The following is a 144,179-nucleotide window of genomic DNA, read 5'->3' as shown; positions in this document are numbered from 1 at the left end:
ATTTCTTTCACAGTGCAGGACCTTTTAAGGTTGATGTAGTCCCATTTGTTTATAGCCTGTTATCTCTCTTGCTACTGGAAATGAAATCTACAAAGATATCATTAAGGCTAGTAACAAAGAGCTTATTACTTATGTTTTCTTTTATGTATCTTAATCCATCTTGAATTAATTTTAGTACATGGTGTAAAATAATGGTCTACAAAAGTTTCATTCTTTTGCATGTGGATGTTCAGTTTTCCTGTATCACTTATTGAAGAAACTTTCCTTTTCCCATCATATGCTTTTGATTCCTTCATTATGTTAGTTGTCCATATATCTATACGTCTGTTATTATTCCAGTACTGTAGCTTTATATTATAGGCATTGGGATCTCAACAGGGATTGCACCAAATCTGTATATTGCTTTAGGTATGGCTATTTTGACAATATTGATTTTTCCAATTCATGAGTATAAAATATCTTTTCATTTCTTCTTCAATTTCTTTCAACATTGTGTTACATTTTTTAGTGTACAGATCATTTATTCTTCAAATTTATTCCTGAGTATTTTATTCTTATTCATGTAATCATAAATGGCACTGTATTCTTCATTTCTCCTCCTGCTAGTTCATTGTTTGTATATATAGAGTCACACTGGATTTTTTTTTATATTGATTGTATAGCCTCCAATTTTACTGTTTATTTGTTTATTTTTTTTCTAACAGTTTTTGGTGGAGTCTTTAGGAATATATATAATGTATAGATATACATACATGTATGAAATGCATATAAGGGTACATACAAAGAATATATTCTTTGCATATCAAATATATACATATATATTCTTTGCAAAATCATCACAATAGTAGTAACAATGATGTAATTTTCCAGGATAAATAAACCTAAATATGGTATATGTCCTTCTCTTATATACTCATATACCTTAAAATAACTTCTCTTAAGGTTATTATTAGACAACATCTTCACCATGCATTAATTCTGATCATTTTCATAGATGTCTAAAATTCACTTATAATTTCACAAGCTAATGTTTCTTTTTCTGCTTGTATATATAGTGATGCTTTCTACTTCATATCTCCTCAAAATGTCTAATATTCAAGTATTTTGATACTTTAAGATCATTACAGTTAAGAGTATAGTTCCCCTCAGACATAGAAGATGTACAGAGACACACACACACACAGAGTCACACTGTTTTAGCAAGTCTCTAAGTACAGAATATTAAATTTAAAAGCATATTAAAAACCTGCAAAACATATTCTGAACCCTCTCAAAGTAAAAAGCAAACAACAATTTAAAATTGTAGCCACTCTACTCCCAAAATCCTGCCCTAAATCCCTACACTATCCTGCAGTAGTTCACTAATAAACTATTAATCAATGACTCATAAGATTTCATCCACAGTTGGCTTATATAACACCATGTAATTACCATAAAAGCTCTAACACTAAAAAAGTATAAAATAAAATGATCAGATTTTATCTAAGACAGAAATGTACATTTTTTAAATCAATCAAATTAGTTTGATGTTGGGACAATATAATAGGGACATTTATAAAGACCCACCTCAGTGGTTATACATAAATTTGTGCAGAAAATCAGGACTTGTTTTCACAGGCAAGATGTTAACCACACATCATGACTTCTATCCTGAGAGAGTGCCTCATTAGTAAGAACAGCCTGCAATATTTAAATGTCCACTGAGTATCCAGAAAGCTGTGTGACCCCAGAACTGATTTAATTTGTGAAGGTTTAAGTGTGAACAGCAAGACAGTTGAAAGCTAAGGCTCCAATTCAGGTAGCATGGTTGGTCTGTGGGAGGCAGGAATATGAGGCAGAGCATAAGCAGATCTTGAGTTGTAGTCCCTGACTTCCAAACCAGAAATATCATCAGAATCACTCAAAGAAGGTTTTTGAGAAAGTTCTTTAATATACAGTGGTTCAGCACTAATGCGTATTTCAACATAGAGGTTACAAGAATCTATATTTTTAAAGCAAGTCATTGTGAAGATCAACCTAGCTCCAAAATTCTGGGCTGGACTTACTTGGAGAATAATGACAATGTGTGATTTTCCAAAGCAAGTTCCTAGAATATTTGATTTTCTAATGCAAGTTTCCAGAATGACCAATCAAAAGCAATGACAGAACACTTTTAATAGGAAACAGAGTATTTAAAAATATCTGTCTAAATTTATATTTATAGAGAAGGAGACATAGCCACAGAATCTGAAGTCAGCTCTCTGCAGGGCTGAATACTTAGGGACTCTGACTAGACACTGCCCTTACTCTCCGAATTCACCTCCAGACTCAGCCTCATCCTACTACACCAAATACTACCAGTGAGGGATTTTCACTTCTGCTTTGAAACCAAAATAGCTACAGGTGGGAGCGGCCTTGAAAAAGAGCTTTATCAACTCCAAACCTGACTTTACACAGTATAGAAGTTGACTAACGAGGGACATACAGTTAATCCTTACAAGACAATCCTTTTTCCCTACTGAGATACTGGTAGGTGCTGTGCCACCACATAGAGGGACCCTCTCCTGAAACTATCAATTTACTTCTATCCCTGACACTCCACATAAGAAGAGGAAAGGTAGTAATCCTTAAAAAGCTCTTGAGTTAGTGATACTGGGTTTCCTAAACATCCTGGTCAATAGTTGGTCACTGTCCAATCCATTAAGTATGCTTACTTAATGTTTCTTTCTCAAAAGAAGGGGTAGGAGGAGAAGAAATAGAAAAAAATAACACTATAACTGCAAGTTTGTCATGAGTAAAGAATGATAGCAACAAACTTCTAGAGCAAACACAGGATATCATTTTCCAAAAAGAGGTCAATTCAGAGTAAACAGAAGAACTCCAAGAATATAGCGCCCAAATAGGAAAAAGTACAGTAATCAAGGCATATCTTTAGAGGGTCTAGGAATTTCATGTCCACTTTAGTCCAGGGATAAAATATGTTCCCATTTTCAAAGGTGACAGAGTTGATGTAACTATGTAGTTAAATCATGTAACTGTCCCAATTCTATGCTCACTAAATCCTTGGCTGTAAGGAGAGAATGTATTGGTCAAAGAATTCTACCTACATCTGCAAACCAACTGGCAGTTAGATAAATTGAATATATTAATATTCCATTTCAAAGCAATGTAATAATAATAATAAATCAACGGCAGGCTTCTAGTGAGCAAGAATGACAGAACATGAAAAATAGAAATAAAACATTTACAATTTGTGAAAGACTGCAAGATCAAAGGAAATTTTATGCTAAAAACCTTACAGATAACACTAAGATTCACAAATTAGGATTTCAGTAGAAAGCCAAGTTAAATTCTGTGTAAATTCTGAGCAGAAAGTCCTAACTAAGGGCTGTAAATTAGTTTCTCAAATGACATTTAATCTACTAGGAAGTCTAATCTGTAGGTGATATTAAATACCTTCAAAAAATGATAAGCAGATTTGACCCCATGATAAAGAAGATAAGCTGTTCCCAAATTAAGTCAGATTGTAGATAATTAATGTTTCTAAAGAAGAAAAAACAAAATCTTCACTTCATAATTCTTTAGGCTTTGGATTCTCTAAAACCCAATCAGCATGTGGCTCAAGGATATCAGTGTGGGAAAGACTAGTGAATCTTAATAGCTGAAGGGCTATTGAATTATATCTGCACCACTGCTTATCACAAAACAAGCATTTTTTTTTTTTAAGTTTTCTTTCAGGCAATGTCAGAGTAGATGAAGAAGCAAGTCAAAGAGAGACTATCAAAATAAATATCTCCCTCCATTCAGATATCTATCTTGATTATTATAAACCTAAATTTCCAAAATAATAATACCATAGCCATCACTTGGAAAGTGGTTGTGAATATTTTCATAATTAAAATAGGCATTTTCCCTCTTAGTAATATGATTTTGTGACTTTGCAGGTCTGTGAATTCAACACAAACACAAGATCTGATACTGATGTCATCTTTGACAACCATATTTTTCATCCTACTATATCTACTAAATACAGATTTTTTTTAATTTTATAACTTCTCTTCTAGATTCATAGAATAAAGAAAAGGATAAAGGATATTCTGCCTTTGACAAACAATGACAAATTTAGCATTTTAGAAAGTGCCTTCCCTAAGAAAGTCTTATTTTAGCTATCTAAATTAACTCACCAATTACTAAAAATACAACTGAATTATTAAATTGCAACACATTTAAAGAAAAACTGAAATACATACATACATAAATAATACATCCCAGAGCACATAAGCCTAAGAGATAGACTTTTCTATAACGATGTACTTTGTAATATACTGTATAAGGATGTGCTTTGTAATATATTGTATGATAAAAACAGACTTAGTTTGGGATGTGAGTTACTAAGCTGTACATATTTTTTTTTTTTACTTTGCATAGTTTATTTTCTTTATCTTGTGGGTTGCTTTTATTTTTTTTAAGATTTATTTATTTTTTTATATTCCCCATACAATTGTACCCCCCCTTATTTAAACCCCAATCTCTCCTCTCCCCGCCCCCCATCGTGTGTCTCTGGTTTATAGTTGCTTGTTGATTTTGATTTTTTCATTATTATAGTTATTCTTTTTCCTGGTCCCTTATTTAGGTTTTCTAGATTCCTGCTATGAGTGAGATCATCTGGTATTTTTCTTTTTCTTTCTGGCTTATTTCACTGAGCATGATCTCTTCCAGCTCCATCCATGTTGCTGCAAATTGCATGATTTTATCTTTTTTGATTGCTGAGTAATATTCCAATGTGTATATATATATCACATCTTCTTGATCCAGTCATCTCTTTTTGGGCATTTGGGTTGTTTCCATAGCTTAACTGTTGTAAATAGTGCTGCTATAAACATAGGGGTGCAGGTGCCCTTTTGAATTAATGTTTCTGTGTCATTTGGGTAAATACCTAGGAGTGGAATTGCTGGATCATATGGAAGCTCTATCTTTAGTAGGTTGAGGAATCTCCATACAGCTTTCCATAGTGGTTGGACCAGTTTGCACTCCCACCAGCTAAACTGCACATTTCTATAAATGTTCTTCATCATCACTGTTACAAAAATTACCCCTATAGTGGCATATTAGCAGCTCCCACTGTCATCTGTATTACCCACATCCATGAACTGGCAGGGTGTCCCTGACAAACATTAGGGCACACTAACCATATCTGTACTTGTAGGATGTCAGAAAACCAAATGATATCCAATAAGCAGAGGAATTACTCTGCCACCCGTGAGGGTAAGGAGCTGCTTGACAAGGGAGCAGGCAGAAAGTGATGCAGGAAAAAAAAAAAAGGAAAAAATAGATTTAACTAGAAAGTAATGTCTTTGGGAAGGCTTTAATCTTAACTTGAAAGTGAACTTGAGTTGTTGTTGTTTTTTTTTTTTTTTTCTTTTAGCCTGGTGAGTTCTTGACCTTTTCATAAAATTTTCTTGGGCCTCCCCTGGTGGCGCAGCAGTTGAGCGCTGGGCTGCGAAGCTGCCCGCAGCCTCTGCAGCGCCGGTTCAATCCCTGGCCGCCGGAGAGAGTCCCACACGGTGCGCAGACCTCTCCTGCTGCCCACTGCTCCCCTCAGCAGTGTATTTCAGTCAATCTGCCTGTTCTGCTCCCTGCTCTGGCTCTGGTGAATCCTCTCACCGTCCCGTGCTTCTGACTGTACCCAGTGCTTATATAAATGAATAAATAAATCTTTAAAAAAAATAAAGTAAAATAAAATAAATTTTCATAATGCAGCATGAAGGGAAACGCCCAGTTATCTATAAAGATGTAAGCTAGAACCTGACCTCAGAGATACGTTAGGAGGTCTGTACCCACCAGCACTTGGTGCTGCTATTTGCAATTCTACAGGGGACACAACGGACGGCTCTATACTGTTTAGAAATGAAGACCCTTATTTACAATAGGTAGGACCTGGAAACAACCCAAATGCCCAAAAAATAGATGACTGGATCAAGAAGATGTGGTATATATACACAAAGAATATTACTCAGCAATCAAAAAAGATAAACTCATGCCATTCACAGCAATGTGGATGGAGCTAGAAGGAATTATGCTCAGTGAAATAAGTCTGAAGGAAAAAGAAAAATATCGGATGGTTTCACTTATAGCAGGAATATAGAGGAACCAAATGGACATCAGTATAAAAAAATTACAACAACACAAAACACAACAAAGCAAAAACAGACAATTATAAATCAGAGACATCCTGCAGGGGAGGAGGTAGAAGCGAGATCAGAGGGAGGGAGGGAGGAGCACAGGGGCCTGAGGTGATGGTGCACAGGGGCATTGGTGAAGGAAACTCTGTGGGGACTACACCTGAGGGGTGGGGGAAGCAAATATTGTTTAAAAATGAATAATGTCGTAAAATAAATAAATAAAATCCTATAACAGAACTCCAGAGAACTATCCAAGTAGCAGGAAACTGACCTGACGCTCCATTCTTTTCCCTGTGGCCATGTTGGGGCTCCAGGAGCTGTAGAAAAGAGGCTTGCCAGAGAGGAAAGACATCATTAACCTTAAATATGTGTCCCTATCTTTAGGAAAGCCCACCCAAGCAGTCCACTTCTTACTCAAATTTCTATTATACCAAGAGGCTAGTTCCTCTATATGGTGCATGGAATGTAAGGGGATTATGCTGTCATTTTTAAAGAAGGAGAAGGTGAGACAGGGGAGGAGAAGCAAATTTTTAATTGAAAAAATTTTAAAATGGGCCTCCCCAGTGGTGCAGCGGATTGAGCACAGTGCTGTGTAGCTGTCTGCAGCCTCTGTGGCGAGTACAATTCCTGGCTGGCCAGGGAGATACCCACATGGTGCGGCAGACCTCTCCTGCCTTGCCCGCTGCTCCCCTCAGCAGTGTATTCGGTCCATCTGCCTGTTCTGCTCCCCACCCTGTCTTTGGTGAAATCCTCTCACCCTCCCACGCCTCTGGCCTGTACCCCAGTTCTTGTATAAATAAAAATAAATCTTTTAAAAAATTTTAAAATGCTGAGATTTTATTATGCATCGGATATGTGCTGGATGTTTTCTATGCATATTTTACTTAATCTCAGAATAATCCTATAATATAGATAATAGAATTCCCACTTTATAGATGAGAAAAATGAGACTGAGAGGGGTCCCCAACTATAAAAAGCATAGAGCTGACCCTCATATCCCTTGTGGAATTAGTAATAATGGCAGCATCAGGCACTGGGAGGGTATGTATTCACTGTTACATGTGACTGGACTGTGGATAACAGAGCTAAGAAGTGTCAGATTTAGTATTCAAATCCAGGTTCTGATGCTCATGTTCACGCTTTGTTCTATTACCCTGTAAATACAACTGAAGAATTAAAATTTATAAATAATAAAGTATCTAGGTAATGATTTAAAATGAGGAATCAGAACTTGAGTCATAAAAAATTACAAAATGCCTCCTCCCCTGCTTTTGGTGTTTGCCCCATTAGCATTGTTTGTGTTCCCACTGAAGCAATCAGTCAAGATGGGATTACTTATTTAATCAACATCCTATATGGCAAACTGTTGTATTGTGTGTGTGTATGTGTGTGTCTGGGGTCAGGAAAGAGTCTGCCACTAAGGGACTGGAACTGGCTCATCTGGCATATAAAGTAGAATATATTATGCCTCAAATAAACATGTAGAGAAAGTCAAGAGTCTATGAAAACTGCCAAAGATTTTCCTTCTTCAAGTAAAAATCATATTATCAGGTTGGTAATTTCAACCTTACAAAACTATTTTAGACAAATTTGCAGCTTTCAGTGCTTTTCACATATGCAGAACTAATCTGACTCCAAGTCAAGTTTGCAAAACTATTTTTTATACATAGCTCTTTTAAAAATCTCACCAAAATTTATAGTGCCATATGTCTAAATCAAATTAAATTAAATGTATTCTACATTGCAATGTGCATATGAAACAAGGCAAGAACAAAAGAAATATGAAGAAAGTTGCTGAGTGCATTCTGCACCTCTTAGTAAAGATCTTCACAAGAATGACATAAAGGGCCCTCTTAGAAACAACAGAACCAGGGGAAAGAACAGTGAAAGGAATTCCATCTAATCAGTCCCAATAATAGGGAAAGTAAAATATCCTAGGATAAATTCTCAAGTTCTACTCTCCCAACTGGAAGAAATTCCAAAATGAGAACCAGTTACATAAGGAAGGAAGGGACACTAAACTACCGCCTAACACAGAGACATAACCAAGTCAGTCTCCACTGTCACCAAAAGCTACATATAATAACAAAGATGAGCTCCTTACATCATTTGCTCATATTTTCCATTATTTGCCAAATATGTCTGTGAAGGGTAAATCATAATATTAGTTTCTATTGTACTTGATGGGAAGTAGTATCCCTCTAAGTTGAAAATGATCTCCTGTCATGTCAGATGGCTTCAGTGCTAGACTCTAGCAAGCTATGACATGTGTTCTAATTTATTTCATCCTGTTACCTTGTGCCCATCAATCTAACAAAAAGTTCTCACCTAGTTAATGCACATATAGTACTTGAATATAACTCTAACTTCTACTTGCTTGTCATCTTTTTAAATATCTCCATTCAGAAAGCAAATAAAAATGTTGACCCAATCAGCATCAAGATAAGAGTACATTTATCAGTCACTAAAGGCATCCCTCTGGGTTTGAGTATAGTTTTTTAAATAGCTAACACTGCCGGAGGCCAGCTCCAGCTAGTGAAATGTCAGGAGTTCCTGAAAGGATGAGACGGTCCTCTCTTTGGGTCAGCGACTTGAGGGAAAAGAGAAGGGGAAGGGGAATGAGGGGACACAGACACTTGATCAGGGTGCAAGTATCTCCTGCTGAGACCCTCAGCAGGTCTTTATTTATACAGCAAAGCAGGCAGTGAGATTACATCAACATAAGCAATGAAGAGAAACAAAGACAATCATTACATATTTTCTCATGGGCATATGGAGACCCTCTTGGTCTCATACCAAAAAAGGCACTTCTTTGATCACCTTAAGAAAAACATCAGGGACAATTAGTTTTCTTGGTGCAACTCATTTTCCCAGCATGATCAATCACCTAAGACAGCACAATATATGGTAACAATCATTCTTTCAAGCTCCCTTATACCGGAATGGGTGTGAATGTCTTATTCTATACTTTGTTGCTTAAATTAACCCATTTCCCTAGCATAGAAATAATCTAGTTAATCTATTATCTACTTCAAAACGGCCTAAAGTAGCTCATCAAATCTATCTTATTTCTACAGAAGCCTAACTCTTAGCTAGAAATACCTAACCTCCATACAATCTGCGAACTATTGCCCTTTTGTATACACCAGGAAATGTACTGCTGCCGCAAATACGTACCCCCAGGTAAGGCCATGGCTTCCAAGCACAGCTGGTTCAGGGCAGCCTGTTCTCCATAGTTCTCAGGGCCAAAACATATCTTTCCTAACTATACCTTTAGCAATTTTACTTTCTTTTGTAATAGTTCATGCGTAAGAACAATGGCCAATTAACGCCTTAATCCGAATTAGGTTTTCACAAGCCAATTTATAACTAACTTATTTTTGCATTAACCAAGAACAAACAGAAGCGTATTAGTAGGTGTTGCTGTGAAAACACCCATGTTCACATCTTCTGGGAAGTGTAGAAACTCCCCTCTTTTTGGGAGTCTCCCCCAATGCCCGGACCTTGTCAAGAGACAGCATGGGTAGCGCTGCCTACAGCATAACACATAGCTTACAGTTTCTCACTTGTCCCACATATACGATAAGCTTTTATCAAAAGTGTCTAACATTAAAATCTCGAACTGCAAGAGCTACCTAACTTCCAAGTCTATGACCACAGTAAAAAAAAAAAAAATGTTTACATTGATATGTCCTTATTTTTTCATCTAATTTGCAGAATCTCTTTCCCTATTTTTGAAAATCCAAGTATTTGTCCATCCCAATTGGTTCATATAAAATATATATGTACATTTTGTTTTCACAGAAAAGTGATACCACAAGGGTAAAGTATGTGCCAGTCAATGCATACGCCATAATCATTAGTAGCAAATAGTTATTTGCTATGTACCAGACTCTCTAGAGAACAGAATATTTCGTTCATTCCTTGCCCTTATGTTCAGTCCTCTAGAAGAATCAATACTATGCTCTCTGATTCTCTTCTATGTCTATGTCTTCCCTTAGCCTCCTTTACCAAACTGACTTCTTCTACACCCTCCTACATATCCCCAGTTCCATATTCTTGCTGCACTCCATCTTGGAGACCATATTTCTTCCCACAGCTTCTGCCATCCCCTGAGCTACAATGATGAGCTAGCTCATCAATAACAGGTATCACAAGCATTATCCTCTCAACTCCTATTTCCAACAACTTTCTGGCAGTCTCCCATCTTTTGTTAGCCAAACTGGTTGTCATTTAATAAAATCAGACCCAGTCATCGAGGTGCAGCACTAATCCTCCTCGTGCACAGGACTTACCTGAGTCCCACAATCACAATGACTTTTTAGTGTTTCCTTTATCTGTGCATCTATGAAATCTTGTACCTCTATTATAGCATTTAACACACAACTGCCTCAAAAATCACAATTGTGTACATGTCTGTAGCCTCCATTAGAATAACCAGCAAAGGATGGGTATAAAGTAAAAATAGCTGCTGAAATTTACAGTTTTCTTTCATTTGGGCAGCTTAACTTCACATAGTCTTGTATTCTTCATCTGTAAAATGGAATCAAGATGCCCATTTTATGGAGCCACTGTGAAGCCAATGTATTGATAAAAGTAGCTTACATAAAGAAGTCATTGAAAAAGCGGAAGCTGCCTGGAGCTGTATACTAGTTTGCCCCGAATCCCTGAGGGCAGGGATATTATCTCCTCAGCACCCAGTAAGTATCAAGTAATATCTGCATAGCTCTTTACTAGCAGTACAACACAGTTCGATGAGTTGAAAACTGAAATGCGCTCATTTATTATTAAAGCTTCCTTTTAGCTGATCATGTTAGAAGAGACCTAATAGAAACCACTATCCAAATTTTGACTTTTTTTTTTAAATGACAACTTTTTGGATCCATAAAAGAAAACAACACTCTTTTCTGACCACAACTTCAGTGGACTTCAACTTCAGTGAAGTCCATTGACATCTCTGTAGTTTTTGTAGAAATATGATAAAGTGGCCCTTTCTCAAAAGGCTTAAGTTTCATTAAAAGATTTAAGAGAGAAGCAGCATTGTCTACGCCAGCATGCTAGAAGTGAACGTCACTTTGAGTTCCCACTTACGTTTTTGTTCCTTTGGAATCCTGCAATATTCTGTGATGGGTTTTAACTAATTAGCTAGAGCCTAAACAGGAAGTTTTCATTGAAACACTCAGGAAACTCTTTTTTCTGGCCAAGTCTTTATTCTTCCTCTTCCTGCAATGACAACTGACATTTCTATACTTCTTAATCTTATGCCCAGGAATAAAATAAATAAGTCAGGAACGTATAAAGTTTTAATCTATAAATGCTTTTGTTTCATCAGATTCAAAACTTCCTCCCTTAGAGCACTTCACGCTCTTCGATTTTCTGAGGTATGGAAGGTATAGAAAGCTTTAAAAACAAACCTGAAACTGTTTACTGAAGAAAGAATATGGGACATTTTTTAGAGATTTTAATAGCAAAATCAGAATCACTCATAGTAATGGTTGTATGTGTTCACATTCATATTCTATTAGAGAAAAATAGAATTGACTGAAACCCCAGTATTCATGGATGGTAAACAGACAGACCACAGGCCTCATGTGGCCCAAATAAATTTTTACAGTTTTTTAGAATTAAGAATTTAAGAATTAGAATTTAGAATACTTCACACTAAAAATCTGGAAGTTTCTATCGTTTTCCTTGAAAAACTAAATGTTTTGTAGCTGGGGTGTGGGGGGCAGGCAACAACAAGCTACAGTGCAGTAAGCCCATCTTCACAGTAGTTTACAGAATGCAGACCCTCCTCTCCCCCACATGTCTCCTGCAAGGTCTGCTCCACTCCTTTATCTTGCTTCTCACATTGGGAATGCCCTTTTATTTTTAAAGCAAAAGACCTGAGCCCAAAAAGGTTACCCCATTTACTAGCTTTGTGACCTTCCGCAAGTTCTGAATCTCTGTCCCTCGGCTTTAAAATGGAGAGAATTCCTTGACCTCACAAGGTTGTTATGGGGATTTAAAAAGAAATGTATGAAAAGTACGTTATAAACTGTAATGTAATATGTTGTCCTTATTATTCATCTCCCAGCATCCCATCACTCACAAAAATCTCCTTTAGTAACCTCAGTTATTACTGGCTTCCATGTTCCTCACATTAGTACACTCTATGACAATTTAAAACCTATATAATCAATATAAAAAAATGAACAAATTTCAAAGGAAAACAAACTACTGAATGATGTAAAGTGGATCTTTACTAAGTCATTCTGCTGGGATAAAGGTATGAATTTAGTGAGAAGTGTAATTACTGGTTTGCTAGTCCTGGATTCAAGGGCTGCGCTATAAGTTCATCCACTAGGCACCTGAGGTCTCAAAGTAAAATTGACAGCCCACTCATGAGGCATTCCTATTAGATGTGGGCACTGACCTACCTCCACCTGGGGCCTAACTAATGCCCCAGTAAAGGAGCCAATCCATTAGAAAAAAACAATAGGATTGATAAATCTTTCTCTGTCCCTTCTTTTCTCTACATTTTAATATATGTTCCAAAAGCTTAGAAGTAGTAAGTCATGGCACACATCTTATATCTATATCTATCTACAAATCTGTAGATAGATGTAGTATGTAGTATACATACTTACATGTCTACATATCTACATATCATACTGCAGATGTAGTATGTAGTATACATACCTATGTCTACATATATACATATATCTATGAATCTACATATATCTATTGATACATAGCTATATGTAGACAGATATAAATGTCTCAAAATCAGTAAGAAACTTGAAAGAAAACAATCTTCTCAAAAATGGGCAGAGGTATAGAAAACCTCTGATGTTTTGGATATAGATGTGATGTATACAGATATGATGAATGTGATGGATACAGAAATGTTAGCAAATATGTATATCATGAATGCTAACTCCTTATGTTAGGAATCTGCACATATTGACTATATTCCTGTTCTGTTCAATTTATAACAGAAGGACATCCTAGTGTGTGGAACCAGAACCAACTCATCTTCTGCTTTTAATGTAAAAATAATCATGCCCAAGTGGACTGCCAAATACAATGTTTAGTAATAGAGAAGGAGGAAATTTTAATAGGACACAGTTTTCCTTATAAGATCGTTAAAATGGCAGTAATTTAGGATTCAAGACACAACCGTTGAAAAATGTATCTGACGAATCCTTTTTTCAAAGCCTACCATCCAGTGCAATTGCAATTACCGCTTTTCTGCAAGTTGAATGAAACTGTCACCTGAATACAGATTAACGAATGCCAAATTATCACGTGGTTCGCCTCAGTGTATATTTTATGTTTAAGAACAAAAATAAATAAAAGCAGCACTTAAGAAACCAGTGCTCTCAATACATGTCCCAAAGCTGATGTTTAAGCAAGTCTCCTTGGCAACCAAGAAGCACAGCACCTTTCGGGCTGGGGGAAGGAGCAAGAGGGGGAGCAACTCCAGGGTTGGTAGAATAAGTAACTGGAGTAGTAATTGCTCCCGCTAGACGACGCTGAAAGAGGCTGCTTGGGCTCCAAGCCCCAGAAATCTGCACTCCGGTCTCGGCCCCGCTGGCGCCCCAGCAGCCTCCCACCCTCTCCCGCCGGCACCAACCCCGAGCAGCCCGCGAGCAGAGACTGGCTTACCCGAAGGGGTGAGCGGTCTGCAGGGTTTTGCACCCGAGGCGGCAGCGCAGGCACCGGGCTCTCCCCGCTGCACAATGGCTCTGCTTCACCCCACGATGAGGGTGAAGAGAAACCGCAGTAGCTTCGCTCTGTGGGTTTGGGGATGCAGTTGTGAAGAACCAGCGCGCTAACGTGTGTGAATGTGTGTGTGAGCGTGCGCGCGCGTGTGTATGTGTGTGTGTGTGTGTGTGTGTGTGTGCGCGCGCGCGCGCGCGCGATCCCAGACTCTCCCGCGGGGAAACCGTGTTTCCTAGTAAATAAGAAGCAGCCGCCAGCACTGCAGGTGGCGCGTCCAGATCGCAGTGCCCCAGGCGGCCGCGTCAGCCCGGAGACGCACCTTGGCGGACCCCCGGGCTGGATCAGACCGCGAAGCGGCTCCGCCCCCCTCCCGCCTCCGGCGACCAGCGCGCACGCCCGTCCCCTCCCCCACCGCCGGCGAGCCCGCGCGCACGCGCCCCTGCCCCCACCCCGGCGCCGGGAGGCGCGCACGCCGCGCCCCCGCCCTGCTCCGGACCGCGGCTCGGGCGCGCGCCCGCGCTCCCCGGAAGTCCCGCGCCTCCTCGCCGCACCGGGTCGCGCTCCCGCACCTCAGCAGCCGGCGGGAGGTCGCCTGGCAGCCCGCGGCCAGAGCGCCCGCCCCTCCTGAGACGAGCGGCGCCCGGGAGCCCAGCCGCCTTCTCCCAGACTCCCGGCCCCGGGCTGGGCAAGAAGCCTTCTGGCACGGAAGCGGTGACCCCAACTTGGGCTCCCTGCGAGCACTCGCCCCTACTTCGCTATGCGTGACCCAACTGACGTGTGAAGTTGAAGTTGCCCCATATTTTTAGTGGCCGGTTGGCAAAACCTTTGGAGTAGCCCCCCACCCCTTAGGATAATACCCTTTGTGGTGTTACAGGGCAGGGAGAGGGGCACCCCAGACCCCGCAAATCTGCCTGCATCCGCCGCATCAACACAAAACATATGAGGCTTTAATGAAAAGGAACTTTAAAATAGTTAGTAAACAACACAGGAAAGGCAAAGAATATAGTTTCTACATCAAGCACCCAAAGTTACCCGTCCCTCGTGGGTAAAACTCCATCTAAATGGGATTGGCCCAGAGCAAGGCCCCCAAAGCCTGCCACAAGTCTAAAGCATCTTCCAGTGGGGACCCACAGAAAAGGGTCAGAAACAACCAGGCAAGTCTGGAAGGAAAAGAGCAAAATCACAAGACAAAAACCGCTATTGTCACAGCCCCATGGGTCTCTCACCCACATCTGTGTCAACAAGTCCATGACCAAAAGGCAAGTATAGTTTCTTCACGTGTCTGTAGGCTCCATGTGCCTCCTTCAGGTCTCCTTCTGTATCTCCATCCACCGTCCTTCCTTCTTTAGTCTCCTCTGTAGCTTTTTTTTTCCCCTGCTCAGATCCACCCTCTTTTTGGATGGGGCAGGAAACCTGGAACCTCCCCCTTTCCTAGGGACCACCCTGTTACAGCGGTACTGTCGATAAAGGCTTCAGTGCAATGTTAAGAAATGACAAAGGATGGGTCCCCCTGGCATGACTGGAAGGAAGCCCTGAACCTGAGGAATGAGGAAAGGTATTTATTTGGTAACGGCCAATTCAGCATTAAAAGTGCACACAGACAACAGCCTCAGAACACTACTGAAATTCCAGACCATGACCCATTTTTACATCGTTTGCAGATCATTCATGTCATTCCTGTGTAAAGCATGCTCACAGATGCTCACTAAGCAAAGTGGCTGATTTTAATAGATAAGAAGTATTCCATATGCCTCTTTTGAATTGAAAACTTGGTCCAATGTGAAGTTAAGCCAACAGGCACAATGAAACTGTAAATTGGAGTAAAAATATATTGTGTAGAAATTTGGAGTTTAAACTGGGAAAGATGAGATTTCACAGAATGTTAAGTCCCATCTCCTGCAGTTGGTATACCTCCATACCTGGCCTAGAAACAGTGCACTGGTCTGTTTTAAGTTATCTTTAACGTTTTCATTAGTCTCAAATCAATGGTTCAGCAGTTTCCATGTTCAGCCCTACAGGTGTTCGGGGCCTGTTGGTCCCCTCCTCCCCACCTCACTTTGTGTCTGGCTTGCTGGCTTCCAACAGCTTCATTTTCGTGGTCTTGACAGTGCTTTAGGAGAGGCTGTTTTTTCAGCATTCCTGAACACCATGAAAAGGAAGAATGACAATCGACTGCAAAGATTAGACACAGTGTCATTCTCTAGAATTTTTCATAAGCAATTTGATATTTTTCATTGGATGCTATTTTATACCAGAAAATCAAATGTCAAAGCATGTTTGAACCCAAAATATTGACAATGACTGGTGTCAAATAGTACACTCCTTTAGAATTCACAAAGTATTTGTCACTAAAATGACTATGATTTTTAAACCCATCTATATGGGTTTAGATGATCTATTTAAAATAAATAGAAACTATTTGTTAAAGACAAACAGTGCAAAGAATAAAACTACACAGAATAAAATATGTCACAAACTCATCATGTATGTAACTATGGAAATATCTCATACTTATCAGACTCGATCTGTCCATCACTGTATTTTTATTTGTTAACACAATGCCTGTCGCATACTTGAGGCTCAAGAAATATTGCTGACTGTCAGATAGATGTTGAGGATTAAACTTTTAAGTGTCTGTTAAATGTCTAGAAAAATATTTAGTTCAGAGAAGATAATCTTTTCTTACAAGGCTTCTCAAGATTGATTTAAAGTATAGATTTTTTTAATCAAAAAACTTTATTTCTCTAAAATGAGAGGCTGTAGTCTGTTAAATAACTATCAAAATTCATCACAAGTGCATATTCCAGTACTAGAAGAGCAAATAGATCGTAGATCCTTTTTCTTTCTTGAGTGCCAATATATATGGCTTTTCTCCTTATTAAAAAAATAGCTCATAACAGCACTCCTCAAAAGCTGTGCTTTGGAATACTAGTCATTTGTTCAATAAATATATTTAAAATACTTTTTGAGCTCTTAAAATATATTAGGTTGCTGTAGGACTCTCTACCCATGCTGTCTCTTGACAAAGTCCGGGCATTGGGGGAGACTCCCAAGAAGAGGGGAGTTTCTACACTTCCCAGAAGATGTGAACACGGGAGTTTCCACAGCCATGCCTACTAATGCTCTACTGTTTGTTCTTGGTTAATGCAAAAATAAGTTAGTTGTAAATTGGCTTGTGAAAATCTAATTTGGATTAAGGCATTAATTGGCCTTTGTTCTTACACATGAACTATTAAAAAAGAAAGTAAAATTGCTAAAGGTATAGTTAGGAAAGAAATATTTTGGCCCTGAGAACTATGGAGAATAAGCTGCCCTGAACCAGCTGTGCTTGGAAGCCATGGCCTAACCCAGGAGGTGGGTGGGAGGTACGTATTTGCGGCAGCAGTACATTTCCTGCTGTATGCAAAAGGTCAATATTTCACAGGTTGAATGGAGGTTAGGTATTTCTAGTTAAGAGTTAGACTTCTGTAGAAATAAAATAGATTTGACTTTAGGCCACTTTGAAGTAATTGATAAATTAGCTAGATTATTTGTGTGCTAGGGAGATGGGTTGATTTAAGTAACAGAATATAGAATAAGACATTCATGCCCACTCCGCTGTAAGGAAGCTTGAAAGAATGATTAATTGTTACCGAATATTGTGCTGTCTTAGGTGATTGATCATGCTGGGAAAATGAGTTGCACCAAGAAAACTAATTGTCCCTGATGTTTTTCTTAAGGTGATCAATGAAGTGCCCTTTTTGGTATGAGACCAAGAGGGTCTCCATATGCCCATGAGAAAATATGTAATGATTGTCTTTGTTTCTCTTCATTGCTTATGTTGATGTAATCTCACTGCCTGCTTTGCTGTATAAATAAAGACCTGCTGAGACCCTCAGCAGGAGATACTTGCACCCTGATCAAGTGTCAGTGTCTCCTCACTACCTCATCTATCTCATCTCCCAGGTCCCCTCATCCCCTCAAGTCGCCCCTGACAGGACATTTTGCCGGAGCTGGCTTCTGGCATTAGGTAGTGTAACCCAGTATAGGAATTTCAATTGTTTTAAACTAGTGCTATTATGTGAAATAAACTAAGGAAGGAAAAATAGTTGTGGTTCCTTTGATTGCAAAACAACAGAAAACCAATCCACCCTATATAAGCAAAGGAGAATTTGATGTAATGTTTTATAAGGAGATCTGAGAATTGACGGGAGCCTACCAAGTAACTACACTAGGAAGCTGGCAGGAGTTACAGCAGCTACGAGGGCACAGCAGTAATGACAACAGGACACAGTCACAGCAAGAATGTCATGATCAGGTGAGCCCCCATCTATTGTTCTTTTAATTCCCAATTCATATTCTAGCTTTCAGTTGTCCTGATTTGGAGCATTGACCTGTCCTTTAGGTGGGTTAGGGAGGGGCAGACCACTGATTAAGAAAATAAAGCAGACCCTAGATAATAGCAAAATAACATATATTCCACATAGGAAATAGGGTGCCAGGGTCAAATGAATTGGGGAAGCACTGAAAACAGATAATTACATTGTTATATTAAAGATTTAGAGCTCTACCAGTAAAGAAACCTCTTTTGCTTTCTTAAATAACTGTCCTACAGATGATTGAATGTGGAACATACTCCAGCATATTTCATATAACACACTGTGAGAAGCATTTTGAAATATGGTAAGTTTTTTATAGCCTTTTTTCTCCCATCTGTTATTAGTATAAATCTAATCAAAACTTATATAAAATCTGTGTTTTAACATCTCTGTGACAATGAAGAGAATTAGTTTGTCTCCAGATATATCAGATCTCAACCTAAAACTAAATCACACAAAAAAACTGTGCTCTAGAACAAACACTTATTGTAGCTGCTTGTCCCATAGTAAATGAGGAGGTGTCATTCTTAATGTTAGTGTGATGGTTTTCTCTTGCAAGCCCAGTGAGGGACATTAAGAAGTCACTCAGCCAGCTTTCTAATTTTGGCATTACTGATTGTGTGCCAAACCAAAATTAATTTTTGCCTGGTATTCCCCAGTTTTCAAGTAAAAATTACAAAGTAAGCAGGTAATGTTTCAACTTATGCAATAACCTGTGGGTCCATTTTGTAGCTAATTCATCCATCCCATTTATCAGGAACTAGTGTCACTCCAAAATAAATAAATTCCTAGATGTAGAACTTCTGTACAAAAAGGTAGGTGCATTTAAAAAAGTAAATATTGGTAAATTGTCATCCAAAATGTTTGTATCCATTTGCATTCTCATTTGCCCATATTCTAACACTAGGTACAGATTTCCCCTATCTGAAAGTAGTGTTTGTATCTGCTATCATTTGGTAGGTTTTACTTTGGGTCTGGAATGCTATTATCATTAATTTATATGGCAAAATTCTGAGTGTTTTCATTCCCCCCAAAATAACCCACCAAATCATACCAAGTAGGAATTCCTCCTTTGGGGAGGAACCTGTACTATAATCTTTGTACAACTTTGCCAATCTGATACGAGAAAACAATATAATTTATTTTAAAATTTGCTTTGCCCTCATGATGATGATTAAGACTCCTTTTGGTATTTAGTTTGTTCCTATATCTTAGTGCAATTACGTCTTCTGTCTTTTGACTAGGGTCATTCAGTAGTGACTAGGGACATTACTAAATATCCACGATGTGTTTAGTATAATAAACTGAGTTCAACTGAAAACAACAACAGTAGTTGGTGCAGGAGAATGTGACCCTCTCCCTTTCTATTTCGCCACAAACCAGCCATAATATTTTGATAATTTTCCTGTACCAGTTACCATTGTCTGGCTTTTGTTTGAAGCAGTAGAAGCTGATTCTGGACCAATGAAGCAGAAGGTACATTGTTGGAAGGATACTGATGGCTCAGAGAATTAAAGGACTTGGGGGAAAAATATCCAAGTTTTGAGGACCAGGAACCCAAATAATGTCAGTCTCTCCAAGATTCAAATTCTGGGGAAAGTAAATGACTCAGTGCAGATCCTGAACTCTGCACTATGCTGAGATGGGAGAGAGAAATGGAGGACAGGACTGTATGCAATGGAATGGGAAGGGGTAGTTCCCAAAAGAAAGAAAAGTTCTCCTTCCTCATTAACAGGAAAGGGATGCTGTGTAGGAAAGAAAAAAAAGCAAAAACCCACAGTAGCTGTTGATTTCCTCTCATCTTTTAAATGAAGACTTATCTGAAGAGTTTTATTATTTCCTTTTGTATTCTCTACTGCCCCATTACTGCTTCCTAACACACTTCTGGTAGAACCAGAATTTTTTTTTATTAATTAATGAAAGTTCTTCAATGACATGATTCTCTTAAAAAGTGATGAGTCACCCCCTTGAATGTAAAGATAGGAGCCCTGTTCAGAAAATCCCCCCCTTCAAGTTTAGGCCACCCATCAGGGAAATTAAATTGAACACTTGACGATACATCAAATTTTTAGTTTCTAATCTTAGAACTAGCTGTGTGGGATCCATTTTCACAGAAAGTTCGTCACTATTCTACAGTAGTATAATGTAGATTAATGTACCTGTTACTCCTAAAATTCAAATTCCATGGCAGTAATGTATGAATGTAAGCATGCCATTAAGAAAAAAATTGACTTCATTCATTAAAATTGTCCTTTTTATTCAAACTTGAATAATGTTTCTCAAGTTACATCAGACCAAAGTAGGTCATCACATCTGTCAAAAATAACATAAATATCTCTCCAACTTCAGCCTGTCTGCTAAAACCAACAACCCCACTTCAAGTTGTCTCAGAGGTATTTTACCAAGGAGCTCCATGCCTCATCCTATACACCCTTGGTAGCAAGAGCTGGCCCTTTTACTACAAATACAGTAAATGCTGTCTCCAGTGGGACTTGGGCATCGGCTCTTTTCATTATTATTTCCTTACTTGTTTTTTTAATAGCTCTTTCTTCCAAACCATAGTTCTTAGCCAATGGCAATCTCGTCCCCCATGGGACTTAGATTTGGAGACTTTATCATTTTTTTTCTTGAGTAGAGGGGTTGGGATGCTATTGGCATTTAGAAGGTATATCCAGGGATGCTGCTAAACAATCTGCAATGCACAGTCCCCAGCCCCCACCATTAGGAATATCTGACTCCAGATGTCTGTTGTGACAAGGCAGAGATCCTGCTCCATACTCAGGCTTGAGTCTCATAGAACTGCTCTATAGGCTAATGTAAGTAAGAAAAGCTTTTGCATCTTCACAAACCACCAGATCCCTGGTGCTTTTAAACTAAACATGCTCTTGTCTCTTCCTTCTCTTGGGATGATGGGACCACTGAAATACTAAAGACAAGATTTCCTCCTCTATAGATATTGTAATAATCACTTGGGGTATTGAAAAAGACATCCCTGTCTAATTTTCTATTGTTTTCCAATTCCATTACCAGCACTTCTTTCTGTCCCCATCCTCTGGTAATAGACCTTACTAGTGTGGGCATGGAACTCAGGTCGTCAGGCAACAGCTCATTCCCAGGATGCTGTATTTATTTTTTTTGTGGTACCTCCCCTGCAGCTGGGGAACAAACCGGTGCTGCAAAGGCTGCGGGCAGCCTCGCAGCCCAGCGCTCAACTGCTGCACCACCAGGGGAGGCCCAGGATGTGGTATTTTTAACTCAAAGAAAGAGAACCTCTTTTCTTGTCTCATGGTTATAAAGGAAGAGTTCTAAAGGGAATCATCTTGAGACAACAAGATTGTCATACAGAGAAGCAGAGAGGGAGGAAAGTAAAGAAGGATGGGGAAGTGAGAGAGGGAATATGGTGGTGCTTTTGTTCTAGGTCTCCCAAGTCCAGCTGCATTCCCATACTTCCTTCCCACCATTGGGTTTGGTGTGCAATTTGTTATCTGTGTTAAATAGATTTATTGGTTCTATATCATGTTCAACATAAAAATCTTGGCTAATCTACCTGTCTTCAAAAGATTAACAAGAGAAAAGGCATAAACATTTTATTTGTTGTTAATATTTTATTTTTATGAAATAATCACAGAAAGGCAGTGAAGACCCAAAGACTTAGTTATACATGGGAGCTTATATACCATTTTAACATAGGGTGATAAATTGTGAAGTAACAAGACAAAGGATAAAAGGTTTGGGCTTTTAGGGGTAGTAAATTGTGGGAAGACACATATTGGAATGTTTAACTAGTGGAAGATAAGCTTTACTTTAATGGGTTTTTAGTGCAGAACCATGTCAGTGGTGATTTCCTGTCTCCAGTGATAAATGTTGTTCTCCTGGTACAGAGATGAGAGAAGAAAAACTTTCACAAAGGGAAATTTAAGTCCTAAATTTAGCAGATGGAGGGAGAAGAACTTCCTTTGTTTGCTGCTTCTTACTTGCCTTGAGCAAAAAATAATCCTTATGCCAAAATGCATTACAGGGTGACTTCTCATTTCTTTTAAAAGAAAACTTGGAATAATATACATACACATAGTACTTTTAAGATTACAGAGCAGAATTAAATTGTACTCTTATTATTCACAATTTCATAGTTATTATGCATCTCATTTTTTTCATGAACAAATAGAAATTCACCCAGAAATTAATTGCTGAATTGGTATGAAAATCCAGGTTTCTATAGTACCCTTTCCTCAGTACCCTTTCCTCTATGATGCAGCTGCTTCTAAATGGGAGAAAGAATCACAAACACAACAGACTAGGTCACTCCTTCCATGAGTTCCCAGAGTACCTGACTTGTATTCCTATCATCTATTGTCAAATGTTACTGAACTTTTGTGCATATTCAGGGTCTTCAAGTAGGTTGTGAGTTCTTTAATGGCTTAGTCATTATTTTATCCATTTATTTGTGTGTCTTTTTTTATTCCTCTAGCCATGCCCAGCATAGGTATAAGAAAAGCACTTCATATGTATTTGTTGGATGATGAATGTATGAATAAGAGTTAAGAAGCACTGAAATGCAAATAAGTTTTGGGCACTACTGTGGTGAAACATAAACATCAATAGAGTATTAAGAAATAATTTCAGCAAAGTTGATTGGGGCAAAATTGTGGGAAGCTGTGATGCCAACCTCAGGCATTTGTACTTTAATAAGGTGGCATAGGTGTCATTAGTTTTTCCCATTCAAAAGGGTAAATCTTCCAAATAGGTTGCAGGGAGGATTCTTGTAAATGGCTAGCTTTTATGTGCAAGGAATATAATATACATTGGGGGCTGAGGAAATAAGAAGAACCATGTTGGAATTATGACTAGTTAAATCCTCCTCTCTCTCATGAGGCTGTTTTGCAGGGTGACTGGTCTGGGTACCTGCTAAATGGGAAGTAGTTCAAGGAATTTGACAAATCAATCTATGGGAAAGCCAGCTTGCAAATACCAGCAAGACCAAATGCAACTGCAACCAAAGGGTCAAAGTCAGGATCACAGTTAAGGCTGAAAAGCTGAAGTTTTAGAACACACTGGATAAAGAGTCAAAGGCAATCAGATCCTTAGCAAGTACAGAGGGTCCTGTTAGTGCTTCATAGTGATCCTTTGCATAGTTTCCTATTGCTACCATAGCAGATTGCCACAAATGTAGAGGTTTGAAGCAACACAAACTGATTTTATTACAATTCTGTAGGTTGGAAATTCAACCTGGGTTTCACTGGGGTGATACTAAGATGTCAACAGGGCTGAATTCTCTCCTGGAGACACTAGCAGAGAATCTTTTTCCTTGCCTCTCTGCAAGTTTCTAGAGGCTGTTCACATTTCTTTACTTATGTGTCATCCTCTGTCCTTAAAGCTACAAACAGTAGGCCAAATCTTTTCCATGCTTCCACCTCTCTAGTTCTCTCTTTTGCCTCTCGTTCATTTTAAGGACCTTTGTGATTGCATTGTGTTCCCTAGATAATTGAGGACCTTCTTCCTATTTTAAAATCAACTGATTAGCAAACTAGCACCTGCAAACTTTTTTCCCCCAGCTATTTTTTAATTATTTTTTATTTTTTACATCATTGTTCATTTTTAAACAATATTTGCTTTCCCTCACCCCCTCAGGTGTAATCCCCATAGAGTTTCCATGCCTGCGAATTTAATCTCCTTTTGCCCTGTAAGGTAGCATTTTCACAGATTGTAGGAATTAGGATATAATATATTTGAGAGTCATTGTTCTGACTGTCACACCCTTACTCCTGAGAGGGTGAGAGAAGGGGCACACCCTTAGCCCTGAGGGGGTGAGAGGAGGGGCAGAGTTGGGCCTGACCAGGACTGGCTACATAGAGAGAACCCCAGATGCTAGATGCAAATCAATCAAGAGAAATCCTGAGATAATTTGAACCAGGCCACTCTCAAAATCACTACTTTCAGATTTTTTCCCACCCAGGCATAATTAACTCTAATATTCTTTTTTTTTTTAAAGATTTATTTATTTATTTATACAAGCACTGGATACAGTCAGAAGCACGGGAGGGTGAGAGAATTCACCAGAGCCAGAGCGGGGAACAGAACAGGCAAACCGACGAAGTACACCGCTGAGAGGAACAGGGGCACGGCAGGAGATGTCTGTGCACCATGTGGGACCCTTGCCTACCGCCGGGGATCTGACCGGATGGAACTGGCGCTGCAGAGGCTGCCAGCAGCTTAGCAGCCCAACGCTCAACCACTGTGCCACCAGGGGAGGCCCAACTCTAATATTCTTAAAATGAATTCTCATGACAACAATGTTCGCATAGTCACCTACCTACCCATTTAGGCTGTAAGGTACTGAGATGGTACAACTTGCAATAGTTGTTACATTTTCAGTAATTTTGAAACACTGTTTGACATTGGCCAAGACAGGACTATTTATACCATAGAAATGAGTTAATACTACAAGTTAGAGCCTTTCCTTCAGGATATTCAGGTATTATGCATTTGGAATAGCAGTGGGTCTGTATGAATTTTAAAGTGAGTGCTGCCAGTAGTCAGGCTGGGATCCACATTACACTTTAAAGATAGTGGCTGGTTATTGCAATTAGTCTGTGTCTCCCAAAGAAATGTAAATACCAAGTAGATCACAATATTGTCTAATTAGCCTCTGCTTTCCAGTAGGATGTGCAGAATTCAGTTTATTAGTTGCTGAGGTATTGCCAAGGCGAATGGAAGTTATGATCTACTTAAACTGGCAGGCATATCAGGAAGACCATACCCCATTAATAATACTTAATAATGTTAGCAAGATTTATAAAAAGCCACAAATCCCTGCTTGATGAGTGCTCAAGGATTGCAGAGATGGCCTAGGAAGTACAGATTTTACAGAAGCAAATTGCAGTAACACATTGGAATCTTGTTGCATTCATATTCTCTCACCCCAAAATTCACATGTTGAAGTTCTAACTCACAATACTTCAGAATGTGATCTTATTTGGAAATGGCCTTAGTAGATATAATTAGATTAAGATGAGGTCATGCTGGAGTGGGGTAGGTCCCTTATGAAATATATCTGGTTGTTCTTATTAAAAGTAGTAATTTGGGCCTCCTTGGTGGCATGAGTTTGATCCCTGTCCAGGGAGCTACCCACATGGCACAGCAGACCTCTTCTGACTTGCCCACTGCTCCCCTCAGCAGTGAATTTCAGTCAGTCTGCCTGTTCTGTTCCCCACTCTGTCTCTGGTGAATCATCTCACCCCCCCACACACCTCTGGCCTGTACCCCAGTTCTTGTATGCATAAATAAATAAATCTTTTTTTTTTAAAAAAGTAGAAAATTGAACATAGATATGCACACGGGGAGAAAGCTATGTGAGGTGCAGGCAGAAATTGGGCATTTCTCCCCCCAAGAAACACCAAACTAGCTAGAGGCATGGAACAGATTCTCTCTTCAAGCCCTCAGAAGGGACAGCCCTGCCAAAACCTTGACCTCCGATTTCTAGCTTCCAGACTGTGAGGCAATAGGTTTCTGTTAAAGTCTGTCAATGTGTGCTACTTTGTTAAGGCAGCCTTAGCAAACCAATACAGAATGTCAGAACACTATCTGCATTTTTTCAAAAGGTATTTAAAATATATTGTATCCTGTTACTCAGAAAATTAACTTTAGTATTTTATAATATACTTTCATAGAGAATTAACCACATATAATGTATAAACAACTGTAATTTTTGGTAAATAGTAGTATTTTAAATAAAATAAGCAATTATTTATCTTGGTTAGCACCTGCTTGAAAGTCAAAGCTTGAGTCTTTTCTAGTTTTATGTCTTTCTAATTTTATCAGCACACTGTACCAAATCTAATTGGCCCATGCTAATCCAGATTAAAATCATATTTCTATTAATACTGAGGATTTACCTAAAAGGCTTAAAGGATTATATGTAGAAATGCATCAAAGACTAAAGAACAAGTCAGTGACTTCCATTAAGATACAAATGATTGTTTAAATTAGCAAAAACTGTAAACTTGCATTTTATTATCAGCAACATTTATTGAGTATATGTTTGCAAATCACCATATAAAGTGCTGTAGATATTTGGAAGCAAATGATAATGATATTGCCCCACTTAAAATACATTTGGAAAACCAGTGTAAAAGTAAAAAATATATAAGACAAGTTAGATTGTACATACAAAATGTTGTAGATATTGTTATTTATCAAAGAACTGTTCACATTCTCTCTCATGAACAAGGGAGCCAGTCTTTAGTATATCATAAAAATGCACCCTTGGCCATTCCCTTTTAAGTAAACTCTCTGGGGCAGTTTCATAGCTAGAACCCAGGTAGTGTTCTTTCTCATTTCATGGAATTATTCACAGTTCAGTATTTGAGAGCTAACCAGAAAAGGAAAGCAGATTTCCTCAGAACTCTGGAGAGAGGAAATTTTTGTCTATTTTTTACTTTGTTGTCTATTGGAATGTTTTTCTTTCTCTTCCCCTAAGGACCAAGGTTATTAAAAAATAGGGACAGGACCTCCCCTGGTGGCGCAGTGGTTGAGCGCTGGGCTGCGAAACTGCCTGCAGCCTCTGCAGCGCCAGTTCGATCGCCAGTTCGATCCCCGGCCGCCGGCCGCTGGCAAGGTTCCCACATGGCATGACAGACTTCTCCTGCCACACCCGCTGCTCCCCTCAGCAGTGTATTTCTTCATCAGTCTGCCTGTTCTGTTCCCTGCTCTGGCTCTGGTGAATTCTCTCACCCTCCTGCGCTTCTGACTGTAACCAGTGCTTGTATAAATAAATAAATAAATCTAAAAAAAATAAAAATAAAAAATAGGGACATCCTCGGTGTCAGACTTCTCAGATGCCACTCCCTGGTTCTAAATGGAGGAGACTATGGTTGGGCTTGTTGTGGTTGGTGGAGAACCTGATAGAACTCTTCACTCTTAAAGGGAGAGGCTGTTGTCATTGGGTCTAGGGAGAGTGCTCTCATAAGAAAGCTGTAGTAAACCACCCCTGGCTCATCTCCCAAGCTGGCTGCGTGTGTCTTCCTCTGAACTTCTGCCACATTCTTCTAGCCCTCCTCCTGCCATTATTCCTTTCCCAACTGACAAGTATGGAATAGTGCAAAGTCCTTTAAATGTTTCCTTTCAAAGCTACCATCAAACTTCTATTCACCTTCTCGACACTTACAAAATTTCAATAGGACACAACTGTTGATGTTCTTTTTTCTACCTTTTAATGTATCCAAATCATAATCCCAGTCTTGTGTAAAAAGACACAGCATTTTCAATCTCTCCTGAATGGGCTGATTTCTTGGCATTAACTCTGCTTTCCTTTTCTGGTTAGCTCTCAAATACTGAACTGTGAATAATTCCATGAAATGAGAAAGAACACTACCTGGGTTCTAGCTATGAAACTGCCCCTGACCATCTACAGGATCTCAGGTAAGTTTCCCCAAGTCTTCTGAGTTTGTTTCTTCTACTTGTTCATTATGAATCTAAGAGATTGGGTGTCATAGCTAAGGAGTACCCCAGAACATGATGAGCAGGGTAGCATTAGATTTGCTTTTTATAAAACTGCAGGATAATCTGGGTTGCAAACCATAATCCAGAACTAAAACCAAGACCAATCACATAAGGCATGAGTGTAAAAATCAGGCTATCAAAGACCGAAATATGTCCAAAACTAAGCTTGCCTGACAAGTGTGAAGTTCTGGAAGAGAACAGTTAATTTTAGTTAACAACAGGAGGTTTTTTTTTTTTTTTTCCCTGTAGCATCTCTAGCTTTACCCTTCTCAACTCCATGTGGTTTGTAGGGCATGTATAACAAAGGTGAGTACATGGCTCGAGCAGGTCAATTCATTTCCCTCTTGCTGGAATTTTAAATCTGGGGCAGAAAAAAATTCCAGCGGCAGAAGGCAGCTAGACTTGAATAACCAGATGGTGGCATCTTAGCCCTCCTGCTACTGAAGCCCCTGGAGCTGCCCTTGTATAGCATTTCCTTTACCATGTCTTAGAGGCTTCATATAAACCATTTTTCTCCCCTAAAGTGATCATTCAGTTTCTTTAGTTTGCAACAAAAGAACAAAGTATATCCAGAATAATTGGAATTCATGTAGATACAAATGAAAAACTTTGGTCTTCATGGGCTGCAGAGCTCATCTAGAGAGAGCTGGAAGCTGGAGCAGCACCAGAAAGTGGTGAATGAGGGGGTCAACAGTGGTGAAAAGTAGGATAGTTAAAGGGGAGATGTGGCCAGTGCTTACTTTCTCATTGACAAATGAGCAGATTATGCCAAAGGATGGCAAAGCTGTCACATCCTATGATTCAAAGCAATCAAGTTCATGGCTAAAGGATTGTGTCACGTCTAAGTGAAATGGAGAAAGAAAAGGCCTTGGTCGTTCTCTCTTTTTAGTCTTACTTGCTTTGGTAAGGGCTGAGCGGAGGGGAGTATTCAGAACTTTCAAGTGATGCATGACTCCAATTCACATTGTAAATACAGAGAGGCATGGGTCACCAAACATGTCTCACAGATCAACCCTACCACATCATTTGAGGAGTCCAGTGTTATTAAATATAAACATTTATCCTTAGATACCCCTGTGTGTGGCAAAATTTTGGAGTTTTCTTTCTCCAGGAATATTCCTTGACATTAAATCAGTATGTACATTTGTACCCTGAGCCACTATGACACAAGAAACCCTCTGTTCATCTTGAAATTTGCTCCAATTTCCCTTGCATATCACCAAGGAGTATATTTTCTAGATCTCAGAGTCACAGTCACACCATTGGTAGCTATACAGGCCACTGTTTCTTTTCTGGGGTTTCATGGGTTAACAGCAGTGTACATGAATACCTTGTCAAGCTTCTGCCTCAGAACCTATGTACTTTCTGTTCCCTTCATCTCAAAAACACTTTTTCCCCAGATATCCATTCTTTCCTTACTTTAGTCACTTTGCAAAGTAAATTATACTTAATTAATAGGGTCTTCCTTGAATGTTATATGAAATAGTAACAGCCTTCACTTTCTATCTCCCTTGATATTCTACAAGGCACTTATTACCATCTATCAATCTTTACACACACTTTTGTATATTTCATTATCTTCACTTACCAGAATGCAAACTTCCTTCTCAGAGAAGGGATGTTTATAGCAAGAATCATGCCTGGCACATTGTACTTGTTTGTTGAATAAATTGACGAGGTCAAATACATAAATCAGGGTACCCTTTCCCTCTTTGAAGCTGTGAATTCTAAAGTCATCATGTGCCAAGTCTCAATCTCAAAATGGCAGAACACATTCCAGAGATTTTTGAAAAAGTGCAGTAAGACCTACTCCCAGGACACAGCCCCAGTAGCCTGAACTCCATTGTTAGTATTTTTTATAATCAAGTTATTTTTTAAAGGGTCATCACTAGGTTTCTAACAAATATACACTGCTAAACAAGATTCTTTCTTACTTGCGTCAACATTTACAATTTCTTAAACATATTCAAATTTCTTTTCATAATGTAGCTAACTATGTACATAAATTAATATTCTGACAGAAATAGAAATCTCATATACTAGCTTACAAGCTCACACTGCTGAGGTCTGTAGACAGAACTGATATTTTTAGTCTTCTCTGGAATTATAAACGCTACTGTGCCTGTGGCCGTGGATTAGGAACCGGCAAGTCAACAGAATCATACCAGTACATTCTGAGCTTCTATTCAATCAGAAGCTCTAAAAAAGATTAACCATAGCAAGAGTGGCATGAGAATATTAAAATAGGTAACTACATTTCATACTAGAGTCTCTGAACCCACTGTCTGGGTTGCTGTCTGTTCATCCAGCTTAAGTTGAAGATATATCTAAACCATGTCCTTCCAAAGATCTCTTATTAAAGATAAGCGATCCCTAAGAAAATTGGACAAAAGAGCTTATCTTTCACATGGACAGTAACAGCATCTCACCTGGTCTTTTGCTTTCAAATCATTCTTTATGTGGATGTCAGACCTGTGACTCTCTAACTTCCATCCAAGTGAACTTCAGGCATAGAGAGAAAGACCAGACTGATTTCCATCATTTAAACCTCTACCAGCTGCCATAAGGTGACAGCAACAGTAACTTCATCCCATGGCCACTATCCCTTTCTTTCTAACCACCCTGCTTCTGGTTTTTTTTTTTTTTCTTTTATATCCTGATGGTATGTATTTTGAATCTTTGAACTGGCTGTAAATCTTACTGGTTCCCTCATTTATGAGTTAAACAAAATCATTGACATGTGTTTTTATAGTTGCAGGAATTTTAATTTACCCCTTTTACTGGCAAAATATTTGTGTCAGTTCAGGTATGCTTACCCCATCCTCTTACTTTTTGTTCCTAGCACATTCTTTTTGTTAAATAGATCCGTGTGATGACACTGTACTGTCAGGATCACAAGGATTTGACCTTGTCTTTATCCCCAGTCCTTCATGCAGCATTGTGGAGTGTTGTCAAGCACTTGATATGTTGACCGAGATGTGAGGGGAGGATGCTATCCTTGAGCTCTCCTGAGTCTGAGAGTTCAAGTGTATAGAGTATGTCTTCCTTGGGCTTTATTTTGCCTGGATCCCTTGTCAACCACTTCATCCCCAGCCTTACTCTCAGATTACCTGCAATCTTCGTTTTCTATTATTACATAACTAGTCACCACAAATTGACAGGTTTAAAACAATATCCCTTTATCTTATCTCATAGTTCTATAGGTCAGAAATTTAGGTGGCTTCTCTGGGTCCTCTGCACAGGGTCACAGAGTTCTCCTTCATCCCTGCCTCCCCACCTACGCTAGCAGTGCCCTATGCCACAGAAATGAAACTCAGCAGGGGATTGTCTGTACTGAAGTTTGATGCTTGGGTATAATTCCAAGAGCTAAAAGGAGGCAGAAGCTAGATATATGGCAGAGGCATTATCAAGATAAAAAGGCAGAGTTATACCTACCAAGGCATGGGCTGACAATAAGAAACCACCCCAAAAAGCTCACAGACAAAGCTACTTCCTGTATATCCCAGGGTATCCAGTATTTCAAAAACAACATCAGGAAGCTAAATGTACCTTCTGAAATATTACATCATGGATAGAATCCTAGAGATTATTGTTTATTTTTAAAATATATTTATTTTCTAATATCATGGGTCATCTTTCTATAGTTATTGTTCCCCTTAGGTGCGGCCCTCCCACCAATAATCCACCACAAACCACCACTAAGCTCCCCCGTGTCTCTCTTCCCTGTTCTGATCACCCCCACTTCTCCTTTACTGCAAGACGTGGATCGATGATGATTAACCCACGGGCCTTGTCTTTTTCCTGGAATCTTTTTCTTTTCCTAGCAAGGACCTGTGCTCCTGGACTGCAGCAGACCACACTGCTCTAATCCCCAGATGCAACTGTGAGGCAGGTAGCAAGGCAGAGTCATTCAGGAACCTCTTGTAGGGCAGGTGTGTGGAGTAGTTCTCTGGACCTTTTGATTCTGGAGCTTCCTGTGGTATAGGAGACTGCTCTGTTTTGTCCAGGCCAGTGTGATCTCTGGATTCTGTGCCTCCTCATCCACACTGTCATACCATCCATTCCAGTGACTGCCATGTAATGCTGCTTCTGAGTCTCTGGCATTGAGAACCCAGCTCCCTGCCAGTGTCAGTGGAGAAGTTCCCCCGTGGGGACAGACTCCAGTAGTTGGTTGGTCCAGCTCCTCTTATCTCCTTTCATGCTTTTCAGTCCTGCCCTGGGTCCCCAGTCACATCTCACATTTCATTAGTATTTAAGATATTCAGTGGTACATACCTATCATAACATTCCACTCAGAGAAATGCTGAATTCTGAGCACCAGCCTAGTTATACCTTCCTTGGGAAACTGACTTCAAACCTCAGCATAAGCTCAAAGGGAGTTCTCAGTTCAGACTTCATGTTAATTTACATGTCTTGACAAAAAGAATGGAATTACGGAATTATGCATTTGTGTTTTGAAGTTTTTTTCCATGATGATTCTGAAGGAGCAATAACCATTGCGCCTTTCTGGTATAGTTCACACCTTCTATTCCCTTTTTGAGGGCAGCATCAGGCCAGGAACTGTCCTCGCAGCTGGAACAGTTTGGCTGCTCCTTAAATGCTAAAGCCAAACTCTTACCTAAACTCTTTCCTCAAAGCCCTCTCCATTTCCTCTAATGTCTGGCTAGCATTTCTTTTTCAGTCTGTCAGCAATACAGTGGGATTTCCATGAAAATATTTTTTTTTTATTTTAAAAGAAAGTGAGTGGAAATGCTACCATAATTTTTGAAGATCGTAATGAGGCAGATGAAAATTTCTTGGAATCCATAGACATTTGAATACCTTGGCTAAAAACCACTGAATTATGAGCATGCAGGTCTCAAAGATGGAAATCTTGGAGCAGCCTGCCACCTTCAGGATAACTTCCTAACTAACTCCACCAGAGAAAATAGGATTTAGCCTCTATAAATTCCAAGGACCAACCCTAGCAGAAGTGTTTCATAATACTCAATGGTCAAAGCGATGTTCCTTGTAGTACTTTTGCTATGATAGGTATTATATTTAATAATTACATTAGTTTTCTTTAAATAAACTTGCTCTTTGCTTTGATTTTTAAAAATTATTACTTTCACTTGATTATCTTACAGTTTCTTTCCTTTTCAACTGGAAACAACCAACTTCATTGCCCTAAGCAGTGCTGAGAACACTAAATACACATCCTGCAGTCACAGTTTGAAAATATTTTAACTTTGGAAACCCTGCTGTTTCCTTATGGGTTCTTTTATTACAGGTTGCAATATTTCTAAGTAATCTTAAATAAAAACAGAAGCACAGGAGGGGGAAAGGAAAGCACACCTGAAATTGATATGTTAGGTCCAATGAGTTCTGAGAGCTGGGTGTAAAGAATCATGGAAAGAATAGACGGTGGCTCAGAAATGCATTATGGAAAGGAACAGGAAAATAAGAGGCATTTAAATTGCAGCGTGAGAACAAATATCCATCAAGAATTAATACATTTTCATTCTTTTCCTTTAATAAAAGCAGGAAAGGGAAAATTTGGAAACTTCCTCGATCCTCGTGCAATCAGATCCATTTTTACTGTCTTCCTCTTTGGCTACACTGACCTGTGAAAACACTTCAAGGTCAATTTCAAAAAGACTTTCTCTATTCACCAAGCAACTCTGGAATCACGTGGGAAGATTGAACCAACGCCACGCCTCACTCTGAACGAATTAAATCAGCCAGTCTGGGCTGGGCGAGGCAAGAAACTTTTAAAGTTCCCGCGTGACTCCAGGAATCTGCAGGGGTGAGAACCACCAGCGATCTGAGCTCTCGCCCGGTCGGGTTGAAAGCTCCGCAAACTACAAATTGCAGGCGGGGGAGCGAGGCTCCAATCTTTGACACACTCTGGGCGGAGACGCGGCGTGTGCCCTCCCGACCGCCAGGGGGCGAACTTGGCGCACTTAACGACCTTTTTCCCGGCGCGCGGCAGGGGTGACCCCGGACGTGCGCATGCTCCGTGCGTCCCGGAGGTCGTCCGTGCCGGTGCTTCCCCACGTGTGGCGTGAACCTGAGGGCATCATGTTGTGAGGAGATGGGAGCCTCGGTGACTCGTGCGATTCGGAATTTCAACCTGGAGAACCGGACGGAGCGGGAAATCAGCAAGATGAAGCCCTCTTCCGCCCCCAGGCACCCCTCAACCAAGAAGCTCCTCCAAGAGCAGATAAGCCGTGAGTGGGGCGAACTCGGGGTGCAGGCGACACCTCGCGCGGGGAGACCCCCTTTCAGTGGCCGGGGTGATCGCGGGCAGGTGGCGCCTCCGGGCCGCTGACATTGAGACTGTCCCCTCGCGCCCGAGGTGCCGCCGGCGGCTCCGCCTACTGAGTAGTCCCCGGGGGCGACCTGTGCCCGCCACCGACCCCGGGCTCGCCAGCTTTTGTCATTAAAGCCTAGAAATTTAATGTAAAGCCTAAATTAGGCTTTAATGTCATTAAAGCCCAGAAATTTAATGTGAGGAATCCAAATCCAAAGGGATAATGTGCAGCGGAGGTTTTCTCTAGTTGTCTTCATAGAACTGTAGACTCCCAGCCTGACCTCGTAGTTTGAATTATATTTAAAATTATTTCCGTACATTCCGAGTGATTGTTTATTAAGCAAAAAATTGTATCGTGTGTTAAGTGTTTCGGATCTGAGAGGAAATGACCGTTTTCTTTAACACTGTGACTTTTTTTTTTTTCTCTAGACAATCCAGGAATTAAGGGAGAAATTGCTAGAAAAGATGACAGACTGCTGTCATTGCTAAAAGATGTGTATGTTGATTCCAAAGATCCTGTGGCTTCTATGCAGGTAATGTGTGTTTTAATTCAGTGAATAACTAATTTCATTCTTTGGGGCCCAAGAAAAACGGTCAAGACAAGTGTGCATAATTGCTGATATGTTTATAAAGGAGAAATATAGACACTGAGTATATGGAAGGGACCTATTTGAAGTAGGAAGATTAAGAATGAGTAAGGAATTGGCGTTTAAACCCATCTAAATAATGAATTGAAGTTAAACCACGTGCGTTTTGGGCAGCAAGAAGATTCTGAGTAGGAATAACTTGATTATAGGAGGAGAAAGTGCCAGTGACCACTCCAAAGTTTTTTCTTTCTAAAATACTCTGGTTCTCTCTCCCTATATAAGCAATAGACTGCACAGATATAGTAATTCTTAATTTGCACTGGATAAGAGAAATAAAGGTGATATGTAAAATGAGGTTTGCATGTAATAGTAATTAACACCACATGCTCACAGAAAAAAGATAGTGGGATTAATGTTGGTATCCTTTTTTTTTTAATGTTGATGTTCTTGATGTTCTTGATGTTATTTATAGATAGGTATTGAATAGTATTATTTCTCTCCTGTTATATTAAAGCATGCATTTGAAAAATTGGCTCTTGGAGAGTGGGGAAAAAACCAAACAACTCATTGCTTTTTTAAGTATAAAATTCATATATATAGGTACAATACCTTAAGAGGTACACAGTGGCATTAACAATTTGGGGAGTTATTAGGCAAAGATGCATGGGAGAGTGAAAATGAAAAAAAGTTGAAGAAGGGCCTCCCCGGTGGCACAGCGGTTGAGCGCTGGGTTGCGAGGCTGCCCGCAGCCTCTGCAGCGCCGGTTTGATCCCCGGCTGCTCCCTGGCCACTGGAGGAGGGTCCCACATGGCGCACAGAATTCTCCTGCCACCCGCTGCTCCCCTCAGCAGTGTACTTCGGTCCTACTGCCTGTTCTGCTCCCCGCTCCGGCTCTGGTGAATTCTCTCACCCTCCTGCACTTCTGACTGTACCCCAGTGCTTGTATTAAATAAATAAATAAATAAATAAATAAATAAATAAATAAATAAAAATTTAAAAAAATCAAATATTTAAAAAAAAAAGAAAAAAGAAAAAAAGTTGAAGTAGCTGTTTTTTTTTTTTCCCCTTTTGGGCAGGTCTTAATTTCCTTAATGTCTCCAAAACATCAGTAATCCTATACCTGTAATGACTAGTAGTTTCTCTATTTTTTGTCTGACTTTGTAACTTTTTATTGCTGTTCAAAATTCTGTCAGATTTTTTTTTTGTCTATAGGAAGTCTGGACTCTTAACATAAAAAATAGTCTTCTGTATTTTCTTTTAGTATTTTTATGACTGTATATTTTGTCTTAAAATCTTTATTTGACCTTTAAGTATTTGGAGATCTTTGCAAATGGATGAACAATGTCTAAAATAATTAGTTGAATAACCCAATTCGTTTTCTACTGAGTTAATGCTAATACACACACATACAGGCCTGTATTTTTCTATTTTAATTAGTAGGGCTCTTAATGTGTCTTGATACTTGCTATGATCTTCTCTCTTTTGAAAAGCTTCTTGACTTTTCTCACACATTTTTCCCTAGCTGAAGTTGAGAATCAAATTGTTAGGTTCTTTTAGTAAGCCCTGTTTGAATTTTGAGTATAATTGATGTAGAATTTATGGGTTAGTTTAAGGACAGTTAACATCTATGTATTGTTGAGTCTTTGGGAGATGGAAATAAATACTGAGTCTTTGTTACTATGGGGTCTTTTCTTAGCCTAAATTTTTTGATTTATTGCAAATATATCAGAAAATGAGTGATTTTTATATGGCAGCTGTCCACATTACTAGATTATTTCTATTCATTTCTTAGCTGATTCTCATTTTTCAAAGATATTCTTATATCTGTATAAAATTGTAAATTTCTTCCTGGTGTTTACATTCTTTACAGGCATTGTTTATAGCAATATAAACATGTATAGTGAAAATTGGTATTCTATCCTTTTTTATCTATTCTGTTATTTCCTTACATAAGATGCCTCAGATGATTCAGCAATAGTGATAACAAAATGATACTGGTTTCTGATAAAATCCTTTTTTTACATTTGGAACATTTTCTTATGTTTTTATCAAGAGAGGATGTTGAATTTTGTCAGATACTATTTCAGTGTCTTAATATCTTTTAAAAGATTTATTTTATTTATGCATGCATGTAAGAACTGGGGTGTAGGCCAGAGGTGCAGGGGGTGAGAGGATTCACCAAAGGATTCATTCAGACAGAGTGGGGAGCAGAACAGGCAGATCTACTGAAATACACTGCTGAGGGTAACAGCGGGAGAGATAGGAGAGGTCTGCTGAGCCATGTGGGATAGCTCCCTGGCTGGGCATGGAACTCATGCTGTAGTGGCTGCTGATAGCTTGATAGTGCTGAAACTTTGTGACACCTGGGAGACCCTTCAATGTCTTAATATTAATTACAATATTTAATATTAATCAGAAGAGAAATATGAATAAAAGTGTGTATCAGATGGAAAGAAGGTTTTCATGGGAATAGAAAGATAAGGAAAGCTTTGAGTTTGGGGAGGTGAAGAAATTGGGAAAAGTGTTTCAGGTCAAAATTATGAAGATGGGAGATTATATGATGCCTTTGTAGATGGTTAGAGTTCGTATAGTTAGGGGAAAGTGCAAGGGACGACTTTGGAAGGAATAAGGTGAAATAGGGGACATTAGGGGCAAGATCATATAGGGGTGAGAGGATTCACCAGAGATAGAGTGGAGAGCAGAATAGGTGGATTTACTGAAATATACTGCTGAGGGGAGCAGTGGGTGAGACTGAAGAGGTCCACTGTACCAAATGTGGGTTAGCAGGGATCAAACTCAGGCCACATCAGAGATAGCTTGATAGTGCTGAGACTTAACCCCTATGGCACCAGGGAGGCGCAAAAGAGACCGATTCAATAGTTACTGTAAGAAATATTGACTTAGACTATGCTGATATAGTGACTAATAGAGAAGTAAATGTGGTTGAAAGGGACTTAGGAAGTTTCAACAGGATGTTGGCCTCAATTAGATGTAATGAGTGAGAGAAAGGGAAATATCAGGGATAATCTATAGTTTCTGGTAGATGGGAGTTGGGAAGTGTTGGTCATTAGGATCAAGAATATGCAGGTAGAAGTGGATTTTGAAGGGAAAAGGATGGGCTCAGTTTTAGACATAGTGATTATTATAAGTATTTGTAGGTTGTCCAAGTAGAAATGCCCAACAGTCATTTGGGAAGTTAGGTCTGGAAGTCAAGAGAAAAGTCCAGGTTTGTGGTCAAATTTGAAAATCATTAACATGTAGGTAGTAATGGAAGTTCAGGGAGTGTTTGGGATTACTAAGGAGGCATGAATAGAGTGAGAAGATCTAGACCAAAACTTGGGGCATACTAACACTTAAATAACAGCTGAGGGAAATATTTCACAAAGAAAAGTGAAGAAGGAACCACTGGAGAGACAGGTGAAAAATAGTAGTAAGCTGGCATGAAAACCAAGGGGAGGGCCTCCCCGGTGGCACGGTGTGTTGAGCACAGCGCTGTGAAGCTGTCTGCAGCCTCTGCGGTGCCAGTTCAATTCCCAGGGAGATTCCCACATGGCGCAGCAGATCTCTCCTATCTTTCAGTCTGTCTGCCTGTTCTGCTCCCCACTCTGTCTGTGGTGACTCCTCTTACCCTCCCACACCTCTGGCCTGTACCCCAGCTATTGTATAAATGAAAATAAATAAATAAATCTTTAAAAAAAAGAAAAAGAATACCAAGGCGAGGTAGTGTTCGGTTTATTAGAGGTGTCTACACAATTTGATGCTGTAATGAGTTCAGATAAAGCCTACAAAGGATCCTCTGGATCAAGCAATTTAGATGTCTTTAGAGATTGCAAATATTATCTTTTAAAACTTTACTTAAGGCCTCCCCTGGTAGCACAGGCGGTTGAGCACAGCATTGTGAAGCTGCCAGCAGCCTCTGCAGCTTGGGTTTGATTTCCAGCCGGCCAGCAAGACTCCCACATGGTGCGGCAGAAGTCTCCTGTCACACCCACTGCTCCCCTCAGCAGTGTATTTCAGTCAGTCTGCCTATTCTGTTCCCCGTTCTGTCTCTGGTGAATCCTCTCACCCTCCCCATGCATCTGGCCTGTACTCCGGTTCTTGAATGCATGGATAAATAAATCTTTAAAAAAAAACAAAAACTTTGCTTTAAAGCTTAAAAAGAAGGAAACTGCTTATAAGGAAAGTGTTGGTTTTGAGTTTGGTGCATGTTTTCAAAAAGTTAGAAATGACGTTTTTATATTTTGACCAAAATTTAACATTGGTTAGGGTATACATTTGAAAGGAAAAGAATAATTGACACAGCTTGGTAAAGGAATAAAATACAGAGCACAAATGCAAAGAATAATCTTGGATGGGAAAGACAGATGAAAGAATGGGTGTGTATAAGTTATCATTTATATTTGGGGGGATAGCAGGCATTAATTTATTTTTATTGAAGAGACAAGCTCATTAGCAATATTTTAATTCCTTCGAGGGTTTGGGGACCTGGAATATGAAATACAAAACTAGGAAACAGAATGTAGGTTATCCAGTAAACTTTTAGGGTAGCAGTAGAATTCCACTGTTCTAAAGCAGTATTTAATCAATTAGTTATTTTTCTTTTAATGTGCTTGAAATAATGTGAGTGAGTGGTGTGTATTTCATTACTTTTTAGAACTATCTTTAGAACTATCTTTTTAGAACTATCTAAATTTCTTAATGATTGAATTTATATATGAAATGGTGAATTGGCAAAAGTGTCATGAAGCTGACTTATTACAATGAGAAAATGTAGTTTGAAGAAGCTGTTTTGGAATTATTTGAAGAACAATAGTGCAAGAAGTATGAAAATACATGTCAAATATTTTCTCTCTCATTTTGAAACCCTTTTTTCTTTTGGTACTAGGTAAAAGATGCTGTAACACCTCAACAACCGAAAGAGTTCAGATTGCCAAAAGGCCATCACTTCGAAATGATGAATATTAAGAACATTCCTAAAGGCAAAATTTCCATTGTGGAAGCATTGACGCTTCTTAATAATCATAAACTTCATCCAGAAACTTGGACTGCTGAGAAAATAGCAGAAGAATACCATCTAGAACAAAAAGATGTAAATTCTCTTCTCAAATACTTTGTTACTTTTGAAGTCAAGATTTTCCCTCCTAAAGACAAAAAAGCAATACAATCAAAGTGAAGAAAATAATGAAATTATTTTCCTGTGTGTAGTCCTCATCCCTGCCCTGTTTTATGTTCTCATTTTTAGCATATTAAATTATAAAAATTACTAGCTGTTCAAATCTTCCGCCTTGTGGGAGCATGCTGTTTATTGGGCTCTGCTGATTTCTTAGGGTTGCTGATAGAATTTATTTTATTTTATTTTATTTTATACTTTAATTTGGTTTAGGTACATATTTATAGGTGGTATCAGCATAACTAAATATATGTACCTATTATAAATAGAGACATTAATGTATTATTTCAGGCACATCTTATCATCAGCTTTTAAATTGGTCATATGAATCCCTCATTTAACCTTCAGAGTTTTACCTTCCATTTCAGGTCATTGGTTCATGCTCCCTATAGAATGGTAAAAGTGACATTTCTTGACTCTTGACTGACATTTTGACAGTGAGGTTAAATAACAGTATTTTCAAATAAAGACATAGGAAACAATATAAAATTAATAAAAAATATGTTTTTATTCTCCAAGGAGTGCTTCTTTTGAATATGGTTTTATGTATGAGATGACTGTCTTTAAAAATATATAAAAATAATTCGTGGCATTTATAAAAGTAGCTTTGCTCAGAACTGAATGTAGAAATGAAAGAAATATTTAAAGACTGGTTAAAGTACTAAATGCTGTAACATTGGTACTGAAATGAAGTCTGGTGGTAAATGAAATCTGGTGATGATATGTATATTTTATAATTGAAGTGGTTGATCGAAGAGAGAAAAAATTGCAATAGAAGCAACAGTGTGAGCATGGGGGATGAACCTGAGAAATTGCTACTTTGTCCATTTACCAAACATACTGAGCACATGCGCCACTACTAGTTTCTTGAATGTGATTGTATTAGTTTAGTTCTGTCATATTACTGCCTGTAAGATCTTGGATATTATAACCTCTCTGAGATTGAATTTTCTCTATACAATGAATATAATGCTACCTACTTTTAAGAGTTACTGTGAAATTACAGTACTGCAAAAGACTGAACTAATAGGAATTATCTTTTGCAGTTGAGAACAGAGGCCTGCACAGGATTCATGAACTATTTATTTAAGATTATTTTGTAGTTTATGACAGCCAAGCCCAGAATTTAGGTTTTCAAAATACTGCTTGTGTGTGTGTGTTTTTTTTTGTCTGTGCTAGAAAGAAGCATGTCTCAAAAGAGCAGGAAGTACAGATTGTAGGAATATTAGGGAATGTGGCGTAAAGATTCCAGGTTATTGACTGTCTATGAGGAAAGCTAGGCTAGGCATTACTACTTTCCAGGGGTTCCCTTTGAAATGATGTGATAATGGAAAGAGGCATTTGAAATGTTGAGGATAATCAAGATGGGAAATAGTGAAGCTTGTTTTAAATGCAGTTTCATTATGTGAATTAACTATAATTTATATTGGGTTTAAAAGCAGTTTAAAAATAGTTAAATTTGAAAACAATTGGTCTTTGAGAGTATTGGTCAATACTTTGAAACTATTCACTTTTATCTTATAAATGTTATGGTTTCTGAGCCATTTTCTCTAGTCATAACTATACCATGGTTAGGCGGCTGTCATTTCATGATGTTACATGATCAGATAAAGTGCTTCCCATAGCATTCATTGGCCTCTTACTGCTTTTTATCATACGTAGGAGAGCTCTTGGGCAGTGGTGGTATGGCGTTTAGATTCAGAAAACCTGGGTTGATATCAGCATCACCAGCCATGTGACCTTGGAAGTGTTTTCAACTGTGAAGCAGGTAATTACTAGCATCTTAAAAGCAATTATTGTACTAGGCATTGATTAAGTGCTTTATGTGTTTGATTGTTTAATATTTCTGCAGGTGTGGGAATAAGTACTGTTAACCATATTCTAAAGGGAAAATTAAAGCACAGGACTCTTGAGTAATTTTTCAAAGATTACTCAGCAAGTAAACCTTAGTAGGTTATTTTCAGAATCTTGGGCTCCTCACTGCTGCACTGTGTTGCCTCCGTGAGATTATGTGAATTAAGGGAAGTGGCATTCATGGAGTCTGGGACAGACGAGGCCAGGACCGCTCATTGTACACCATCAATGAGAATCAGCTGTATTGCTCTGGAAAAGTTTGCATGGGCCCTCTCTGCTGAGAGACCAGTTTAATAAGTCTGGGAGATTTCTTTGGTGTTGGCCTCGGAATCCAGATTGTTTTCAAAATATTTAATGACCAAGTATGGCACCAAACTATTCAAACTGCTAGCCATATGTGCAAGTTGAATATCGGCATTGTTGGGGTTTTTCTAAAGTTTATTTTGACAGACGAAAGGGAGCAAGAGATGGAAAAGTGACTGAAGGAGAGATTTCTGGGGAATGAAGGAAAGAAACAATGAATTTTTGGAGGTGAAAAGATTTGGGGTGGCAAGATCAGGACATGAGGAGGGAGGTTAATAATAGGAGGGCATTAGAACTAGGATAAAGGGAATTGATGTAGGAAAAAAACTGCTCAATTGGGTGGATTTGTTTGGGAGACCCAACTTGATAAGTAGGTTTCTACTTATTTGATAAATAGGGTTACCATATAATTTGCTGCCCAAATTGGGACATTTTAGAAAGAGAAATGGGTACCAATTAAGTTAGGACAATAGAGACAATGGGCATCAACTGAAATATCCTGGACAAGGTAGGAGGTATAGGCACTATACAAAAGGCACTAGTCCAGGTTTCATAAGTCTAATGGGATATAACTGTCTTAGCTCCACCATGTCAGCATTTAGCATCTCACCAATAACCACAAAAGAATGACTCCTGTCTGTGCAAGAACTTTGACTAGTGCTTAGTATGGACATCCCTTAGTTCTGTGTCTTCAAACAACAAAATCCCAAGAAAAAGGAGGATGGAGTCCTGAACATTTAGTGCTGTTGTGATGAAGTTTCTCTATCTTTTTTGGAGGTATTAAACTGAAATGGCTCACAGCACCTGAATTGAGGCCATTCTTTAAAGACAGCTTGCTTGGTACAAGTCAAAAATATGTAAGAAATGAGCAAATTTGAAAGATTAGAGGGTTTGTGCCCCCCAAGCAACCATTCATTCATTGACAGCTGCCTTGCTTTCTTGTCTTGGCAAACACCAATCCATAAACTAGTTAGAGAGAAGGAATGTCTGTCCATGTATTTATCTGGATATACCTTTTCTTCTGGTTTAGGAATAATAGGAAATTACTTGCTTGGCAAAGTGAGATACCAGAAGCATTTAGATCTAAATAAATACCTATAAAAAACAAAACTTCACATTCAGAGAATTTGAGTCACTGATTCCAGAACCTTCCTTTGCCATTGTTAGTACTCCAACAATAGAATTATATCTTGGGGGTATGTGTGAATAGAAGTCTAGAAAAGAAGAACTCACACAGGTGATAAGAACAGAATCCTGAACAGAGATCAAATTCTGTAGTTTTTAAATGTACTTATATTATGAAGTTTATAGTAGGTAACACCAGATTGTTTCCTCTGCTTCCTGTGAGGAGAAAGGCAACAGGGAAGTCAAAGATGAATCATTTGGGTTTAAGAATTTAGTCAGAATTGGGGCCCCCTGGTGGTGCAAGGGTTAAGACGCAACCTATGAAGCTGTCCACAGCCACTGCAGCAGAAGTTCCTTCCCCAGCCAGGGAGCTACCCATATGGCATGGCAGACCTCTCCTGTCTCGCCTGCTGCTCCCCTCAGCAGTGTATTTCACTCATTCTGCCTGTTCTGCTCCCCACTTTCTCTGGTGAATCCTCTCACCCTCCACACCCCTGGCCTGTACCCCAGTTCTTGTATGAATAAAAGAATTTAGTCAGGATGACATAAACCAGTATCTGTGCACTGAGAAGTAATCTCTGAGATACAACAGTGCCACCTGACGATGGACTCTTGCTAATGGCTCTAAAGCAAGTAAACTAAGAAAAGGTTTGTGTGTCGGACTGGTTACAGATAACCATATCTGGAAATAGAGGGGATTTTTTGGGATGAAACATTATGTATTTCTAAAATAAGCCTCAGGTTGTCTTACTCCAAAAAGATAAGTATTGATTAAATTCAAGACATACATGTTTGGTACTGAAAATTCCATTTAGAGAAATGATATTTGAGCAATTTTGGCATTTTAGTATGCTGTGTAACACTTACGTATAAGAAATGTCATAGTTAAGAGTTTAAGTGTCTTCCTGAAGCTTATGGTAAACATAATATAAATCATGCAATAATTTAATTGAACTATATAAGAAAGATTATCACTTTTACTGTAGTATTATCTGTAATTTCCCATGATGCTTGTTAAGGAACAGTATGCTTTTGTGAAATGTTTTAATTTTTTTGTCAATATTTTTTAATAAATATGACATTATTATTTGACATATCTCTCTTTTTTCAGATTATTTATTGAGGTGAAGTTGTTTTACATTGTTGTATCTGTTTTGGGAGTTATTGGTTTAAATGTATGTTTTCATGTCATGCCCACTACCAGTGTCCCAGTAATCCACCATGTTCCATTGCACCCCCTCTTTCCCCTATGTCCGCTCAACACCCTCCCCTTTTGTTGCCTCACTTTTGCAGGATTTGACATATCTTTATATGGGTGAACAACAAACAGATGCTGCTTTATAATTACCAAAATAAGAAACAGTGCAAATAGGTACCTATTTGTTATTTAGATGATTATTAGTGTCCTGTACTTGGAGTATTCAACTCTTCCTAACATAGAGTATTCAAATAATTGAATCACTATTCAATTATTGCTGTATCAGCCTTTCTGCTTCTAGTTATTGGTTGAGACAGGGAGCTTAGAAAAGGGAAACCATTCAAAATGTGTCTTGTGAAAGAAAAGGAGAGAGTAAAATCATTTTTTGTCTTATAAAACATCCCAGAAATAAAACATCACGAAAAAAATGAGTACCTTTCACCTCTTAGGATATTCTTTCCTTACACCTTTTTTTTTTTTTTTTTTTTTTAAAGATTTATTTATTTATTTATTTATGCAAGCACTGGGTACAGTCAGATGCGTGGGAGGGTGAGAGAATTCACCAGAGCCAGAGTGGGGAACAGAACAGGCAGACTGGCAGGAGAGGTCTGTTGCGCCATGTGGGACCCTCGCTGGCGGCTGGGGATCACACCAGCACTGCAGAGGCTGCAGGCAGCTTTGCAACCCAGCATTCAACCGCTGCACCACCAGGGGATGCCCCCTTACACCTTTTTTCTTTTTGTTGCTGGCCTTGATACTCAGGAGAAACAGTGAAAGATGAGATAAAAGATTTTAAAAGGACCAAATTTTAGAGATTCTAAAATCTCAAAAACAACATCCTTAATGAGGTCTTTAAATATGTAGGTTGTCATATTCTATTTTTCAAGAGACCCACTTTTAGGTAGGTCATATATGTGACCCACTTCTGAGGGCAGATATAAAATTAATAACATTATTTTCTAAAACTTTCTGTTCTTGCTCAAGTAATTTATTAAGCAGAAGGAAGATAGCATTTAAACTTGGCTTAATAGTTTTTTAATAGAGAAGTGGATTTCAAATCATTTCCTCAAATCAGTGATACTGCTAATTACTCATTTACTTTTTCATTCACAACAAATATATTTATCCTATTGTGTACACTTTTAGAAGGCAGGGATACTGCTAGAAGACAACAAAGTCCCAAGTCTTATGGAATTTACAGTTTTGCAGAGTTTGCTAGATCAGTTACCTCTTGCTACATAACAAACCATCTCAAAACATAGTGATTTAAAACAATTAGTTATTATCTTTCATGGTTTTATTTTTTGTTCAGCGGGGTGGAGTCTCTCATGCAGTTGTGGCTGGTACTGGTATCACTGAAGGCCCAATGGGGCTGGGCATCCAGGGTGACTCCTGACAGGCACTTGATGCTGGTTGTTGACTGAGAGCTCTGCTAATACTGGATCTGAGCATCTATCACAGGCTCTCCATGTGGCCCCGGTTTCTCTTAGCATGGCCCAGTCAGCATGCTTTTCTTAGCATAGCTGGATTCCAAAAGTAAATGCTGCTGCCAAAGAAATTGGTAGACCTCACTCTATTCTGTCTGTTAGAGCAGTCATAAAGCCTGCCTTAACTCATGGTAGAGGATATAGGTAGCACCTTCCTATGGGAAAAACGTCAAAGAATGTGAATATCTTAGCCCTTTGCAGTGTATCATATCATGGAATGCATGATGTCAGTTTGTCTCATTTTGATGATGTTAACTTTGATAGTTTGGTTAAGGTGGCATCTGCAATGTTGTCCCTATAAAATTACTATTTTTCCCTTAGAATTAATTATTAGGAATGGCATGAGAGTTACGAGAAGTGTTCTCTCCCTTGATCTGGGTGGACGTTGTCTTAGTATACACATTCGTACTGGTTTATCAAGCTGTTCTAAAATAAAGCATTTTACATACTTAAGTATGTTACCATCAATAATTAAAAAGAAAATTTTAAAAATCAAAGTTGCCCAGCTTCATCTTCATTCCTTGCCTGGTTGTACTTTGATTGTTTGGCTTGACAGTGATTCCACTAGTCTCCCAATTCCAAACCCACACACTCAACAGCTCTAACTAACTCACCCTCAGCTTTCTGCCTCTGTCATGATTCTCTATAACTCCGTTCTCACCTGTCACCTAGACTGATTTTTTTCCAAACATATGCAAATGTAAAAATGTTGCTTTTCTGGTTTAAATTCACACCATCACCTCTAGGAAAATTCAAAGTTCCATAAGTTTTAAGCAGCTATATGCCTGCTTAATCTCTCCAAACTCATCTTTCATGACTTTCTCATGGTGAACTCCAGCCTTCCTAAGTCTCCTATTGAGATATGTATTTACCTATGGTCTAACATGCAAAATAATACTTTCGTGGTTTATTGAATAGCAATTGAATTCAATTCAGTTTAACGGATATTACTGAGTATTTAATGCAAGTCTCTGAGCTAGGTAGAGAGGTAAGTGTTATGATAAAGAATAAACAGTGCTTGCATCCTGTTGGAATATTGGAACTGTACAAATTAGCCTATACTAACAAGGCAGAACTTAATAATTGCCATAAGAAGTATAAACAGAATGCGACGGAAATCCAAAGGAGGGATTGAAGAGGCCCTACCTAAGCACAGCTAATTTTGCTGTAATTAATGCTATTGTTCTAAGGAGAATGAAGCTTACATATAAGGAGCTTCATTATAAAAATAATTAGTACATTGATGAATTCAGGTTCCTGAGCCCAGTCCCTTTTGTAGGTGGTATATTTGGTGACTATGTAGAGAGATCTTCGATTCTCTGTGAATATTCTTTTATCTTTCTTGAGAGGCTATTTGAGGTATTTACCTTTTGTGTGGCTTTGACTTTCTTATGCTTGTAGATACTGCTTCCATTTTCATTTTCTTCTTGCAAAGCACTGCAGTGGCTGCTGCAGTGTAAACTGAGACTTGCTGGTATACTCACTGTGGGCCTTTGTGCAATGTGTGCTGTCTTGAGACAGCACTTTTTAATGTTTATGGAGAAGGGGTGACCTCTGGTGAGGTCTCAGATCTTTATATTTTATTAGACATCTAATGTTCCTTTTATACCTCCTATCCACATTTATATGCATAGAATCCTTTGATTATATAACTGTTATAGAAGTGCCAACTGTATAAGATTGCTAAGGTTGCCATAACAAAGTACCACTGGCTAGGTGACCTAAACCACAGACATTAATTTTCTCATGATTTTGAAATCTAGAATTCTGAGATTAAGGAATCAGAGGGGTTCCTTCTGAGCCCTCTCTTGTTGGCTTAAACATGACTGTCTTCTTGTGTGTTCACTTTGTGTGTAAGTACTAATCACCTTTTCTTATGAAGACATCGTTAGTGTTGGATTCATTCATAGGGTAGTCATTAGCCTACCCTAATGACCCCACTTAACCTTAATTAGCTCCTTAAAGGCCCTGTCTCTAGTTACTTTCACATTCTAATTCAGTATTGGACTTAAAACATGAATTTGGGGGAACACAGTTCAATCCATAACACCAACCTATGTCAGCGTTTAGCTGCATAAAATTATTTTTTAAGGACATGATTTGATCTTGATGCATTTCTCATTGCTGCAAATTCAGGCTGGTTTATGCTGCAGTTTACGCCAAAAATTTCTATTAATGATAATTGGGACTTCTACACATTGATGATCCTATAGCATTGGGTGGTATCTTAAGATAAGGTTCAACTCCTTTCATTTACAGGTTCCAGTATGGTGTCTAAACTCAAACAGTTGGTAGAGTCTAGAACCCCTGGTCCTGATTTCCTGGATTCACCATACAATGTTACATTTCCCTTGTAATAACAATCAAAGCATGGCATGGAAATTCAAGATTTCACAGTCTCTCTTTTGCAATCAGAAATGAGATTAGGAATAAGTATACCTGGAGATTTAAGGGTTCTACTTATATGCTAGTTCTTTGAAAATATCTGCAATGCATAATTAAAACTTATAATTTTTCATAAGTGAATTAAAAGTCATAGGATATATTAGCAAGGCATACCTGAGCTTAAATAGCTTCCCCCAACTATTGGACAATTATTTAACATTCTTGACTTCATTCCTGCCCCAGTCACATTCCTATACTATTTAGCGGCGAGAATATATCAAAAAAACAAATGTATGTCTGACCTTTCTGATCTTCAGAATAAAGCAAAAACCACATCATTATAACAATTTACCATTTTTATATATCTCCCTGCCATCACTGTGAAAATAATGAATATTGATTCCTGGATCTATGGAAATAACTTTTTTTCTGCCATTATTATTTTTATGGGATTATAAACTTAAATCTCTACCTTAGATATCTCCACAGATTTATAAACTTTGTGGCAAGTTGAATTTTTCAGAATTTAAAATATAATTGTTTAAGTATTAAACATGGTTTCATTGAGAATTTAATCAGTTGAAAGAGAATTCTGTGAAAGAATGCACTAATATTTAAGAATGTCAAACTTGACATATCATCACATCATGACATTGTGTGTGTAAATATTTGATCTTTGCCATTATTGAAGGCTTGACTATTGACTTGTTTGAAGCAAAATAAATCAATCCTGTTGATTAGGTCTCAGACCTAAGATTCCAGCAAATGTGTGCCCTTGTTCCCCATATCTAGCAGTTTTGATGGACAGAATTTTGAGTGGCCAGACATCAAATGTCCCAGGGGCCTTCCTTGGGCCTCTCTTCTTCCCAGCTGATTGTGAGAGAATGTCTTTTAAAACTGACATCCTATCAGTCAGGCCTTGGAGGCAGCACTGTGCCCTCAAAACAATTATGGGTATGAAAGATAAGAATAGCCTCCCTCCACACTGTCTGCTCTATTAACTTAGGATTTGGGAGGCAGTGGGCTGCCCTAGATTCCATTCTGGCCTATTTGAAACATCAAAGAAAGAGACAAAGCAATTGGATACCACAGTATTAGAAAACTCTTTTCAAAAGATGAAGGAGGAGCAGCAAGCTAATTTTTCATTTATCTCTTGAAAAAGTTCTTTCCCATTGTCAATTAGGAAAGAAGCAGACAGGACTTTTCTTGAAAAGGAGAATAGGAAAATTTGGCCAGAATTTAGAGAAGGTGTTTTGAATTTTGTTTTTCTCTGGATTGTCAAAGATGATATTTGCATATGTAAATATTTTTATTCTGAAAGGAAAAAGATAACTTTTAGGTGGGGCAAGCTAGAAATGAAAATACAGCTATCAAATAATGCAAATGCCTGCAGTTGTTCTGATTTATTTTCATTATTATGACAGAGGAGATAGAAAAAAGAGATTTAAGCTATTTTCTTCCTGTAGGACTCAACATCCTTTCTTTCCCAGAAGTCTATTTTTTTTTTTTTGTGAAATCCCAAATCCGTGTTTATTTTTCCAACTTGGTGTACAATTTAAGAAGTCATTTATCTTCATCATTTTGTATATCTGGGACTTTATAAACATCTTGTTCTCAGAAGGATTCCAAAAGAAACCAAAGTCACAATGGCTTATTTCCCTGCTTTTCCTCAGAACAACACAACAATATTATCTAGGTGTTTCTATTTTTACCCTATAATGAGGACAGTCAATCTAAAATTGCACATAGCCCTGAGCTGTTACATTTCTGGTTCACTTTAACCTGAATAAGAGCTTCAGATTTTCCTGAAATCAGATGTTTTTTTCAAGGCAGTGCATGGCTTGTTACCATCAGAATTCAGTGTTTATTTCTCATTGTAATGAAAAAAGGCCCTCTGGCTGTCCAACCAGCTGTAATTTTTTACCAGTTTTGAATAAACATTTCAGCCCATAATGAGTCATTGTTGGATTTGATGAACAAAATGGAATTAGAGGCAGAGTAATTTACATCTGTGCTAGCCACACATTAAAGTTTTTTTTTAACAAATGTGGGTGAAGCAGAAGGATGGCTGTGGTTTTCAAAATGTGGAGAATAGTTGGAAAAGAGTGAGTTTGCCCTTGTGTGCTGTTCCATGAAGAATCAGGCCAAGCTGCTGTCCTTGCTGCTGTGATTGATGAGTGTGCAGAGCTCGTGCTCTGTGCAAGGAAACCTTCCATGGAGATGAAGTTGGATCCCCACGAGCTGGGCTTACATTTCCATCCTGGGAGATGACCCAACTGATGCAGCCCTACCCAAAACTCCAGCATCCTCCCGTCTTCTGAATGGGAGTTTTGGCCTGGAAAGAGGGCAACGTGAGGAAGATGTTTCTTATGTCAAAAAACCTGTAGTAGTCTCCTTGAAGGCTCTCCCTGAGGCCTAGAATTGGTACTCTCCTTTCAAGTCTAACCAACTAGGACCAAAATGCCTTCACAGACTACCAGTAAATTCGGAACTCTCCTGGATATTTTAAGAAATACTTCTCTGTCTCCAACCTCTACTGCCTGGAAACTTACATAATTATAACCTGCCTGAGTCTCCAGCAGTTCCCTTCTATCCCATAGGAAAATGGGATTTTTTTCTCAATCAAGTGAACATTCAACATCTTAGCCGAAAGGAATCAAGTGGTACCACTTCAGTTTTTTGCTTTCTGCACTTTCAAGCTCTGGCCTTGATGCCAGAAAATGTCCTAGGATACAAAGTGTAAATCATTTGTAGTAACTCTTTGGAGCAAGACACCACCCACACAACTTCCGAATCACCAGTTTTCTTGCAGCTTAACATCAGTGCCCTTCTGAAGAAGACACAACACTTGTGCTTAATTTTATATTCACTGATTGAAATTTTTTAAGTCACTTTATATAATAGCATAACATCCTTGCCATAAGTATAAATGTTGTTAGGAATGGATTAAATGAGTTTGTCACTGTCATAGACTGAAAATCTTCTAGAGAGATTTTGTTTCCAAAGGAACTTTAGAAAATACTAGCCTCAATCTTTTATTAAAGTGACATAAGTGATGAGGAACTGAATCTTTCTAAAATTATAGATTGTGAATCACCAGAAGAAGTGATGGCGTGTGCATATCAAGTCCGCTTGAAAACATCTACGTAGTGTCAAAAGGCTGTGACTGGAGTGTAGAGTAGGAAAAAAGATGCAAAATGTCAATGGAGAATGTGTAAAAATGATCAGCCAGGTTGTTTTTCACAGAAAAGCACACCTGGTAACTGTATTTCTGCTTCTCTAGTAGACAAAATTACCCACGATATAAACTGAAAGGAAACATTTCTGTGATGATTCCTGGTGAAAGGAAAATCAGATTATTTTAAAAGAAGCTGATATTAATGTAAGAAGCTATTGTTTCTTACAGTGACAATGCCTTTTAAATAATGATGTTGGCCTCTTGAAAATGATTTGATTCTTGTATTTGAGGGCATGATGATTATATAACCTGAGATAGTGAGAAAAGGAAAGTCTATCCTTAAAGGCCATCTGGACCCCTTTCAATTTTTTGTGCCTTTTTTTTTTTTAAATACTTTCTAAAACAAGGGTTTTCTTTCAGGAAACTCTTCCAACATCCACTTAATGCATCCTCTTAGGGAAATTATGGTCACACCAGGGATTTCTATTGGGGGTGTTAGTTGTGCTTTCCCCCATTGGAGAGAAGGAGTTTATGAAATGGCAGAAAAAAAAAAATACTATGTATATGAGTTTTAGATGTTGATCTTTCCCTTTTTAAAAATAGAGAGGTCTTTCATATTTCTGTATTTCCTCCAATAAGGGGCAGAGAATGATCAGTAAATGATTTTTTGACTGACTGACTGACTGAATGAATAATTCAGACTAAAACAGATTTCCATATAGACAGAATCCAGCATGTATTATATATAGAATTTAAATACCATATATTTTTTAAATCAACTCAAAGTGTTCCATTAAAAAGAAAGTTTTGAAGGAAATGTTAGCTAAGAATTTTTCTTCTCTTGTATCTTCACAGTATCACTGCCACTTAGTAGATGTTCCCTTTTAGAATAATATTGGGAGAACCAGATTGTGGAACACTTTTTAGGCAGTGTTAAAGAGTTTACACTTGGTATATTAGCCACCAAAGGATTCAGAACATCAAAAACACTTGATAAGAATGATTGCATACATGACATGGGGATGGGGAGGTGCTAGGAAGCAGGGCCACTAGCTAGGATTCTATTGTGACTTGTCCAGGTGTTGCAAGAAACATGTTTTTAGATAATGTTAATAGAAATGGAAAGGATGAATATGAGAGCTATGTTGAAGATTTATAAACTCCTTAAAGGCCAGAATTTTGTTTTCCTTATTTCTGTGCATGCTCTATCACCCCAATATAAGGGACACCAAGGATTCAATAGACTTAGAGTAAATTGAACTGCATGACAGGCTACAGGGAATGAAGATCTACACAAACCAAGCCTGGTGTGCTGATGCTGGGTTGTTTGGGAGTGACTATTCAGTTATGTTTTTAAAAATACCCCTAATATACCAGCAAATGGGAAAATGGTGACAACTTTGAGAGGGATATCCCTGGGGTTAAGAGCATAATCACCCACCAGTTCACACTTGCATTCATGAACACTGTTTACTAAGTACATTGTTGCTCTTATCACTTAGTATTACACATCAATTAACTATTATAACTTTTTGAAAGTAGGGACCTATCATGTTAATTTTTTAGAAATGAGATATAATTGTCATGCTGTAAAATGTCCACACCATAAGTTACTTAAAACAATTACTTTCTACTTATTTTATAAACACTACATCGATGAAGATGTGGCACATTTCCATCATTTCAGAAAGTCCTTTGCTTCTCCTTCTCAGTCGTTACCCATGAACTTTTCTGCTCCTTTCCAAGGAAACCACTATTTTGACTTTTGTGTATAGATTAATGTTACCTGTTCTTGAACTTCATGGAGTCAATTTAGAGTATACTCCTCCCCTCATCAACATAGTATTTTTGAGGTTCATTTGCGTCACTGTCTACCTGCTGCTTTTTAAATTGTTACTTCATATTCCATTATATAATAATATTTTCCTATTGGCAAATATTTGGGTTGTTTGCAGTTTTAATCTCTATGAATAAAGCTGATGTTATCATTCTTGTGCTATTACCATTGTACATGTCTTTTTGAGAACAGACACAGTCATTTCTCAGAGTACGTACCTAGGGTTGGAACTGCTGGGTCATAGGGTAGGCATATATTTGTCTTTATTAGAAATGTTCTAACAGTTTACAAAAGTATTTGTAGCATCTCACTCTCACCATTAAAGAGCCATGCAATTGTTCCACCAAAGCTTCGTATGGCCAGCCACCTAATTCTAGTCATTTAAGTGGACAGTTTTAATTTGTGTTTCTCTGATGAGTAATAATGTTGAATACGTATTCAATTGCTTATTAACTGGATATCTTTTGTGAAGTGTCTCTTCAAGTATTGTATGCATTGTAAAAATTGGATTGTCCATCTTATTAATTAATCATGTTACTTTTTGAATTCCTGTTCAGCATAATGACTGATAATTAAATGTTTTCAAAGGTTTGTTGAATAAAACAATGAGAGTAAATAAAACTGACTTTATTTGCAAATTTTTCTCTGTCACTGGCCACAGGAAATGGGTTGTGGAAGTAATTAGCGTCTATGGTTCATTTAAATTTGTTGGTTTTAAAAAATATCAAGACATAAATTCTAAACACAGCTGGTTGTATTTGTAAGAGAAGCACTTGTGATTTTACATTAAAATTTGCCTCATTCATGCTTTGAAATAAAGTATCCATTATCATTGTGTCTGGAAGCCTGGAAGGATTTTAAGCAAGAATGCTAATTATAATTTTACTTTATGTTCTTTCATCGGTTTATTTGCTTTTTGCTTTTTTTTTTTTTGTCCTGTTAGTAAGATAGATTAGATATGATGTCCAAAATGCAGGACTTATTCTACTGGATATATTTTTAATTTAATTTCTAGATTAGAAATATGCTGTCAAATTCCTTAACGATAAATGCGTTTTAAAACACGAAAAAAATTTAAAGTTCAAGTTTATATTTTAATATCTATTCTTTTAGCAAAAGAACTAAATTTTGAACATTTAGAAAATACAGCACTGAAAAGAAAAAAAAAACCTTAATTTGTCTAACTCTAGACCCCACTTTATTTTTTTCTAGCATCTATTGTTTTCTTTAATCTTTTTTATTTTAACATTTATCATTTTTAAAATTTTTTTAGACAATATTTGCTTCCCGCCATCTCCTCAGATTGAGTCTCCATAGAATTTCCTTCCCCAAGGCACCCGTGCACCATCACCACACTCCCCTGTACTCCTCCCTCCCTCCCTCTGATCCCTCTCCCACCGTCTCCCCTGCAGTTTGTCTCTGATTTATAATTGTCTGTTTTTGCTTTGTTGTGTTTTGTATCATTATTATTATTTTTTTGCATTGATGTCTTTTGCACTGATGGTTCCTCTATATTCCTGTTATAAGTGAAACCATCTGATATTTTTCTTTTCCTTCTGGCTTATTTCACTGAGCATAATTCCTTCTAGTTCCATCCATGTTGCTGCAAATGGCATGAGTTTATCTTTTTTGATTGCTGAATAATATTCCATTGTGTGTATACACCACATCTTCTTGATCCAGTCATCTGTTTTTGGGCATTTGGGTTGTTTCCAGGTTTTACCTATGTAAATAGTGCTGCAATAAACATAGGTGTACAGGTGCTCTTTTGAATCACTTTTTTGTGTCCTTTGGGTAGATCCCTAGTAGTGGAATTGCCAGATCGTATGGCATAATGACTGTCATACAAAATTGCCACTCCATTTTTAGTAGACTGAGGAACCTCCAGACAGCTTTCCACAGTTAGACCCCACTTTAAACATCTGGTCTTTCTGTCTTTGATACATATGTATGTGCATGCATACATACACATACATAATTAGACATATATGTTGAATATGATTTGTGTAGAAGAAATTGAGGAAGCAGAGGAAATTGATAGGGTGGTCATAGACATGGAAAAGCGAATTGAAAAGGAGACAAATATAGCTAGAAATGTCCTTATAAATATCAACCACTACTTTAATGAAAAAGTGCTAAATTTAACAAGGTAGAACGATTGTATGGAAAATATGTAGCTGAAATGAAATAAAACTTGGAAAGAAGAACAGCTGTTTAATCTCCTTCAGGAACTATTTTGATTACCCAAATTGTACCAGTAAATCAGGACTGTGTCTCGCCTATCATAATTTGTAAACAAGTGTTCTATAAATGTTTATGTATTTTCATGCAAATATTTATTCACTTATTTTAGAAAAATATGCCTTGTATTTCTGTGTTTCAAGTTTGAACCCTGCTGGATTTAAAATTATTATCTTCAAGTGTGAAAAATAATTTGCAGTTGTACTCAACTTTCTCCTACAGTGGATTGGAGGATTGTTTGTATGTATTTGTATAAAGAAGAAAGTTGGTTGTTTTATGTCTCAGCCATCTTTTATATAGATTTTTCTTTTTATAGCAAGTCTAGAAATAGGCATTTTTTTTCATCCTTCCCCTCTATCTGTGCTGCTTAGGATGGGAATTCTGCCCATCTTTCCTCTAACACCTAATATGTCTTTTATATGTAACAGACACTCATCACATCAAATGTGAATTTACTAACAGATCTTTAGACAGGTGTTGACTCTGTTTGAGGCATCCCTAATGTGAACAGGAGGCCAGCTTTGCTATACTAAGTAAGAAGATATAGTCTAGCTCCATCCATGTTGCTATAAATGGCATGAAGTTTATCTTTTTTTGATCACTGAGTAGTTTTCCATTGTGTATATATGCCATATCTTCTTGATCCATTCATCTGTTGTGGGGTATTTGGGTTGTTTCCATGTCTTGGCTATTGTGAATAGTGCTGCAATAAACATAGGAGTACCAGTTTCCTTTTGAATTAGTGTTTTTTGTGTCCTTTAGGTAGATTCCTAGGAGTGGAATGGCTGGATCATGCTAAGTAAAGTAAGTCAGAAGGAAAAAAGATAAATGTCAGATGGTTTCACTTATATGTGGAATATAGAAAATCAGAATAAAGGGTCAGGAAAAAAGACAAACCTTGCAAGCTGACAATACATCTGAGGCATACAGCAGGGGAGGAGGAGGTGGGAGAGAGGTCAAAACAGGTGAGGGAAGAACATGAGGGACGATGTTGATGGATCATGGATGCAATGGTGGTGGGCGAACTACAGGGACTACACCAAATGCTGTTCATGGGACAAATCAAATCACATATTGTACAAAAATGAACAATGATGTAAGAAAATTTTTTTAAAAGTGAACTTTATTAAAGCCAAATAAGATAAAATGTTATATTCCAAAAAAAAGATAATTCTGTATGATCCCACTTAGATGTGAGAAATTCATGGTTTGCTTTTATTCCTTTTATAGACTTGGACACTAAAAATGAGCTTCTCATCCCAGTGGATCCTGCTAAGCAGATGAATTGCTGAACTTAGGACAGCCATGAATTCTCTTAAAGCTTTTAAAAATGGAGATTATTGAAATAGCTTATCAACTGCAACCTCCTCCAAATATTATTTCATGGGTAGATTTAATCAGCTGTTTAGTTATGTTTGAAATAGCGCAATTTCAGCTTTAACTTTTCTAATTTTGAAACATAATTATGTCCCATATTTAAGTAGTAAGAAGGAAATGATAGCAGAAAGCAGTTTGAATTTTCAAAATAAAGAGTTTTCTTTCCCAAATCATGAATATACGGAGTTGTAGCCTGCAAACTAATGTGACATGTAGTTAAAAAAATTAAATGTGATTTTATAAAATTTCTCTTATAGAGAAATAAATCCAACCAAAATCAATAAGCATAACATAAACAGTAATCTCTGGTTAGGAAATCATTTCCCTTAGACATTTTAGTATTTACAAATGCTTTATGTACAAAATACTTTCAAAAAATAATTTTTTACAATAAACTGAAATTTATGTGGGTGACACATGGAAACTTTACATGAATTACAATGCATGTTTTTTGCTTTTTTTTTAAAGATTTATTTATTCATGCATACAAGAACCCGGGTACAGGCCAGGTACAGGCCAGATGCGCGGGAGGGTGAGAGGATTCACCAGAGACAGAGCAGGGAACAGAACAGGCAGACTGACTGAAATACACTGCTGAGGGGAGCAGTGGGCAAGACAGGAGAGATCTGCTGCGCCATGTGGGATTCTCGCCCGGCTGGCCGGGATCGAACCCGCGCTGCAGAGGCTGTGGACAGCTCCACAGTGCTGCGCTCAACTGCCTGCACCACCAGGGGAGGCCCCAATGCATGTTTTTTTTTTAAACTTGAAAAGATTTAATAAATGTAGATAAAAATGTACCCTAGCTTCAAATTTTCCCTTTCAGGTAAAGGATGTTATCTCCTCTTACACGATTGTCTCCCCGGACTTTTCTGTTAACAGAGGACCTACTCAAATCCTTTGATAAGCCAAGATGATCTGGAAGATGTGTGAATAACTCTTCATATTCTGAAAATATTCTAGGTGTTATGATAGTCAGACTACAGCATATTTCTAGCAGCAGTCAAATAAACAGCCAACCCAGACACATGTGCTATAAAGAATGGAAAGGCTTATGCATTGCTCCTGACCCCTTACAGAGTAAAGAGATTCTGCTTTCTCTTCTCCTGCCGGCTCCCTTCCATAGGATTTCACTGCATAATAGGAAGAATTAACCTTCCAAGTATGATCAGAGTGTATCAATTGTCTTTCCTTACAATTGATTATGGGTTAGTTAGTAGGCAGATACTTAGTACCAAGTGTGACACGGAAACCCTGCTACAAAAGAAGCTGCCGATAAATTTAGTTCTTTATACATCTGAAATATCAATTTAACTGAATCCAAGAAAAGCTGAAAATACGGTAGGCCTAATTTGAAGTTCCTTGAGTAACTTGGTATTAAAGCACTTAGTGGGGTTAAAATAATTTCATGCAATATGTATTGCAACTTTTTATACCAAGTATAGGGCATGAAAATATAGTTTGTGCTTTTGTAAGGGGATAGAATCCTTTTGTGGTTTTCTCTTTTTTAAAGCATCCCTTTAAAAATATGATAAAATAGACACATTCTGCTATTTATCCCCAAGTTCCTTTTCCCATTAGACATCAAGTCTGTTGATCACTGCTCATGAGACCTTGTCGGCCCCACGTGTCTTTAAAATTGCCAATTAACGGTCCTGCCCCAATGCGGCTGCTTACTTCCACAAAGGAAGGACATTATTTAAAAACAGACAACTCTTTCTTTCCTGACTGTACTAAAAACTTCTGGTGGGTGTATGTGAAACAAATGGTGGATTTGAGGTTGTTTAAATCACTCTAAGCTGAGGACCATCATTGCAGCTTTTACCGTGTGGTTCAGTGCTTCTCCTCTGAGTATAAGCACCCTGGAGACGGGAGGCCTTGTTTTGCTTCACTCAGTGCAAACTGCTTTGAGACTTGCTGACATCATTAAGTCAAATTTTAGCCCAGGCATTTTGTTCAGACCTAAACTCTGAATGACACTTGCCTGGTTGATTAAGAGGGAAGAATAGTATCTAGAAACTGCTCTTAATGTGATACAAATACCAATGAGTTCAATCTGGGCAGATTATTAATTTCAGCTCTCAGTGTATTATATTCTGCAATGAAGATTTTAAATCTGACACACTTTGACCTAATTAATGATGTCTCCAGTCTGGGGCATGTTTTTTTTTTTTGAGAAGTATGTGTATTCTTTTCTTTTACATGTTCTTCTTTCCCTACTTCAGCCTTCCACATCCTATCTCCAAAGAAGTATTTGCCTTTCCATTTGTAATCTTCCCTTGTTTTATTATTTTGAGACTGTGAATTTGAGTATCAACCTATGCAAAAAAGTTGTTGTCTGAAGAAAATACTCGGCCAAATTTATGAACAATGGACAACATGTGAAGACAAATCTAGATAAATTCATTTTGAACATGTATACTTAATCTTGTTGGGGACCTAGCCATGGCCTTAATATAATAATAGATAATAATAAGGTCAGTAATACCAATATTAACATCATTGCATCTTATTTTGTGACAGAAACTGTAAAAGGTAATTTACATTTATAATTCATGTAATTTTAAACCTAATATAAATTCAGTTGTTTTTATATCTCAAATAAAGAAATCAAGGTCCAGACATTGCCTTTGATGTTGGCCAGATGAGACTCAGGTAGGACTGAGTTGTGACCTAAACCTGTCACATATATGCACAAAACATTAAAATAACTGTGCAAGGCATTGGGAGATTGAGTGCTCAGCTATTTGGAAGAATGTAAGAAAAGAGAAAATTATTTAAGACTGGGGTAGTCAGGAAAAATTCTATGGAAAATGTGAGCAGAGCACTCCTGGTTCAACATGTGAAAGCCAGGAGCCTGGAGAGGACTCACGCCCGTGCAGATCTGTGCAGGCTGTTCCACACAGAATCTGTAAGTCCTTGGGTTCCCATGTTTGACAATATTGTCTGGCAGCCTATGAACACAGCAAAAACTGTCCCATTAAGAGTTTATTGACTTTCCATGTTCCAAGCAGTGGCTTTAGTCTGCATTATGCCATTAACAAAGTTTTTGGGAAAATGTCAGCATTTGTTTCAACTAGAGATCTTATAATTTGTCAGAAATTCATGTCGTAGTTATTTTTGTCCTATCAAAGTGGATGGGCATTTTTTTCATTTTATTAGTGAAAAAACTAAAGCTCAGAAAGGCTTTAAAAATTAGTGTCAAATTTGATGTTATTTTTTACATCTTTTTTCCTTAATAATATATTATCAGCATATTCTTGTATATTTAAATATTCTCCCCTCCAGTTTTAAATAGTTAGTTGTATATATTTCTTCCTGTATAAGATGTGACATAGTTGCCTTAAACAATAATCTGCTGTTATGTTGATGAATTTAGATCCTGTATTTCCAAAGATGTGGGGAAACCTCTCTCCGACCCATTTACTATTATGGGTGGGAGTATGAATTTGATAATATGTATACTCTTTGAGCAAATGACTTTATTTTAAGGAATTTATCCATTAGTAATAATAGCACACATACTATAGCAACATCATTTATGTTTGTAGAAACACTGGAAACAACATATATATTCATAATTATAAATTAGTTAGATCACTGTACATTGATATAATGGACTACTGTACAGCTATGAAAAAGATTCAGATATGCTCTCATGGAAGATTTTACAAAATAAGTTTTGAGTAAAAAACATCAGATTTCAGAATAGTATTAACTCATTTATTAAATCAGTGAGTATAGATTTATACATGCATAAAATATGACTGGAGTAACATAAACCATAAAAAGTCATCTTTGGAAAGTTTATTGAGTGGATATTTTTATATATTGTATAAAGAATTGGAGGGGACATTGTATTTTATACATTACTGGCCTGTCTTCATTAAGTTACATTTAAATATATTAATAAATTAATATAAATCATATATAAATTATATCAAGCCTATAAATTAATATAATTAAATATATTAAACATTAACATTATATTTCTTTAAATTTTTTTATTACAATATTTTTCAAAGTCTCCTGTGGGAAAAAGTAAGTAGCATCACAGTTTAATGTGAGCCCACCCTCTTTGAGTCATGAATTGTCCACAGAGCTTGGGCCAGATGTTATATGCTTTGTGCACTCCCATTCCACTGCTGGCACTTTGCTGAGTGGAGTGGCCTTTATTCAAGGGTCTTCCCTACTTCTCTCAAGTATCCTTTCTCCCAACACTGTGAGGAAGCCAAAATGAGTTCCTCCCAACCCTTCCCATCTATCGCTGTCTGTTCTGCTTTTCTGAATACGTGACTATTTATATGATTTTTTTTTCCATCAAATTTTCTGACAGACCAGACTGCTCCCTTAGTGTAACGATTGCATGACATGACTGTACCCTGTTCTTTCAGGCGTCAGTCTGGACCTGCCTGCACTGTGTATCCAAAGATGTCTGTTGAAATTGCTGGTATTTCAGTGCTTCATTTCCAGTGCTGATTTGTGCTTTATCCCTTTTTTACATTTCCTTAATTGGTCAGGAAGGGAGTATTGTCTGTCTCTATTCACATCTCTACCTTTACTTAGCATTCCCAGAGCCACATAGTGGTGAAATCAGAGCCAGGGGGATGTAGCAGGCAGGGCAGCAGCACAAGCAAGGACACGGGGTTACAGAGAACGGAGTACATTGAAGAAACTGCAGGTAATCAGGCAGTTTGAAGGGGATGTTCAAGAATACAAAGTACCTGCTCTTCATTCATCTGTATTCCTCCATCTAATATACAAACACAGATACATCACACATGCAACTTTCGCCTGTGACAGGTTTCACTGACTAACTATGTAGGTGACCTCACAGTCCCACTGCACATGCTCCTCCAGTAGCCAACATCTGTGAGAATTGGTATTTGAAAGGAAATTTATTTTGCCACTCAGAGTCAAAAAAGCCTTCCTTAGGCCCCAGGTAGAATCATTCACTGTCTTTTTATTGTGACACTACTTACTGTAGTCATGGCAATACCATACTACAATAGTCAATCGATGTTGTTAAATCTAAAATCTAATTTATTTAATAAGCAAATATTTTCACTTCTCTTGCTTGGCAGGCAGATGGCTCTACAAGGGAATGAAGATTGTTTGAGACTCAGGAAAAGAATATCGCTATGTGGTTGAAAAAGAAGCTCAGGGCTGAAAGGTTCATTGCAATTTAAGAGGGAGAGGTAGAGTCACTTTTTTCTGCTGATGTAGAGTTTAACTTTTGGTTGCTTTCCATATTTTCTACTGGATTGGCACTTTTTATACCTTAATGTATTTATCTCAAATTTTTAAAAAGATTATTTTATGCATAGAAGAACTGGGGTGTAGGCCAGAAATGCAAGAGTAGGGGAGTGAAAGGATTCACCAGAGACAAAGTGGGGAGCCTAATGGGCAGATCTACTGAAATACACTGGTGAGGGGAGCAGTGGGCGAGACAGTAGAGGTCTGTTGCACCAGTTGAGTTAGCTCCCTGGCCGGGGATTGAACACAGGCATAGGAGCGATAGGTGCTGAGACTTAACTCTTAGGCCACCAGGGAGGCCCCTTATTCTCAGTGTTCATCTACTAACATGATCAGCTTAGACAAATGACATGGAAATTTAGGGTATTTAAAATAGATGTTTCATAATTCAAAATAGGTGTTTTATAATGAGGCACATTTGAACATTATATTGTGGTAAATGCAATTTTACTTCATTAAAAAATTAAATAGATGTTTTGTGTTAATAGTTGGGAACATAGATGTCTATTTTGTAAAATTATTTTTATTTCCAAAGCAATTAAGATACATTTCTGTTTGGTGCTCCATTTTTTCTCTTGAACGAATAAACTCTTGGAGGTACTTGCAGCCTAAAACGCAGCTGAAATTATGGATTAAATTTAACTTTTTTTATCCTTCAGTAATACTTCACATTCTCTGTTCTACTGTCAATTAGAAAGACTTTTAATGACCATCATTAAAATGTTTTGTTAAATTTAAATTAATTTCTTTGCAGTGAAATGTGTTAAGCAGCAATCATGTTATTAAAGAGAAAATAATATTTCCTATGTTTTTAAATTTTATTGTCCAAACCAGATAAGATCAGAATAAAGGGAAAAAAGAATCCTCTCATAATCCATTCCTCCAGCATCTCCATCTGTTTTCATTTTTATCTGTTCTCTTTTAGTTCGTGTCTAGGTATAACAGAAACAAATTGTACTATAACATAGAAAGGTTAGGTTTATTTTTATTATAATAGGAATTACATTTTACTTTCTATGACCAAGTTCCAAATCTTCATACGTATCATTTTCTTTCCTGGTGTCATGTTTCCCCATACTGAGATTTCATGGATACTCTCCAAACTCATTTTCTGGTGTGTTCTCTCACTGAGTTTACATGTCACATGATCTCGTCACATCTGAAATTAATCCTTTCTTCATTCCATTAAGTTAAAGGCAAGAGGGCTTTCAAGTTTTGAATTTGTTGACTTTTTGAATAACCGGGCGTGGTTGGAAGTTCCTCTTAAAACATGCTATAAATACTCTTATGAGACTAAAGTATTTGATACTGGCTGAAATTCAAATTTTGTAGGCTATCAGCACATGGTTCCATCTTAGCTAAGAAACAGGGGAAAGAAGTAATAGGACTGGGTCCAGTAGATGGCTTGGCCATGCTACTGGGCTGATGAGTCCCTAGACTCAGGATGACTTATGAAGAGGACACTCCATTCGTTCTTTCACAGCCACAAGAAATTATGGGCTGGGAAAGGCCTGAAGCCAAGATGGATGTTTGTTTGTTCTTCACTGTATTTTAATAAAAAACTTTCCATGAAAGCAGGGCAAGGTATTTCTTTTTTTTTTTTAATGATGTCCCTGACTATAATTCAACTATTAATTCTTGCTAGATTTGTGTCAAAGAACAACTTGTAAGAGTTTATTTTAGTATTGAAATCAACATTTACAGTTTTTCTGTATTATCTTGACTTAGATTTTTCATTATAACATCAAATTGCCTTTGATATTTAAGAGTTAGATTATAGCAGTAAGCTATATTAGATTATAGCAATAAGCTATAATCTTATTGCTTATTGCTGTAATCTAAGCTCTGTAAGCTTTTATTATTTGCTAGATACTTTTTTTTTTTTGGTCAGGTATTTTCTAAAGAATTTTTAATTACTTTGATTCTTCTGTGAATTAGATGTTGTTACTGTGTTATTGTTCCCACTTTTACAATGACATGACTATAAAAAGAAAGTTTAGGTGACTTGCCCTGCTTAAGTGGGGGAGTCAGGAGTCAGAATCATGTCCTGAGGCCCCAGAGCCTAGGAGCTTAGCCACCAGCTTTAGCAGTATCACAAGGCACAGAGGCAGAGACTCGTTTGCAAGTTGAGAAGTCTGCAAATACTTGTTAGGAAACCATAGCTCCATGAACAGGAAAGAGTGTTGATAAAAAAATCTCATCTGTATTAGTTTTCAATGTTTCAGAGAAGGTATCTGAGCTTCAAATATAACAAAGCCATCCTATTTTGCAATATTGCATCATATGCTTAAGAACTGCTTGGAAAGGATAGTTTGTTTATTTATTTGTTAAAGATTTATTTATTTATGCATATAAGAGCTGGGGTACAGACCAGAGCTGGGGGTTTGGGAGTCAAAGGATTCACCAGAGACAGAGTGGAGAGCAGAACAGGCAGATTGACTAAAATATACTGCTGAGGGGATCAACGGCCAAGACAGGAGAGGTCTGCTGGCTGGGGATCTAGGTTGTGCTGCAGTAGTTGCAGATAGCTTCACAGTGCTGATGCTTAACCCCTTGCGCCACCAGGGAGGCCCAGGAAGGGATAGTTTAGTTGAAAGACACACCTTTAGGAATTTGGGTGGAAACACTTTTAGGCTGCATTTTAACTTCAAGTTCCAGATCTTGAACCTTCTATCTTTTTACCACCCAGATTCTCTTCCCTCACCTTCTCCTAATATAAAGCATCTTACCTTATGTTCTCTCCAACTAATGATCAGGAGATAATGTACGTCTTCGTTATCATGCCGTTATCTGGTGCTTGTGCTTCAGCAGATCAGCTAGAGATCAGTCCAAAAGTGCTCATTAGAACATTTAGTGTAAATTTAAATGCCACGCTCCTAAGCAAATTTCAGATTCTGAAGTGGTTATGTCAAAGAAACAAAGAGAAGCCTGGGAACAGAGTAATTGAATGTGAGGAAGAAAAATGATCCACACTAAGACTTAGTGCAGAAACTACCAGGCTGCTCCCTTGCAAGTTGCTGCTCCTCCTCCTCAGCAACAGCTGGGAGAGAGGAGACTTTCTTTTAATAAATATTTGGATTCCTATTAGTTCAGCTGTGTAACCTCCTTCAGCTAAATCTGAGGTGCCAATCAAAACTATATTCCATCTTATCTAACTAGCATCATTTCACTTCCTTATGCCCTTTAATAGTGGTGAAATGAATCATCTCTAATTAAACCACTGTGGAGTTGGCCTGATCAATTCTGTGTTGTTTGCTTAAAACTTAGTACGGGTGGAAGAAACAAATCCAAGTCTGTTACTGCTGCATTTGAGCATTTGTATGATTTTTTTTAAGTTTTTTAATCTGAAAAAACTGAAACAAAACAAGATTACAAAATTGAAATCTTTAATAAACTAAATTCTTCTGAATAATGTGGAAATTAAGCAAGAATCTTAAAAATAACTAATTAGATTCCATTAGTAAGAACAATAATAACACCAGAAAAAGCAGGAAAATTCTCTTTTCTCAGAATAAGAATTGTTCTAGGAATGAAAAAATGAAAACCCAAGGAGGAAAGAAGTGAACAGATGCACTGATGGAGCTGAGCAAAGAGGATGAGAGAAATTCACAAAGCTTCTTGCTTTCTGTCCTGCCCTTTACTTTGCTACTGATACTTGTAGCTAAAATTGTCTTTACTAATGTAAATAATATGAATAGCTAGAAAGTCTCAAAAATGTAATTCATGACATATCTTTTGTAGCAAGAAGTGTGTTGGAAACACTCAAATACTGAGATTTGTTTACTCTTTAAGGTTGAACAGCAAATGTCCTAAAGGGGATGGAAGAGCTGCTATTCAGCTACAGCATTTTTCTGGCCAGACAGGCAGGAGGAGGTCAGAGAATTACTACAGGAAGGGACCATACTGTCAGGGTAAGTGAAAGTACATACATATGTTCTGTTTTTTCACTGTCAACTTTGACCCATGCGGTTGATCACTTCTGTACAAGAGAATGCTCGGGCATTTTAGAAGGACCATGGGACAAGAATGGCAGGAGATGGCCTCCCTATCAGATTGCTTATCCTGAAACACTTCCTAATTCCATAAGACGCTCAAAGGAACCCAAAAGGTGAGAATGGAAGGAGAGAAAAATAAAGATTTTTAGAATAACTTTTCCGATTCCTTTTCCGAACTGGATTCGGAGGAGGAGTCATAGGATGGGATCGGCGGCCAGGCCTTCCGCTTCCCTCTTTCTGGCAGCCCTGTCAACTCAAGAGCCCATTTTGGCTGCGCCCCACTGGTGTCGCTTTCCGACTCCCGGGCAGAGCAAAGGGCAGCGGTAGCCCTGGCGCAGGCCTCTCTGCAGCCCGTCTGCAAGGCATCCCTAATTAGCCGCCATAGACTACCAACCGCTGGGGGAACAGCATCCTGACCACACAAATCCCTGTGTAACTGTAGGTCTCCCCCCACCTTGATCCACCCATCTAATGTCACGCAATCCTGTTTCAGGAACCAAAGGCTGGTCTGACTCAAGGTGTCCACCAAGAGTCGCACAGCCCGAACCTTAACTGGGGTGCCCTAGTTTTCAAGTAATATTTGTAAGGCACGCACCAGTTGCCCCTTGGACACTGGTCCCCATGATTCCCAGTCTCCCCCTACTTACTGTAAATGCACGTCCGTCTTATCCGGAGACTGGTCCCTCAGCGAGTCCTTCATGTCCGTGGCCCACGTTGGGCGCCACCTGTCCCGACCCGCGGGATTCGAGAGGCACGGAAGAAGGGCTGGGGATGAAATGAGAGGCTGACACACTGGAATGAGAAGCTGCAAAATGGGGGACCTTTATTTCCTCTAGCCCATGCCTTATATACCCTGTGCTGCGCCTGCGCTTGGCCTGTGTCTCATGTTCAGGCTGCGTGCTTCTTTTTGGTTGGTATTTTCCCTGCATGCCTGGCTCGTGCACATACCGTGCTGTACACATGTGTTCATCCCATCGGCTGCTTTGTCCCATTGGCTGCTTGCTTAATGATGTGCATTCTTACTGCGCCACAGCTCGCAGTGGCTCCGGACAAACTTTGAAAGAAATAATGTAATATTTACATGGGTAAAATATAAAAATGTGTTTCCTCTTGAATTTGCTTCCATTGGTAAACAGAAGAGAGGCTTAAAGGTGTGTATCTGCACAAAAATCTGCAAAGAGCTGATGAGACTCAGCAACAACAAAGAAAATAATCCAGTCAAAAAATGGGCAGAAGAGCTAAAAAGAAACTTCTCTGACGAGGAAATGCAAATGGCCAACAGACATATGAAAAAATGTTCAACATCACTTGTAATCAGGGAAATGCAATTCAAAACTACCATGAGATACCATCTCACACCAGTGAGAATGGCACATATTAAAAAAACTAGCAACAACAAATGTTCGCGAGGGTGTGGAGAAAAAGGAACTCTTCTGCACTGTTGGTGGGAGTGCAAACTGGTCCAACCACTGTGGAGAGCTGTGTGGAGATTTCTGGACCTACTAAACATAGAGCTTCCATATGATCCAGCAATTCCACTCCTAGGTATTTACCCAAAGGACACAGAAACATCAATTCCAAAGAACATCTGCACCCCTATGTTTATAGCAGCACTATTTACAATAGCTAAGCTTTGGAAACAGCCCAAATGCCCAAAAATAGATGACTGGATCAAGAAGATGTGGTACATATACACCATGGAATATTACTCAGCATTCAAAAAAGATAAGCACATGCAATTTGCAGCAACATGGATGGCGCTGGAAGGGATCATGCTCAGCGAAATAAGCCAAAAAGAAAAAGAAAAATACCGGATGGTCTCACTCATAGCAAGAATCTAGAAAACTTAAATAAGGGACCAGGAAAATGAATAACTATAAGAAAGTGAAAATCAAAATCAACAAAAAACTATGAACCAGAGACACTTTTTGGGGGGTGGGGGGCGGGAGGGGAGGGATTGGAGTCAGAATGGGGCGTTTGCAATTGTATGGGGGAATATAAAAATAAAATTTATTATTTAAAAAAAAAATAAAGGTGTGTATCTGAATATGGTTTGAGGAAGGAAAAAGAATGACTGGATGAGAAACGTGGAATTAATGTGATTGTGAGTCACATAAGAAATAAGATTTGAGAAAATAAACATAGAAATGCAGGATATGAATGTTTAGATTTGTTAAATTTTAGACACTTCATCTTTTACTTTCTCTTTGCTGCCTCAGAAATAGAAATCAAAATTCTCTCACGAGTCTGGAGAATGAAGAATCAACCTTTCCTTCCCTTGAGGAAAGAAAAAAACTAGTTTTAAGATTTAGCCAGGGGGCAAATGGGCTGTCACAGCTCATTGTGAAAATATTAGAGTGAATAGAGATCTTCTGGAGAGAAGCAGAGTGGCATGGAGGCACTGAGAGAGGGAGGGATTTCCCCAACCTGGAATGAGATTTCCCTGGGTGCAAGGCATAGATAGGGTTCAGAGCATCCAGAACATGTGGTTCTAGAAATGGCTGCAAGGTGAGTCTAGGAAAGTGATATCCTTAGTACCAGACTCCCACATCCTACTCAAGATGTGCAAGCAAAACATTTAAGGGACCATGTCAGGTTTGATTAGAGGATGCCAGTGGCAATATGACCAAAGGGATATTAGGGGACTTCTTTAGGCACTGTGAATGCTTTCTGACTTTTGACATAGGCTCTGGGATGGGGTCTGTGATCCTAGCAATGATTCAAATAGTATTGATCTCTACTGAGATAGTCTTTAAAGCAGAACTTAGATTGAATTAATGAAGATTCAGTAATTTCCCCCTTTATGTTTAAAATTGTGGTATGAGTTTCTCACCAGCTACATGTTGTTACCCAATGTTGTCCTCAGTCTAAATGTTACCATTGCATTTATTCTTGCTTTCTGTGAAGTTGATTCAGTCCCATGCTTCTCTTTTATAACCCAGTATCTGCACCTGCGTTTTGTTTCCTTATGGAATCTAACAGAAATCCTGAAAGTGAATAAATACCCTCAACTAAAAGAATACCACATTTCCCCAAGTATGTGGAAGTACCATCACTTCCTTAATTCTGTTTTAAAAGGATTAGGTGTTAATATTTATAAGGAGGGTTTATTTGATAGGGTCAGACTTTAGTGCATTTCAGCACAAATTTCTGGCATTGCTCCTAAATCGACTGGATTTATGGAATTCAGATTTATACAAACAATTGATTTGATTTTGCATAAATAGCAGCCTGGAATTTAAAGAAAAAAGTTTTTGATTGAGGTTATTCCTGGTTGTGAAGTGATATCAGAGTCCTATTTTCTCTTCCTTATGTTAATTCTCAGTTAAAAAAGGCCTAGCTTGGGCCTCCCCCTGCAGCGCCGGTTCAATTCCCGGCGGGCCAGGGAGAAACCCACATGGCGAGGCAGACCTCTCCTACCTTGTCCGCTGCTCCCCACAGCAGTGTACTTCAGTCCTTCTGCCTTTCTGCTCCGTGCTCTATCTCTGGTGAATTCTCTCACCCTCCCGTGTCTCTTGCCTGTACCCCAGTGCATGTGAAAATAAATAAAATCTTTAAAAGTATAAAAATAAAAAGGCTTAAGTTGTGGAGTAGTAACCTGGTGATAATTCAAGGGTCTTGCCTAAGAGAAATTCCTGTAAAGTAGTAGCAGTGGAGGGTGATTTGGTTTTGATTTGGGTGAGTGCTGCAAAGTGCTGAAAGCTTTGCAAATGAAACACAAATTTCAACGTGGAGGGCAGTGCTATTTAAAATTTGTTGGAAAGAATGTGAAAAGTGGAAGAACAGAAAGATGCCAAATTTGTTTGTAAATTTATCTGATTCCTAATGACAAGGGAATTACATGCTCAACTAAAGAAAAAGTAGAAACTAAAATGTAAATAATAAAACAGGGCCTCCCTGGTGGTGCAAGGGGTTAAGATGCAACCTTTGAAGCTATTGGTAGCCATTCAGCACAAGTTCAATCCCTGGCCAGGGAGCAACCCACATGGTGCAGCAAACCTCTCCTGACTCGCCTACTATTCCCCTCAGCAGTGTATTTCAGTAGACCTACCTGTTCTGTTCCCCACTCTGTCTCTAGTGAATCCTCTCACCCCCCCCCACACACACCTCTGGCCTATACCCCAGTTCTTGTATGCATAAATAAATAAATCTTTTAAAAAGGAAGAATAAAACAAATCTAATTTTATCCAGAAATTACTACTACAAACATTTTGGTGTATACAACAAATATATAATATAGAAATAATAGATAGTAATATATTATTATCTATAGTAATATTATATAAATAGCATAGAAATCTACCAAAAAGTTTATTATAATTTATTTCTTAAATTTATGTATAAATTCTAGTATATATTCTACTATATATCTTAGAATATATGTATGTATGTATTTATATATCTGTCTGTATGGGTATACACTGAGAATACACTAAAGATACTGTTTTGTATCCTGTTCAATTCAATATAGAGTGAATTGTTAGCTTTTGCCCATGTCTTTGAAAATTTTTCCTAAACATTTTGAATGAATAATAGTCCATTTGCAATGTATAGCATAACTTACTTAACCATTTTGCTTTAGGGAGTAATTTTTTTTTTAAGATTTATTTATTTATTTATACAAGCACTGGGTACAGTCAGAAGCACAGGAGGGTGAGAGGATTCACCAGAGCCAGAGCGGGGAACAGAACAGACAGACCAATGAAATAATACACTGCTGAGGAGAGCAGCGGGTGTGGCAGGAGAGGTCTGTCCTGCCATGTGATACCGTCAAAGGCAGCCAGGGATTGAACAGCACTGTAGAGGCTGCAGGCAGGTTTGCAGCCCAGCGCTCAACTGCTGCACCACCAGGGAAGGCCCTAGGGGGGAATATTTTTATGGGGAAAATTATTGCATGGAAGCCTTAGATATATTTTGATTATTTCTTTTATGCCAGATTCTTACATGTGGAATTACTTGAACGGACTAAATATATGAACTTTCTGTGACTCTTAATTTATATGATCAAATTGTTTTCTAAAAAGGTTGTACCAGTTTATGCCAGAATGCTTATTGTATACATTGTAGCTCCTAAATAGTTACTTCTAATTCCCTTTGTAATTTAAAATGTTTAAAAAATTGCAATTGAGTTTGTATTTCTTTTATTATGAGTGAGCTTGAGCATATGTTTATTAGTTACATAGTTCCTCTTCTGTAAATATGTCTTTTACTTGCTTTTCTATTGGGGGATTTAATGTTTTTCCTGCTATATATGTTGTTATATATTGAAAATAGCAATCCTTTGTTATATCTGTGATATACATTGTGAATTATATGCGCCTCTACTAAGAATATTAACTCCTTGTTTTTGTTGAAATCTGCCTTTGTCCACATGCACAGCCTCCTCTGGAGTTCTCATAATTCTTCAATGATTTCAATTCTCTAAGTTAAATCTTATTTCCTTGTAAAAGTCTTCCAAGATCACTGAGGTGAAATGAGGCATCTTCTCTTTCAAGCTACCATCACATTTGATTTTATTACTTGGTAGTCCTCACTTCCACTGCTTTGGGAAAAAAAAAAACTTCCCTCTTTGGAAAGTCCCAATCTGTTTTATTCACTTTTATATCCCTCTCAGTATCACACAATCCTTTGCACAAAAACAAGTATCTAATAAATTCTTTTTGTATTAAATGAAGTGAAATCAAAACCACTATAGATTGAAGTTCAAAGACAATAGACTCTTATTATCTTGCAAGTGCATATGTCATAGATTTGACAAAAGCATTTACAATCTAGATGAAGCAAAAGTAACTGTGAATTCTTCCCTAATAACCCAAGGTTTTTAAGCATGACTGTAGGGATTTATGATTCCATAGTGATCTGGTTGAAGTTAGTCACTTATATGAGCTATTCCTAAATTATAACCTTGAGACCATATAATTAAATTTCATTGAGAAAAATATATCAGAAAATCCCCCTGAGTGACACAGTTATAAAAATGAGAAATGGAAGCAGGACAGATATTCTTAATCACAACCTCTAATGAGATGAAAAACATGAAAACAACAACCACAAGAAAACATTCAAGAATGTTGATTTAAAAGTGCCAGGAGTGATTTCAAATATTATAATTTTGTTTCATTGATATCCTGGGCATTTAAGGATACAGCATGGATGATAAATACAACCAATAGCTAGGGCAGAACATGGTGTAGTGGCAGACTACTCATCAGGAATATAGATATAAAAAGCTTTGATAGCTCAATTGTGAAACTCAGACCCTCAACTTTCAATTGCCTGTTTTTAGGAAATTCACCCGACTGTAGTTTTAAAAGATGGGCCACAAGTGGATCCTGAGAGTACTGTTCAAGTGCCAATTAATAGCAGGTTATTGTTTCCTAATCCCTTTGGTTCAGTTAAGGATGAGGATTCACATAGTGTCTGGTGGGCTAACTGTTCCAGGCTGACAAAATCTGTCCCCTGAGGCTGGCATCACTGTTTTTGTGGGGGAAATGATTTCAGAGTAAGCTGATCCTCCAGAACTTGGATGGCAAAAAAGAAGGAAACCCTTTATGTAGGATGTGCTGGGTTTTTTGTTTTTTTTTTTAAGCTTTGAAGTTCAAAGTGTACAATCTGGGTGTGAAACAGAAGAGGTCTGGAACAGGCACATAAATTGTTCTGCCAACAAGATGAAAGAGTTCTAATATTGAGTCAGAGAGATTGGAGAGGAGTAGAGCTAATGCACGACTCTGCCTCTCCAGCCCTCCCTGCTTTCCACTCTTACTCCCTCTCCCAAGAACATTTTTTTTTTTTTTTTTTTTTTTATGAAGGATGCAGCAGAGAAAGCTCAGGATGCTGTCCCCTATTACATTTGGGTGATTCCAATGTAAAAGAGAGCTTTTTTCTCTTTTTTTTTCCCTCAGGGTTACCAGGCAAGGGAAGTCTAACAGAGATGGTGGCGAAGGAATAATGGGTCCATGTGACTGATCACTAAGAGATAATAATAGTAGGACCAGAAGTCCAAAGTTATACTGGAATAACAGCAGAAAAAAGAAATCTTAGATTTGGAGTTCATTTTAATGATCTATTCAAACTCTACCCCTCCCCCCCTTTTTTTTTTAGGAAAGGAACTTTTTTTTTTTTTAAGATTTATTTATTTATTTATACAAGCACTGGGTACAGTCAGAAGCGCGGGAGGGTGAGAGAATTCACCAGAGCCAGAGCGGAGAGCAGAGCAGGCAGACTGATGAAGTACACTGCTGAGGGGAGCATTGGGCAGCAGGAGAGGTCTGCGCCCCATGTGGGACCCCCGCTGGTGGCCAGGCATTGAACCGGCGCTGCAGAGGCTGCGGGCAGCTTCGCAACACAGCGCTCAACCACTGCGCCACAGGTGAGACCCTCAAATTTTCACATTTTAATTTACTTTGTTTTAATTACTTACCAAAGTGACACAGATTAGTATTCAAACCTACTATTTCTAGATGTTCCTGACAGCCAGGACCCTGACTCCCAGTCTCCCCAGGGTTTTTAAACTGTAATCTAAGCATTTCTTTTAGCGCCTTGCCTTTTATCATTTTCTAAACATAATTAAATTAAGGTACATATACCAACAATTTAATTTCATAAAACAAAAAAACAAGCCTTCCCAAACAAAACCCACTGAAGAAGTGACAAGCTTTTGCTGTTTCTTCTGTCCAGCTCTACAAATGCCACGTTGACGACTCTTCACTGTTTCTCTCATATTTTTTTGGTCTTTATGTCAAAATACGGATAAGTTTATTGCCCAATTTTTCAATTTCAGATGTCACTTAAGGGCTTGAAAGAAGAGTTTATTCCATCCATCAGCCTCTCTTTCTTTCGCATTCCACATAATCCATCACCATGTATTACCACTGACTCTGCCTTTCCTTGCCTAGCGCTGTGTGTGTGATGGGGGTGGGGGGAGGTAGTGATGGGGGGGTAATGCGGTGCAGACCCTTGTGGAGCTTTATTGTAAGCCATTCTCCTTTGTTGGTTTTTAAAAGAATATTTACTATTTTATCTGGATTATATACTCTTTAATAGAATTTTAATGCTATGTATCTAATGTTTAAAAATACACTTCGATTTGGGTTGTTTTTGAGGTCTAAAATAACTACAACAGTACATTGTCAGTAGTCTTGGCCTTGTTTTCTTTACTCAATATAATGTTTCTAAGAGTTATCAATTGTGTTACATTTTTCTCAGTGCATTTTAACATGTCTGTAATTATCCATTATGTGAATATACCAGATTATTCATCCATTCTCCTGCTGTCTCTGTGGACATTTGTTTATTTGTTTGTTTTTCCCTTTTTTCCCTCCTGCTATTAACGAGCATAGTGTGAGGAGCATTCTTGGTCTCCTAATGTGCATGTGCTCAGAGTCTCCCTTGGGCTCAGAGTTAGGAGGAGATTGCTGTGCTTCAAGTATAACAATGTTCAGCTTTTAGAGATAATGCCAAAGTGGTTTTTCCTCTCACCAGATTGTTTCCTTTGATCCAACAGCATTCCACAACTGCTGTGAAATGCTGTGCTGATGAGGTTAAACATTTTTGTGTTCTATGTTTATTGGCCATTTCTTTCCTCGTCTATGAAAAACCCACTTACATCATTTGTTGGTTATTCTATTAGATTATCTTTTTCCTATTGATTTGTAGGAGTCATTTATCTCTTACAAATACTCATGTTTGTTATATAGTGTAATCCATCAGGGTGTTAAAGAAAAGCAGTACCACCATTTAAACAGGAAAAATGTAATCTAAAGAATTACTAACTAGTAGGAGGTAATTATCAACTCAAAGGAGTGAATGATGAGCCTTTGAAGTCTAAAATAGCAGGTCACAGCCCCCTACCTTCCCACTGTCAAGAGAGTCAAACTTCTTTGAGGAGGGAAATCCCTCTTCAAATCCTACCAGTGATGAAGAACCTCATGAGAAGGTGCTGCCAGAGCTAGTGTGTTAAAGCAGTCTACTGGTACAGAGGGTGTGGGTGAACTGGTTTGGTCTCCAGAAGTGGCTCACCTTTGCTACAGGGCACAGGCAGGTGGCCAGAAGTCTTAAGTCTTCATTAGATGTAAATTAAACAGTGTTGGCAAGACTCCTTTATAGGTGATAGTGTTTTTTACACTGTTGTTCTTTGTAACTACTGCAAAACCACCCTACCTAAATTTTTGGTTCCATTTCAGGTAACGGTTGTTCCACCTCAGCTCTTCTGTAATTAGTCACTATGAAAACAATGTTATCATATAGGATCAATAATGATAATAAATGTAGTGATATCAGTTATCTTCTTCTGTTCTAGATGGTTTACAATAAGGAAAAGGAGGAGAACCTCCCTGGTGGTGTAAGGGGTTAATTCTCAATACTATTAAGCTATTGGCAGCCCCAGCAGCATGCGTTCAATCCCAGTACAGGGCACTAACCCACATGACTCAGCAGACCTCTCCTGTTTCACCCGCTGCTCCCCTCAGCAGTGTATTTTAGATCTGCCTGTTCTTTTCCCCCACTCTGTATCTGGTGAATCCTCTTACTCCTTGCACCTCTGGTCTACACTCCAGCTCTTGTATGCATAAATAAATAAATTTTTAAAGGCTAACTAATATGAATAATTGTTATTATTTTATTAAATGTGATGAACTTGATAGGGGCACAACAAGAAGCAAAAGGAAAAGCTATCTTTTTCCTTCCACCCATTGCCTTCAGTCATGCTATGGGGAATCTCCTCACTCCTGAACCATTTGTCAAGCAGAGCCCTTTGCTTTCTGGTCAATTTTAATTTTTGACACTTTTCACTAATTCTAGGATAGATTGGTATGATATCAAGATTTGTCTTAAAATACAATGAATCTTAGGCTTGAACTACACTTATTTTGGTAATGGACACTCATTTTTCATAGTATCTCTAAAAGTCTAGTGCAAGGATGATAGACAATGTTGATAGACTTTGAAGCTAGAGGAGAGATATATGGGATTTATTATTATAAAAACTTTCTAGAACTATGCTGCAGTTTTGGTCAGGCTATTAATTCCCGGAACAAAAATTGTCTATTAGAGGAGTCCCATGTCTGTAGGAATGAGCCAACATTAATGCCCCAGCCATACGAATGTGGTGAGTGTGGTGTTGGATCCTTTGGACAGCACTATGGATTTTCTGCAGCAGGACAAATTAGTGGTGCATTTTAATGGCTACCGTATTTGGTTATTCAATACTTTCCTTTCTATTAGCATACCGATTGTCCATTACATATATAAATTATATGTCTAACATCAGCAGAAAATCTTTAGGAGGTAAATATTATACATCAAATAATTATATATAATAAGGAATTCACATTATTTTTCATAATTTTGAGAACAGTTGTTTTAATGATTTTGAAGTGGAAGATTTTAACTTATGATATCTAAGAAAATCAAGCAATTTATAAAAATTCTTTGGGTCAATAAATGTTTATTATTTCTTTTTCAAAAGCTGCAATGCTGAAATTTTAGAACATTTAACTATCCTTAAAAGGTTCTTGAAATAATAGTTTAGTAAGGGACAATTATAATATTTTCAAAAATATCAAATTACATGAAAAATGAATGACTATAAAAATTTGAAAGGATAAAACTTATATTAGCTGAGTCAGAGCCAATTCATTAGTGAAAAAAAATTCATCCTGAAAAATGAACTCACAGTAAGTGACACTGATATTGAATATTGTTAGCTATATTTCCTAATGGAAAATTTTCAAGTCAATTACATACCATTCTATAAATTTCTAAAAGGAAATGAGATAAAAGAAAAGGACAACCTTGGTGTCATTAGTGATGACTCTGACTTGCATTGACATAACTTTTTATCAGAGATTATGCTATTTTAAATGAATGTCATTTAATCCTCATAATACTTTAATTTTATTATCAATTTCCAGATGAAGAACCTGAGGGTTGAAAGGGTTAAGTAATGGCCTAAAATCCCTCTATTGTGATGTTACTAGAAGTAGAACTTGTGATTATTATATGCCAAAGGATTTACTTTTCTGCTATGCCATCTTGTACTTTTAATTAAATTCCCTCTGAATTGGGCTAAGAGTGATCAAGCTGTGAGGCCTTTTTCTGCTTTACTAGATGAATTTCAAAACTCTTAGTTGTATATGAAACGCCTTTGTGTGCTTTGTCATCTCCTCAAATTATCTGCACTTTTATTCACTTAATATTTTTTAACCTACTCTTTTTTAAAAGCTTAGCCTCATCTAGCCATACTACCTGTGAGACTGGTGTGCTAGTTCTATTTCCTAGTTCATCATAAGTTAAATAGCCACATTGAAGGTTACTTTGTCTTAAGATGGAATCATGTGCCAATTGTGGTCTAGATAAGAGTGTTAGAGAAACATAGGACTAAGACCTGAACTGAAAACAGGTTGATGTCTGTTCTTCCTCTCCTCTCCCTGGTCCTGTCCAGCTGAATCTTACCACTGCAATGTTTATCTGGTGTATGTTTGTGTGTAAGTATGGAGCACAGAGATACTAGGAGATACTAGGAGAGTAGGCACATGTAATTTGGAAAGCCAGCAGTGACCTTCACTAATCACTTTTTCGATCCCATCCTATGCCACTGAGGGGCCCCTTAGCAAAATGACAAAGCTCTAAAGCTTTGTCCTCAATGTTTAATGAGTTAAAAAATGCCTTGAGTGTGACCAGTAAATACTGTACCAAAATACAGAAAATATACTATACCAAAATACAGTAGTGACCACAAATGTTACATTAAAGACTTTTGAGCCTAAAGGCTTGTTTGTAAAGATACCCAAGATATAATCAGGCTGAGATTCACACCTATTTATCACTACCTTATTAGCAAAACTAAGAGCAAGATTTTAATGGAAAGTTAGTTCAGGGTCAATTAGAAAGTTGGTTTTAAAAAATAACATTTTAGGACAACTTTCTAAACTTTCTAAAAGGAGCATAGGATAATAATGTTTCTACACTGGGCTTCTAAATTTATTAATCACTTTTTTCATTATTTCTCCTTTCATTTTTTTTAAAAGATTTGTTTATTTATTTTATGCATAGAAGAACTGGGGTATAGGCCAGAGGCATCCCAGGGAGGTGTGGTGAGAGGGTTCACCAGAGATAGTGGGAAGCAGAACAGGTGGATGCACTGAAATACACTGCTAAGGGGAGCAGTGGGCAAGACAGGAGAGGTCTGCTGTGCCATATGTGGGTCAGCTCCCTTGCAGGGGATAGAACTCAGGCCACAGTGGTCATAGCATAATAGCTCTGAGACTTAACCCCTCTGCCACCAGGGAGGACTACCTTTCATTTTGTTTTGCAAGATTATAAAATTCTGCAGCCCCCCTGGTGGCACAAGAGGTTAAGACACAGCACTATGAAACTATCCGCAGCCACCGCAGCACCGAGTTCCCTCCCTGGCCAGGGAGGTGACCCAAATGGCACAGCAGGCCTCTCCTGACTCGCCCGCTGCTCCCCTCAGCAGTGTATTTCAGTCAATCACCTACTCTGTTTCCCACTGTCTCTGGTGAATCCTCTTACTCTCCCCAACAACTCTGGCCAGTACCCCAGTTCTTGTATGTATAAATAAATAAATCTTAAAAAAATAATAAAATTTTTAGTTTGTACCTCTGATGGCATTTTTGTTTTACATATAACTGACATACCTTAGCCATATCTCACAAAATTAGCAATAATTCACTTATAGAATCTAATACTTAGTCTATAATCTGATTTCTCTGTATCAATGGTTCTTTTCACAGTTTATTTAAAACTTTTCATAGTTTATTCAAAACAGAGTACAAAATCTACATATTGCATTTCATTATTATGATTCTTTAATATCTTTTATTCCTTTACAACCTGCCCTGTGGTTTTTGTTTTTTTTTAATGCCATTGATTTGGTAGAGAAATCAGGACATTTTTCTTATTAAATGTTTGACATTCTGAATTTGACTGATTGCTCCCTTGGCGTGTTTTTTAAACTTGATCTCCTGTCCCCTCTATTTCCTGTTAGGTCTAGAGATTTGATTAGATTCAGATTTAGTTTCTTGGGCAAAATGACCTCATAGTCATTCTGGTGGTACTTCTACTTTTGTCATATTATGATGCTATAATGTTGGACTTTCATATTTTTTTCCTTGTTTTAGTTGTTCTTGAATTGGGCCTGGGATTCCAAGCACCGTGAGAGTTTCTCTCTGTTCTTGTCTTGTCAAGGAAATAATTCAACATCAAGACCAGAGTTATGCACAAAAGCAAGAGATTTACTGGTAGATAAGAAGAAGGACAGGAAAGCTCTCTGAGCAGTGGGGTCCTGAATGGGTTGGCAAGAAGGGATCAAGGGATCAAGAAGCAGGTATTTATATGGCTATAGTGGGTATAGGGTGGGGGTTCAGCAGGGTGTTTCTGTGTTGAGTCTCTTCCTGGTTGGTTGGTACCTGTGGGGTCTCCTAGGTTACTGAGGCCCACTGAGTCTCTCAGGTTACCTGGTCCACTTACCCCAAACCAGCTTCGGTCTGTTGCTTTAGCATTGTGTTATTGTGTTCTGAACATTCCATTTTTAATTGGGTTGGTGGCACCCTGACTCCATCTGATTGTTTCTCAATCAGGTTGATAAATGGTCTTGGGACACCTGGACTTGGGGGAGGAGGGTGGGGCACACTTTCCTGGTTCCAACCAATTGTTCCTTGTTCAGATTGATAAATGGTCTTGGGACATCTGGGCTTGGTAGCTTGGGGCACAATGTTCCTAACTACAACCTGAACTCATTTTCCTAACTTCACTCTCTCTTTGGTAAGTTTCAAAGTAATGCAATTTTTTAAAAGTTGATATTTTCAGAGAAAATATGACTGGACAGAATACTCGTGGTTCTGAGATTCTTGGACAATTTGTATTTGAAGAAACTTCTACTTTCTAAACAAAAGGATTTATTGCATGGGGAAAAATGTCTAATTTATGACACTTAGGCATTATTGAATGTAAAAATACAAAAATCACATCACTAATAACAATATTTAGAAGCTACACTGTTTAGAGTCAGGATGAAACTGAAATTTAATGAGTCATTTGCTAATTATTTAGATTATGGATTTCCAATGTCATTTTCTTGGACCTTTTCATCTTCCTTAGGGAGATTTTGATGGTGTTTTACTGCTACTTAACTTCTCTAGAAGCTACTGTATGCTGATAAATGACCATACATTGTACATTTGGAGAGACACATAAGAGATTATGACTCAGAACCCACGCTGTGTTACTGACTGAGATAAACCATGAACCTTTTGCACTGCAGTTGGAGATTTTCAGAGCAGAAAGCAGTTAAATTCTGCTTACTATCTAGCATAATATATCTTGCTTGGGAAAGAAATAGAAATAGAAATCATGAAGGTCAATGTGCCTACTGAAGAGACAGTGTATCCTCACACTTTTCAGGTGCTAGATGTGTTCTGCTATGGGTCCAGCTCAGGGGTTCCCAGTCATGGTAACCCCTGGGCATCTTTTAAACTCAGGGCTGCCCAATCTCTACCCCAGAACTGAGTCTGGGTCTCTGAGGGTGGAACCCAGACATTCACTGTATTTTTTAAAAAGTTCAAGTGATTCTAATATACTGTGAGTGTTGAAAACTATCCAATCTGCCAGCAAGTAAGAGATACCATTTTATTTATTTTAATTTTTTTAAAGATTTATTTATGTATGCATACAAGTTCTGGGGTACAGGCCAGAGGTGTGGAGGGTGAGAGGATTCACCAGAGACAGAGGGGGGAGCAGAACAGGCAGATTGACTGAAATACACTGCTGAGGGGAGCAGCGGGCAAGTCAGGAGAGGTCTGCTGTGCCATTTGGGTCACCTCCCTGGCTAGGGATGGAACTCGTGCTGCAGTGGTTGCGGATAGCTTCATAGTGCTGTGTCTTAACCACTTGCACCACCAGGGAGGCCCCAAGAGATACCATTTTATAGGTCTTACTTTGTGCAGAGATCTGTGCTGAAAATCTCTTGCACGCAAGGAATTGAAAGGTGTTCTTTGCTTAATGTTTTGCTGCAAAACAGTTTCTCATCCAGTCCCTCTGACTTTTGAACTGTTTTGAACATGACCTAAAGTAAGACATGAAATTTAAACCATAACTGGGCCTCCCTGGTGACACAGGCAGTTGAGCACAGTGCTGTGAAGCTGTGCGCCACGTCTTCAGTGTGGGTTCAATGCCAGCCAGCTAGCGAGATACCCACATGTGCATCAGACCTCTCCTGTCTTGCCTGCTGCTCCCTTCAGCAGTATATTTCAGTCAGTCTGCCTGTTCTGTTCCCCGTTCTGTCTCTGGTGAATCCTCTCACCCTCCTGCACATCTGTCCTGTACCCTGGTTCTTATATAAATAAATAAATCTTTAAAAAAAAAAAAAGAAATTTAAACCATAACTGAGAACACATAATAAAATGCAAGTTTAATGAATAACTCTTAATATTATGATGCACTCTGATGTTTATTTTATTTAATTAAGCAAATACTGGTTCAAAACCCACTAAAAATTTTCATCACTTGCAGTTTGAAACACGCTTCTGAATCATGACAGTACAGATCTTCTTTCTGTTCTAACACATGGCAAGACCTTTTCTCTACCAATACCTCCTCACTTTCCCCATCTCTTCCCTTTGTTTTCTCACCTGGAAAGCCCATTCTTTTTTCTCTGCATTTTTGCTAGTCCATCCAGTTAGTTTCTGGCTAAATTGTGCTTCTCATACTATTCTAGTTCATATTACCTCTTATTTCAATGTCTGTAGTTACAACACAGCACTCATCACATATCTTTACACTAAATGATATATGCTATGATGCTCTGTGATTGTCTCATATCTTAAATGGTTAAATCTCTTTGACTAAATTTAATCTATTTGAGGATAGTGACCATATTCTATGCTTTTGCTTTTGTAGTTTTTGAAATGTCTAGCACAGAGCTGAGCACATGACAGGTGCTAAAAACAGTTATGTAACCCTAGATAAATCCATTTCTGAGCTTTCCTGTCTTCATCCCTGAAATAAAAATGCATTTTTAGTTTAATTCTAAAATCTCTTCCAGTTTTATATCTACTTTTGTTATATATAAAGACTTCTATGAAAGCAGAAGGTAAGAAACAAATTACTTAACATTTTTTATTAGCAACTACAAGAAAAATTCTTGTGTGGGAAGACAAAAGGCTGAAACATTGGCATTTTTGTCAAGCAAAATATAAAACTCCTCTGTGCTATCTCTGCAAAAGATAAAGAAGAATATATTGGAGTTTGAAAATGAAGTCAGGTCCTGTGTCACTGGGATACTGAAATGGGATTACTCACAGGCTGCATTTCCTTTTCAAGTTGAGTGACTATATATAGAACAAGAAATTTCCATGGAATCTTATCAAGTTGAATTGATTATGTAATATCACAAAGCATAACAGTGAATGTGGGGTTAGAGGTGTGTGAAGGTAGAGTTATCATGGTTTAGGATAAAAAGTATTGAATACAGTTCATATAAGGCCCACATTTATTGTTTGCTTGCAGGAGATTTGTCTAACATCACTGAGGACTTTCCCAGTGACTTTCTGATGTCAATGATGAGCCTGGATCAATTACTTACAGTCCCCTGACGAGGGGCTGCTGGCATAGGAGTCAGAAGGATAGTGAATCTCTTTGGTTGTTGTGGTAGTGATGGTATAATGTGTGTGTGTGTGCGCGCACACACATTGGGGAATGGGAGACTGTGGGTAATTGGTCATCTATGGTCTCTACCTAATTCATTTCTTCTTTATTAACAACACTGTTTTCCTTTGGGGAATCTCCTCTCTCCCACTCAGTCATTATGATTTGGATGTGCATTGGTGGGGTGGAAAGGAGGCAGTAAATCTGCCACTTACATTTTTAAGACAAAGACAAATGACCTAAACTGGCAGTGTATATTCCAAACCATGGTTACAGTGATTCATTCAAGATGGCACACAATCCAAGGGGGTCCAGTCAGACTCATTCCATGGCCTGTTCTCTTACTAATGGGATCAGTTACTAAGGAGATTGGATGTAAGCCTGGAACTATAGGTCTAGGCCTTGAAAAGAAAATAAAACAGATACATTAAAAGCACAGCCAAATGAGAGAAACTGAGTCCTGATGTTCTTGGAGCATCTGGAGGAAGAAAAGGACTTTTAAAAACAAACCTCATGTTTTTTGCCAGCTCTACTTTTGGAATTTATAAGCTTGTGAGGCAATAAATTCTAGCCCATTCACTATAAGTTTTCTTAAGTTAGTTTGAGTTGGGTACCTATTACATAAAACTATCCTGGCAATATAGAGTTTATTATAAAACCAGGATCTCTTCATTCTTGCTTACTGCTAAATTCCTCTGCCATGTCCAGGCAGGATCATGTCTCTTGCTTTTATAGAACCCAAGGAGACTTATTTTCTCTCCATTTGGCAACTAGTTTTCCAATCTTTTGCATATTGTCACCTGCTCTCTACTTCTACAAGTCAAAATGGGTGCTACATCACAGCTGCAGGTGGCAGGAGAGGAGGAACTGAGGTCTAGTTTCAAGCTACTAATGCAAGTGCTTTTGTGTAAATTAGAAAACACCACTTCCTCTCATCCTGCCTTCTCCACCAACTTTGGAGACCAGGTTCCATCTTCACCTGAATTGTCTGTCTACCTCCAAATCAGCCAGAGGACATTGCAGGGTACAAATGACACAGCACTCTAGTGAGGCCCTACAGGTAAGATGCAAGAAGTTGGAGCCATGAGGAAAAAAAAAAACAATTCATTTTTGGTTCATGCCCACTGTTATTGTGGTTTACTCCTAGGGTGAAGATAGCTGCTGATACTGTGTATCTCCAGGGCATTCACGCACTGGGTTTACCCCACTGTGGTCTCAGCAGTGATCACAAATGTTGACGATAGCTGGAAAAACATTATCTCCTGTCACTTGAAATCAGCTTTTCTCAGTATCATTTAGATCTTTTGGCAGTATGTTTTGGGGGAGAGAGGACATCCTCCATTCTATTTGACTCTTTATAGCCAGTATTTGTTGATGAATGTCAGCAGTTCAAGAAATCCAGGTGGAGATCACTTGGCAACTGGCCATTGGAAGAGAAGAGGGAACAGGATAAAAGCAAGGCCATTAGCAAATCTTGTGACAACTTCAGGGGTCAGTCTAGAGGCCACTGGTCTTTAATCGGTTTCCTGCACTCCTGAGGAAGACCTTCATCACTGTGTTGGATCTGAAGGAAGAATTCCAGAAAACAGGAGAGGAAACACAGTTTTGTGTGTGTGGTTTTTTTTTTTAAAGATTTTTTTTTTTTAAGATTTATTTGTTTTTATACAAGAACCAGGGTACAGGCCAGATGCGTGGGAGGGTATTCACCAGAGACAGAGCGGGGAGCAGAACAGGCAGACCGACAACATACACTGCTGAGGGGAGCAGCGGGAGAGACAGGAGAGGTCCACCGCGCCATGTGGGATTCTCACCAGTCGGCCAGGATCAAACCCGCACTGCAGAGGCTGTGGACAGCTTCACAGTGCGGCGCTCAACCGCCTGCGCCACCAGGGAGGCCCAGGAAACACAGTTTTAATGTGCAGTCCAGCATACCTTTCCTTTGGGGGCTCTGGGACGGGCTTTGCCGCATTGTGAGGGGGAAACTGTGACCCTAAAAGGGATGCAGGCATTTAGGAATGGGGTAAGTCTCCATGGATTGAGGTGATGTGCAAGCCAAGGACGAGGACAGCCAAGGTGGTACCCCATGTGGGGTCTGAAGCCCTGCCTTTCCTACCCTCAGTGTCCTTGTCCAGGTAGAGGTGCGACTAGACCTGACTAGAGTAAGTTGAGCAGCCAGAAAAGGACCAGTTTAGCAGCAGCCAGGGCTATTCCTAATGGTGGCTCCAGGGAGCAATACTTCTCTACTTGTTCCGTTTCCCTTCCTCTTTTTTTCTTTATAACTTTTGTGTGTTGTAATTAACCCGCTGTGTTACAATCCATTGCAAGGGCAGGTGTGATTGACTACTAAGTCCTTTACTTTAGTTCCGCATCAGCAAAATGTCCCTGGTGTCCTGGGTCCTCTGAAGACCTGATGAGGGGAGATCCGAGCTGAATGCCCATTTCATTTGACCCCCAGCTGATGCCTGGCCCTTCTGTGGCATCATGTGCTCTGGAACTCCCAGACCCGAAAGGAGACCTTTGTGTAATTATGCTGTGGGGAAGTCAGCTGATGGAAACCAAACTAGCAGCTGAGAGCAGCCATTAGAGACATGGAATCTAGAAGTGTTTAGAAGCTTAACATCTAAGCTGGGGCCTCCCCTAGTGGTGCAGGCAATAGAGCGCTGCGCTGTGGGGCTGTCTGCAGCCTCTGCAGTGCAGGTTCGATCCTGACCAGCCGGTGAGATTCCCACATGGCACAGCAGACCTCTCCTGTCTCACCTGCTGCTCCCCTCAGCAGTGTATTTTGTCAGTCTGCCTGTTCTGTTCCCTGCTCTGTCTCTAGTGAGTCCTCTCACCCTCCCGCACATCTGGCCTGTACCCTGGTTCTTGTATAAATAAATAAACAAACAAACAAACAAATAGATAAATAAATAAATAAATCTTAAAAAAATAGTGATATCCTTTTAAAAAAAATCTAAGCTGGGAAAAATGATGTATGGATAATACATAAGGAGACAAAATGCAAAACGGTGGGGCTTTATGACCTACCTCTGAAGGCTGATCTCACTGATCTGACAGCAAATTGTTTTGATTTTTGGCTGTAACATTTCAGTTTAGTTCTCAACTCTCTTCATTATCATTAGGTACTGACATTGTTTGTATTTTTATTATCATGAAGTTCAGCTTCTAAGAATAAGATGTAGAATTTTGTTTAGGCTTTGCCTTTAATGGTCTTTCCAAGTCAGTTTGCCTGTTCTGTTCCCCGCTCTGTCTCTGGTGAATCCTCTCACCCTTCCCCGCATCTGGCCTGTACCCCAGCTCTTGTATAAATAATAAAAAAAAATCTTTTTTTTTGAAAAAAAGTATTTATGCATACAAAAACTGGAGTTTAGGCCAGAGGTGTGAGAGGGTGAGAGGATTCACCAGAGACAGAGTGGGGAACAGAACAGATAGACTGACTGAAATACACTGCTGAGGGAAGCAGCGGGCGAGTCAGGAGAGGTCTGCTGCGCCATGTGGGTCTCTCCCTGACCGGGGATCGAACTCGTGCTGCAGTGCCTGCGGATAACTTCATAGGCTGCGTCTCAACCCCCTGCACCACCAGGGAGGCCCCACTTGTGTTCAATTAAAAGTTTGTGACTATAGAATTTTATTAGACAGCATTTTGGCCTATGCAATTTTGTTTCACCCATGAATGTAATTTCCTTTATATTTGGTTTGACTATAATGGGACTGAATTCACGTGTGGATAGTGGAATCAGGTCATTGCTTTATAAAATGGTGCTACTTATCTGTTGGTATCAACAGATACCAACAAAAATAAAAAAAAAAAACCCCAAAGCTATTTTCTTAAAATATTTACCCCTCCCTCTTGCCTTGCCCCTCCCCCTGGCTCTTCCTCCCCCTCCCGTCCGAAAATTCGGCGGGCGCCTTTAAGAGGGAGCTTTGCTTACCCTGGGGGCGGGCACCCCTCGGCTGGTCGGGCGGCGGCGGCGCTGGGCGACCGTGCGCCTCACTTTCTCCCCAGCTCCGCTGCCTGCGCCTCCTGTGCCGCCGCGTCCGCCGCCTCCAAGCGGGGCTTCTGCCGCGGGGGCGCGGAGGGCGATGTCAGGAAAGTTCCGGGAGGGACTGGCGGGGGCCATGCTCCCCGAGCTCTTCTGCGGGCGCCCGCGCGCACCCCTTTGTATGAGGTGAGACTTGGGGTCCTCGGCCCCCGGGACAGGTAGCCGCCCGCGGCGGGGCGCTTTGAGCCTCGGCGCTGGGGAGGGTGTGCGGCTGGGCGGGAAGAAGGTGTGGCGGAGAAGAAGGCAGGGGGCCCCCGAAGTTGTGTGGGAGACGCTTGGATTTTCGCGAAGATATTTGCGGCTGGATCTGACTTATTTCTGCAGCCGGCCCCAGACGGGGTGGGGGCCCGGCCGGGACTCGGTTTCCCCGGGTGCCGCCTGGCCTAGCCCCCCGACACCCCCTGTTCCCCCATTCCCTGCCCGCTGGCGCTGTGAGGCCTTCTAGGAAACCCGTCGGCTGCAGGTTGGCACCCCACCACGCCAGTTGTTCGCTGCGGGGGCTCTCCTGGAGGGGCTCTGGGCCAGGAGTGAGAGGAAGGGGGTAGAATCCTCTTGAACTTTTGCAATGTGGTCGCGTCACTCTTGAGGGGTGAAATTCACCCGATTTGCCCAAGTTGGAAGGCTCCTGGCGAGCCCCAGCAGTTCCCAGAGCTTGCCTCTTCCATGTGGGTGAGCTTGCGGCGCTGTGTGTCTGTCTTTCAGCCTTGGGAGATTTATTTCAGCGTCGTCCTGATTTGAGTCCTCCTTCCCCGTCCCCTTTGGGAAACATTCTTTTTTTTTTTTTTTAAAGAAAAAAAATATACGGAGGCTCAGGGCACTAAAAGAAAACCCCCCACCCCATGTACATTCAGTGACTTTACCCTACCCCCCTCAGGGATGACCCAAATTTTCAAAGAGATCGTTTCGTCCCTGATGAAACATTTGGAGTCTCACACTCAAAAAAAAAAAAAAAAAAAAAAAAAAAAAAAATACAGGTAATCCCCATAGTAGGATGCAGTTTATCAGTAGGCAGGATTAAGTTTTAACCATTTTATCTTTGTTTATTGGTGGATTTGGTTTTCATTATGCCCTAGACTTAGAAGGCTCCAACTAATTTTAGGAGTAGTATTTCTAAGAATCATAAATAAAACCAGACGTTTCATGTATAGTCAGTCCAACATTGCTTCAGATGGTTTTACTCTGGAATGAGGTATGTAATACATGTAATTATTGGATGACTCCTAATATATAAGTACATTTATTGCACAAATGGGTAAGTTCGTTTTTTCATGTGGTCCTGTGGATGAAGGAAGCCAGATTTCTCACACTCCCAGGTTTCCACTGCACCTTTCTGTTCCTGCTTTCCATCTTCTCCACTCACATTGTGTACCATTTGATTTCACTTACAAATCAAAAGCGCTGATTAGAAGTCCCTATGTTTTGTGAAGTGTTGCATAGCCAGAATTTTAGTGACATAAATGACTACATCATCCAGATTATTTTGAAAAAATAAATATAGAATGTAGGAGCTTCTTTAAACAGTATCTTGAAGTATTTAAATTCTCAGGCATATGATTTACATAAAATTTTATGAGTGAAACATATACTACCAGAAAGGACAGAGAATATTGTGGAGTCTTATTTATTACAGTGGGGAAGTTTTGAAAGAAAATTATTACAAAGTAACCATTTATATTACAACATTTTGTTTGGGAGATAGATTTTTATCCCTGAGCATAATTTTGTCACTCTGTTGTCAAATATGCCAGGATCAAAACTTAAAATAAAAATAACTCACCATCTTAGACATTTTCTGAAAATTTGTGGCAAACTGAACATTCAAGAAAAAGAATTTGCTTAGAAAATGTCACATACTTAAAGTCCTGACTGTAATTACTATTTTGCCTTAAGGTTGTTGGACTCCAGGCAAGAAAGTACACATTCCAAAATAATTTGGGGTTCTAAGGTAGATGCAGCTTATTTCCTAGAATTGTACTTATTAATAAAGAGTTCCTAGAGATTCTATATGTGGTTTATTTGGAGATGATTATGAATGATTTTTTTTTTTTTTAAGATTTATTTATTTATTTTATACAAGCACTGAGTACATTCAGAAGCACGGGAGGGTGAGAGAATAAACCAGAGCCAGAGCAGGGAACAGAACAGGCAGACTGTCTAAGTACACTGCTGAGGGGAGCAGCGGGCGGCAGGAGAGGTCTGCGCACCATGTGGGACCCTTGCCGGCGGCTGGGGATCAAACTGGTGCTGCAGAGGCTGTGGGCAGCTTCGCAGCCCAGCGCTCAACTGCTGCGCCACCTGGGAGGCCCTAAATGATTCTTTTTGAAATTAAATGTATCACTTATATCATAAAGTACAATCTCTCTCTCTCTACATACCCACATATATTTATATATGATATATATTGTATGTAGATAAATGCATCTGTATATTTATAGCAAAGAAAATTGTTCAGGTGCTTGATAATAAACATACTTTAAGCACAGCAGTTCTAAAAGATTAGAAACTAAAAATAGTTCCTGCTGAGGCTTGTCGTCTCTTCAGGATTTTCATCAATATCAGTTAAGTTAAAAAATAATGTTTTCCAACATGTTCTTACCAGGCTTGGATAAAGGGGCCATATGCCAGTGATCCGAACTACATATTTATCAAAGTGAACTGAATTAGCCCATTAATGGATGATTAAATCAGAAAGTTCCTAAGCTTCAATAAGAGGAATCCTTAGATAAAATTTTAATTGTAAATATAGTGTTTCCTTTTTTTAACACTACAAAAATGAACTTCAGGGCACTGCCTATAGGTTTGGTACTCAAAGAGTAGACCACAAACGAATGGAAGGCCAACTTTTTGGTAATCCAGTTTGTGAAATGTTATCTTAGTGTTTGATTTGGAAGAGGTATACATTAATGCTTGGGAAAATAATACCTATAAATGATACCTGTAATAAATACCACAAGCAGAACTTTGGTATATGTCTTATATTACATAGCTGAAGCTGCTATGTTTCAGCATATGTATAAAATTAGAGATGAAATGAAATTTTTTAGACTGACTTCTGCTTAGTTTGCTTGGCATTTACTAGAAATATACTTATATTTGCTACACATGTTCTTTGTTGAATGTAGCAATTTTTTCCTTCTTTTACAATTATGGCTTGTATTTAGGGTGAGTTCTTAGAGTTTACTTGAAACAGACAGTAACATGCCACAGAGTTTGTGGGTTTTTTTTTTAACCTTTCAAAAAATAACATTTGAAATGTTTGACTATTGAGCCTGAGATCACAGACTTTCAGAACTGATGGGATGTTGGTCAATTATAGTTTCAGCTTCCTGAGAATTTTTTTTTAAGATTTATTTATTTATACAAGAACTGTGGTACAAGCCAGATTTGCGGGAGGGTGAGAAGATTCACCAGAGACAGAGCGGGGAACAGAACAGGCAGACTGATGAAATACACTGCAGAGGGGAGCAACCAGCTAGACAGGAGAGGTCTGCTGTGCCATGTGGGTTTCTCCTGGGCGGGCGGGGATCTAATCTGCTCTGCAGAGGCTGCAGACAGCTTCACAGTGCACAGCTTCACAGTGCAGTGTGCAACTGCCTGTGCCACCAGGGAGGCCCATTCCTGAGAATTTTTCATGAAGGTCAGATGTGGTCCTACCAGGGCAGTGTTTCTGGACTGAGATCCCTTTTCTGGAGTAAATGCTGCACTGTATCTCTCTAGCCTAGTAATTTCTGGATGCACAACTACTAGGGCAAATTATGATACATATAATGTGATTGAAAATTCAAACTGATTAGCTATTTAATGATAGTAGGTATTAGTTATTACTTTGTTTGACCTGGATTGTTATTTTTAGCAGTTGTTATTTTTAGCTTTTTAACTATACACTAAAATATGAAACTCATTTAAAAAAAATGTCAGATGTGGTCCTAATATGAACTAGATGATCCACAAAATAGGTACTTTTACAACCACAAAACATGGAGAACATTCCAAATAATTTGCAGTGTGGGCAGCCCAACATGCTTTAGTGTTGTTTAGTTGGCTTGAGGCAATGTGCCATGCTTATAAAAAATGATTTCTGAGGTTGACAGCAAGCTGTTTCAGACTTTGAGTTTGACACATAGGATAAAGTCCCTTTAGCCTCTATGTCAGTAAATATGAACAAGATTGGTAAAAGCAATTTGTTTCCGTTTGTGTAACAGAAGATTCAGAAATCTTAAGCATGAAACTCTAGGTTAATATATTGGAAATCTCACTCATGTTTATTACAAATGTAATGAGTTGAGAGCGTTGTATTTTGACAAAGCTGTCAGGTTTGGGGCAAAAGAGAGTATATTTACAATTAGGAAGGTAATCTAGCAGTCACCTGTTAAAATTAATAAAAATAATTGACTACAGTGATTTTCAAATGCTTAATGATACAGATTGGGCTTGTTCAGTCGACAGAAGAAGTTGACTAAGAAGTTTTGGTTGAAACCCCAAAAAGCAATGTAAAGCTTATAATGATACAAGGATTTCAACTGAAAATAATCTAAGAGTAAGCCTATTAACATATATGCCAGGTACCATATATCTGGCTGGGGATTTTTTTAATCTAAATTGAGCATGTTAGGTTTATCACTTCTAAAGGATCTGCTTTGGGGAGGTGGTGTAGAAGGGATTTGATTCTTTATTTTAGATGTTACCTTTCAAAGGAAGATGCCATCACTTCCTTCTTTTTTAAAAACAAAAGAAAATGCATCAGTAATTTTAGAGAAAGAACATTTGCAGGCATTGTGGTGCAGAAGGGATTTGAGGATTTGATTCTTTATTTTAGATGTTACCTTTCAAAGGGAGGTGCCATCACTTCCTTCTTTTTTGAAAACAAAAGCAAATGCATCCGTAATTTTAGAGAAAGAACATTTGCAGGCTTTTAAAAGATGCTTGAGGTTTGGATGAGAGTAAGTATTTTAACTGAAAATTACTGAAGAATTAGTTAACATCCGTGCTAGGTGTTTGGCACAGTGCCTGACTGGGAGTGTCTGTTGCAGGTTTTTTCCTCTAAGAAGGTCCTGTGCAGATACACATTCAAAGGGAGTTGGAGTAGAAAGGGGCTCTTTCAGGCATTGCATCCATTGCCTTCCAGAGGGAAGAATGTTTACCTAAGTAGACTTCTAACAAAATACATTCTTTTCATCATTGTAGCTCATTTTTTTTTTTTTTCAATTCTTTCAGGCTGTATATGAAGTAGTCTGCCTTCTTGCTCCTTTTTGATTACCCTCACACCAACTGTCCAGCACTAGCAGAAAGTGTTCTTTAAGTCTTTTAGTTCATTCCCACAGATTGCTTCAATGTTTGAAGGGTCTCTTCTTTTGAATTACTGTATTCTTTGATGATATATATGAATTTTGAATTTAAAGTTCCCCCATTTTCCATGATAGGTCTTGGTAAATATGTGCCTGTTTAACAGAGTAATGATGGTGGTAGCGCCTCCTTTTTGGTTCTATGTATTTTACATATAGTTGCTATTGTAAGCTTCTAAGTCTTTATTCTTATATATTATTAATAATATAATTAATAATATAAATAATATTAATAATATATTATTATAAAATAATATATATTTTTCTTAATATGGAGGTGATATGTGTTCATTATAAAAGATTTAGGAGTTCCAAACAAGCAGAAAAATCAAAAGAAAAAAATATTTTAATTTCTAAAAATGACACTTGGTCAAATATACTGTTAAGGGGTATTTGTCATTGTATGTCAGTTTTCAAAAGTATAAGCATAAGGTTCCCATGATATCCTTTGATCTCTTTAGTCACTACTTTATCTGTGAAATGTCCCATTTATTTTTTCAACTCCTCACATTGCTAATTTGTGTCTCTCTTCAATCTTGAGATGTATTTCTCTTACTCTGCTCAAAAAAACAACTTTTTGCTTTGCTGGTCATTTCTAATAAGTGCTTATTTTATAACTTTTTCATTTTTGCTCTTTTATTTTCCTCCATGTTTTTAGGTTTATTCTACTGTTATTCTAATTCCTTAGATTGGATGCTTAGCTCATTAAATTATGAGTCTGATTTCACAAGATGACAGTAAATTTCCCATAATTTGAGACTTTGACTGCTTATCTGAAGTTTTTATGTGGTATCTTTGTGTTGATACGGTTCTAAATATTTGCTGTGATTTCTTTGATCCTGAATTATTGTCTTCTAATTTCCATACACATTTTATTATTGTTGATTTCTAACCTGCTTGTGATATGGTCAGAGCAGGTGGTCTGTGTCATACAAGTTGCTGAGGTTAGTTTTCTGGGCTAGGGCAAGTGTTCTCTTTTTATTACTCTATATGTAGCTTGAAAATTATTTTATTCTCCAGTCTTTGGGTACAATGTTCCATGTGTATCTCTAAGAGGAAATGTTAATGGTGCTATTTAAATGTTCTTTATCCTTATTGATGGTTTTGTCTATTTGATCATTCAGTTACTGAGAAATTACAGTGATGGGTTTGTCAATTTCATTTAGATAATTCACCTTTTGCTTCTTGTGTTTTGAGGTTTGTTATTAAGTGCATTTAACATTAGATTTTTGAATAACCTTTGGTAAATAAAACTTTTAATATACATAATCACCTAAATCTCTAACAGTGCTGTTTGATGTCTTTTTTCTTTGTATTAATAAAACAATATAGGGATCGCTTTAGATAGTGTTTCTACTGATATATTTTTCTCTATTCTTTGACTTTCAAATTGGATCTATGCTCTTATGTTTTTAGATACATCTCTTGTAAATAACATAGCTGGATCTTTGCTTTTTTTTTTTAAGATTTTATTTATTTTTTTAAGTAGAAGAACTGGGGTACAGGCCAGAGGTGTGAAGATGAGAGGATTCACCAGAGATCGAGTGGGTAGCAGAACAGGCAGATCTACTGAAATACACCTCTGAGGGAAGCAGTGACAAGACAGAAGAGGTCCACTGTGCCATGTGGATTAGCTCCCTTGCAGGGATTGATCTTGTGCTGTAGTGGCTTCTGGTAAATTCATAGTACTGAGACTTAACCCCTTGCACCACCAGGGAGGCCCTGGATCTTTACTTTTAATTGGAGAGTTTAGTCTTTGTATTTAGAATTAAGATTGATATGTTTTGATTTATTTTTATAATACTATTATGTATTTTTTTCCTGCTTCCTGTGTCCTTCTAGTCTCCTTTCTTCCCTTCTTTTTAAGATTGATTTTTCCTTGTCATTATTATTTTTATTTTTGAAGACTATTTTTTATAATTTTTATTTAGGAAACTGGCTATAATAAAGTCTGTATCTGTTCTTCTAGTGTTTACCAAGGCAGTTTTCAGTGCATACTCATCTCTATCTAGCCAAAAGTTAATCAGTATCTTTGGCTTCTGTTAAGGACTGAATTATACCTCCTTTCTGTTCCTTTTCCCAACCCCCATTAATTCATATGTTGAAGCCCTAAAGCCTTATGTGACTACATTTGGAGAATGGGTTCAAAGGAGGGAATTCCCTGCTGTTCCTCTCAGCAGTGTATTTAAGTAGATCTGCTTGTTCTTCTCCCCACTCTGTCTCTGATGAATCCTCTCAGCCCATACACCTCTGGCCTACACCCCAGTTCTTGTATGCATAAATAAATAAAAATACATCTTTCAAAAAAAGCACAACAAAACAAACAAAAAAAGGAGGGAATTAAGGGTAAATGAAGTCATACAGGGGAGGTCCTAATCCCTTATGAGTGGTGTCCTTACAAGAGGAGATAGAAGACACCAGAGATGTCTTCTCTGTGTGTACACAGAGGAAAGGCTATGTGAGGACACAGTGAGAGGGAGCTATCTGTAAGCAAGGAAGAGAGACTTCATTGAAACCAGCCCTGCCAACACCTTGATTTTGCTCTTCTAGCCTTCAGAACTGTGAAAAAATAAATTTCTGTTGTTAAAGTCACCTATCTATGTTATTTTGTTAAAACAGTCTTAGCAAACTAATCCACTCTCCTTTTAAAAAAAGGCAAATCCCTAAGTTTTTTTTTAATAAATAAGTTAGGAATTTTTTTTTAAAGATTCATTTATTCATACAAGAATTGGGTACAAGCCAGAGGTGTGGGAGTCTGAGGGGATTCACCAGAGACAGTGGGGAGCAGAACAGGCAGATTCACTGAAATACACTGCTAAGGGGAGCAGTGGGCGAGACAGGAGAGGTCTGCCATGCCATGTGGGTATCCCCCTGGCGGGCTGGGAATTGAACTGGCACCACAGGGGCTGCAGACAGCTTCACAGCGCTGCACTCAATCCTCTGCGCCACGGGAGAAGCCCCTAAGAATTTTTTAACTCTTTTAATACTCACTTCCAACTTATGCGTTATTGCCTTTGAGTACTTTAGTTATAACCTGTTTTTTTCTCATGTAAATTAGACATTGTTTTTATTTGTTATATACAACATTGGTTATATTTAGCCATGTATTTGTCAATATGTTTTCTAAACATTCCTTTTTGTATATCAGGGATAATTTGTTTTCTGCCCCTGAAGTGCATCCTTTGATTTTCATTTATTGTGTTTCTGTAGGTATGTATGTCTGTGTAAGAGAGAGATAAGAGATAGATTGATTTTTGTTAGTGTGTGACAGTCCTTTTATTTCACATTCTTACTTGAAACAGAAACTCCGTGAACATTGAATTCTATTTTGACCGTTATTTTCTTTCTGCATTTTTTGAACTCCAAATTTTTGAACACATATTCCATTGTGTTCTGAATATAAATTATTGCCATTGAGAATTAAACTGTCGATTTAATTTCTTTTCCTTTGTGGGAAAATCTGTCTTATCCCTCTGGTTCCTTCTAAGATCTTTTAAAGATGATCAGGTATTTTCCTTCTCCTTAAATATATACATATTCTCTCTCCCTCCCTCTCCCTTTCTCTCTCTCTCTGCCTCATTCCCTCCTTTTCTTTCTAGGTTCCAATATGGATGCTTTTAAGTATGATTTTTTAAAAAAGTCCTGCTTGACATTAGATAGGATAGACTTGAGGACTGGCATCTTCATCTTTCAAGAATTATGAAACTTTGGCTTACTGTCTTTTTGAATATTTTCTCTTTATTAATTTTGTGATTACCTTCTGGAACTCCAATTGCATTCTTGTTACACATTCTGTGTTAGTATTTGTCCCGTCTCTTTTTTGACTTAGCTTTTATGACTTACCAACTTGTTTTCTGTTGATTATACTTAGGAAATGTTCCAATTTCAGTTTATTAATTCACTTCATCTGTATCTAATATTCCACTTAGTTGATTTCATTTTTAATACAATTGTATTTTTCATTTCTAGAACTGTATTTGATCCTTTTTCATATGCGCTTGTCTCTGGCTCATTATTTTGACCATTTGTTCTGTTTTTCCATCTAATAACTTATAACTGAAGTCTTAAGGTGAACCTGTTTCTCCCTCCTCTCCTCTCTCCCCAGTCACTCAGGTTGCTTTGATCATTTTGAGGTTTTACAAAATCTGACTCTGAGCAGCTTATTTCCTCAGAATTTATCTATGGTAATTCTTTGAGGCCTCAGTTGAATGTGATTTCCCATAGAGGGGAACTATATTTTGTTTCTAGTACTAGCTTGAACTTTCTATTTACCTGGGCTAGTTTGTAGCTACAAATATTTTGGGGAGATTATTTTCCCTCATCCATTTAGCCCCAGGATTAGGATTATAACTTGTACTTTTTTTTTTTTTTCTGTTCTATTCAGCCCAGAGCAGTTTATTTCTTGTTCACCTTTAACCACACAAACTTGCCTCTTGGGAGAGTTCTGTAATCCTAACTCAAATAATTTAAATGTGACTATACTAAAGAAACTTGCTTGTGAGATTATAGACATGTAAAGGATACAATGTCATTATTAAATAGGTTAATATGCAAACTTAACTAACCACTGTAGGGTATTTGCTGATGGGAAAAAAAGGAAATATGAATGTGTGAAGATACTCTAACAAAATGCATGCTTTCTACTTAATTCCAGTTTTATAATTTGTCCTTTTCCTTTGCTTATAAATCTGAAAATTCTGTGTTGGATGTTGTTATTAGCACTTTTGTCTTCCTGAGACCTAAACATTGCTTACCGTCATTTAGTACTTTAGTTTTGTAGTCTGTTTTTAAGAAGTTAGTGCAGGTACCTTAGATTATTTGGTTTCATAATGGAGCTTGAAAGACACTGCCAGTCACATTTAGTTTTCTGTTGCTTCAGATTTCCGGGCCTTACCTTTAAATAGTAGTAGGCCTGGTATACTCTGTCTGCCAGCAGCAGCCTCTGCCAAGTGCTGCTTGTAAGGGTTGCTCTAAGGAACCTTGGAGATAGCCCTTTCCAGTGTCAGATTTTATGCTGTTCCCAGTCTTAGGCTCTGAAGAGATATATGGGTGCCTTTGGAAAGCCCCAGAGCACAGTGGTCAGAATATACATTAACCAAGTCATCAGTCATATCCACACAATTCCAGAGTACAAAGAGCTGTGACTAAGGCCCTGTGTAGGACCAAGTTCAAGTTCTGTGGCCTCCAGGAGATCCACATCCCCCCCCAGACTGGGGCTTTGTCAAGTTAAAGGTGGGTGAATTTGAAGACAGAACTGAAAAGTAGGTCATGCCCGATGACTGGAAGGTCAAATACATCCTTAATTGTGCCCCCTGAACAAATGGAGGCCCTGCACTCAGGGGAGCCTCAAAGCCATACTTTCTTTATATATACCCACCAATAAATACTTCTTCCTATAGTAAATAAATAAATAAACTTGTAGTAGGGGAAGTTAAAAAGCTACCCATGGTCTGTGTTGCTTTTATTTATACTCTCAAAAGCAAGTTGAAGATGGCAAGCTGCAGGGTTCTTCTGGGGAGGTCACTTTTGAAAGGAATAATTTTGCTATGCTTATTTCAGATGGTAACATCTTAGTAAACATCTTAAGAAACATTTAGTTTTTCTCTTTTTTCATATAATATACTCAACTTTTTTCTTTTAACTCTTCATAGTGTAGATATGTGGGTGCAGCTGTGGTTTTAATGAACAGTTAGCATTTAATAAGAACCTTAGCATTTATATCTCTCAGAACCCCGTTACTGTGGATTAGTAATACAAATTTAGATACAGTGATAAAATGAAGCCAAGATCAAACAAAAAAATGAGACATAATATAGTCAACTTGGTTACCTTTGGATAATTATTCCATTCTTCTGTGATAATTATGTCATAAAATTAATATTTTACTATTTACCATGTTCATGTTCTTTTTATGAAATAATTTTTCTTTTGCACCCTGATTTTTAAACTTTAAAACTTTCCTTATCTTGCATGAAGCAGGCAGCACCAGAATAGAAACCATCTCTGAAATTCGTTCCCTAGAATCTCATTCTAGTAAGTCTTTGCTGAGCTCTAGATTCTAGGTTGGAATAAAGTTCCAGGAAAAGATCTCTGGTAATTATTTTTTAGTGGATAGAGGGGGAACACTCATATCAAAAGCCACATTATATAAGATAGCCATTTAGTTTATGGCCCTTATAGGAAGGGACTTTCTCTTTTATATAAACTTGAGACTGGGAACTATTCACTGAACACTGTCCCTCCCAGAATCTATTTTAAATTCTGTTTATTCAATTCTAATAAAATAAATATTCTGCATATAAGAATTTTCACATTTATTTCATAAACCATAGACTGTATATATGGGCCATTCTAAAGCAATGGTTCTTGCCATTATTGAATGTATATTGAGGACACACACACAAGTATGCGCACGTACATGCCACTTAGTCTCACTCACTGAGATCAAGTGAGAAGTGGGAATGAGTAAAGCATAATAACATTGGAAAAACTCACATAATTATGGCAGTATTTAGTATGTTTTCCACATTTTTATGTTTAAGAGGAAATCAGGAATTGCTATTCTGATCATTGCATGTACAATTGACATTGGACCCAAAGTGAATTCCCTTTGGGTTCTTGGTCTTACCAGTTGTGTGGTGATTACATCAGCACTTTTGAACTTTGCCAGGCTTTTTCTGATGCCTTAGTCTTTGAGCAGAGGACCAGAGGACTAGCAGCCATACTTTTACTGAACGGTAACATCATTGTGGTACAATCAATGGGGAACCTGGTATTAAACCACCACAATCTCAACCTAAACCCTTTCTTCCTGTGATTTTAGATTCACGGTAAAAAATTGTTTTTCGGTTTTTAGAATACAGCCATGTTATCCCCTTGATTTTGTTTTTATTTCTAAAGGTTCAAAATGAATATTGCAGATTTTCCAATTTTTTTTTTCTAAAGCTTTTTTTTTTTTTTGAGGTGGGTGGTGGTTATTGGGCGGTGATATTTACTACTCTGAATTTAGAATGACAATTATGTAGCCATTTTCACTAAAAGTAATCCTGGATGCAGAGTAAACTTTTAAAACTTAAAACTACTGAAAATTAAAATTTAGAAATAATAATAGAGATGGAAATAAATTTGGCTTAGAGGAAATAATCATTTTTGTGAATGAACTCTCCTTTATGGCAGAATTTAGTAGAGTCCTTCAGTTAATAATATGTCAAGAAGTATTTTCTTAGTTTAAAATTTGCTAACAATTTGGTTTTAGATTTTTTCAGTATCACATGTATTTTGTAAAATTTTATTCTTTTTAAAAAATGTTTATTTATTTATGCATACAGGAGCTGGGATACAGGCAGAGATGCGGTGGGGGGGGTGAGAAGATTCACTGGAGACAGAGTGGGGAACAGAACAGGCAGATTGACTGAAGTACACTGCTGAGGGGTGCAGTGGGCGAGTCAGGAGAGGTCTGCTGCACCATGTGGGTTGCTCCCTGGCCGGCCGGGGATCGAACCTGTGCTGCAGAGGCTGCGGATTGCTTCATAGTGCGGCACTTAACCCGTTGTGCCACCGGGGAGGCCCAAATTTTATTTATTCTTGAAAAATTTATGTTTATAACCTTTATTTTATCTCTTACTCCCTATGATCTCCTTACTGCTAGCCCTTCCCCACCAGAAAATAAACCCAAATACAAAATGAAATATAAATTCAAAATCAAAACTTACTAGTATTCGGCCTAGTAGTTTTAGTTCATTTTAGTGGGTATCATCATAGAGCATTAAGTTTTGAAAACATTGCAAGAAAAGGAGGAATTATGTTTTTTTTCTATTTGCTGATCTTGGAACCTAGGTTTGTCTTCACAGCACAAACAAGATGGTGTAATCCGGTGGGTAGGGTGTGTTTGATGTTTCAGAGTTCTCCAGAGAAACAGAGATATTGATGATATATTATAAGGAATTGAATCAAACAATTATGGAAGCTGAGAAGTCTCAGCACCTGCGGTCTTTAAGCTAGAAACCCAGGAAAGCGGAGGGTATAGTTTTAAGAACTGGAGAGCCAATTATGAAAGTACCAAGTTGAGGGTATACTGATGTCTCAGCTCAGTCAGAGTTTGAATTCCCCATTCCTTTATCTTTTTGTTCTGTTAAGACCCTAAAAGGATTGAATGATCTCCACCCACCTTGGAGAGGGTACTTGGTGCAACTCAGCCTATCAATTCAAATGTTGATTTGAATTGATAGAAATAATTGCTCAGAAATAATTTTTGAACTGGGGATCCTATGTTTCAGTCAAGATGACACATAAAATCAGCCATCACAATGAAACTCAACCCTAAATCTGTGAGCTACCTAAAATCAGGAGATAAATCTGTTTTTCTTCATTGACTGCCTGGTTTAGTCAGAAGCTGGCTGAGAGCAGGTGCTTAATAAATGTTTGTTGAAGGAAGAAAGGCAATGAATTTAAAGAAGTGTATAAGTCAAGGTGAAAGTGTTTGTTGAAGATTTATATCAGATACATAAATGGCCTGGTGGGGAGGCAGTATCCGGGCAGGTATGCAAGGGAAGGTCATTTCACTCAGCACATGACGATTGTTGACATTTCCTTTATCTTTTTTTGGTGGTCACTTTGAATACTAAAATGAAATTCGTCATAATTTTTTTTTAACTCTAAGTATTTTAAGTATGACCTTTAGAGTTTTCATAATCTTCCCAAGTTAACCTGAATTATTTTGATCATGGCAGTGAATTAAGATCAAGACAGATTTGACATTATTTCTGAGGATGAGTCAAGGCTGCTCTTCAGCAATCCTATTTTGAAATGACATACTAAAAGCAGAATGATCTTTACTTTTGTGCTGTTTCTCTTGTGTTATTTGTTAGCGTCCCACTCATAAAAAAAATCAGTAATTCTGCATTTTCCCTTGTTTGTTATTGGAGGTACTAAGTAATGAATTATATTTACAATACAGAGGGACCAAGGACTTTAGCATATTTTTTTTTCTTCTTTTAACGTTATGGTTGACTATTCTATCTGCAATTAAGAGACTTTTGAGGTCTCTGGTAAAATTTCTATTGTACTAAATGACAAAAAGTGTTCAGTTGATGCCAGTGAGGTGGATGGCAAGGTGGTATAGGTAGTCTTACAGATTATTTTATGCCCAGAAGTAGTGTTTTAACCATCTCAAGCAGAGACACTCTCCAGATGTGTAGGCAGAAAGAGGAGGCCATGGTGTAAGCCTATGTGTCCCACACTTGTTTTTAGTAGACAGATCGTATGTCATATGAGTCTCGGGCAATTAGGACAGAGCCTGCACATGGGTGACATTTCTGTTGAGTTGACTTGATTGGAGTTCTCACAGGCACTCATGTCAATATCAAAAAGTATCCTTATGAAAAACAAGAAAAATATATCATAGTTACGTACAGAGAGATAGGAATCAACTGGACACCATTGTAGTGAAGTATTTCTGCAAGGTCTAGGAAGGAGTATAGAGACTTCCATCACGTGTGAAGCAGTGAAAGAACAAGAGAAGCTGCATGTCTTTTGTTCTGTAAAGAAGATACTAAAAGTCACTCTTCTGCATTAAAGGAAGTAGACTTTGGAGTGGAGAAGGTCAGAGAAAGAGAAACGAAATACCATGTGAAACTCACAATGCAGAAACTTGAAGGAAGAAACAATCTTAAATTCAGTTTGGTGTGAGATATGGAAAATAATGTTTTGCAAAGGTGATCATGAGGAATCCTGAGTGTCACTTTGAAGTGCTGGTTTTGTAGAGGACCTGGCTTTCTTTTCTGGCCCAAATAGAACTGCTATCTCATGTTTGTTGAGCACTGACTATATATACTAAAACTTTGCATTTGCTGTTACTTTGCATTTACGTTTGTTTAGTGCAGTACTTTATGAACAAAGGTGCACTATGATCACCTTCATTTTTTGCGAGAAGTAACAGAGGGATTTTAGTCATCCCAGTGACTCACGTTTTATAAAGGCAATCAGGTATTCTGACCACTGCTAAGATGGACACAGTGGGGATGTAGAGGAAGAACATGGAAGTGCTTAGAAAGCCAGTTGTGGCCCTGACTGCCTTCTCATTTTCTACCAAGTACATGCCAAGGTCTTTTGTAGCAAGAAGCAATGGAGAAGAGAGTACTTGCATTTTAGGAATATGATACATGGTGGTGAGAACATTTAGTTTTGATTAGACAGGCTTATTTTAAGGCATCGTGCTAACTGTGTCTATTAAAGAAAAATTAAATGTCTAACAGTGACATAGATATGCATATGAGGATAAGATGGGTTGCAGAAGACAACAGGTTTAAAAAGTAGAATGGCAAGCTGAACTGTACCCAGAAATTCAGGTGGCTCTAAAGCTGGATTAAAATGAAAACAGGGCCTCCCCCATGGCACAACAGGTTGAGCGCAGCACTGTGAAGCTGTCCGCAGTCTCTGAAGCGAGGGTTCGATTCCTGGCCGGGACAGACTTCCCCTGCCTCGCCCGCTGATACCCTCAGCAGTGTCTTCAGTCCATCTGCCTGTTCTGCTCCCTGCTCTGTCTCTGGTGAACTCTCTCACCTTCCCGCACCTCTGGTCTGTACCCCAGTTCTTGTATAAATAAATAAATCTTTAAAAAAATGAAAACAAAAGAAAAATCTTTTGTGGACTTCATGAATGTAAACAAAAATAAGCAGGGGTTTTTCTTTTTTTTTTGTTTTTCTTTAAAATTGCATTGATTCTCAGGGGATGTTTGTGTTTGTGGTGATATCACCTCAGAGAGGTGATAAAAAAATTAATATGAAAAGGGTAGGCACTGTGTTTTAGATTAATAGGTACATAATTAGAGAAAATGTAGGTACTTTAAAAAAGTAGTGACTACATAAACTACCTTATTTAAATTTTGTGCTTTGGGGGATACTCAAATGTCTGTTACGCCTTTTTCTGGTGAAAGTACATTACTTTTTTCTTTTTTAAGATTTATTTATTAATTTGTAGAAGAACTGGGGTGTAGGCCAGAGGTACAGGGGCTGAGAGGATTCACCAGAGACAGAGTGGGGAGCAGAACAGGTGGAGTGACTGAAATACATTGCTGGGTGGGGGGGAGCATGAGACAGGAGATGTCTGCTGTGCCATATGGGTCAGCTTCCTGACCAGAAATCAAACTCATGCTGCAGTGGCTGCAGATTGCTTCATAGGCTTTGTCTTAACCCTTGCGCCACCAGGCAGGCCTGAAAGTACATTTCTTGAATAATAACATGACATTTGCCTAAAGGAAAAGGTGCATTTGAGTAATTCCTCTTGTTACCAATTTCCAAATTTTTAAATATTTTTATTATGTTCTACCCAGACAACAAGCATAATGAGATAGGCAGAAGAATGTCTCTTTTGTTTCCTTGTTGTCTCTCCTAAGGAGTAAAGAGTAAAGTCTTCTTTAAAGAAATATGCCTTATGGTTATTAAAAGGAAAATTCAATGTATACTTATATGAAATGTACAAGAGTAATTTTTTTCCTGGTATAAAAAAATTAAGTACTCATTTTATAGGATTTAAAAAACAGAAAAGTAAGGAAAAATATTTATCACTGATAATCTTATTGGTCAGGGACTTACCTTAATATTTTCATGTTTCCTTTCAATCCCTTTTAAAAATTAAAAAAAGGGCCTCCCCTGGTGGCGCAGGCAGTTGAGCGCAGCTCTGTGAAGCTGTCCGTAGCCTCTGCAGTGCCGGTTCGATCCCAGCCGGCCGGCGAGGGCCCCACATGGCGCAGCAGACCTCTCCTGTCTCACCTGCTGCTCCCCTCAGCAGTGTATTTCGACAGTCTGCCTGTTCTGTTCCCCACTCTGTCTCTGGTGAATCCTCTCACCCTCCTGCGCATCTGGACTGTACCCCAGTTCTTGTTTAAATAAAAAGAAATGAATCTTAAAAAAATATTTTTAAATAAATAAAAATTTAAAAAAACAGCAGCAAAAGTATACTTTATGTACAGCTTTGTAGTATGTTTTCTTCACTCAACATGCCCTCATATATTCTCATAATATTTAATGCCATTTCTTGTATCTTTAAATACTCTTTAAAACAGTTTTTTTAGTGGTTATATAACATTGTGTTACATAAATCACATAATTGACTCAATCTGTTTCCTTAATATGAACCTTTAGGTTGCCTCTATTTTCCTAATACATTATATCAGTGAATTTTTTTAACAGCTTTAGTGAGATATATTTATTATATCATGAAATTCAGCCATTTCAATTGTACAGTTCAACAGTATTTAACAATTTTACCAAGTGGCACAACCATTACCATAGTTGGTTTTAGAATATTACCTCCTTTGTTGCGGGGGAAATGATGCCCTGAACAAATTCAGCAAAGACAGATTTTATGGACTCCACCCCTCACGCCTCTGCCCTCCCCAAGAGATCCAAAACACCAAGGACTACAAATGCCATAATGTCATTGCCACTGAGGGGAGGATTGCTGGGAACAGGGTGGAGTTAAACAGCTAGGCTTGCTATATAACCAGACATGTGGGCCTTAGGGGTCCCTTGGGTTTTCACTGGTTTTCTTTGTGCTCTTGGCTTCCCAGCTCAGTGGAACTGGTAGGACATGTTCACCAATTTATCTCTCTTTCCCTTTGTTATTCCTTTTTTCACTTTCCCTTTTTGTAATTAAACCCTTTATTAATCTTGTGTGTGCCTAGAGTTGAGTCCCACTATAAGTCCCTTTTAAGCATTATAAGTCCCTTTCAAGGTGTGGGCCCATGGTCAGGCCAACCCATTTCACTTTGAGGTTGCCCTGTAACACCCTCAGTGAATTCCCTCATTCTCATTTTTAGTTACTCCTCCTTCCCATCTATAGTTCTAGGCAACTACTAATCTACTTTCTGTCTCTATATAATTGACTTTTCTGAACATTACAATAAGTGGAACTATATAAAATGTGGTTTCTTGTGACTGATTTCTTTTCCTTACCATAATATTTTTGAAGTACATTTAAGATGTACCTTGTATCAGTACTTTATTCCATTCTGTTGCTGAACAGTTTTCCACTACAGGGCTAGAACTCATTTTGTCTATCATTCACCAGTTGATGGACATTTAGGTTGTTTCCAGTTTGTGCTATTATGAATAATGCTGCTATAAACATTTTCGTTGAAGTCTTTGTGTATATGTATATGTACAATTTCATTTCTCTTGGGTAGATATCTAGATGTTAAACTGCTGAGTTGTAGGGAATATTATATTTCACTTTCCAAGAAACTACCAAACTGTTTTCCAAAGTGGTACTACCATTTTACATTGGCACCATAATGTATAAGGGTTCCATTCCTCTGTATCTTTCCCAACATTTGTTGTGGTCTGTTTTCTTAAGGACAGTGTACTGGGTTTGAAATATTTCATTATAGTTTTAATATGCATTTCCTTAATGACAGTGATCTTGAACATGTGTTTATTACACATTTATATATCTTCTTTGTTGAATTGTGTTATCTTTTGCCCATTTTTGATGTGTTGAATATTATTAAGGTAAATGGTCTTTGTAAATTCTGGTACAGGTCTTTTTAAATTTGTGTTTTGCAAATATAATCTGTTGTGTGACTTTTCATTTTCTTAATGATGTCATATAAAAGTGCAAAAAACTTCAATTTTTATGAGTTACCATATCAGTTTTTCTTTTATAAACTGTTCTTTTGGTGTCATATCTATAAAATCTTTGCCTAACAGAAGGTCTCAAAGATTTTATATATTTTTTTAACTAGAACTTTTAAAGGCTACTTTAAAACATTTCCAAAGGATGGATTCTGAAAAATAAATGTTCTAGAAACTTTCATTATATTTATCTTTAGTAAAGTGTTTTTGAAGTAGTACATACTAACAGGAAGATGGACAAATCCTAAGGGTATGTGTCAGTGAAGTTTAAACAAATGAATACATGAGTATAATCATGGCACAGTTCAAAAGGAATTCGAGACTGAACTTCTTAGAACCTCCCAAAAGTCACTTCTCAGTCATTACTTCTGTTCTTTTCCAAAGGTAACCAGTAATTACTAATACCACACATTAATTTGGCCCATTTTTGAATTTTATATAAGTGGAGTAATACTGTATATACATTTTTGAACATCTGTCTTTTGCTTAGTACTATATTTGTGATATTCATCCATGTGGTGTGATGCAGTAGTTTGCTCATTTTCATGACTGTATAATATTTATTTAGGAATTTATCACATTTATTTGCCGATTCCATTGATGACATTTTTGCTATTCTACTATTTGGCTGTTTCAAATAGTGCTGCTAAGAATGCATTTGTACTTGACTTTTGGTGCATAATTTTGAACATTTCTGTTCAGCGTATATTCAGGAGTGGGTTTGCTGTGTTTTAGAGCAAATACATGTATTGGCATATATATATACATACATACATATATATATATACACACACACACGTATTTATTTATTTCAGTGTATATTTCAGAGTCCTCTGTCAGTTATATGATTGCAAATGTGTTCTGACTTTTTGCGTACCTTTTGTTGTCATAGTGATACCTTGTCTTCAATTTACTAATCTTTCCTTTATAACTAGTGCTTTTGATGTCCTATTTGTGTCTTAAAATATATTTGACCATACAAATAGATAGTGAAGGATGGAACTGGACTTGTAGCAGTAACTTAATGTGGTATATATGTTGTTGATTTATAATGACGTATACCTGGAGCCTATATAAACCAAGGTTACTTCTATAAAAGATTTTTTTAAAAACCTTGGAACCTTACTTAAGATTAAGAAACTTAAACTTGAGCTAATTGGAGGCTGGTGTTTGATTGTTCTGAAACCTCTTCCATTCCCTGTCCATGCCAACGCCAAGAGTGATGACCTTCAGAAGTTGATTCTTCAGTCCTCCCATGAGCCCTGAATACCTGCTTTGTATCCCTTGAGACTGATAGACTCTGTTCAGCTTCTCAGCCTCCCAGCTGTCTCACTTACTGAAGTTTAACCCTTTGCACTCCGCTGTCCCCTCTCAGGGGACATCGGAATTCTAGCATATCACTCGGATGTCCCCTCCCAGGGGACATTGCAATTTATTAGTGATTACGGGGAATTGAGTTATTTCAATGCAACTTTTTGAGACATGCATGTTTCCCTGAAGTTTTATCTTGAAATGGCACAAGAAATGAAATCAAAATATCGTAAAATTACTAAGATATATACAAGAAATGTCAGCGGGTTTTGTGTCGGATGAGAACGTGAGATGCGTGCTCACGACGGTCAGAGCACTTCGCGACGCCACTTGAAAAGAGCGATAAGGGGAGTTTGTAGAAGAAAGGTCGGTTTTTGAACATAGCGCAACACTCTATAGTGAGATATATAATTACAAATAAATAAGTCTACATCTGGAGGAAAAGATTTTCAAAGCTGAGCTCATTTTGGTTTGAAGCTTCGAGCAGTGCACATAGATCTAACGAGGAGAAAATCGGAAAAGTGATTCTTTTCTTAGTGAATAAATTGTTTGGTGAAAGCTATTTTGTTAAATATCATCTTGTCAGTAATAACAATTAGAAATTTTCAACCCATGCATTTATTCATATTTTTTATTAGAACAATGGCAAAGCGTCCAACCATGAATGAGTCTCATGACACAAGTAGTAGTGAAGATGAGCTCCAGATAGACCTCTATACAGACATGTCAAACATGCACTAATCAGCCTGCAATGCATATTGGGGAGTGTTACAAAGCTTATCATACTGTACAAAATTATAAACAATAAAATAATGTTTTTTTTGCAAATATACAGTCCTCGATGTCACCCAATTCATATAAGTCCAATATCATTATAATACGTTACTTGGTTCCAACATTATACTAAATAATACGAGGGTCTGTAAATGCACGTTTCCGCCGCAAAGTAGCATCGAGTACCTGGTAGCCAATGTCCAGAATGGTTCGGAGTGCAAAGGGTTAAGTTTCTCAGCTGCTTTTAAGTCTTTCATTTGCCTTTTTAGGCTCTCAGCTTTCAGTTGCTCTGAGAAAAACCCCTGAACTGGCATTTTAGAATTGGCTCATACTGGGAGTGGAAAAGCTACTTTGAATACAGAGCTATCTCACCTTTTCATACTTCTTCCTTTTTGAGATCTTGTTTTCTCAAGTTCTTCCTACTTTGATAGATCTTGAGCCTTCAAAGAAGTTTTATTTATTAATTTTTTAAAGATTTATTTATGCCTACATGAACTGGGGTACAGGCCAGAGGTATGGGAGGGGGTGAGAGTATTCACCAGAGTGGGGAACAGAACAGGTGGATTGACTGAAATACACTGCTGAGGGGAGCAGTGGGCAAGCCAGGAGAGGTCTGCTGTGCCATGTAGGTAGCTCCTTGGCCAGGGATCGAACTCATACTGCAGTGGCTGTGGACAGCTTCATAGGTTACATCTTAACACCTTGCACCGCCTGGGAGACCCCAAAGAAGTTTTAAAGAATTATCCAGTTTTGGGGGTTGTTTTAGTGGGAGCGTGGTCTGCCACAAGCTTGTCTTTCCAGGAAAGAAAGTCCCTAGAAATGATTTCAAGGCTGTAGCTATCACATGCTGAATTACTGTATGGTTGCATTTCCATTGGTGGAGTATTTAGTTTGCCAGTATTATTTTCATCTTTTTTAAACCTTTGAAAATGTGTTGAGCAAAACATAGCATCGTATTTTTCTTTTAATTTTTATTTTTATGTTAGTGAGATTGGCCACTTACTCTGCAACCAGCCCAGCCCGGTAGATTCACAGTCGGTTCAGGCAGCATAAAAAAAGAACCTGGGAGCCCTTGGCATCATCCCCACAGGTTTTTTAATAGTACACAGGGGAAACAACCAGCAGGGAGACAGCAACTTGGTCCCCCCTGCGAATCTATACTCTCCTCTGGGCATCCTCTCGCAGCCATGGCTAGTCCTAGTACTTTCGTAGCCATTCTCTGCCACTCACCACTGCAGCCGTCCTCTGCCTCACACGATCCCTGGGTGATGCCGCCCTTACAGCCTCAGACTCCAGACTCCAGTGTGCCCACTCATGCATGCCTATACCACACTCCAGGGGTCCACCCTCAGACCTCGGTACCCCGTGCCCACGCTCCCAAGCCCCTCCTCCCTTCAACGCCACAGGTGATAGCCACAGAGGCCAGCGGCACAAAAAAGCCTGACCATTTCATTTACCTTACATCACTGTTTCAAATAATGGTTGGTCTTTTGTATTATTTGCTTATGCCTTATCTATTAATATCTACCTTTTTTCATTGATTTTTAAGAACATTGCCTGTATTAGTAAGAATTCATATATCTGAAGATAAAGGATTAGTACCTGCATAGACTTAAAAACAATTGACTTTTCCATTGATCTTCACACCATTTCAAGACTTACTGATTTATATTCATTTATAAACATTCCCTTCTGTCTAAGGCATTCCTTTTTTGAGTTATTACTTTCTTTCTCACGTTCAACCAAATGACTAACTTAGGACCAAATTCTCCTTTGTGATATACCACATTTGTTGGGGCTAAGTATCTGCTGGGAAAAGCTCCACAGTTAAAAGGGGAATTATATGTCTTCCCTCCCTCCATGAAGTTTAGATTAATGTCACTCTATCTATACAAGCACTGGGTACAGTCAGAAGCGTGGGAGGGCGAGAGAACTCACCAGAGCCAGAGCGGGGAGCAGAGCAGGCAGAAGGACCAAAGTACACTGCTGAGGGGAGCAGCAGGTGGCAGGAGAGGTCTGCGCGCCATGTGGGACCCTCCTCTGGTGGCCGGGGAGCAGCCAGGGATCGAACCTGCGCTGCAGAGGCTGCGGGCAACCAGCGCTCAACCGCTGCATCACCAGGGAGGCCCGCATCATATAAATGTTGAATCGCAACCTTATCAGTTGCATTTGAAGGTGTTTAAGACTGTTTAGACTGACTGAAGCATGCACATAAAATTTTTAAAAATCTGAAGTAGTCTCTGTTCACTTAGATAACACTAACCAAGTATTTGGATTTCAAGAAGTTATCCGGGCAGCTTAATTTTCAGTAAACATTATGAAAATCATGTATGAGGATGAGGAATAGTAGAATTTTCCTTATGGTTATTGGGCACACTTTGATTCTTTTAATTGTCGAAGTGTAATTTTGCTGCTGGGAATGTCCTTGTTTTATTCCCTCATTGCCCTACCCTTTTTTTGGTCATTTCATCAACTTTGCATAAAACATAATGTCTGTTCTCATGCTGCCTCTGGCCCTTAGGGAATGACATTCTGAAGAAAAATTGAAGCCTTTGGGGAAGGCTGGTCTAAAAATAAAATTCTCAAGGTGTTAGACTAAGGGTGTGGGCCAGATTCAGAGACAGCATTTTTAACATAGCAAAAAGTCCCATTTTCTTTCCTCAGGTTGTGAGAGAGGAAGCAAAGCATTTTGTAAAGAGCAGAAAATTTGGAGCCTTGGAGCCAGACTGCCCTGGATTCCAATTCCTGCTCTCCCACCAACTGTGTGGCTGCAAACTTGTCAGGCTCTGAGCCTCCATTTATTTGTCCTCAAAATGGGGGAAATAATGTCTGTCTTTGGGGTGGTTTGTCAGGATTACCAATAGAGGTCTGATACATGCTGGTGTTTAAGAAATGTCAGCTATAATTATACATCTTAAATTTTGTCTTATTCTGGAATGAGTCTTTTTTTTTTTTCCTCCTTTAGATGATGATGATTCACAAACTAGAGCCTGGTTGCCTAGGTACTAATCCTAGCTCTGCTACTTACTAGATTTGTGACCTTGGGCAAGTTACCTTTCTTTGTAGCGCAACTTCCTGTAAATGAGGATAATTATGATGCTTACCTTCTATAGTTGTTAATTATATTAATATTTTTGATGTAATTAATAGTATCTGGCTAATATAAAAGCACTAGGTAAATATTTGATATATAAAAGTAAATAATCAGCTGTCCTTAATTATTTTTATTAATAAAGGTAGTGGATTAGAGATGGGACAAGAGGCAGCACTGCTGTGTGATAAATAAGGTAAGAGAAAACACAAAGAAGTTTAGTGAGATGTAAATCTGAACAACTCTGAAGCTGGAATAAATTCAGGTGACTGTTGTTTATCAGTAGGAATATCTGAGTAGTGCAGATACTGACTTTAGGTCACTCTTAGGAGAATCCGCAGGGAAGTGGTCCCATGAGAATGATTTCTCCACCTTAGGAGGGAGACCAGAAGGGAAAGGAGATGAATGGAGTGGAAAATACTTCCATGTAGTACTCAAAAAACTACTATAGATTTTATCCTCTGGTTGAACTCTATCTATCTATCTATCTATCTATGTGCTACATATATAGAGATAGCTATATATATGTATATATCTATATATATGTGCTGTGTGTTTGGTGTACTAGTTGAGGGCTGGAAAGAAATGATATTTGATTCCGAAGTTTTGGGTTGAAGTAAGTGGATGGTCAATAATTGCAATTAGGATATAGGTATAGTAATAACAGCAGCAGTAGTAATAGTAGTGGTATCATTTTAGATTAGTATTTCATTTTCAATTCCTTTGTATTTGTTAGCATAGTTTTCTTGGAAACCATAACCTGAGGCAGAGCTAACATAATGGAAGGTTATATTGGAACGTGCAATCCTTGGGCAGCCACAGTGAGGCTAGAGCAAGGAAAAGCTGATGCAAAGTGGTATGTTATGATCTGGCCACAACTTCTTCAGGTGCTCTGACTTATGTACAGGCTTGAAAGGGCTCTTCATGCATGTGGTGGTGAATCAGGGATGCAAAGGAGAGAGACATCTTTCCATCTCATTATTCAGGCTAAAGTTCATCCGTTAGGGTGTTTCTTGTGTTTGACTTTCAGGCTTGGATTGGGATAAGGAACCTCTGGGCAGCCAGTGGAAAATAGAGCCCACTCCCTACAGTGTGGTGAGTAGTGTGTGTTGAGAAGTGGTTGGAGAACCTCTGTGGTTCTCTGGGCTAAGATGTGGAGAGCAGCCGAGGTCCAGGGGTTTATGAAAGGCTGTGAATGAAAATGGAGAGAGGCATGCAAACAGGCTCCAAAGCACTTTCCCAACTTCCCTCAACTCTGTTCTCATTTCCTAGTTTCCCTTTTATAATCAGTGAGAGTCTTATAATGCTCTGATTTTTATTATGCTGTTTTATTTTTATTACAGTTCTGGTTTTAATCTTCAATTCATATTCCTCTAGTTTTTATGAATCTGATGTCTCCATTCACATAATTCCTAGACTTAGATTTAATATAATTGTGTTTCTCTATTCTTCTTAGGTCAGTTTGGGCTGTTAGAACAAAATTAGGTAGATTATAAACAGAGATTTATTTCTCAGTTCTGGAGGTTAGAAGTCTGAATCCAGGGTGCCATCTGAATTAGTTAGGGGCCCCCTCCAGGTTGTGGCATTCTGACTTCTTGCTGTATAGTCTCTGGACAAAGAGGCTAGGGATCTTCCTCCAGTGTCTTTTATAAAGGCAGGAATGCCGTCATTCATGAGTGTTTTGCTCTCTTGATCTAAATCGTTTCCCAAAGGCCCTACCATCTAATTTGGGTCATTAACTTTTTAACATACGGATTTGGGAGGAGCAAATACATTCTGCCTATAGCAGCTCTGGCCCATTATTTAGAAGACTGAAAAACACCTTGATAGTCAGATCTCACCAGGTACTTGATTTCATCTATCCCTTATATATTACTAGGTTAACCTCTATAGCTTGCTTCCCAAGGAGGTAAGATAATGCCATATATTTCAACAAAGAACTTTAAAATCAATATGGTACAATAAACTTCTTTTAGGGATTTCATAAAAAGGGGTTAAAAGGAGACATGTATTCTGTATGTGATAACAGAATTTAAAAGATTAATGACTTAGTAGCTTTTTAGTGAATGTATATTATATAGGCCAGACTCTTAACTGGATATAAGGATACAGTGCTGAGCAAAAAAAAAAAAGAAAAAGAAAAGAAAAGAAAATCACATCTCTGCATTTCCTAGTGTTTGCTTTCTATCCCGGACAGGGGTGGGGTAGGTATGGGCACAGATGTAAATGAAGGGATACCATGGAAAACTGCAAAGGGAATATTATCATAGAGAGATGGGACAACAGAACATGGTGGGAGATGGTTCTGTCAAGGGACCAGAGGAAATTCACAAAGTGAATGGGTAATGAGGATGTTTGAATGGGTAGCAGGAGAATCTTCATTTGTTTAGCAGATGTATACTGAACACCAGTAATGGGGTAGGTACAGTTGTAGGTTTCGGGAATTCAGTAATGAATTACCCAGGCAAGAATTCCTGCCTCATGAGAGTTGTAGATATTTGTACCAGGGTGATGGCAGAGGGATTGGAGGGGAGTGACTTGATAACTATTTAGGAGTTAAAATGGATAGTTCTTGGGGGTGAAATGAATTACAGCTAAGGAGGATAATATCAAAATGACTTACATTTCTGACTTGTATAACCAGATGGGTCACAATCTAGTCACTGAGCATGGAAACTCTGGTGGCAGTGTGTGTAGCTTAGAAAGGCAGGCACCATCCCTTTACATTTAATTCATATATGCAGGGTTTGTGGTGCTTTTGAGATATTCAGGTGGAGATGTGGGGTACTTGAGACTGCAACTCAGAAGTAAAGTTTAGGCCATTGAGTGGGTTTGTCAAGTATCTGCATATAGATGATAATTGAAGGAACTAGCAAGGCATGTGAAGAAAAGAATCAAGCTTTTAAACCCCTTTTTTGTGTTTTTATGTTTCTCAAAGTCAGAGTAAATTACATTGCTTTTAATTAGCAATGTGAATGTCTGTATACTCCCTTAGGTGTAAAAAACAAAACAAAACTTGTTTTCACTCTTGCTCTGTGAAAATAGTTTATAGGTGATGAAGAGAGAGAGAATCAAGTTTTAACAGATCACTTATAGATCTAGGCAAGCTTTTGAATTGTTTTAAGATTCCAGGTTCATTATCTAAGAGGACTTAGATAATGTCGAATTTATAGTCAGACACTATTGTGAGAAACACCAGTGACAGGTAAGTAATGTATCTGTGAACTATTCAAAAAGACTGATGAACTTAAATTCGCCTGCATGAAACTGATAATAGTTTCAAGGCAGGTAAAGATTCTCAGCAGAACAAAGACCTAATGAATGTGAACCAAAGAATAAGAAATAGAAGTAGGAGACAAAAGAAATATGAACAAAACCTGTCACCCATGAGGCTCATCTTTTTTTTTTTTTCCTTTTGTATTTCTAGAAAGATTCCAGAAGTTTAATCCTCTATTAGCAAATAAAAAAAAAACTTTTTCCTAGTTTTTAATTATAATTAATTACTTATATATTAAATGCTGACCTATCTTGCCACTTGAGTTTCAGATTTAATTGTCATCAGAAATCAGTTAAAATATTCCCTGAAACAGAGGCCTAGCTGACATTTAGTTTAATTTCTGGTTAGTATTTGTGAGAAAATAGGCACACAGCATATCCCTCCCCCATCTTTAATGCACGTGGGCTTTAAGTATACCATGAAAATAAGTGAAATTTTGGTGCATTCATGAATTTCTATTTACAATAACTACTTTGTTTTTTTTTAATTTTTTTTTAAAGATTAATTTATTTATTTATAGAAGCACTGGGTACAGTCAGAAGCGCGGGAGGGTAAGAGAATTCACCAGAGCCAGAGCGGGGAACAGAATAGGCAAAAGGACCGAAGACCGAAGTACACTGCTGAGGGGAGCAGCGGGCCACAGGAGAGGTCTGTGCGCCATGTGGGACCCTCGCCCAGTGGCTGGGGATCGAACTGGCGCTGCAGAAGCTGCGGGCAGCTTCGCAGCCCAGCACTCAACCCCTGTGCCACCAGGGGAGGCCCTACAATAATAACTTTGAATAAAGCCTCACCTACCCCATTTCTTTTCACTTGATGGTTGCCTTTTCTCTTTTGGTTAGTTTGTTCAAAGCTTCCTCCTACTACACCTACAAATAAACCAAAAAATAACAGCATTTAGCCTTCAAACTGTAGACGTTGCTCTAGTGATACACATTTGTTTGTGGACTATTTGTAATTGTAAACTTGGTTGCTCAGTGAAAGTGATTTTTTTTTTTTTTTATTTTTAGTGAAGTAAAGTTGAAATCTGAGTCACTTCTGAGGTGAGATGCCTGGTTATTTTTTTTTTAAGATTTATTTATGTATACAAAAGCTGGGGTACAGGCCAGAGGTGTGGGGCAGGTGGTGAGAGGATTCACCAGAGACAGAGTGGGGAACAGAACAGGCAGATTGACTGAAATACAACTGCTGAGGGGAGCAGTGGGCGAGACAGGAGAGGTCTATTTCACTGTGTGGGTCACCTCCCCGGCTGGGGATCGAACTCAGTAGCTGCGGATTGCTTCATAGTGCTGAGGCTTAACCCCTTGTGCCACGAGGGAGACCCCATCATTCCCCTTTCCTAATTAAAATCTTTGGACATGTAGTAAGGGTCTAAGGTGGGCAAAGAATATGAATTTATATGTAATATATCATCTTTTTTCCCTCTGTTTTAAGTTTTCTTTCTTTCCTGAATGAGGGAAAAGGGGTGGGATAGGGAAGTAAACCTTTGTGACCAAGTAAAATTCTTCTTGGCTATGTGTGTCACAAATGTCAGATAAGGACATGGCGTGACATCTTTCCTCTACACAGTGTCTGGCTCAGGTTGGGGGAGATGGTCAATAGATCAAGAGGAGAGCTCTCTCTTAAGCTTTCCCTTTCTTTGAGCCTTATGCTTTGTTACGACAAAAGACAGTCTCGGTAAGGCTAGTATTTTAAATTTCCATCTGGTTTTATTCTGTGGTGTCACTTATGAATTTGCTGGAATACTTGGATTTTTATATTAGTCCTCTCCTGGTCTTTACCAGCACTCAATTTTGTGCTTGCATCCCTCCTTAAGGGACAGAGAGTTGTTTCAAAGTGGTGCTGTCCTACCTTTCCCAGCAGCCTGGACCCATGGACTCAAGACTGACTTGGGGGTCTGGGGCTAGTGGGAGGTGGGAGGTCTCTGCTGAGAGTCTGAGAAGTTTGTGCCTCAGAGCCTTTGCTGGGTTCAGTTGAGAGGATTTGCAAACTAAATGGTTTGATTTTCAACATCTTTCTCTGTTGTTGATGGGATGTTATACATGGTTCTTGCATTTTCAGGATAACTATAGCACACAACTTTATGTTAAGGTTGAAAGATTATGAAAAAGATAGGCTGTGGCCTATCTCTTCAGGACTTTTATGCAAGACACAGGTGAAGAGAAGTATGACAGAATAATAAAGATCATTATTGACTTAATGTCAACAGTTTACAAACCATGAAGTGAATAAGGAAAATATGTATTTTTTGCACCCTATTATCACATCAGAGAGGAAAATTCTTTTTCTCAGTTCGGTATATATTCTTCTGTTTGTCTATATGTATATGCATATCAATATACAGGTACACAACACACACATAGACACATGTACACATATCTATATACATACACAATGGGACTATATTGTATGTCATTCTGTAGGTTGATTTTTTTCACCCAGTTTATGGTGAATATTCTTTGGTGTCACAGATTAACCTAGTGTTTTTTATAGGTGCATGGTGTTCCCTAGTATGTGTGCACTGTAATTTATTTAGACATGTTATTGATGAGCATGTAGATGGGATCTAGTTTTTCACACTTACATAAATACTCCTAGAAATAGCCTTGTCTGCATATTTCTGATGTTGTTTTTATAATACAGAATTTAAATTATTTTAACATTGAAAAATGCTGTGTGGTGACCCTACGAAAAGTTGTAGTCAGTTTATGCCCCCCCCCCAAAAAAAGAAGCTGATTGCATAAAATTATTGAATTGCCAAAGAAATGATGTGGTTTTGGAGTTAGTGCGGGGTCCTTGGGTTCACTCTGGGAAAGATTTCACCAGAGCTTCCCTTTCAGCAGCATGTGGCAAGTTTCCCAGTGAGTTTCTCCACAAGACAGAGCGGTAGTTATGTTTAAAGGGCAGGTTTATTAGGAAAAGGACAGAAAAGTACACTTGCATAGACACAAACGGGCAGGAAGAGCTGCCCCTCTGTGGGGTCAGTGTTAGGTTTTACCTTCATCTTTCGGTAGGGAGGGGCTCATCTTCGTGAGCCCTCAGTTGGTTGCTGATTTGGGATCACTATGTAGAATTTGAAAGGGACCAGAGATTCTACAATGGGCTTCATCTCCCTATCTTTACCTTTGGGTATGCCCTCTGATGCCTGTTTGGATATTATGCTTTGTAATCTAGGTGTGGGGTCTAAGGATTTTGGTTTCCATAGCTGTGTCGATGGCTATGCTAATCTTGTCTACCCCCACCTCCTTGTGTGAGCCAGGTTTCTGCTCTAGTGGTGCCTCCTTTTTCAGTTTTTTCTATTCCTGCCCTCCATCTGAAACATAATGGTTGTTGTATTTTTGTTATAGGACAGAGAGAGGGGCAGCCCAAACCCCGCAAACCTGCCTATTCTAAATGGGTTCTGCCATCTGCCGCATCAATATAAAACACATGAGACTTTAATGGGAAGGATCTTTAATAAAACTAGGAAACAATACAGGTAAGGCAAAGAGTCTAGTTTCTAAATGAAGCACCCAAAGTTACCCATCCCCTCGTGGGTAAAACTCCATCCAAATGGGATTGGCCCAGAGCAAGGCCCCAAAGCCTGCCATGAGTCTAAAGCACCTTCCAGTGGGGACCCACAGCAAAGGGTCAGAAACAATCAGACAAGCCCAGAAGGAAAAGAGCAAAATCAACATCAAGATAAAAGCTGCCATTGTCACCTCCCCACGGGTCTCACCCACATCTGTGTCACCCCGTCCACGACCAAAAGACAAGCACAGCTTCTTCACATGTCTCTAGGCTCCATGCGCCTCCTCCAGGTCTCCTGGCTCCATCCTGCTTCTTTCCTCAGTCTCTTCTGCAGCTTCTCCTTTTCCTTCTCAGCTCCACCCTCCCTTGGGTGGGGCAGGGAACCTGGAACTTCCCCCTTTCCTGGGGACCACCCTGTTACATTTTGATGATACTTTATATTTTTTAATCCACTTCCAGCTATCGTATTTAATTCTCACAATCATCACTAAGGTGTGGCATTTTAGTAGGGATTTTATTGAATTTGTAGATAACTTTGATTAGTATGGACACTTAATAATTTAGTTCAGAACATTGTAACTTGCCATTTATTTGTGTCTTCTTCACACTGTTTTTTGTATGTTGGTTTTATATCCTGCAGCTTTACTGAATTTATTTATTCTCACAGTTTTTTTTTTTTTTTTTTTTTTTTGGTGGAGAGTTTAGAATTTTCTGTATTATCTCATTGGCAAATGCAGACAACTTTATTTCTATTTCAATTTGGTGTTTTCCCCCTTCCCTCTCCCCGCTCCCCTCCCTACTCTTCCCTTCCCCTATTTTAGTGGCCTAATTGCTGTGCCTAGAATTGTTAGTAATATTAAACAGAAGTGATGAGAATGGGTTGTCCTTCTCTTGTTCCTGATATTATAGACTTAGAGGAAAGACTTAACTTTTCACCTTTGCATATGATATTAGTTCCAGCCTTGCCACATGTGGTTTTGTTGTAGTTTAAACATATTCCTTTTATATCAAATTTGTTAAGTCTTTTATCTGAAGGGATATTGAGCTTTTTTAAAATGCTTTTTCTGTATCAAAAAAGCCATATGATTTTTTTCCTTTGTTCTGTTAACATGTTTATTGATTTGTATGTGCTGAATTCTTCTCATATCCCAGAGATAAATCACACTTGATCATGGTGTATAATGTTTTTAATGTGTTTTTTAATTTCACTTGGTAGTAGTTTGGTAAGGATTTTTGCCTCTATGGTCATCAGGGATATTGACCTATAACTTTATTGTAGTGTGCTTGTAGTGTGCTGGCCTTGTAAAATGAGTTTGGAAGTGCCTTTCCTTTTCAACTTTTGGGAAGAGTTTGAGAAGTATTAGTATTCTTTAAATTTTTTTGCATACAAGAACTGGGGTACAGACCAGAGGTGCCGGGGATGAGAGGATTCACCAGAGACAGAATGGGGAACAGAACAGGCAGATCTACTGAAATACTCTGCGAAGGGAAGCAGCGGGCAAGACAGGAGAGGTCTGCTGCGCCATGTGGGCAGCAACCTGGCCTTCTGGGGATGGAACTCCTGCTGCAGAAGCTGGGGATAGCTTCACAGTGCTGCACTTAATCCCTTCCACCACCAGGGAGGCTCTCTTTATATGTTTAATAGAACTCACCAGTGAAGCCATCTGTTCCTGGCCTTTTATTTGTTGGGAGATTTTTGATTACTGATTCAATCTCCTTACTCATTACTGGTCTGTTCCGATTTTTTGTTCCTAATTATTTAGTCTTGGTAAATTTTATATTTCTAGGAATTTATCCATTTCTTCTAAGTTAACTGATTTGTTAGCATATAATTGTTCTCTTCCTTATCCTTAAAATGGGGATTAAAATAGTACTGATCTTATAGGAGTACTGTGAAATTTTAAAAAGCTCATTTATATTCAAAAAGCTTGAGACATTCTTTGACATTATACTTCCTAACAAAACTTAAGAGAAAAGAACCAGTTTATTCTCTTTAAGAATACAAATTCCCTATTTGAGTACTGCCTAAATATGTCTATTCCTATATGCTTCTGAGCACTTAAAAACAAAATTCTAAATTGTTTATTTTTGAATTTCCACTCTCTACCAAAAATATAGCTACATTTTAGTGATTTTAGCTTCTGATTATTTTTCTCTGATACATTTAGGACATTGTATGAAAGAAAGGGACAGTATATGTTAGTAATTCTAAAGAGACTTATAGTGATTAAGGGGTAAAGCTTTCCAGTGACACTGTTATCCTTCCCCAGTTGCCCTTTGTGGTTAATAAAGTTTGAGAGTCACTTGGCACAGTGTGGTATCTTATCCGGGTATAATTTGCATTTCAAAGTGAATATGTGAAAATGGATAAACTCTAGTAGGGACAAAAAATTGGGCTATAAAAGTGAGTAAATAGGAAAAATAGTATATTGAACAAATAGGTAAGTATTCTCATTTTCATAAAGGCAGCACTAGACAACAGAGAAGGGATTGTAGAGGGACGTAGGTGTGGTTGAGACCTATGATTTGGATTGCAGCATTGGATTTTTGAATTTCCCAGATGGGATGCCCTCACCTTTCATACCCTAAGTAATGAATAAATGAACTTAGGGCATTTATCCCTAAAATCAATAGCTAACTGTAAGTCCAAATAACGAGCAAATTATTGTGTTGTTTTAAACTTGTATATGTTTATTTTTTCCCTAATCTTTGAGATTTGTTAAAGGAATCCGCGCTGAAATTCATAGCATCCTTTCTAATTACCATATGTAGTTCAGATCTCAATGTGCTAATTCCCACCTGGGTGGAGAGGTTTCAATTACAACTGAAGCCAATTGTATATAATTACAATGATATTTTTTTAAATGTACTTTACAATAATATAAACATACAATACAATTAGCAGTAAAATGGGGGGATATGAATCACTAAGATGAAAGCTTCAGCTTTTGGGGTCTGGGGTCTGGAATTTGCCTTGCCAAGTCAGCTTATACAGGGGTTGGGAGGTGGGTGGTGATGGTGTTGAAGAGTGGTACTTCTCTGGGCAGAACCTCCCATGGCTGTTACCAAAATCTGGAGAAGACTTCAGAGAACGACGGGCTTAGACTCTGAAGGATATCAGATTGACTCTATTGATACATATTCAGAGATGAGTTTTATCAGAGCCACCTTTTAACTTGGGGGGGGGGGGCTGGGTCTCCCAGCACATCAGTCTTCTTGCCTCATGTTTTTATCAATGTCTTTGTAAACAAGTGGTTGCTTTCATTTTAAGTGGTAAAGTCACCCCATTTCAATTACACCCCCCTTTTTTTTCCCACCAGTCAGGATCATTATAATAGCAACACATGTAACACTGACAAAAAAGGAATAAAGAAGAACGAACCCAAACCACAAAAGTTAAGATAGTAGATTAAGAAAGTCCATTATAGAAAAATCTAGGATTATAGAAATTAAAAGAAGTTGAGGGTAAGGGGAAGGAAGTTTTTAAAATAGTCTTGGAAGCAAGATAACTAAATGTCTTTGTAAGTTTTCTGGAGTAGGGTCTAATGCTGACTTCTTTCTGGTTATATTCTTTAGAACTATTTACTATGTGGTTGACAAATAGTCAACCAAATCTTTACTATTTAGTTGACATCTCTGTCAAATTGCTAACCCATTATAAGGTTGGTTTCAAGGGGAATAAACTGAGAAGATATAAATATATGTGTCAGAAAATAAAAGGTGGAAATGGTTGGGCATGGAAGAAAAGACAGACTATAAGAAATAAAGAGAGTTTTATAAAAAGAAAAGAAGTCTTGAAAATATGGCCAAGATTTTTCTGGGGAAAGAGCACAATGGACAATGATGGTAGACTGTGGGTGTTTTGGTGGTGGGTGTGGTGTGGTTGCCGAAATAAATTCTAGCCTTTAACAATTCCCTTTCAGTGTGGTAACAACACCTGGAAGGGGAGTTTTATATATCTTTTTTTTAAAGATTTATTTATTTATGCACACAAGAGCTGGGGTACAGTCCAGAGGTGTGGGGGGTGAGAGGACTCACCAGAGACAGAATGGGGAACAGAACAGGCAGACTGACCGAAGTACACTGCTGAAGGGAGCAGCAGGCAAGTCAGGAGAGGTCTGCTGCGCCATGTGTGTTGCTCCCTGGTGGGCTGGGGATCAAACTCATGTTGCAGAGGATGCAGATAGCTTCTTCATAGGTTGTGTCTTAACCCCTTGTGCCACCAGGGAGGCCCAGATTTTTTTATTTCTAAAACAACAAACAACATTGTAAACAAATGTTACCTCAATGTAAAATTAAAATAAAATAAACTTTTTTCTCTTGAGTAACTTCTTTACAGTTTCTGGAAAGAAACATAGATAAATAGAAAGTCAAGAAACTCAGACCTTCATTGGAAATAACCTAGCACTTACAAGGTTGTCAGAAGAAAAGTGTGTGATTATGGTGTTAAATAAGATACTGAGAATAAGGTTCCTTGCCAACCACCTTTGTGCTGATGAAAAAATAGAATATGAACCTGTATCATACAGCTATTAAGAAAAATATTAATAGTCTCAGGAGAACCAGATAATAAAATTTGTTTTCATAGTGACTGTGGAAATGCCGTAGTGCTAGGTAATTAAAAGAAAAGTACTAATTAGGTTATTTATAACTTTTGTCTTTGAGAGGTTATACATTTTGATTTTTTTTCCACTTATGTATATGAATGTTATGAAATTTCCATCATGGTTTACTAAAAGCAGAATAATATTTGAGTGATGAAGAGGCTCAACTATTTTAAAGGGTTAAAAAGAAAGACTTACTTCTGAAACACAAACACAAGGAAAGGTAAGTCAAATATTATTTACAAAAGAGCTAATTTCTCATTTACCATTTTTCTGTGTTTTGGGTTTATTTATAGGCAACAGGACTGCTTTGGAAGATGGAACTCTTTGTCCGTTTTCCAGAATGTGTTTCCAAGCCCATCAGTGGAACATGACACTGCTACTCTGTGTTGAAATGCTTCCGGAGCACCTGCCCCTCTGCCGGCGCCTTCCATCCTACAGAAACCATGGTCTTCTCCCCAGCGTTGACTGCGTCCCATACCAGGGCGTCCAACACGACGTTTGTAGTCTATGAAAACGCATACGTGAATATGACGGTCCCTCCACCATTGCAGCACCCCAGCATTGGCCCGCTTCTTAGATACAGTTTTGAAACCGTGGCTCCCACTGGGATGAGTTCCTTGACAGGGAATAGCACAGCTGTGACGCCAACACCAGCAGTTTTTAAGAGCCTGAACTTGCCTCTCCAGATTATTCTTTCTGCTGTCATGATATTTATTCTGTTTGTGTCTTTTCTGGGGAACTTGGTTGTTTGCCTCATGGTTTACCAAAAAGCTGCCATGCGATCTGCAATTAACATCCTCCTTGCCAGCCTGGCATTTGCTGATATGTTACTTGCAGTTCTGAACATGCCCTTTGCCTTGGTAACTATTCTTACTACCAGATGGATTTTTGGGAAATTCTTCTGTAGGGTATCTGCTATGTTTTTCTGGTTGTTTGTGATAGAAGGAGTAGCCATCCTGCTCATCATTAGCATTGATAGGTTCCTTATTATAGTGCAGAAGCAAGATAAGCTAAATCCATACAGGGCTAAGGTTCTAATTGCAGTTTCTTGGGCAACTTCCTTTTGTATAGCTCTTCCTTTGGCTGTAGGAAACCCTGAACTGCAGATACCTTCCCGAGCCCCCCAGTGCGTGTTTGGGTACACAACCAATCCAGGATACCAGGCTTATGTGATTTTGATTTCTCTCATTTCTTTCTTCATACCCTTTCTGGTGATACTGTATTCATTTATGGGCATACTCAATACCCTTCGGCATAACGCCTTGAGGATCCATAGCTACCCTGAGGGCATTTGCCTCAGCCAGGCCAGCAAGCTGGGTCTCATGAGTCTACAGAGACCCTTTCAGATGAGCATTGACATGGGCTTTAAAACGCGTGCCTTCACCACTATTTTGATTCTCTTTGCTGTCTTCATTGTCTGCTGGGCCCCGTTCACCACTTACAGCCTTGTGGCAACATTCAGTCAGCACTTTTACTACAAGCACAACTTTTTTGAGATTAGCACCTGGCTACTCTGGCTCTGCTACCTCAAGTCTGCATTGAACCCACTGATCTACTACTGGAGGATTAAGAAATTCCATGACGCCTGCCTGGACATGATGCCTAAGTCCTTCAAGTTTTTGCCGCGGCTCCCAGGTCACACAAGACGTCGGATTCGCCCCAGTGCTGTCTACGTATGTGCAGAACATCGGACCGTGGTGTGATTGTCAGAACAGCCTGACGTTTTGGGTGGTGGTTGTTCTTTATCTGACTTTGAATTTTCTTTCACATTGCTTCTCCACTTACACTTTATTGTTTTTCAGAGGATGTGTGTATGTGTGTGTGCAATGTAAAGAAAGAATGGTGATTACTTATAATTCTGTTACCAGGGATACACATTAGGGAAGTGATCACAAATGTTACCTCCAGGGTTCAAGAGAAATACTCTATTTAGGGTATGGAGATTTTTTTGTTTGTTTGTTTCTTTGGTTAATTAGTTTTTATGGTAGGAGTTAGGATTGTGCTTTATTGACCCTGCAGTTACAATGAATTGTAGGTGTTTCGTTTGCTGCTAAGTATGATTATTGAGTTTATCAATTTTTTTTTTTCCTGGAAAACACTGCTGCTTTTTACCATCACATTGGAGCCAAAAACCACATACATCTCAGTAGATAAATATTTAGTTTTATTAAAAAAAAAAAAACCCAAGGGAGTTAGTGACATTTTAAAGATCGTTAAGATTTACTTTGGTGCACTTTAAGAAACAATGTACGAACTAATTCAGAAGTCATGTTTTTCAGAATTATTTTTATACATGACATGTGCTTTAGGGAGCATTGCATTATAATTTCTAGGAAAATAGTTTTTTTTTAAATGTTTTATCCGCATATACAATTTTAAGGAGAAAACATAAAAATGTGGAAAATTTTCTAAGCACAATAGTGATATTTAGAGCAATAGGGCAAAGTGGAGGAGAAAGCGCACCCTTGAACATTTGAATGGGATTTAGTGAGAGGATGACTGGTGTAGGCCGTGGTGATGCTTTTAACTTGAGAATTCTTGCTGAGTCTGTTGGGGAGAAGGGTGTACCATTTACTGTATATACTGCATAATTTTATCCTCACAGCATCCTGTGAGGTACGTATTATTTCTTCCTTCTTACAGATGAAGAAAACAAGTCTCAGAGAGACTAAGAATCTGCCCAAGACTGTGGTAGAGCTGGGATCCAAAAATCTGTCAAAGTCCAGAGACTTTGTGTTCTGCTGTGCCACACAGACACCTCAGTTAGGTTTAGATGTTTTATAGTCAAGCATGAATTCTGTACTCTTTAGTTTTTTTTTAGACTAAACTCTTCTTTTAAAAAGTATCTTTTTTATTACCATAAGAGAAAGGAAGTTTGGAACATGGAAAAGAAAAAAATAAAATCACAACCACCTTTATCAAGTAGAACTTGGCAAGCTTAGATAAATAAGACTATAAAAAACAAGGCGATTTTTTTGGTTTGCAAAACAAGTAACAATTATTGAGAGGTTAAATAAACTCTATATAGGTCTTGGCTTTGTGCATTTGGAGGTTTCCAGTAGTCTAGCTGTTTTTCTAAATGTTCTGGGCGGAACATCATTGTTGTCAAGGTGTTTGCCCATAAAACAGCTGGAGTCTATAAATGTGCTCAGAAGCACGTTTCCTAAGAAAAAGCAAAGATATGCCCTGGTCCAAGTAGATAGCAAGTTTTAATGGGGCAGGTCTGGGATTTTTAAATTATTTTTTCTCTCACTGATAATCTTGGAGGTGCCTTCTCTCTGTAACCACTGGCACATTTTATAAAACAGCCAACAGAGATGGAGCTGCAGACTGACACCATAAGGACTGGAAGCGTGGCCCTTTGATTACAAAATGGGCTTTAGAAATACGTAAATTAATCATGAACACTTTAGAATTAGAGCATCTTTTCAGAATTTGAGTCCTTTGAGAGCCAATGGGAAAAATAGTAGCTTCTGTTTCTTCAGTTGTACAACCAGGGAGTTGGGTTAGATGAATCTTCAAGGTCTTGTCCAACTCTAATGTGTTTTCTTCCATGTGAGAGTTGAGAATTTTGAAGAGTCTAGCTGATACCAGCACCACTCTTTGGTCTCCAGTATTATTTCTTTATGTTTTTACTTCATTGGCTATATCTTAAAATTGAATGTCTGAGGAGCACATGGGAGGGTATCAGGAGTTAGGACTTTGGAAGTATGATGACACCACTAAAGACCCGGGAAATTCTGCTTGTAAGCACTTGTAACGGTGTTAGAACTCGTTTTCCAATTAAGGAACTCTTTTGGGGACTCACGCATATTATTCAACATGTTTTGTAATCATCTGATGATGATAGTCACCTACCTCTGGTTTCTAATTTATATTAGTCACAGGTAATATTGTTTTTGTCCATAGAAATCCTGTAGAACATAAACACTGTGGTATATACTAGTGGCAAAATGAAGTGTATTATGCTTTCCATTTTCACCATCAACTGGATTTCAAGCAGATGTTAATAAGTGTATTTGAAGTTAGACTTTCTCTAAGGAAAGTCAGCATGATCTGTATTCCTTGTAGGTAGTGGCGGTAGGCTTTGAGAGTTGTTTTGGGTTTGGGGATGAACCTGAGTTTTGTTTTCTTTTGTGCTGTTTTTATGAGCAATCCTTAGGTATTTTTGTGGTGCTTGGTTGGCAGTGCATGATTTGGTGGGAGCACTGGAGCGCCTGTTGAGATTCTCGTTGTTTGCGAAAGGAGACCATGAGGGGCCTTTGTGAGAATTCAGTAACAACACTGAACAGCAGTTCTCTTTTACACTGGATAATCTTGATCCAACGACAGTTTACAAATCACTTTGAACACACATTTCGAAAGCTTTACAAAAAAAGTACTATGGTATACCTTTGAAAAATTTAGGTGCAGAATCATATGTTGCCTCTTCCTCTGTATTTTCTTAAGGGGAAAAAAAAGACCACTACTAATTATCACTGCTGACTGACAAATCAGAGATGTTTTTGTTTTATATCTTCTGGCTAATTAAGAAGCATGGAAGAGATAGTGAAATATTTGTGGTCAAAGGAAATCCCAAGTAGCCTGGAGTAGTGATATTTAAGCTTTGATATGAGTATGTGTCTAAGTATTCCCAGGGGAGCTTGTTAACCGTACAAGTCCCCAGGGTGCCTAGAGGGTCTGGGCTTGGAACCAGGGATGCACACTTGTTGAGCACTCTGCCTGATCCAGGTCCCTGGGGCATACTTTAAGAAATGTTCCTGTAACCCACTTTAAATACTGACTGTTTTATCCAAAATTGTTTGTGTTGGAAGCCATTATTTCCTAGTGCATGGGTAATCCACATCAAGAGGAAAATCTATTTATCATTGTGCCTCATTTGCTGCCATGTGTGTTAGTGCTGGGTCTTGCCAGTGTTAGTTGTACCCCCTTTCAACTGGCAAAATTCTGATAAACCATGTAGTTTCAAGTAGAGCAAAAAGCTACTTAATATTTGAAAATCTTGACTCTCAGGAGCCTAATTTCTCTAATACCTTCTTTTCTCCTATATATATAACCTCCTGAAGAGTGTGAAGGGAATGTAAAGTGTCACCTAATTCCTATTGCTCTGCTTATTCGGTTGTGTTCAATGGAAGCATGAAGAAAATAAAATAATCTTTTGAATCTATGTATTTCTGTTACTGAGAAAGATATTTAATTTTTTTGTGATCTTTGCTTTTGTTTACATGAAAATATGTGTGTATATATATATATATATATATATATTTCAGAAAAATTTCCCCTTGCTTGACAATGTATTCTACCACAATTTTAAGTTTAAGAGACTGCTTAATTCAAATTTATTTTCACAATAGTCTGCTAAACTGCCTTCATTAAAAACTCCTTTTTTATAATAATAAAAATATCAAAGCACATGTTTGTTATTACAGGTTAATTGAAACATTTCTTAGATATATATACTGGTACCAGTCCTTTGTAATTAAAATTAATTTATTTTACAAGAGTACGTGGCCTGTATGGAAAAAAATCCCTTGAATTTTGGGTTGTAATCAAAAATCAAATGGTATGCTTCTTTGTGCATATTATTACAATCAGAAACACACTCCCAGCAAGAAAATGAATAAAAGTTTGACATTTCTAAAAGTGGAGTTTTATTTTTAAAGGACTACTTCATCTTACCTTAGAAAAAATTGTCATGAATAATACTTTCTGTTAATATCTGAGTTGAATTTCAAATTCTGCTTCCTTTGGGTTCTTATCTCCAAATTTGCTCTCAGAGCCTGTGTGTATATGATTATCTTCTAGTTTTAGAAGGTCTCAGAGTAGTTAAGGATGAAATGTAACTTGGTCACTTTGCCCTTATTATCTGATAACAATACTGAACAGCTAGTGAGAAAAGTTTACTAAGCATCTTACTGGATGATTATTACTTTCCATCCATTAGGTGATAAATATTCATAGTAGCAAAACCTATATACAAAGCTGTGGATATTAACACAAAACCTAAGTTAGTTTGGCTTTGGTTTTAAGTTGTTAACTAAATGGTTAGGTTAAAAATGAGATTATTGAGTTGACTTGGCCTGTGGCATTTGGGGACTACTATCTTTAATGTCAGAACCTTCACGGGACTTGTTGACTGTGTGGCAGACATTTGGGGAACACTAAGAACCCAGATACCCTTAAATTGCTTGGATCTCAGAACTCCTTTTATAAAGTCCTTCATCCAACTGCACAACTGAGATTCAATAATGTGCTAGTTTTTCAGCTTGCTGGGATTTATCTATACGCGCCAAGGCTGGGGCAGAGGAAGTGGGGGCAATAAAGTTTGGCAGAGCTGACAGGGCTTGATGGAGTATAAAATGATGGAGTTGGAGATGTCCTTGTGAAGTTTCCCCCAATGCTCCACTCTTATTGGGGTCTCTAGGCAAGAGTAACTCATAGAATAAAGAACTGTCCCAGGACTCCAGAGCCAATGTTGAGAAATGGTGATTTCTCCTATCAAACTGTGAGCTCCTTGAGCCAGGGGCCAGTGTTTTTCTCTCTTCTGTATTCCCAGTGTCCATAGTAGGCAATCACTAAACATTGTTAATAAACATTTGTTTTCAACAATAGCTAAGAGGAGGAGAAGACCTACATTAGGGCATTCAGAAGAGATAAGTATTTGGAACTCAGAATGATGTTGGCATCTTCATGTATAAATTGACCCATGAGACTTTACTGAGTGTCAATACATGTCTTTATTGTATATAAATGTAGTAACAAGCTATCAATTGGGAATTTATAATAAATGTGGGCTGGTTTTATGTGATTAATCTATTTAAGTATGGTTGATTAAACAAATTAATATTAATAATGTTGGAGAGTATTAAACTATCAAAACAAATCAAATAAGCTTGGAACACGGAGGTGGGAGTCAGGGGCCCTGGGGTCCTGTGCCAGCTTCCACACGCCTACAGAGTCACTAGAACTCTTTCAGCCTGACATAAAATCTGTGTTTTAAGATACTCACAAATTCATAATTGGTATAGTAATTAGAATTGCTGAATCAGTTGAATTATTTGTATCAAAAATTCATAAGAACCTGTTACTGTAGTTTGTAATAGTAAATTTTTTAATGAAAAAAAATTAAATTGTGTAATTTATGTTATCTTGCAACAGTACCTCTGAGAAAAGTTTTCAAATGCATTTTACCCTAATAAGCAGATGAAGGGATAATTTCAGAGCAATTAAATGACTTGTCCAAGTTCTCACAGCAGCTCAGAGGTAGAGCTGGAGTAAGTGAGATTTGACTGTTAGACAAAAATAGTAATATTGAAAGATTTGCAAAGATCAGTGAGCAAGTAAAAATAGGCCAGATAAATGACCCTAGAAAGTATCATAATCTAACATGCCTTTTTTAGTAGTAGAAGAAAGAACAGCACTTTTACATTTATAAGGAAATAATGCTCTTTTTTTTTTGGTTTATCACCCATGCTCAGCCATTAAAAAACAACTGAGCTCAGAGATAAAAGAAGGCAGGTCAACATGAGGAGGCCAGGAATTGCTGCTGCCCAGTGTGGGGGCCAGCGATTGGTTCTTGGTCTGGAATTAGATCTCTGACCAAAACTTAAATATTGCTATCATTTTTGCCTAGAAAAACGTTTCTTCCTGGATGCTGGGGACTTAGGAAGCTGTCAGTAGGCAGGAATGTCTTCCTGCTCTTACCTGCCTCCTCTTCCAGACCTTGTCAATGAGCAATGTAACTGCAAATGGCACAAAAAGCGTTTCTCTGACAGGAAGAAAGATGCAGTTTTCTTGGACAACTTCCCTAGAGGTATTTACGTTCTCAAAAGCTATAATTTATTTAGGTTGCAAGACATCAAATTATTTTATATTAATCATTGTGAAGGCTGCTATTGCTAAGCAATAGGTTCGATCTGATCTCTCAAGAGCAAAGGTTTTGCATGAAAACACTTACATAATAAAACAAATGTACATGGAAGGGCAGTGTGGAAATGTAAGCAGATATAATGACAGCCAAAAAACAAAACAAAATCAACTTGGTGTTGATTTCTGGTCCTGCCTTGCCGCATGTCTTTCCCAGACACCATGCTTCCTGAGGGCAGGGTTCAGTGCTTGCTTATTGTTTTCCCTGCAACTGGCATGATGGCTTACCGGGAATAATGGTTCCCAAAAGTCTGGAAATGGACTTTAAAAAAAAAAAAAGATTTATTTATCTATTTATTTATTTATTTATTTATGCATACAAGAGCTGTGGTACAGGCCAGAGTTGGGGGGGTGGGGGTGGCAGGGTGAGAGGATTCACCAGAGACAAGGGAGTGGGGAACAGAACAGGCAGATTGACCGAAGTAAACTGCTGAGGGGAGCAGCGCCACAGTGGGCTGCTCCCTGGCCAGCCAGGGATCTAACTCCTGCTGCAGAGGCTGAGCATTGCTTCATAGATTGCGTCTTAACCCTTGCACCACCAGAGAGGCCCTGGAAATGGACCTTTTGTTGATAGAATCTTATTGCTCAAAATCATAATGGACTTTTCTTCCAAACCAAAGAGATTCTAGTGGCAAGAGCTGAGACCAGTGCCCAGGTATTCAGTCTCGAATGCACAGACCTATTCACCATACAAATCTGCAGGGGGAAGTCATCTGGGATTTTTCTGACACTATCTAAACTAGTTTGAGAGGTGAGTGTAGGGTGATTGGGGTTCTAAATGTTTAGTTGCTAAGTCTTTCAATACTAAGAGTAGGAGTGTATATAATTACAGATCTATACACATGTATGTAATTTTTTGATCTGATGTTGTGGAACAGATCAGGGAAGATCCTCTGTTCCTTGTATTTGTAAGGCTGATCTATGACTACCTTGTGTGTCTTGACTATATGTGCTTGGGCCTAGGCTTCAAAGATCAGAGGGAGGACATGATTTTATGGAGAAGATGAAGAGCACAGATACATGTGGACTGATAACAGCAAGTAGAAGGTATGTTTGTGTAATCTTAATTTGTTACTAAATGAATGACAGTGGTGATATGTACAAAAGGTATTCAATAACTACTTCCAACCAAAAGATTTTAGATAGGAAAAGTATTGCTCTAACTAGACATCAATATGTTGAATACTATTTGAACACTTGCAACAGATATTCAGAGTTTGAATCACTTTCATCATAGTTTTGGCAGGACTCGGAACACATTTTTTTTTTTTCAGCTGTTCTTCCTGATGGGAGCTATAAATAGCTTTGGGGAAATATATAATTATCTCAAAGTAGGAGCTAAAGATAAAAAGCTGTTTGTGATTTTAAAGGAACATTTAATAGTTATTATTATGTAACATTTATTAAGTATGCTCACTGTGCTCATTGTCTGCCAGGAAGAAACTTGGAATAAAAAGTCAATCCAAGATGTGACATGTAAAATAGACCAAAAGGTATATTAACATGGTGCCAGAACAAAGGGTTGGTTCAATTAAAAAAGAAAATTTAGGAAACAAAAAAGGACAGGCAAATTAATGTAGTTTTGTATAGAAGTGAAGAAAACTTGGATTTAGCAACATATCTTTAAAATACTAGCAGTTTAAAACAAATACGAACAGGCACATGTAACAGCTAACATTATGGGTGTGTCATTAAGTAGTGCTATGTTCTTGGCAGCTGGCTCAGACTTTTATATTTGAAAGGAGCTTACTTACCCTATCCAATGAGTAAATACTGAAAAATTTAAATTCTAAGTATTGATTTATTGTTGGCTGAAGTAAGGTAAGTGTTATAATGATTTCCATCATCAGCTCATGGCCATGAATGCTATTTAAATACTATACAAAGTTCACAACCAAATAGTCATTAATGCCAGCCATCTTTTATTTGGTATTTGATACCAGCTAGATGATGTTAGTACTATATCTAATATACAGTAGAGCCCTGCTTTAGGATTGGTCCAAGACAGGGTCAAATCACTTTAAGATGAGTCCTTCTATTAAAATATAAATCACTTTTCAATTTAATACTCACTTTATAATTGCCACTCACTAGGCCATGTGGGTGGGGTATTTGAAGAATTGTTAGCATTTGAGCCAATCCTGATTATTTTTTGGTTTGACCATCGTTGTCATACAGGTACCATTTTTTTTTTAATAAAGTAGAGAAATGTTTTGTTTTTAAGTCTTTATCCTTTCACACTCGTGGTTGTTGTTGAATTGCATAAAAATATTGTGTTAAACTATAACTAGATGTACTAGAGAGCATATTAAAAAGGAAATTTCAATTAAATTGAAATGAGAAATCATAAAACATGATGATGCTATAAATGTTTGTGAATTGGTATGAGAATTCAGTTTTTCCCACCCACTCCATTAGAAAACAAGTGATTCTAAAATAATCTTCTGTAACTTAAGTTATGGTACTTATTCTTAATTTCTTTTTTATGTCAATAAAAATGAAATACTTAGGATTTTTGTTTTTTAATTGTATAAATCAAAGTCTTACCGTCTTTTTCAATTTTTTTTTATTTATGCGTAGAAGTCGGGTATAGTCCAGAGGCGTGGGGAGTGAAAGGACTCGCCAGAGACAGAGTGAGGAGCAGAACAGGCAGATTGACTGAAATACACTGCTGCAGGGAGGAGCAGACGAGACAGGAGAGGTCTGCTGTGCCATGGGAATTGAACTCAATCCATAGCGGTGATAGTCCCTAGGCCACCAGGGAGGCCCCTAAAAATCCGAGTCTTATATAAGCTCATATAATTCTGCCAACTTGATTCTTATTATTTACTATCTTGTCAATGGCTTCCCTCCTTCGCCCTAACTCTTGGGATGCTTTTTTAGCCGTTATATTCGCCTTCTTACACTACAGTGAAAATTCTCTAGCTGTCCTTCCTAAGGTGACCCTGGGTAATCATCTTTTCCGGTCCAACCACGACTCTGGGTGGTTTACCCTGGCCTGGAAAATCTGGCATGAACTTCAGTCTGCATATTCAGCAAAGTAGCGCTAATTTTTGTGACAGCAGAGTCCTGTCATGAATGGCTTAATTAAGAATCATTCATTTTATTTTTCATATACTCTAATTCAGCTGTTCTTGATTGACTCCAGATAATCATTTAAGAACCCAGGATGGTGGAGGATCTGTTATCTTCAGCATCTGTATTCCAATGTGCCGCTATTCATCCTGTAGACTAGATAAGAGAGGTGCCAGACCTGCACATAGGAGACTTATATAGGCCAAAGCTGGAAGTGGCATCCATCATTTCTCCCCCAAATCCCATTAGATGGAATTTGGCAACATAGATATACCGTTCTTCAATGTGTTTTGAGACTGAGAAATGTCTAGTGTGTGCCTTAGATGAAGAAGAAATGAATTCTAGTGAAAACAATGTTTTTTTGCACAGTAGAGCCAATGATGACCCCTTCGTTTCTGGCCATAGTATCTCAAAGAGAAGAAACTGCCAATGGATGTGGCCTTCTCTCACTGTTTGCTGGGGACCTCGCAGAGTTATCTCAGGAGCAGGCTCAGCTTCCCTTTGATACTCCTAGCAGCAAGGTTTTTCTTGCCAAAGTCTAGCATCTTGATTTCCTATATCATTGGTGAGCTCTGTACCCCAGGCGGTGAAATTTATCAGGAGGTAGAATGAGTGACACTATGAATATTCTGGCTATGAGAGGAGAGACAGATGAACAAACCCATAGTCATGACCAGCCAGTCTCCTCTTGGAGCACCATGCAGGATTTTTGGAAGTATTTCAGCTTATGTCAGGTCATCCTATCCTGGCAGCAAATGTCTCCATCACCATCTGCCACCTCTACTGCAGCATCCATAGCACGTTGCTGTGTTTTGGAGCTCTGGTGACTGGCACAGGTTTTATCCAGGAACAATGGAACTGGAGTTTCTGACAACAGGAGAACTATCTGGACTCTTACCATGGTTTATTAGTCTAGGTCACAAATTAAGTTGTCTGTGCAAAGAAGATCAGTTAAATGTGTCACATCTTTTCATGGCTGAGGCCTAGAGATAATCTGTGAGTAGAGGAAGCAAGCTACTGCTGCGTAAATATATGACCCATGGGTATCCTTAAATTTGTATCATATCCAAGGGAATCCAGCTACTTCTATAAATATTCCCCTCTGTCTTTTCATCTATTACCTGATGATGGGAAATGCAGCAGCCTGCTCTAGTAAGTGGAGGTTTTTCCTCTTCCTCTCTTCCTTTAACTCATTTTTCTCCCTTCCTTCCTTTATGTTTGATTCCAATAAGCCAGTGGGCTCTGGGTACTCATGAGATTGAGAGGGGGGCCATGATAATTGAAGAAAATCTTACTCTGAATCCAGAATTAAATTGAATTGAATCCAAAATTAAATCTGCCCCAACTTTAAGACTGAGTAGCAGTAATTATCACTGATGGATGGGCACTGGGCGAGGGCTTAGGACATAGTGTCTAGAGGGAAGACCATATGGAATCACTGATGTTGGAGGTCAATTGTAAGACACACAGACATGTCATATAAAACTACATCTTAAACATCCTGTCTCTCAATCCTTTCCCTTACCTTCTGGCCTCATTTCTTAATTCTTTCATTTGTAATTTTACTTTACTCTCAGGATATGATGTGTGGTTATAAATTCTTGTTTCCTTGATTATGATCCAAATTATGCCTCTGGATTCATGGTTGCAAGTTTCCCTTTGGAAACCATTTCACATGGCCCAACTTCCCCCCCTTCCCCCCAATTCCTGTCTATCATGTAGGCCTTAATCTGCAGCTCTCCTATGGGGCTTCCTAGTCTCTGGAGCTGGTCAGGAGAGAACATTTTGAACAGATGCGACAAACCTCCAAATAGGTCAGTACCCTAAGTTATCCATATTTGAGATTCTTTTACCCCTAAAATACTATATTCCAAATGTGCATGTATATATAGTAATCCTGTTCAATTTATTAAAAGTGCAGAACCCCAACTACATCCTACTAAATCAGAATGTTTAATAAACATTCCTATTCTGCTTTCTAGGAGGTTTTCTCTTGTTGATTGCTCTCCATGGTAATATTTCAGATGGGTATTGGAAGAATGCACTATTTAACAGTATTATCTTGGAGCAATCTGCTTTGAGTTAATAAAGTTTCAGGGTCCTAGGAGTTGATTTAGAGCTCAAATAAACAACTAAACAATTTATGAGGGGGTCCCACCTAACACCCCCCTTTCAGACCCTGAATTCCATGGTGTAGTAACTCAGAGTCAGACATCGTACGAAGACATAGTTTTTGAATTGTGAAACTGAGCATGTGAATTTTAGACCTTTCCTTAGTCTTGGACATCAGCTTGTGTACTTGACTCTCAACCAAATGGCTTCCATTTTGGTTTGTGCCTAGGGACAAAATTAAACAAAAGTGGTAGGAATCAACAGTAATTTGCCTCTTGCTCCTAAGTTCTATCCCAGCTTCTTTGTATTTAGTTTAGTTGTTCCCTTTGTCAGTCACTCCTAGTGTACAATACCAGAGAGTTGAGTAGAAATATATCCCAATGTTGTCTCCTAGAATGAGTCTCCCCTGCCTTACTTGGCAGGAAACTTAACTGATAGTAAAACATTCTATTTTTCCATCCTCTGCTTTCATTTCAGTGAATTTTTTAACCATCTCAGATTGTGGGCCACAGGCAGAAATAATCTCCATTTGCATATACATAATTTTCATTCCTTTGTGCTTTTAAATAGGTTAATTTTAGTCTAATTAAATCTTTTCTTTGCAGGACTTTACAGAAGCTCCAACAAATAACACTCTCTGAACTTCTAACTTTTTTTCTGTCAAATCTTTTATTGGGGTTGCTCCAGAGGGCACATAGTCTCAATCTCAAAATACAAGTACAGGATTATATACATCACTACTCCTTATCAGGGACTGTCAGCTTCCCACTCTAAGATGGTAAGTCTTTATTACTTGCCACCTTGCCTTTTCTTATTCCATCTTTTTTTTTTTCCATAGAGGCATGTTTTTATATTATTTATTTATTTGTTTGTTTGTTTCTTTATACATGCACTGGGTACAGTCAGAAGCGCGGGAGGGTGAGAGAATTCACCAGAGCCAGAGCGGGGAGCAGAGCAGGCAGAAGGACCGAAGTGCACTGCTGAGGGGAGCAGCGGGCGGCAGGAGAGGTCTGCGCGCCATGTGGGACCCTCCTCCGGTGGCCGGGGAGCAGCTGGGGATCGAACTGGCACCGCAGAGGCCGCGGGCAGCTTCGCAACCCAGCGCTCAACCGCTGCGCCACCGGGGAGGCCCCTTATTCCATCTTTTTTATCCACTACTTATACTATCTAACTTTCAGTCTCATTTTTTAAAAAATTCAGTTAGCACTTTTCATTTTAAGTGATAGAAAATTAAACAATCTGGATTAGGCCTAAGGAACATGTTCTACCTTGGATCCCAGAAATATGTGAACTAAATGTGGAAGAAAGAGTGGGTGGTTCTCTAGAAGGAAATTGGGGTACAATGATTAAAGTAATGATCTGTGAATATTGGGTGATCAAAAAAAAATTCCATGACATATGTTTTCTTAGCTGAACTGCTGGATACTACTGGTGATTATCATATAACCCTGAAGACTAGTGACATTTCAAATACATGTTCTGCATTTATATATATATATTTTTTTTTCTTTTTTTAAAAGATTATTTATTTATACAAGCACTGGGTACAGTCAGAAGTGTGGAAGAGTAAGAGAATTCACCAGAGACAGAGCAGGGAAGAGAGCAGGCCGATCAACGAAATATACTGCTGAGGGGAGCAGTGGGCACGGCAGGAGAGGTCTGCACGCCATGTGGGACCCTCGCCGGTGGCTGGGGATTGAACTGGCACTGCAGAGGCTGTGGGCAGCTTTGCAGCCCAGCGCTCAACCGCTGCGCCACCAGGGGAGGCGCTGCATTTGTATTTTCAACTCAGCACTACTCAGCAAGTTTTGTACATTGCCCTGGTCATCTCTTCTACAATTCCTAACCCTCACCATTCTTCCTTAGACCTAATTCTCTTTTACTTTCAGCAGACAACTTTACCTTTTACTTCCTATAGAAAATTGTAAAACAAAAGTGAGTCCTCCCTCAACTTCCTGTTCCTACATATACACGGTTGTCTAAATTGTAATCACTTTTACCTCCTTTCCTGCTCCAGTGTCTTGCACTTCTTTGTAGGAAACCCTCAGTTATCACTCTGCCCACTTTTCCTTATATTTGCAAACTCTTCCACTTGACTGCATTTCTTTCATACTCAGAGCTAGATTTACCCTAAAGCCAATGACCCTTAAATAAGCTTTAGGCCTCACACTTGTCCAAACCCCTTGCACCACCCCAGGTGGGAACTTAGCATTGTGTTCACTTGGCCATATGTGTGTATACCATGTGCAGAAGGAGGATATATTAATGGTAATATTTCAGTATTTACTTTTTTACTTACTCTAGCACCACTATCTCTTTTCACTTTGACTAACCTTCTGTCATATTTTTTAATGTTTTGGGAGTTTGTAGGCAATTTGGCATACAAATTGAATTGGGGATACATTTTAATTTAGTTGAATGGGATGCATACGCAGTTATTGCTTGCAAGCCTCATGTAGGAATGGCTTCCAGGAATGCTGCTTCTCCCCACTGTGCTGACTCACGCTGCATTGTGACTTGAAGGTCCTGTCCAAATGCAGCTTTTGATGTCTGGCATTGAAAGCAGAAGGAGAATGGAGTAGAAATAATGTTGGAAGTGTCTGAAGCCAGAAACTAGTCTATGGAAAATTCTTCCATTCCTCATATATGTAAAATTTTAAGTAGAGAATTCAGTTGTTTTTGAAGGCTAGTAGAAGCAGAAGTTTGTTCCCAGAACACATTCAGTAATGCAATAAAGACTTCAGCTTACAATATGTTTCTTTTGGGATAGGAATAATGTTAAATAAAATTGATCATAATTCCTGTGCTTGCAAGGCAGAAACCTTTCGTAATTACAGATGACAAGTGTGTATGTTGAAATCTCATGTTTTACACATTCTGAACATTAATATTAAAAAGTAAATTTTGAACAATCATGTTAGAATAATGACTGAAATATCTTCCTGCTATCTCTATAGAAAATTTTATGAGACAATTTTAGTCATACAAAGAGATCATACTGCCAAAAGATGCTGAGGAAAAAATATTATTTATGAAGGGGTGAAAGGTATAAATTAATAAACAATTTTTCTGGATTTTGTGATGGCATTTGCCAGACTTAAAAATGGGTAATTTATTGTGATTGCTCATGATAAATAAATATTTTGTATCTTATTTTATTTCTAAGTACAATTTTTTTGTTATCAAATGCCTTTAGTCCTCCCAGTTATACAAACTTCAATTGCTCATAAAACCGGACCCTTGGCTTCTCAGTATATTCTGTGGCACGTGCACTTTGCTTGATTTATACATACTAGTCATTTTTTTCCCTTCCAACTATAAACAAGTTTTTGGGGCTTTAGACTTTCTGTTTATACTTTCTCACTTTCCAGGCATGTCTCAACTTACCTATATCTGGCTTCCTATAGTCACCCCACTGAAACTTCCCAAACTAAAATTATCAGTTATTTCTTTTGTTGCTAAATATATGAATATTTTTCAGTCTTTTTTTTTTTTTTTTTAAGCTTGCTCAATCTTTAGCATTTGCGTTTACCACCACATTCTCTTTTCAATATTTTGTTCTTTCCTTCCCTTCTGGGACTCACTTCGTCTTTAGTTTCTATCAACCTCACTGGCCACTTCTCATCTCAACTCTGATTGGCTCCTCTGTGGTTTATATCTTAAATTTTGATTGCCCCAGTGTATTTGTTTTTTATTAACTGTAATAAATCACTATTTACTGTAACAAACTACACTAACTTCATGGCTTTAAGATTACTATATATATATATAGTAATAAAATAAATAAAAGTCTGAAATAAACATCTCAGCTTCCTTCTGGAGGCTCTAGGAAAAATCTATTTCCTTCTCTTTTCCAGCTTCTGGAGACCACTATGGCTGTGGCTTCTCCCTCCATCTTCAAAGTCAGCATGTAGCATACCGTGACCCTTTGTCTTCCCTTTTTCACTTATAAAGATCCATCTGGTTATATTGGTTCCACGAGGCTAAACTTATCTAGAATAAGCTCCCCAACTCAAGATTCTTAACTTAATCACATCCACAAAGTGCTTTTGCCATGTAAGGTTCAAAGATTCTGGGAATCAGGCCAAGGGTATGTTTAAGGGGGAATGCCCCCCTCTACCATATACAGCAATGTTTCTTGGTTCTTTTCTGCTAATGTCTGAGTGTTATTTCAAAATGCAACTCCACTTATAAGTGAACCAAACAATATTTCATATCTTTGTCTTTTCTATTTCTTTATGTATGAACTACTTGGCCTGTTTTTCTCTCTGGATATTTATCTTTATCTTGGCGATCTATAAGTTTTTCTAATATGCAGAAGAGGTAATAGTAGCTGCCTCAATTCCTCTAGGCTCTGACCATTGTTCTGCTTTCACTGTTTCATTGTTCTGCCGGCCTTCCTGTCTTTACAGGTTCTGTTTTCTCTCTCCTTTCCTCAGGTCGTACGCATTTTTCAGGGTAGTCTTCTATAAACATCCCTACCCCAACTGTTAAAAACAAATCCTTTGTTATCTGTTCTCAAAGCACAACACTTTTCTGTAACACTACCTGAAGTTATAACTGCTTGTTAGTTGCTTGCCTTCTACAATAGCTTAAACTCCAATAGGGTGAGGACTATGTCACCTCCACTTACCCTTTCTTTTTGCTAATGGCACTCTGTTCAGATATCTACCTCTGTCACCTCCCTGACCCAGTCCATGTTCCTTCAGAGACTGTCCTCATGCCCCACTCTAAGTATAGCCCTGACCAATATAATCCATCTCTTCTGCCTATGAATTTTTTTTATTAAATTTGTTTTCTTACATAGTTGTTTATTTTTGTGCCGTATTTGATTTTTTACCTCAAGTGTAGTCTCCATAGTTCTCCCACCACCATTGCACCACCATACCACTATAGCACCCATAGCACCATATAGTCCCTTGTGTTCTATCCCCCCTTGTTCTTTTTAAGATTAAGAATATGATGCAATTTGAATGAGTAAGTCATAAGAAATGATTTGATAGGGATATTTACTTCAGCTCTTGGATAAGATTCCAAAAGGCAAGTCTCTCTTCTATGCATGTGATATTGGAAATAAGTCTCATTTCCTATTGGACTAAAGATGAAGTCAATAACAGAGAATAACAAGTGGATCTCAGTGAAATGGACCCTGAGTCCTTGTATTGTCACTACTGAATCCCAGTTCACTGCAGGAATTTTGGTTATGTGTGCCAATAAATGTCTTCAGTTAAGCCAGTTTGAGCTAGATTTTCTATTACTTGTAGCCAAATGTACTAATATCTAAGCCAGCTGCTCATTCCCTAGCACTCAGTGAATACTTACTGAATTGAATTGAAATTTTTCTCCTATAAATGATGCACTTTGCTTCCTTGGAATAAAGTTTGTCTTTTTTCTTATATTTTTTGTTTTGTTTAATTAGAAGAAATGAATGTTCATTTTAATAGTCAAAGTATTATAGAAATATGAAATGAACTTTTTTATGTATTTGTTTTAGATCATCAAAATCATTGGCTTACTAAATATTTATAGATATAAAATAGACATATAAAATATGATTAGTAACATGAAAGACTTTAATCTCTACTCTCTAGTTATACCTTTCTGAAGTAGCAATGGGCTGTATGTACTCACACATTTTCCTCTATGTTTATAGACACTTATAACCCTCTGTAGTGTTTAGTTTTATTTGCTTGATTATTCACTTCAGTAAAAACCTGTCCATATTGTATGTATTATTGAACAATATCTTTGTTTTGTTTTTTTAAGTTTAACAAAATATAACTGTCATCACATGTCAGTGTATAGTGGTATGTCATTCTAACAAGTGTATGCTGTGTTCTTATATTTTTGCACTCTGGCTCTGCTTACATGTTTCTCATAGAGTTTTATTCAAAGTCTTGCCATTAATTATAAGTCTGAGTATTTCCTCTTTCCTCTTTGACAGTTCTGCCTCTATTACATTTCAGAATTTGGAGCATTAGAAGAAAACATTGGTTGATGAAGTGAATTAGGCAATATGAATGGTATGTAAACATTGTTAGAATTACAGTGTCTAATTTACAATTTTGCAATATAAGATTTATTTTTTTTTTTCCAAAAGGTTAGTTTGTCCTTTCTTCTGCTTATTATAATAACTGGATTTTTTTCCCTTTGTGTCCTTTGCAAGAAACCACACCTGGGACATCCCTAGAGAGACTTTCCAGCTGCAAGTAATAAAGTAATGATTTTACAAGGGAACCAGAAATTAGATGAAAACAAGAAAGATCTAAGATGTTAGTCCTAGCCCAGAAAATAAGGACTTGTGTTCTTCCTTTGAAATTAATTCTTAGGTATATTTTTTTAATCTATTATCAGTGCGGGATATATATTTTATTTTAATAGCTCAAATATTATTTCTTGCTAATTAGGAATAATTCAATTCTTTCCTAGTAAATAAACTATAGTGGAAAGTATGAGTGGTAAATGACTTTATAATGACAAATTCTCCCCACTCCCTTAAAAATATGGAGGCAGAGTGATTTTTAAACTGAGATTTTAAACAGTGATTTTAAACTGAGGAAAAGTAAAAATTACCTGGAACATTTTTGCTCAAGGTGACAGATCATCATGATTTTTGCTGGCTCTCTCAGGAACAATTCATTTTTGGCAACCACAAAACTTAATTTGAGAGAGAGAGAGAGAGAGAGAGAGAGAGAGAGAGAGCGAAATAGAGAGGGACTGGGAGGAAGTAGGCTATGAACCAAATCAGACAATGTAATAAGGGTAAGACATAGGTGGTTACAATATTTCCAAGCAGTTTTTTATCAGCTAAATAATACTAAAGAACCAAACAGAGCACCCTGTGGCAATTTAACCTGTAAGCCAGACAGATAAAGGCAGCATATTTTCTGTATAAGTTCAAAGCACAGATGAAATTAGCTCCTCTGGGTATATTCATTTTAGACTCCAGGAACACTGGTAATTTTCTGAGGTTAGAAATATTGCAAAAGTCTAAAGCATGATTTTTTTCTGAGATAACCAGACTCAGCTTGTCTAAGTATACTAAATGATCCAAGACTTTAGGAGAGTAAACCCTGAGTCTTTCATGAAATCATGAGAAAAATAGAAACAAAATAACAAATAGATGGACAAAACAAGACCAAAAAAAACCTTTTATTTTTGATATCAGGATAGCTACAAATATATTTGGATGTCCTTGGTTTTTCTTTTTATCACAATGAGCTTAGCTTTCATTTGTGCAATACACGTTCTCCTTGGAATATGCTGATATCTTACATGGGTGGAGTGATACAGAGAAAAGATTGAGAACAAAGGAAAATTCTCTCAATGGTATTAATAGTCCTGTGTTTGTAATTCACTGTGTTTGTAATTCACTGAAGGCAAATGAAAGAGTCCATATGTCCTCCAGAGTACATTTGGATTCTTTCTGATGCAACCATACATTTTCTGATCTGTACCATGTAATATTCCTAAGTGATGTCCCGGGTAATTTTCATTTTTCCTTTGAGAGATTTTATAGTAGAATATAGGGCTTATATGTTTCTAGGAAGATTGCCTTTTGAACACCAATTTCTACTTTAAAGGCTCCATGTCTGTTAGCTTCAAAACAGTTATGAACATATACTTCATTTTTAATAACTTAAACTTGATTTCACCAGATGGCTAGTAACAAGTCAGACAATTGCCATAAGCTGAAAAGAATTTTGATATATGCCTTGATGATTCTCTTATCAAAGATACAAATAATCACATTTCTAGCATAGACACAAAGTGAGAAGGTTTTAATAAAATGTTGGTGTAGATGGCATAATCTTTCTTTACTTATTTGAGTCATAATTTAGACTAGGTAGAGTTCCAATCATGGTGTTTTAACAACATTCAAAAGAATTTTAAAAATGAGGATAAAATAATTAATGCAAATATATATATATTTATACCCTGAATATTAACGGGTTTTCCTCCACTTCTAATGTCCGGTGGCTTTACAGAGAGGCAGGTAAAGTTAAAAAATCTATTGGAGAGGAGAGAAGAGAGAAAAAGACAATGAGATGGAGAAAAAGAGAGAGAAAGAGAGAAGTTGAAGTTAGCTCCTCTGGGGTAGCTGGAATCATCCTAGAGTATTTCAAATCCAATATTATTCTTAAAATCCTCCATTTAATGTGTTTCTTGGGAAACATTTGGGTTGCTTCTGTCATTAACAAAAATTTGACATTTCTGAAAAAGGAGTAACTTTTAGCATTCTTATATGTATACTAATTTACTTGCTTTGGGTAACACAACAATTGATATTGACTGAAAGGATATCTTGTCTAGCGTGCTTTTTTTTCAAAAAAAAAAAAAAAAAAAAACAAAGAACAAAAAAACCCCACCACCTAATTCCTGTTTTTGCTGAGTGAAAAGTAGAGGATTGAGGGATCCTAGCATGGAGATGCATGAGTGAGTAGGGGAAGGTCAATTTTAGTCTGCCAAGATATCAAAGCTGGAGAGTTACATTGGATTGAAATTGTGTGGCATGTAGTTGCCCAGATCCCTAAATTTTTTTTAATAATTTTTTTAAAGATTTATTTATTTATGCATATAAGAGCTGTGGTACAGGCCAGAGGTGTGGGGGGTGCGGTGAGAGAATTCACCAGAGATGGAGTGGGGAGCAGAACAGGCAGATTAACTGAAGTACACTGCTGAGGGAGGCAGTGGGCAAGTCAGGAGAGGTCTGCTGCGCCATGTGGGTTGCTCCTTGGCCGGCCAGGGATTGAACTCGTGCTGCAGTGGCTGCGGACAGCTTCATAGGTTGTGTCTTAAGCTCTTGCGCCACCAG

General features: G+C 38.2%; 3 protein-coding genes across 13 annotated transcripts in view; 2 read left to right on the top strand and 1 right to left on the bottom strand.

Moving 5' to 3' along the window:
* Window positions 1–14,195, bottom strand: part of KLHL32 (kelch like family member 32) — a 178,152-nt gene extending 163,957 nt beyond the window's left edge. For 6 of the 7 annotated variants that reach the window (XM_037520130.2, XM_054699040.1, XM_054699041.1 and 3 more), the window contains exon 1: window positions 13,812–14,195. The gene's annotated coding sequence lies outside the window, so the exon portion shown is untranslated. The remainder of the gene's footprint in view (window positions 1–13,811) is intronic. The other variant, XM_037520131.2, reaches the window with a different exon arrangement.
* A 19,513-nt stretch (window positions 14,196–33,708) lies between these two features.
* On the top strand, window positions 33,709–65,917 carry NDUFAF4 (NADH:ubiquinone oxidoreductase complex assembly factor 4). 3 transcript variants are annotated; one of them, XR_008553297.1, is made up of 4 exons: window positions 33,709–33,933; window positions 34,446–34,549; window positions 39,489–41,541; window positions 65,804–65,917. XR_008553297.1 is itself a non-coding variant. In XM_037520128.2 (4 exons), exons 1-4 carry the CDS (start codon window positions 33,798–33,800, stop codon window positions 41,487–41,489), a joined length of 498 nt encoding a protein of 165 aa, XP_037376025.1. In that variant the 5' UTR covers window positions 33,709–33,797; the 3' UTR covers window positions 41,490–44,091. The 3 variants fall into 3 exon arrangements, 2 of the variants coding, with proteins under 2 accessions (XP_037376025.1, XP_037376024.1); XM_037520128.2 differs by lacking the exon at window positions 65,804–65,917 and having other exon boundaries at window positions 39,489–39,692; window positions 41,436–44,091; XM_037520127.2 differs by lacking the exon at window positions 65,804–65,917 and having other exon boundaries at window positions 39,489–44,091.
* Window positions 65,908–127,493, top strand: GPR63 (G protein-coupled receptor 63). Of its 3 annotated transcripts, none has more exons than XM_054699039.1 (2): window positions 65,908–65,922; window positions 122,545–127,493. In XM_054699039.1, exon 2 carries the CDS (start codon window positions 122,695–122,697, stop codon window positions 123,952–123,954), a length of 1,260 nt encoding a protein of 419 aa, XP_054555014.1. In that variant the 5' UTR covers window positions 65,908–65,922; window positions 122,545–122,694; the 3' UTR covers window positions 123,955–127,493. The 3 variants fall into 3 exon arrangements, with proteins under 3 accessions (XP_054555014.1, XP_037376023.1, XP_054555013.1); XM_037520126.2 differs by lacking the exon at window positions 65,908–65,922 and adding an exon at window positions 86,703–86,837; XM_054699038.1 differs by lacking the exon at window positions 65,908–65,922 and adding an exon at window positions 117,471–117,612.
* The last annotated feature ends 16,686 nt before the right edge of the window (window positions 127,494–144,179 follow it).

The sequence above is a fragment of the Talpa occidentalis genome, unplaced genomic scaffold (genome assembly GCF_014898055.3).
Source record: "Talpa occidentalis isolate TD23 unplaced genomic scaffold, MPIMG_talOcc4v2.1 talOcc4.2, whole genome shotgun sequence".
Lineage (NCBI taxonomy): Eukaryota > Metazoa > Chordata > Mammalia > Eulipotyphla > Talpidae > Talpa > Talpa occidentalis.
The sequence above is the reverse complement of the archived record's forward strand: the minus strand, read 5'-3'. Positions and strand labels throughout refer to the sequence as shown.

Bases quoted from the DNA above. Each gene is read 5' to 3' on its own strand.
- NDUFAF4 (XM_037520127.2), top strand. From the start codon at position 33,798: ATGGGAGCCTCGGTGACTCGTGCGATTCGGAATTTCAACCTGGAGAAC. The intron at 33,934-34,445 runs GTGAGTGGGGCG...TTTTTTCTCTAG, and splicing joins CCTCCAAGAGCAGATAAGCC to ACAATCCAGGAATTAAGGGA. The intron at 34,550-39,488 runs GTAATGTGTGTT...TTTTGGTACTAG, and splicing joins ATCCTGTGGCTTCTATGCAG to GTAAAAGATGCTGTAACACC.
- GPR63 (XM_054699039.1), top strand. From the start codon at position 122,695: ATGGTCTTCTCCCCAGCGTTGACTGCGTCCCATACCAGGGCGTCCAAC.